We start from the raw sequence: 144,179 nt of genomic DNA, 5'->3' as shown, positions 1-144,179 counted from the left end.
CTTTAGACCATACAGTTCTTTCTTTAGTCTACATACAAAATCTTTATCTTCTATCAAAGGTAACCCATTAGGTTGCTCAATGCTGACTTCTTCTTCATGTTCACCATTTAGAAAAGTTGACTTTACACCCATATGATAAACCTTGAAATTCTTGCTTGCTGCATAAGCGAGGAACATCCTTACTACTTCCATTCTTGCCACAAGTGGATATGTTTCTTCATCATCTATGCTTTCTTACTATGAGAAACTTTTGCAAACAAGTCTGGCCTTATTTCTCACAACTTCTCCTTGTTCATTCATCTTATTTCTGAATACCACGTTGTTCCTATAACATTCTTATGTTTAGGTCTAGGAACTAATTCTCATGTCTCATTCTTTATAGTTTGATCTACTTCTTCTTTCATTTATTACATCTAGTGACCATCCTTACATGCCTCATCTATTCTCTTAGGTTCCACTTGAGGAATCAGACATAATTCCTCATTCACTCTATGCATTGTCATCACACCTTTATTCTTGCTTCCAATTATCTGCTCTAGAGGATGATTCTTTGTAATGTTTCTACTAGAAGTAGGAGTTGACATCTTAACTATTATTTCCTCGCTAGGTTCAGATATTTGTTCTTCTCTTTGCTTAATAGATACATCACTATGCAAGTCATTAATAGTCTCATAAAGAACTTTAGCATTCTATCTAACAATTCTAAGATTATCCTCTTCTTCATCAGAATTCTAATCTACCATCTTCTCTACAGTAACAAACTTTTCATCAATCCTTACATTTGTGCACTCAACTATTGTCTTCGTTCTATAATCGAAACATCTATATGCTTTACTTTTCAATGAGTAACTAAGAAACATAACTTCATCACTTCCAAGATCGAACTTGCCAATATGATCATCTTTATTTATGTAACACTTACTTCCAAATATTTTGAAATACTTGATTGATGGTGAGTGACCAAACCATAACTCATAGGGTGTCTTTCACATGCCTTTTCTAATTTGTACTATATTCAGAGTATATACTACAATGTTAATTGCTTCTCTCCAAAATGTCATTGAGACATCATTCCCAAATAACATCACTCTTTCCACTTCTACTATTGACATGTTCCTTCTTTCAGAGATCCCATTTTGTTCAAGTTTTCTAGGTGAAGATAACTATCATTTGATTCCATTCTTTTTACAGAACATGTTGAACTCTCTAGAAGTCAACTCTCCTCCTCTATCTGATCTCAAACACTTAATCTTGGCACCAAATTCATTTTCAACTATATTCTTAAATATTTTAATTTCTCAAAAGCTTCAAACTTCTCTTTAAGAAATGCTATCCACATCATCCTAGTGAAATTATCAACAAAAATCATAAAGTACCTTTTACCATAGAATCTTTTGGTTCTTGTAGGACCACCTAGATCTATGTGATCAATCTCTAATTTCTCTGAACTAGAGAACTTCTTGCTAGGAAAAGAAACTTTCCTCTACTTAGCAAAAATATGTTCCTTGTAGACAACATTAGTAGGATTAATAATCTTAGGTAGATCTCTCACTGTAAATATATTGCTAACTTTCATAATATTATCAAAGTTTATATGAAAAAGCCTTCTATGCCATAGCCAACTATTATCAACCTTTGCAATCAAACATGTTATATTAGTTGGATTTAACTTAAATATATTACCTCTAGATCTAATTCCAGTACCAATCAACTTACCATCTTTGTCTTTGATAATGCAAGTCTTCTTTGTGAATTGCAATAGATATCCCTTGTCTACCAACTATTGAATACTTAAAAATTTATGTTTCAAACCATCAATAAAAGTAAACATCAATCCTGTTAGTTTTACCATAAAGAATAATAGATCCAATCCCTATAATATGTCAGGTTTCATTGTTACCAAGTCTAACAATACCTTCATCATAATTTCTGAACTTGACAAATTTGTTCATATCACTAGTCATGTGATGTGAACATCCACTATCAATTATTCAATTTGATTTATTCTCAACTTGGGTAACTGAAGATCTATCTTCTCTAATTTCTCTATCAAGATTATCTTCCTTAATAGCCACAAATCCTAATTCATCATCACTTTCAATTTGATCTTTTTCATCAGATTCTTCATCCTCATTGGCATATAAACAACTCATACCCGTATCTCTTCTAGAATTAAATTTTTCTCTAAACTTTTTTCTCTCATTTATGAAATTTAGATTCATAATGACCATATTCATCACAATTCCAACTCTTAAATATTTTCTCACCATTTTTCTCTCTTCTTACTAGAAGGGTTATTCCTTCTTTAATCTTTTTATCTTCTTTAGATCAGCTACTACTAGCAAAGACTCCTCTTTCACTACCACTTTTTGACAAATTCAGTTGAATGTTCTGAACATGAAAGTTGTCTCAACTCTAACTAATTTTCTAGGATTTCTCATTTATGATTCTATAGATTCTAATCTTCCAAGTAATGTTTCCTTTGTGAAATCTTTGGTGTAAGCCATCATTGGCTGAATCATTTGAGTTGTTTTCTTGAATTATAGTGATAAACCTTTCAAGATATTCCATATAACCTCATCATCTTCTTTACTTCCACCAAGATATTGAATACCTGCAACAATTTTTCATATTCTACCAACATAATTTCTTATGGATTCATCTTCCATCATCCTAGCATCTTGAAATGAACAAATCCAATTTTGCAATTTAATTCTTTTTGCATGATCATCACCTTCAAAAGTAACTTTTAATGCTTTTCAAATTTCACGAGAAGATTAAAATGTTTTTACCTAATTGTATTCATTCTCTAAAACAGTTGATAGTAGGGCTTCTTTGGCTCTCATGTTACATGTGAACAAATCCCTTTCTCCCTCACTACATTCCTCTTGATTTGATTATTTAACAATTTCCTTCTTAGCTTTTATAAAAGGCCAATATCCTAGACTCATGCACAACATATGAGTCTTCATCTTTTTCTTCCAAATATCATAGTTGGACCCATCAAATCTCAGACTATCTTTCCTAAACATATTTGCCATTGATCCCCCAAATTTGTAAAGCCTTATGTTCAAGGACTTTGTACACTGATACCAATTGTTAGAATATATATTCCACTAATATAACTAAGAGGGGGGGGGGGACGGGGGGTGAATCAATTATCCAACTATTATCACAATCATTAACTTTAAAAAATCCTAACCATATAAGTAATGTTAGCTCAAACCACAAAAAGATACTCATACACAATTAACACCATATATGTTAACTAGGGAAACATTTGATCAGAGGGAAAAGCCTAGTTGGGATAGTACCTATAAGGTGGTATACTAATATAAGTATTCTTTATTAGAGGATAGACCCTGTTAGGTGTGTATTAGAAAATTGAGTACATATAAGTCTGTGTTTGGAGACTTTGAACCCCTATTAGGAGATTCCAACCCTATTAGGAATTGTGCCAACCCTATTAGGAGTTGTGGAAGATAGCTAGACCCAATGCCCAAATAACTCTAGGGTTAAGATCAAAGAACCCACTATCCAAATGATCTCTATATTATTCCTTGTAGAATAATAGAACTAAAATGTATTTCCTTCCTTTGTCTTTGTCCTATCAATAAACATCTTCTCCTTTAGATCTTGTAACTAGATCTTATACTATGCATACAATGATCCCTTGGATCACTTACACACATTCAACAAGCATTCTTTTCAATCTCACACTATGCACTACTGCTTCACATTCCACTTGATCCTCCTAATCAATATCTCTACTTAAGTAAGTAAAACAACTTTCCTTTATATTTTATCTTTAAAATAATTCCTTCGGTTGGCCTTGAGGTTTTCCCAATTAATAAAGATAAGATAAAATTAATTAATTCATACTTACAATAACACTGTTAGCTCACAATCTATACAAATATTCACACGTGTGAAACCACATCATGTGCACATGCTAGCATCACCACATGATTGTCCTCCATCACTATGTAACTACACATCTCTTCATTAAATTTGAGATGAAAGATAGGGTTCGATCTTAAGAAATTTGTTTCCCAATGCTCTATTTTTGCACTACTTCTAGTAAATCAAGTGTAACTTCCGTACACCATTGACTCAGACTTAGTCATCTTAGCCATGTCATCAATACAACCTTAGGAACATGTCCTCCACTATGAATCATCTAAAATGTCCTCAGCTTCTATACATCTTAACATTTATAACTTTTATTCTTCCAGTCTTAATAGAATTATTGCTATGTTGACATCAATGTAAAACCCATTCATGAATGCAACATATCAATACTCTCCATTGCCTAGGATATTCCTCAATTGTAGTATCATCAACATTCATGCTAACATACACATGGCAAGAGCTATGTTGACTTGTGGATCTTCATGGAAATGGATAGTTGTGTAAATTCTTAAATTTACCTTTTATTTTATGAAATATATTTCAAATTGATGTGACCACGTTATTCTTGTCGAGAAACATTATTCCCTTTGAGCCATTTTTTGGTCTTCACACTTTATCACGAGGATCACAAAAGAACATGAAATCTTCCTATTTTTTCTTTGAATTTTTATTAATTTTATTTCCATCCATTATTAAATTTGTCACAAAAACAACCATTTCTATGGGTCAACCTATAATAGTGGGATACACTTTCTTGGAGGAAGAGATTCCTCCAAAAATTAGAATGCCAAAAAATTTGATCAAAGAGTTTTCATAAAAATCCCTTTACTTGTACAGATAAAAAAAAAGAATTAATATTGTTATATTATACTAGCACTTGCACCTTTGAGGGGTGCAAAGATTATTTTGATATATTTATATATCAAATGATGTCACTTAATGTTAGCACATTAAGTTTTCTCATGATATTTTCTATGGATAGTAAAAAATTAATTGTTAAGATAAATTATAAATCTTTAAAATTTTATTTTCCTTGGTACCTGTGGAATACTTGTTGTTAAACTTTTCATTCGTTGAGATACATCTTATCTTTTTAATAGTTTATCTTCTTCACAACTTTTGTTTGTATCTTTGCACCCTTTTTCATCTATAATTAACTTTATAGGCTCTTGTTCACTATGATTTATACTCTGATTATCCTTCACTAGAGTCATGGGTAGTACAAGAACATTGACATTGTTATTTATAAAGTACAAACTATTATAGTAGTCTTCATCATGATATGAGACATCGAGTGTAGGTGTTTTTGAGCTACCAAAATTGGATTTGGCATACTTGATCCTTTAATTAGTGCACATGAATGTTAGTTCAAGTCACCATGTAGGCTACACAAATCTCACAATGGTCTACCTATGTTCCATCTATTTCCATTTTTCATAGTATTCTTTTCAATTCCTATCATCTACTAGGGTTCTGAGAAAAAAACTTATATCTGGTACCATTTGCACCATTCTTCTATGCAATCAATTATGTTGAGACTTCATTTTTTCTTTTTTGTCCACATTTTCTACTTCATCTAACAAGACACTTAATTGAGATTGTATGTCTTCTTCTTAGATGGGCATGTTTGACTAGGAAAGACATAGTTTTGGTTAAATAGTTCTTTAACATATAATTCAAGTTGATAATGAAATGTATAATTCATCCTTACATACAAACCATAAGAATTTTATTTCAAAAGAGCATAGTATGATGTTCAACTAATATGTAATTTTCTCAAGCTTTGCATTAATTATCAAATTTATTCATGTGGAATCTTGGAAAAAATGAAGACAAACAAGTGTAATATTCATTTAAATGAAATCCTACACAATACAAATGAGATGAATTCAAGTTTATGAAATGTACATTAAAAACTACCTCATAAAGTTTATGAGACAAATAGTTATAGTTAGAAATGATGGGAGAGCCAAAGCTGAGGCTAAGACATCTTTGGTAAGATGTGAGAATCAAGTACAAAGATTTCTTGTTTATATAGAAACCACTTTTATTTCCTTGATATAGTGTGAGGAGAATGCAATTACATGTGTATGATATAATGACACAATCCTTTTTGAAGCATTAATGGATACAACTTCTTACTTCTATTGTGTTCACATGCATATTCAGTTAAACTCAGTCATTGCAACATTCATGTCCTTGTCATGAAATAATAATTTATTATAGTTATTAATATTCATGGGATTAATTGTCATCTATAATTTAATTCCCTTTTGATACTTCACTAACAACCTTGAAGATTGCACTCAATAAATTTAAATGTTTAAATATAAACTTTATAATACAATAACTTCTTAATTGATTTTGGTTAGTTTTAAAGTCACATTCAAGATGATAAGATTAAATCATTTTATTAACACCCAAATGTAATGACTTTCTTTAAACATTGTTTTAAAAACAAAATAAAATACACTTTAATATTATTAGATTATGATGCAAGAGCCTACAACACAATGGTAAATTGTGAGCCTCTTATCAAAGAGGTATTGTCTTTGAATCTACTCATGATCACACTTAGTAAATAATAATAATAATTAATTAAAACACACAAAAATAATCTCAGCTTCACCCTCTCCAATTAAAAAATAAAAATAAAAATATTATTAGATTATATAAATATAATTTCCTCTAATAAAAGTTGCACCAAGATTATTTTATTTCATTTAAATAAAAATATACTAAATATGGTTCCATTTTTATCTAATTATTTAAATTTAAATATACTACGTTCATTTTAAAATTTTCATACATATTTGATAAATTTTAGTATATGTATTTTAAATTAATTTTTTTAATGAAGTTATCTTATTTAATCATATATTTAAAAAAAAAAACATGATTATTTTACAATAATAGAAACTAAATACATTTCAATATTTGAACATTTCAAGCACAAGTCTTCATTTTTTAAGTTCATTAATCATGATCAATAATGAAAGTTTCTAATTAGTTTTCCACTCAATTTTTCATTAAATCAAGATTTATAAGAAAAGGATTGGAAGACTTATAAAAGAAAGTTTTGATTTAAAATATTAACTAAAAGTTTATAAACAAAAGTTTCCAATTACTTAAAAGAAATTCCATTAATTAAAAACCACTTTTTCATATACAAATACCTTATGCATGTGCATTGCATACAATTTATTCTCTCATAAAATAGTAAATAATTTGTGATAAGTCTTAACTGTGTTCGTCCTTTCTTTTTTTTCACTAATGAGATCTTCATTTGTGTAATTTTACTTTATCATTTTGTAATAATTGTAAATATTTAAATGAGATTTTTTTATTGTTATTCTAATTAAAATAGTACATCGGTCAAGGCATACTTTTGCACAAATTGTATGAATTGTGTTTTTCTTGTTGTGGAAAGTTGTCCAGTGGTAAAATAGACATTCCCCAAACCATTGTGAGGTGGTAAGACACTACAAAATGAATGATGCTTGTTACACTGGTTCACACATATCAACCTTGGTTAAGTTGATTGGCACAATATTTTCTGATGCCATAGCTTTTTTCCTAGTGTGAGACCTTCAAAAACTTTGAACAAATTGGCCATTGTTTTCCAAGGAGTGAAACCTATCAACTTAACAAAGGATGGGAAAAGGGATAATATCTCTAGAATATTCTTAATTATTTTTATTATTTATTCTTAATTTATCTTCTAATTTTTCTACTTTGTGTGTTTAAAGATTATAATCTTTGCATACTTACTTTAATTGTTGTATCTCTTTTATTATCTATTTTTTTAATGGTTAGGTCTTATAATAATGTGATTATATACATGGATTCTTATCCAAAGAATAGGCTTCAAGGTAACCTTGTACATTTTTATTATACTTTTTAAGATGTAATTACATGGGTTTTGTTTCTTCTTGCTATGTAATACCAAATGTTGTTTGGTAGTTGTATAGAGTTTATTATATGGATATTATTATAAGGGGTCAAGGTTAGGATTAAACCATGGACAAAAATAACAATTACATGCAAATATAACCAATAATAGAAAATAATAGATCACACAAAAAAGAACACAAGACACTAAGTTTTAACGTGGTTCACCCAATCCCTAGGCTACTTCCACCAAATAGCAAGTCTGATATTATTACGATCTAGTGATTATAACTTGATTACAATCTATAACTGCTTATAGCTCAATACTATGCAAGAACCAATTTTGCATCACACTATCAAACAATCCCTAACCCTAAGCTCTTTTATACAATTATTTTTACTGCTTTAAGGTTATAATTAATAATTACATGTTAGCCCAAAATCAAGATAAAACAGGGCCCAAAGTTTAGGCTCTACACTAAACAAAAATCTCCTACTTAGAGACTGATCCTATAGCTATGCCGCTACTCCATGAGGCTTCCACTAGATCAAGTCACCCTAGACTCTACTATTTTTTTATTCATATTTAGTCTAGAAGACCATTCAAAGTTGAAGAGGAGTTCAGCTTCTCCCTTGTTACTACCTTTGTCAACATATCTATTGGATTTTCATTTGTATGTATCTTCTCCAACTTTCACTGTCCATCCTCCAAAATTGGCCGAATGAAATGGTACCACAACTGTATGTGTTTGGTCTTTGAATGTAGAGCTGAATTCTTTGCAAGATGAATGGCACTTTGACTATCTATAAATTAGTAGTAGAGCCCCCAAAGTGCAGAATCTTATTATATGTTCCTCTCAAATATCTACAAATCCATTTGATGGCATTCCAATGCTCAATTTCTAGATGACTCATATACCTGTTAACGGCTCCCACTACATGTGCAATATCTAGGCTATTACATACCATAGCATACATTATGCTTCCTACAGTTGAAGCATAGGGTACCTTGGACATATTATCCTCATCTTCTTGTGTCTTAGGACACATCACCTTAGTCAACTTCAAATGGCTAGGTAAAGGTGTATTGACAGCTTTAGCATTCTCCATAGAGAAGTGTTGCAACACCTTCTCCACATAATCAGCCTGAGATAGGGTCAATTTTATGTTCTTCCTGTCTCTGCAAATCTTCATACCAAGGATTTTTTTTTCTGCCCCCAAATCCTTCATAGCAAATGCATGTGCTAATTGGCATTTTAGCCCCTTAATGTGATCCATGTTAGACCTAGCTACAACCATATCATCAACATATAAACATAAAATTATGTAGCTATCATCATCCAACCTCTTAAAATAAACACAATGATCTAAATGACACCTATTGTATCCATGCTCATACATAAAATTGTCAAATTTCAGATACCATTTCCGAGGTGCTTGCTTTGAGCCATATAAGCTTTTTTTCAATTTGCACACTAAGTTCTCCTTACCTTTGACCACAAATCCCTGTGGCTGAGCCATATATATCTCTTCATCCAAATCATCATGAAGGAAGGTTGTTTTAACATCAAGCTATTCTATATGCAAATCTTCAGTAGCCACAAGACTTAAACAATATGGATAGAAGTCATCTCAACAATAGGAGAAAATATCTCATCAAAATCAATGCCCTTTTTCTATGCAAATCCTTTCATAACTAACCTGGCTTTAAATATTTTCTTACCTCCTTTTTCTTCTTTCAACCTATAAATGCACTTATTCTATAAAGCTCTTTTACCTACAAGCAACTTGCATAAATCCCATGTCTTATTCTCCAACAAAGAGTCCATTTCATCTTCCATTGTAGACTCCCACTAAATCTTAGTATCCACTTGCACAACTTCATCATAACATTCAGGTTCACTAGCATTAGTAAGTAAAATTGAACACAAAGAGGGAGAGAATCTTTCGAGAGGTCCAATTTTCCTTGTTGACCATCTAACATTCACCGGTGTGTGTGGTATTTGTTGTTGCAATTGTTGCACATCATGAGGAATGGCTAGAACATCAACTTGTGGAGTATCATCTAGCACTACATAATCATCTTCTTTCTTCTCATATTGCTGCAACAAATCTTTGCAACACTTTTTCATTGAATATTACATCTGTGCTTCTTAAAATTTTATGATTTTTAAAATCCCAAAGCCTATAACCAAATTCATTAATGTCATATCCAACAATTACACATTTATTTGACTTAGCTTCCAGCTTGGTTCTATTTTTAGAATATATGTGAGAAAATGTTTCACAGTCGAAGGTTTTGAGAAAAGAATAACTCACCTTACCAATCCATGGTTCCTCTAGAATACCACAGCCCAAGGGAGTGGAGGGACCTCTCTTAAAATCAAATGTATAGTAGTATTGATAGGCTCTACCCACATGTGTAAGGGCAACCCAACATGCAACCTCATGCTCCTTGTGTGCTCCATTATAGTCCTATTCATCCGTTCAGCCACTCTATTTTCTTGTGGAGTCCTTGGAACAATTTTCTATCTACGAATACCATTAGTGGAGCAATAATCTTCAAATTCATGACTACAATACTCAACACCATTATTAGATCTGAGACATTTTAATTTATTACCAGTCTCATTTCCAACCAAGCATTTCCATTTCTTAAAAGTTTGAAATACATCAGATTTCTGTCTAAGACACTACTACATTTGACCTCATTTTTCTTCATTTTTCTACCAAAATTTTTGACCATCAACTAAAAAAGTTTAGGTTGGTCGGAATGTAGAAGGCAAAAATTTTCATTTTTTACATCTAAGGCCCGTGTTGGTAGAAATTTCGATCAACACATGTAGGGAAAAATGTTTTGGTCAAAATTTTGACCAACATGGGCCTTAGATGTAAAAAAAATTAAAAAATTCTTGGTTTTTTTTCACATGTGCGAGATCATTTGTGTTTTGTTGGGGTTGGAAACTTGATGGGCCATCACCAGACAAAAAACTTGATGCCCTAGTTCTGCCCTAGCTTGCTCATGGCTTATATTCAAAGGAAAAGAAAGGGACAATAGTGATTTCTTAGATATATCATGGTGTAAGATTACTCTTGTCACTAGATATCCTGTAGATTAAAAGAGGGTTATTAGTGCAGATTGCCAGTTATCATGCAAACTCCAAGAAGGTTTAAGAGATTAAAAATTGTCGTAGAGTTGAGTCAATACTAAGTCATCCAATAAGGTAAAGATGTTTGGAGTTCTTTTCCCAAATCGAAGCTTTCCAATGGACATGCCAATTTTATCTCAAATAGATACACTTCATTGGGTTCTCGACATGAATTATTTTGTAGGTAAGTTCTATTTTTACCATTTTGAATTTTATAGCTTTGCATATGACATTCACAAAGATATCTATGCAAACACACTTGAGTTGGTTTTGGAGTATTAATTTTTGCTCTATTTTGTTGTGGTGCCAATTATTTGAAAGATGAGAGATCTTGCCATTTATGATAAAATGGAAACACATTCTAATTGGCCCTGTACATGGTAATCATATGTTGACTGCTTATTTTGGGTTCACAATTTAAAGTGAGTATTTGATTATGAAGGGATCTAGTATCATTTTTAATAAATTAGAAACTTTACATCTGTCAGTTCGAAGATAAGCCTCCAGCAGAGCATTATAGTCAAATGTGTTAAGGGTAAACCCTGCATCCTTCATGTTGTTGAAAACCTCCTCAGCTTTAGTTACATTAGGCATATGTGTAAAGTTTAGTAGACGGATTTGGTGCACTTTATATCCTCTCATTTATGATGGTATGGTCTAAAAATGCTTCTCAACTATAGAAATGCCCTATTGCCTGAAAATCAAATCCAGCCAAACTGCATGATCACTATCCTTGAACACAGAAGACCTTTTTTCCCACAACCAGTTTGAAACCTACATATAACCAAAATGTAAGTGAGGGGTTAGTTTGCATTATGACATTCTATAAATAGTGACTTGGTTATTTGATGGTTGCTTGCTTATACGATTATGTACTAGACATATATATTTCTTGAAAATTGTATGTTTGCAATATCTTTACTTCCCCCACAAATTGGAAATCCCACACAAAGGTAGAAAATGAAAAGGGATGTAAATGAAAAAGGATATAGCAACACATGATATTTAATTCCAATGATTCTTAATTTTTGGATAGAAATATCAATGTGAATAAGTTCCTTTAATTACCAAAACACAATGAACAATGAACGCATTCTCAAAAGCTCTGCAAACATAACTGCAAGAATATCAAACATTTCAAAAACATGGTAGCATCTTTGACCATGGCCTATATTACAAAATGGGGGATATGAAACCAAATTTCAATTTCAAAGAAGACCATGGAGCCATAGCCCTAAAATAGAACATTTAAAATTTATGGGTATGTTCTATTTGACCCTATGATATGTGACAGAAAGATTGGCAACCTCAATAGGTTTATGATGAAGGCTACAAAAGGAATGTAAACAAATAAACACAAGCTTCCCAAACTATAGTGAAACTAGGCTAGTAAATCACAAAAGTCCTCAAAGGAAACAACACTTCACACCATAAAGGTAAAAGGTTACCAAATGTTTCCAATGACATTCATCAATCACAAAACCTCCATATCCCAATCATCAAAGCATCCTACTCCTTATTAAAAAAAGTGTTTCTATAAAACAAAAAAAAGTTGGACTAATTTTTAGGAGCTTAGTAAATATTAAAACTAATGATACATAATTAAGCTTAGGTCAACATTTTGCATGTATGTCACTTTCAATGGCTTACACAGTTTCCATGCAGACACCTCATAGTAGAAGAAGACAGGATGACTCTAAAATAGGAGTACTCTACAAGGTTATACCTCCTAAACTTGGCATTTATCTCACCTTGAATAGATTTGAATGAAACCCTTAAAACTACAAATGGACCATCATAGGGTTAGGACTCCTCAATGTTGCCCCTTTCTGAAGAAAGATTTAAGTTGTTCAAACCCCCGAACCAAGAAAGCACATATGACCATTCTACATGATTAAAACTAATAAACTTTGTCATACTTTTTTTCAATAAAAAGATTATAGATGAAAAATACCCCTAACACTAGGAGAGCACATTCCATCTATTTACATGGTTAAAACTTTTAAATCTGGATGAGTTTTTCAGTTTTTTCATAATAAGGGTCAAAGTTCAACAAAAGCCCCTGTAATAGTAAAGCACATAGGACATTTTACAGGATTCAAACTTCTAAAATTTGACGATTTCATTTTTTTTCAAAATAAGAGTAAGGTAGACGAAACCTAAAGCCAAGAAAGAATGTGGGAACATTTTACAGAGCTAAAGCTCTTAAAATTAGACTTTTCCTTTCCTTTTCAAAGAAGACTAATGTTGAATGAAACACTCACACGGAGGGCTCATTCGTACATATCTCAGTTTTTAAGCTGCCTGATGATGTTCTTAGCTTCTTGTCTTTTAAATTCATTACCATCTTCGACCCACTTATCAATTGTAGCATGCACGTCTCCGTAAGTACACTTAAAAATATCTTCAAGCAATCTTTTAGAGGCTCCATCTCCTTCACCTTCAGCTTCTGATAAACCAGAATCAACTTGAGCTTCTCCTTCTAAGATCTCGCCTTCTGGATCCAAAGCTAAATACTCTGTACCATATCTGTTTGACAATGAAACTTCTTCAGGGAGCACATCCAGCTCAGATGAATTTTCAATTTCATCTTTTTTCTCCTTTTTCTCCTGCACGCTGCTCGTAGCCTGTGATGCAAACCCACAAGCAATCCCCGGATAAACTGCAAAGGAGATGTTTTGGTCAATGCTGAAACTGTATGTCTGAACTGAGCGCTCATGATTATACTCGCTGCAATTGTAGCTGCCCACTAATTTTGTAGTAGATCTCAATGCATTGATATGTTCGCTACAAATCCTGTGATTTATGAATAAATGTATCAAAAAAATAACATAAAAAATCCGCTTTTTTGGGTTTGTTTTCACATTCACTGTATGCAAGAAACATCTGCAAATACGTACTTGACCTGATTTTTTTATCTTCGTAATGCTCACATGATCATCAAGAAAGGAATGACGGTGTTACAGGAGGAACAGAGAACATTCAGATTGTTCTTGAACCCTGTACCTATTCCTTAACACTCAAAATTTAATATTTTTTTTCCAACATTGTACTAAGAGTTGTGATTTTAAAATTGGTATTACTACTATGATTACCTATAATTAAATGAAATGTATTTATTTGTAAAAAATAACTAATCACATGATGCCACATCAGCTGCATGAGCATGAGCTATTTGCACAACCATTGGTCTCATGTTTGTTTTCTATTCTGTAGACCTAGCAATGTTGATGTTACCAAGTAAGCTACTATAAAAAATTAAGAGTGATTTGAAATTTCTACTCTAGAATTTGTAGACCTGGCAATGCTGATGTTACATCGTATTTGCCAAGTAAGCTACTATGAAAAATTGAGAGTGATTTGAAATTTCTACTCTGGAATACTTAGTCTGAAATTAGGGTACTCAACTACTAAGTCCTCTTCCCTATATGTGGAAGATACAAGAGCTCCCAAAAAGATGTTAGAATTTATAACATAGACTGTTTGAATAAATTGCTGAATAAATGATTTCATATTAGCATATATCTTGATAACGGTGGAAAACTCCATGCTATAAAGGTCTATCTGCACCTTCGCTCCAAGGGGCAAATATCCTTTGTCAGTTTGAAAACAAGCTATTTTAGTTTCAATATATTATATCAATAGCCAAATGCCAATTTTAAATATTCAGCTCTCATTGAATGCCCCCTAGGCATTTTGAAAAATATTGCCTTGCTATTGCAGGAGGATAAAGAGAGGGCTTTTGTCGTAATTCATCATGGGGTTTATCCTATATTTGTGTTTGACTCCACTAGCATACTTTTGGGAACTAAATAAAAGTTTAGACGTACTAATAGAATTATTGAAATAGAAATTTTAAAAAGAGGAAAGAGGCTTAGAGTTGAAATATTTTGCTACCCAGATTCATACAATTCTCTGAAGAGATCTATATCACAATTCTGAATTCAATTTTAATTTTATAAATGCATAAAATTGTTAAAAATCACAGTGCCAGAGATTTACAAGGTAGACACAAGCAACCTAAGTAATGATTGAAGTAACATGATTTGCTAGCTGCTTATGCCTATGCCCCAAATTTATGACATTCTCATCTTTCTCTTTTTTTTCATTTGATTAGGAGACTTAATAAACCCAAGTGTAAATTATGTATCATGTAATATCCCAAAGCATATTCATAACTTGTATATTACAACCAAATATAATGTTTATTCAATACTTTGGATGATGTAAATTTCATTTATGAGGGTCAAAATTACCTATTTTAAACCTTTCTATGATGTTGTGCCTTACATTTGAATGATTGTGCTCTCTTGGTGTGCTCACCTCCTTGTCTGATAGTTGCAGTATAGCTTGTAGCTATTTTTAGTGGCACTTCTAAGTCATGCCTAGAAATAGTTCAACTTCTATGAATCTTCGTTACTTTCACTTCTGGTGTGAATACTGATATACTTATAATCTGGTCCAACTTCCATTAACTTCTGATATAAATAGATCACTTGATTCTTCATCTTGTATTTACATTCTCACTGGCACCCTTTTTTAGTTTTCTAGTGATTGTTCACCGTTCTATTTTCCTACTTTCTTCCAGTGTTCTCACATCATTCTTTCTTTGTTTCTACCCAATTGTCTATTTGTTCTCATCTCGAATGCATCCTTTTGGTATGTGGTGAAATCATTTGTTAGACAAAGGATTTGTATTTTGTGGAGTAATATGTTTACAAGAACAAGATATAATTCCTTGCTTTGTTGCCATTGTAAAAAAAATTTGCATCTTTGATCTCACACAAACCTTGATCTAGTAGTTCCTTTTATCCCCCAAGTTTTCGGAATAGGGAGGATGGCAAGGGACAACAATTAAAATAAGGAAATTGATAGAAGTATAGAAAATTTTCAATTATTCATATCATAACATTGATAAATCATTCATCATTAAACATAATGAAAGCTTTATTCATAACATTAGACTTGAATTGAGATTTCACATGAGAATTGACAATCAAATCAACAAAAAATGCTTCCATTGTCAATATGCATAAATGTCATATAATAATTACAATAACAAAATGCCCAAGGAGACAACATTGTGTCTTGAATATTGGGTAACGGCATCAGCTATGCTGTTGTTGAAGGAAAAGATGGTACTGGTGAGCTGAAATAATTTTCCCAGCAAATTGAGGATAGTAACTTTTGCTGAACTACAAAATGTTACTGGTAAGCTGATCACCAAAAATGGCTCTTAGTAACTCATGCAGATTGTAATTTTTTTTAATAAAAATAACTTGATGGCACAACACATGACCTTACATGGCATGGAAATAAATTGAAGTCTCAATTGATTTTCATTTGGTGGAAGCATCTTGTTAGTCCTTTGCAATAGTCTTGCTGAAAAAATTATGTGAATTGATTCTAACATAAATATAAATAAGTATGAGGTCAAAGTTTATATTGCTTGTCATTTTAGAAAACTTGTATTTATATTATGATATTGCTATCAGGATTTCCATAACCTGAGAAAAATACATCTCATCTTTAACTATGTATCTACTGATCACTATTTCATTCATAGAAGCATCAAGCAATTTCTTATACCTTTGATTACTTGCAATAGCTAGTGCATATATACCTTTTACTTTCTGCATCAAGCTTACTCCTACATTGTTAGGAATTAGTACAAAAGAAGCCCAACCTAAAATGAGCTCTACACTTAACTATGATCTCCTCCTTTTGCTTGCTTACTGGAGAGTAATATTCTGCAATACCTTGTAAGGACCCCATTTCAAGTTGCAAATAGTTACGTTGACAACTTTTCCCTAGTACTATGTTGGTATATTCTAGTTGTCACCTCGTGCCTTCATCTCATAACTATTAATTCTTCTATTCCACAATTCTATATTGTTGCACAGTGTGTAGAGCATGCTGTCTATGCATAACATTCTCCTTGTATAATGTCTTGACTTAACTGGAGCCAAACTTCCCCCATCATCTAACCTAAGTGACTTGATAAGGGCACTTTCCTGCTTTTTAACCAAAGTTTCAAACACTGACTAATGAGACATTATGCTAGAAATATCTGTTCTTCTATTTTGAGAAGTAGGCCCACAACTTCTTTAAAAATGCATCAATAATCAGCAATGAACATTTGACTTCAGACACATTGAGTGGCTTCACTGGACCACATAAGTCCTGTAATGTCCCCATTTTAGCAGTTGACCAAGTGTGTGTGCGTTAGCCTTGTTCTACATGGTCCCGAGGGCTAACGAAAGGTTTAATGGGATCTTGGAGTGTTTTTGGCCTAGACATTTCTAGTTTGGGCCAAAACGAAGTTGATTTACTCAGTTTCAGGCATACTTACTATTTTTAGTAAGTCGGCAGGACACAGTGTAGGTCAATTTTGGTGATTGGATTCGATACTCCTCAGTGAGAGCTTTCCGATGAGCTATCACTCGCATTATTCGGAGTCCGATTGCTAATACATTTTAATGCCTGAAGTTTTATTAGAGTAACGTCTAATTTAATTGTAAAATATTAAAGTGTTACTTTAATATTTATTTTATGGTGATGTGTACCCAAGGGAGACATAAGGGGTATTTTAATATATGTTTTATATTACACATCTTTATCCCACATTGCCCATATGAGTTGAGCGGACCCGTGGGAATAGAATAAAAGGAAGCATTTGTAGCTTCATTAGACAGGTTGAATATGAGAAGAAATTGCTATGTGAGTTGTAGCTTTGTTCTTGGCATTTGAGGACGTCTATCCTCTCTTGTAACATTCTAGACGTCATTCCCTTGGGGTTTGGCCTTTGGAATTCTTTCTTATTGGCTTCATTATCAGGCAGTTTAGTTGCATTTTCGGCTACAGGCAGATTTGATATTTTGCTCATATCTTCTTCACTACTTGTCCGACACTTATGTTGCTTGGAGGGAATGGTATTATGAAGGTAGTGGACTGATTGGAGGACAAAGTATTGTAGCAGCAAGTTCATAAGCATGGGCTGGAGTATTATGACAATATTGCTAAAGTAATTAGTGAGTTGATAAATCTGCCATGTATTTGGTTTTATGAATTCTGAAAATAACATTTTATTAGCAGCAGTTCATTTCCACTTTGCATATTATTGTAGTTTCTTTCTTGTTTATGTTGTATGATACCAATTCCATGCACGAAACACAACAAACAAATAAACGTTTGATTTCCAAAGTTATAAGGGGTTTTAAGAAGTTGAATGCAAACTGTTTGACATAATTCCTTTCAGCAATTTGGTTTAGTTAGTTGGGACATCCAAGGGTGTCCATTATAGTGGTATCAGAGCTATAAGTCCTGCCATCCTGTGGAGGTCTTATAGGGAATTTGGAACAGCCGGATAGAGGGAAAAAGTAAGTAAAAAACACAGGCTAAGCATTTATGTTTGAGCATGCGACAGGGGTCTTATAATTTTCGTGATACCAGAGCAAGACAAAATAGGATTTCAGACTTGCAAAGCAAACAGTCTAGTACATCCATGCAGGGGGACATTGAATTCAACCATACAGACATAGAGGAGATATTCTGTGATCAGGACAATAATATGGGTGATCGAGATGACAGGAATACAGGATTAGGCGGAGGCAGAAATGCTGGTCCAGATCAGGGGGAGGTACTATTTCGACAGTTACTGGATACATTAGAGTAGGGGCAGTGTATGCAGCAGGAGCAGAATAGGCGAATGGACATGATGTTGCAGCTCATGGCTAGACAGATGGGTGTCAATATTAATCCAGGTGATGCCAACAACAGAAACAATAACAAGGGAAACAATAACAACGGGGGAAACAATAACCATGAAGGCCAAGGCAACAACAATGGTCCTGAGAATAACATTAATGGTAATAATGGACACAGCAACAATGGGAATGAGGCTAATAACTTTAGACACGTTACACGCCCAACACGGACTGCGAGCTCGAGACCTCTTCTACCCACTTTTCCACCCAGAGATCCGGTTCATCCAGTAAAAGAACCGCAGATTATCGAGTTACAGGATCAGTTCAGGAGAGACTGGGAGGCTAGTGGACCAGAGTTTTAGGCGGATATTTCTCTTAGAGATTATATGGACTTGAGGATGAGACACATGCCTAAAGCAGGAGGGAGGAATCAAAACTTTGAGTTGAGGAAGAAAGTTGGAAAACTTTCTTTACCTTATTATGATGCTTCAGGGAAGATGATTGCACGAGCTTGGGTGCAGAAGGTAGATACATACTTACAGCTAAATCCTATGCCTGAGGAGGAGGCTATCAAGTATGTGGCTATGCACTTGGATGGTGTTGCACATGAATGGTGGCATCATGGCATGGTGACTTTGGGGCATAATCAGATTACATCCTATGAGGAATTCACCGAAACATTGATTGGGAGATTTGACACTAAGGATCCCGAGTTACATTTCAAGGAGCTAGCACAGTTAAAACAGTCAGGTTCTGTGGATGCTTACATTGCCGAGTTTCAGCGCTTGTCTGTACTTGTTACTGATATCTCTCCTAGGAGATTGGTGGTGTTATTTTGTGATGGTCTTGCTGATCCATTACGAGGTTGGGTGAAGGGACATGATCCACTCACGTTAGCTGAAGCAACTAAAAAGGCACGAGATTTAGCCCCTTTAATATACAAAGGAAAAAACCATTCAACAGATTCTTCCTACCGCAAGGACAAAGACAAAAAATCATTTCAAAAAGAGTATAGCAAACCCAAAGAAGGATCAAAAGGACTAGACAATGAAACCTTGAATGAACTTCGAAAGAAGAAGTTGTGCTTCCATTGTAGAGAGCCTTGGGACTTATCTCATAAATGTTCTCTCAAGGCTAAGGCAAATCAAATGGAGTATATTTCAGCAAAAGAGTCAGAGTCAGAAGGGGAGGATCAGCACTCCGATTCAGATGAGGGTAACACTATAGAGGAGAGCAACATTCCTAAGGATGATAGATCGTTGGCACGCTTGATAGGGGCCCAAAAGGCAATCACATTTAAGGTCAGGGGTACTATCCAGGGGCAGAAAGTGATATCTCTTATTGACACTAGGGCTACACATAACTTCATAGATGCACAGTTGGTAGCCAGGAGAGGGTTACAGACAGAGGAGCATGATGGGTTTAGAGTCATGGTGGCTAACGGTGATAAGTTATTATGCACTCGAAAGATATCTAATCTTTGCATCAGGTTTGGAGATGGCTATGAGTTGGAGGATGAGTTCTATGTTGTGGACATGGGAGATTATGATGTCATCCTCGGCATGACATGGATGGCTTCACTAGTTGAGTTCACACTCAATCTAGCGAAATTGGAGATGAGATTCCAGCATGAGGGCAGAACTGTGGTACTTAGAGGGCTTTCAGATGGAGGTTGCAGAGTAGTGTCCTTGAGGAGAATGCAGAGACTTTTTCGTCATGATGACATAGAGTGAGCGATAGAGTGCCACATTATGCCAACTTCACCAGAGCCGCAAGAAAAGAGTCATCCACTAGATGTCCAGAAGATACTTGATAGACACGCTAAAGTATTTAGCGATATTCCTCATGGGGTTCCTCCTGACAAAGGGATGGAACATGTTATTGAGCTCGAGGAGGGAGCCAAACCAGTTATGATTACTCCCTATCGTCATCCTAAGAAACACAAGGATGAGATAGAGAAGGCGATTAAGGATTTGTTGGAGATGGGGCATATCAAGCCCAGTAAGAGCCCTTTTGCTTCAGCAGTAGTATTGGTAAAGAAGAAGGATGGGACGATGCGCATGTGCATCAATTACAGGGCACTGAATAAGAAAACAATTTAAAACAGGTATCCCATTCCTAGGATTGATGAGCTGATTGATGAGTTGCATGGGGCATGCTTCTTCACCAAAATTGATTTGCGATCCGGATACCATCAGATCAGGATGAGAGAAAAGGACATTGAGAAAACAACCTTCTGATGTCACTATGGCCACTTTGAGTTCATGGTTATGCCATTTGGTCTAACCAATGCACCTGCTACATTTCAAAGTTGTATGAACCAGGTATTCAGGAAGCAGCTGAGGAGATTTGTCTTGATCTTCTTTGATGACATCTTGGTCTTCAGTAAGACCTGGGAGGAGCACTTACATCATCTAGAGGAGGTGTTATCTATCTTGGAGAGAGAGTCATTGTATGCCAAGGAATCTAAATGTGAGTTTGGCATGACTGAGCTCCTTTACCTGGGGCATATCATTAGTGTAGATGGCGTTCGGGTTGATCTCGAAAAGATTAGAGCTATTGTAGAATGGCCTACTCCCACAAACCTTACACAGCTTAAGGGATTCTTTGGTTTATATGGTTTTTATAGGAGGTTTGTTAAGGGATTCTCACAGATTGCTACATCCTTGACAGATCTTACCAGGAAAGGAGCCTTCATGTGGACAGGGGCAGCACAGAGGTGTTTTGAGCATTTCAAGCAGGTAATGTCTTCATGTCCAGTTCTAGCTCTACCAGATTTCACGAAGCCTTTTGAGCTTCATTGTGATGCATCAGGTGATGGGATTGGAGCAGTATTGATGCAGGAGAAGCATCCCATTGCATTCGAGAGTAGGAAGCTCCGAGGAGTTGAGAAAAGTTATTCTGTCTATGACCGAGAGATGTTGGCCATAATGCATGCATTGGCCAAATTTCGATCATATTTGGTAGGTGGACGTTTTGTGATCAAGACTGATCACAACAATATTAAATACTTCATGAGCCAGCGTGATCTTAATGACCGGCAACAAAAATGGGTGACTAAATTGCAGGCTTATGACTTTGACATAGAGTTTGTCAAAGGTAAGAAAAATGTGGTGGCTAATGCCTTATCTCAGAGACCTCACTTATGTGCTCTGGCAGAGATTTCAAGAGATTGGAGAGATCGGATTATAGCAGAGTATGTCGGAGATGGTTGGGCTTCTGGATTGATTTCAGGTACCATACAGGATGATCGCTATGAGGTGATAGATGGATTGATCAGAGTTCAGGACAGGGTTTATTTGATTCTGTCATCACATTTGAGAGAGGCGATACTGAAGGCATTTCATGATGCACCCACAGTTGGACATCCGGGGGTCTTCAAGACCTACAGGCAGATCCGAGAGCGATTTTCATGGAAAGGGCTCAAGGATGATGTTCAGAGGTATGTCAGGGAGTGTGTGGTTTGTCAACAGAATAAGGGAGAACACACATTTCCTGTAGGTTTATTATAGCCCTTGCCCATTCCTGATAGAAAATGGAAAAGTATTTCGATGGACTTCATCACTGGTTTACCACGAGTGCAGGGAAGGGACTGCATCTATGTGGTGGTGGACCACTTGACAAAGTTTGCTCACTTCATTGCTATTCCGTCCACTTACACAGCAGCACAGGTGGCAGATCTTTTCTTTAAAGAGATATTCAGGTTACATGGGTTGCCCAGATTCATTGTCAGCGATCGGGATAGTAAGTTTATGAGTGATTTTTGGCAAGAGTTTTTTAGGTTGTGTGGTACAGATCTTACACCTAGCACTAGTTATCATCCGCAAACAGATGGGCAAACAGAGATTGTGAATAAATGGGCGGAAGGATATTTGAGGAACTATGTAACTACACAACAAAAGGCTTGGATCAGATGGTTGCATATGGGAGAGTATTGTTATAACACCACTTATCATATGTCCATCAAGATGACTCCTTTCATGGCACTCTATGGTTATGAAGCACCTAGCTTCATGGATTTAATTTTGGGGGACAGTAGAGTGCCCAAAGCCAAAAACTTATTGCAGGATAGTCAGGACATTCTGAAAGGGCTCAAAGAGAATATACAACAGGCCCAGAATCAACAAAAATTGTATGCTGATCAGCACTGAATAGAGCGCAGTTTCGAGGTAGGGGATATGGTTTACTTGAGGCTACAACCATATAGACAGTCATCGCTCAAGAAGAGCGGAGCTGAAAAGTTGAAACCTAGATTTTATGGTCCCTACAGGGTGATTCGCAAAGTGGGCAAAGTCGCCTATGAGTTTGAGCTTCCAGAGGGCAATCGAGTGCACAATGTGTTTCATGTGTCTAGGCTTAAGAAAGCCATTGGTCAGAGTGTAGTGCCTTCTGCAGATTTACCCCCTTTGGATGAGGAGGGGAAGCTTGTGTTAGTACCTGAGGCTATTCTAGATACCAGAGAGAGGAAGCTTAGAAATAGGATAGTGAAGGAGTATTTGGTCAGATGGAAAGATCTACTGGAGGAAGATTCTACATGGGAGAGTGAGCAGGTTATTCAGCAGGCTGGACTGAGATTGCTTGAGGATAAGCAATTTCAAGGGGGGCGGATTGTAATGTCCCCATTTTAGCAGTTGACCAAGTGTGTGTGCGTTAGCCTTGTTCTACATGGTCCCGAGGGCTAACGAAGGGTTTAATGGGATCTTGGAGTGTTTTGGCCTAGTCATTTCCAGTTTGGGCCAAAATGAAGTTGATTTACTCAATTTTAGGCATACTTACTATTTTTAGTAAGTCGGCAGGACACAGTGCAGGTCAATTTTGGTGATTGGATTCGATACTCCTCGGTGAGAGCTTTCCGATGAGCTATCACTCGCATTATTCGGAGTCTGATTGCTAATACATTTTAATGCCTGAAGTTTTATTAAAGTAACGTCTAATTTAATTATAAAATATTAAAGTGTTACTTTAATATTTATTTTATGGTGATGTGTACCCAAGGGAGACATAAGGGGTATTTTAATATATGTTTTATATTACACATCTTTATCCCACATTGCCCATATGAGTTGAGCGGACCCGTGGGAATAGAATAAAAGGAAGCATTTGTAGCTTCATTAGACAGGTTGAATATGAGAAGAAATTGGTGTGTGAGTTGTAGCTTTGTTCTTGGCATTTGAGGACGTCTATCCTCTCTTGTAACATTCTAGACGTCATTCCCTTAGGGTTTGGCCTTCGGAATTCTTTCTTATTGGCTTCATTATCAGGCAGTTTAGTTGCATTTTTGGCTACAGGCAGATTTGATATTTTGCTCATATCTTCTTCACTACTTGTCCGACTCTTATGTCGCTTAGAGGGAATGGTATTATGAAGGTAGTGGACTGATTGGAGGACAAAGTATTGTAGCAGCAAGTTCGTAAGCATGGGCTGGAGTATTATGACAATATTGCTGAAGTAATTAGTGAGTTGATAAATCTGCCATGTATTTGGTTTTATGAATTCTGTAAATAACATTTTATTAGCAGCAGTTCATTTCCACTTTGCATATTATTGTAGTTTCTTTCTTGTTTATGTTGTATGATACCAATTCCATGCACGAAACACAACAAACAAATAAACGTTTGATTTCCAGAGTTATAAGGGGTTTTAAGAAGTTGAATGCAAACTGTTTGACATAATTTCTTTCGGCGAGTTGGTTTGGTTAGTTGCGACATCCAAGGGTGTCCATTACAAGTCCACATAAATCAGGCCCAAGACTTTGGCAGTCTTCCATTCTTTGTCAGTATCAAACAAATGTTGCCCTATTTTTCGAATTCGTTGTTAATTATTATAATATCAGGAGATCACATTTGAAGGAAATAGACCCATTTTTGTGCAAGATGGGATTTAAAACTGATTTTGCATGAGTATCAAATAGTGTAAATATAGTTATACTAATTATTGTTGGTCAAAGGCTTGATGCATCGGTTGATTGTCATTTTTTGTGTTACATATACCTAGATTGCTAAGATTAAAATTTTAAATTTATTTTCCTTAATCCCTCACAATTTCTTGTTTCATTTTCTTACTTATTTACATGAATATACATGTACATGGTGTTCATAGAGTAGTAAGTTCAAACAACCTATATTTAGTGACTTATGATACTTTTCATTGAGGAGATTTGTAGGTGTCTGTCCTCGAAGGATTAGTGAACAATGGGAAGAAAGTAGTAGAAAATGATATAACAAGACTTACCGAGCTCTTTATGAGACAACTGGTAAAGGTAGATGGAATTAAAGCTGATGGGGATGCCAAAGTGCAAAGAATACTACAGGTAATTTCTAGTGCAAATCTCATTTTTTACTTGGTATTCCATATAATGAGAAATAAAGTTCTCTACATTGTCATGGGTTGTGGAATCTGCTATCTCTAAGCCAAAGGGCACTCATGAATACTAAGAAAATGCAAAATCATTAATGTTGTTTGAAAAACTAAATGATCGGTATTTGGAGCTTGTACTCCTGAAGGTGAGCAAGTATTGTTGTTCTTTTAGGTGAATGCTTAGATTAATAGAATTGTGTTTGGCATGATTCTTTACTTGAGATACTTATGGATTATTCAGATTCATATTTTCGAATGAGGTAACTATAAAAAGATGACACTATCTAAGCAGTTTGTTGAGAAGCATGCAAACCATCTGCAAAGGAGTGGTCACTACCTTATAGTTTAAGTAATCATAGTTGAAACATATAGAAAGAAAAGGAGAATCAACAATATTTGGAAAAGCAGAGAAATCTATGAGACCAATATTTCATGGACAAAAGGGCATGGTAATTGATCATGAACCCCACCCCCTCATGAGTATTGTCATTAGCAGCCTAAGATTGTGCATTATTTTCTAATCTACACAAACCTCAGGAAAACTAATAGAAAGAAAGGTAAATTTTCCAAGAAAAGCAAAAGAGTGTAGATGGATCATCACAATCCAAGATCTTTTGCATTCATGTACACTCTTTCATCCTGATGATGGATCATGGAACATGATCTGAAACATTGATGGTTAAAAATTGGCACACAATCATTCCCAGAAGTGTCTCAACATTGTCATAGAATTCTGCTATCTCTAAGCCAAGGAATACTCATGAATGCTGTTGGAATAAGTACTGATGGTATATGGAGTTTGTACTCCTGAACATGAGCAAGTATTGCTGTTATTTTAGGTGAATGCTTAGGTTAATGAGATTTTGTTGGCATGATTCATTACTTGAGATACTTATAGATTGTTCAGATTCATATTGTGCAATGAGTTAACTATTAATAGATGACACTATTAGGCAGGTTATGGAAATCGGTTTTATAAAACATCTGCGAGCTTGCAGTTTGCTTTGCTTGAAAATTTTACCACATTCTCTATTAGTTTTCCTGAAGTTTGTGTACATTAGAAAATAGTGCATAAGTTTAGGCTGCTAATGACAATATTCATAGGGGTTGTGAGATGATCAATTACCATGCCCTATTGTCCATGAAAGAATGGTCTCATAGATTTCTATTTTGATAAGTATGTGATATTTTTCACATCAAGTCAAATTGTGATAGTGCTATCAGGATTTAACTGTGTAGTTTTTGAGTCAAACTCATTGACTCATGATAGCAATATCACAATTTGACTTGTGTTTCCAAATATATTATATTGTTCATTGACCTTTTCTTTTTGATAAGTTTGCACCATGATTATTTAAACTATAAAGGTAGTAACCACTCCTTTGCAGGTGGTTTGCATGCTTCTTCAGGCACTCAACTAGTTTTAATTTTTTACTTTCCTACCAAACTAGCAGCTCTTTTTCATAAGGAGTATATTTTGCTTCTTTGTGTTCCCTTTGAAATGCATAATGTCTTTTACATTTTCTTCCTCAGAAAATCTTTAGAATACCTTATTTGCTGTTAAATGTTATTTCATTGCTTTAGAAGTCACTCATGCTTATGATAGTTTTTATCAATTGAGTTATTGATGCAAGCAGTGTAAATGGGTGAAATCTCTGTGAGAGTCTCCCTTTCGATTCCTGTTGTAGGAAGTTTATTTTAAATTAATCATCTCTCAGAGTATTGTTTAAAAAATATGGGAGAATGTATGTAGGTTAGGAGAGTGCAGAAGTGCATCGAGACTTTGGATGCTATGAAAGTTCGCAATTCAATGTAAAAATCACTGTTGGATCACCCTGTAGTGACAACAAAGTGGGAAACATTTGAGTCTGCACCTCCTAATCCAACATTATCTACCACTCCAAAGTGGGAGCTCTTTGATTAAGCATGAGGAGAATATGCATCATATCTTAGCAATTGTATTCCATGTATTTGTATTTAGGGTTTCCCCTATATTCTTATTGTGAATTGTTTCTCGTGTCCATTCTGATTTGTATCCTCATGAAATAAAAAAGAATAGCCTACTTGCCTCCTAATAGTATGGAGATGGAGGTAAACATATTGTTTCTGGTAGCATATATCTTTGGTATTAGATTTGAAGCAGCTCTCATAGGATCTACAATATTTGCTACGATATGGGGCAGCATTCAGACTTTGAGAAGAGATAAGATTTGGGTGGAAACTGAGCAGGTGAAGAGTGCACTTCCACATTGATTCTTGCATCATTGTTTTGAGTAAGCTGGCTCAATGAGAGGGCTCAAAGGTGCTTTTGATATTCCTAGTTCTACCATTAGGAATGTTGCTTATTTTTACTTCATTAAAATCCAAAATGTGATCCGCCATGTAATTAGAAATATGATGTATGTCCAAGCTGAAATCTAATAGATTAGGGGACAATATTCAAACTTGATGGATTACAGGACATTAATAACTTGGATTGAATGTGATGTATAAAACATGTGTTTTTTTGTGATGCTGAAGAATTTCCTAGTACTGATTTCATATGTCTACAATCTTGAAATTTGAGGTGAAATGATTGTCATATTGTTTATCACATTTTAGGTGCTAATAATTTGTTTTTCACTGTTGAAGAGTACAATACTTTTCACTGCATCCACTTAAGCTACAGGTTAACATCACGTACAATATGATACTGTTTATGTGTAGCTCGTATACCTTGTATTCAGTAAGTCAAAGATGGCAATAGCAATCACAGAATGATAAAAAAAGTTGGCCAAGGTTTCTATATAAGAAATTTTACAATCGCTTTCCAAACATAAACAGCATTAGTAGTTTTTTGATGAGTTGGAGGAAGGGGAAAGTTTTGTTCTTATGGGTTTAGTCCATGTTTGTACAATTGAAACCAGAATTTCCTTTATTTCTCTAGAGATTACGAGTTCATAACATCTTTGAGTTCAAGTTTAGAGGATATCATAGATAAATCTTGTGTGCAACTACTTTCTAGCATGAGTAATGGAGATTGAGGCCATGTAGCACAGATAGCTTATATGCCTCCACAAGCCAAATATATTATGGATGTTAATGACAGCTGCATTTGTTCTTTGAGCTGGAGTTTGTTTTATTACTTACTTTCCAAATCAATTTTTTGATGAATGTTGAGCATGAATGCATTTAGGAGAACTGGATATATGCTACAAAGAACATTACCTATTTCTAACTCAATGTCTATTATTTTGTCAACCCTCACATTCACATCCATTTTGGCTTGATTGCTATGTTAGATTCCCTTCAACAATTTATCATATATATAGAATTTTACAGTCTTTGACTAAGCAACCAATCCTTATTCTGGTTCGGGTTGGGATTCAGTCTCGAGGATATGGGAATTTGTTTGGTCCAATCCTGATTCTGTGGGTATATATATATATATATAGACAGTTTTGGAAAAAGTATATATTTATGTATATTCATAGTTTTCATGAACATAACATGTCAATGTGCTCATTCATCATTAGTTCAAAACTTCAAACTTTCAAACATATAATGATAATAATAATAAGTTAGAAGCCTGATTCTCATAAAATGATAAGTCCAGAATTGTCAATATATGATTATATCATATGCCTACTTAACAAAAATCTCAAAATGGATTCTCCCTAATTTCTTTTGTCCAGAAGTCCAGATTCTTGTGGATCCTACTGAATTTCTTGTGGATCTGGGTGAAAGGTCCACAGAGAATCTGTTCCATTTGGGAATCCTGCCCAGATTCAAAGGGATTCGGTATCCCAGGTCTTTGAATTAAAACTTTAAACACTGGAAATTCAAAGTTGCAATTCTTGGGTGATCTTAAATTCTTATGTCCTTGATGTCTAAAGTTGCTCCTGTACAAATTGTCCAAATTAACTTAATGAAGTAGTCCAATGGCAACATTTTGGCTTACGGGATAATGCAACAGTCTTGAGCTGTCTTTTGGTATGTATGTATATACGAGTTAACTGTTATACCTTTTGGTATGTATGTATATTGTGCAGTTGAGATGTCATTTCCAGTCCATTTCTGCTAGCTTTGTACTCAAAATAAAGGATGCAATACATGAGCATTAACAGATATGTCTTCTTTCAGGTGTTGAAAAGCTGTTAAGACTCCATACTAAGACGTTGTATATGCTTTCTGATAGCATGCTACACTTGAAAGGCCAAAAGAATGTTTGTTCAGATTTTTTGAAGAATGATTGGATTGTTTCTGTCAAATTGCACCTTGCTGGCTCAGCTAACTCCTGAGCACATGTTTATTTCAGCTTCCAACTCCCATCCCACAAGACAGCAGAAGTAGCATACGATATATGAAGTAGAGCCCTGGTCTTTTGAAGGGGATAAGAGGATAGTAGTTTGATAGATTTCAGCGCATTTCATTTTAGTGCATATTCTTTTTTTAGATTTGTGCTTTTGAACTTTCATACGTGCAGAGCAACAGGTATGTGTGAAAAAACACCATATCAGAATTTTCATTATATAGGGACCTTCTATCTCAGCATATCCATGCTCAACCAAGTGGCATTTTACCTGTATCATGTGTGTTTATAGCTTGACCATGATCTTCCTCCATGCTCATGACAATTCTCTGTTGAAGTCACATCTCTCTTCATTTGTTGTTAGCATGCACAGATATTATGTAAGTAGTGGGTTCAAATTACATTGGCAATATATTTTAAATTTCTCCATTCTAACATCCTCTTCTCTTTTTTGTTTCTTGTTTACAGCATCCACTTCCTCCTGCATCTTCATTAATGATTTCATACCTAGCTAAATAAAAGAACTTGTCTTGAATATTGTAGTAGTCTTACAATATTACTTTTTCTACTGTTTCTCCAAATCCTCTTTATTTCACGTTGGCTGTTTACCAATATGAAATTGAAGTTAGATAAGGTTAAGTGTCAAAATCCCAAAGCACTGTAAATTATTACTTTGGAAGTTTAAATCCATCCCCTTTGTTTGTGCTCGTGATATGAAACATTTATATAATTATATAATTTTTCCCAGATAAAATACTCTGCACTGATTAGTTTTAAAAAATAATTTGTTGCTCAAATTGATCTTCAATCGGCACAGAGTACTTAATCTCTGTGCAAAATGCTTGCAAATTGGACCTCATATTCATCCCTCCACTCTTGAGGCTAGACAGTAGGAATAGCCAAATGTGATTACTAACAAGGTCAGTGGGAAACAACATTCTAACCATTCCAGTGCCTTACTAGTATATTGCCATCTTCTTGAAGTCACAATGATCAATTATGTGAAGGTAGGATGCCCAAAAATAGATAGAAGACCTGTATTTAGAAATTAGCTTGTTAGTTAGCTCCAATGATAATGACTGCAACTTCTTTACTACAAATTTATGGAAATTGAAAATTCATTGGGGCAGTTATAGTTTTCCTATCTCTGGAAGCCTCGATGATGTGTAGACAATAGCTACATTTTTTAGACTGCAAGGGGGCTTGAATGCAATTTTTTACAACTTGTGCAAAAGTCACTTGTGCACTAATAGCCAGTTACTGTGAAGAATTACTTGGGCTTAAAAGTACATCTGTAAATAAGAAATCATAGTTTCATTGTTCCAGTACATTATCTGCAAGTTGTGTCTTCTTTGCATTTTTTTTTTTTTTTGTATGGAGTAGACTGTGTTTGGCAGGTGTACTTTTAGAACTACTATAGTGAGTGTTGATAAATGTCTTGTCAAAAATTGTAACAAGATGCTAACTTTATCAAACACAGAAAACCTTGTTGTAGAATAGAAGGAATCGAAGGGAACAAAGCCCTCTCTTATGAATGCATTCGACCTTATTTCCTTATCAAAAGGGTTCAATCTATCTGGTCTATTTGAGAAAAACAAGGTATGTTCATTTTTAAGTGTTTAAAATTTCTCTGTTTTGAAAAATGTTAATTTAATTTTTTATTTAAGGCCGAGTCATTTTGCTTTTGGCATGGTATTATTGAAGTAAATGCTAAAAATCACTGTTGAAAGAAAAATATATTAAGAAATATAACCCAATCTATTAAGAAATATAACCTGTACCATACCCACATAGAACTGTTCTTTCCTTCTTGAATATTTTAAGCCACTGAGTCTTTTAGATCTCAAACACTAGAGTGATTTTGATGTGTATTGTGCAGAGTGTTAAACAGGAGGTACACTTCATGTCAAAGTATCCAGCTACTGAGATCATCACGAAAATTGAGGAGCATGAAAAGCCTGTTGGTTTCAATGTTAAAAGAAGAGATTACAAGGTTATGCTTTTTCCCTAAGATTCTTAGATTTAGTATAGTCTTATTAGTTGATTTGGTGATGTCTGATCTTGGCCATATTAACCAACCTGTCTTATCCGTCCAGGTCAAATATTTTTCTTTTAACAAACATTTTGTAGTACCAATGCCATGCTCATATTTCCTTGTGAAGGATGAGTTTGTGATGTGGTGAGCTTGACAGGAAACTTTTGTTGAAATGATAGTCTTCCAGCAAAAAATTGGTGGGATCAGTATGAGAATGGTTGCATTTGTCAGTGTTTGACTCTGTCGGCAGCATGCAGTGAAGGATAAAGTGTCTACATGGGTTATCAAAAGACCCTTGTGCTTACAAACTTGAATATTTATATTCACTGGAAATGGTTTATTCGACTGTTTTGAACTCTTTAAGGATCCAAGCACAGGCTCAGGTCACAGCTCCCCAGAAATTTAATGCAATGAGCTCGAGTAGCATTTTTTCTGAAATGATATTCTTGCTTTTAAGAAAAAAGCTGAGATTGAACTGAATCTGCCTAGTCTTGTAGATCCTTATCTGTCAACAAACTATACAGGGAAAGGCAATGCCATGGCTACATGAGTTACTGAGGGACTGTGGGGTCTATAAACTTTGAATATTGATCTTCATCAGAAAGTCTTTGACCTATAGCAATGGTTGAAAGAGATTAGAGGCTGTAGTCTAAGAAATTAGAATCTATAGTACCCGTAAGAACATATGCATTTATCAGTGATTCCATGATTCATAGTCATGTTGCGACTGCATACCACCAGTAAAGATATTCGGGCAACAAAATATGTCCCTTCAATTTAACAAAATGTTTTTTTTGCATGATTTTGTAAACATAATGCTACCATTCTCGGAAAACCTCACAGCCATGCTGCAGCTGTATAAATACTTCTTCTAAGACACTGACTGTGCATTTAACGAGAGAAAAAATCAAATCTTGGTTCAGAATTATTCCTGAGCCGACTCTAGCAAACATGATACCCCATGAAAGAGGCCTTGAACAGAAGTCTTCACAATTTTTTCTTTTCTCGAGACTTCAAAACAAAATAGTAGAACAGATGTCCAATAACGCCTCTTGTAAATATTGTGGAAGAGCAAGCTACCTGTAATCAATACAGAACTACAGTACATATAACAGACATTAAGCAGATACTAAACTGTTTTCTCTCCAGATTTCTATCACATAAGGTACAATTGCCTATAGGTCCTTGCCTTGAGCTATCTACAGTCACCCTCTCGTGGAGGAGCGATGGATTGTTACATATGAGCTTTCCAAAATTAATTTTTTCTAAAATTATTTTCAATAATTAATAAATTGATTAGTAGGAGATATTTGCCAAGTAAGTCAAATTGGGATATTGCTATCAGGATTCACTTAGGAAGGCTCAATGCTTCTGTGAGCATCACTTAGATGCAATGATTTTTAAGTGTTCCATTTATTCTTGTGTAAGATAGATTCTTGTGAACCATAACTCCTGCACCATGGTCAATGAGTTTAACTCCAAAACTATACAGTTAATAGCAATATCATAATTGTTTGAATATATATCAGTTTACATAAATCATTATGCATCTATATCCATCTGATATTCCTAATCTATTTGCATAGATGAGGCTACAAGGACCTGAAACAGGTCATAAGGGGCATCTCTCTATAGCCACAAAGGTAAGTTAATTTTATTTTCTTGTTCAAGATTCTTCAGTTCCCTAAAATTTGCTTTGATTCAGAAATATTGCAGTCAATGCCGAGAAATCTGAAATATCAATTTTTTTAGCATGTAACAAAGTGAATGTGCACACAAACCTTGTTGCTTTTGCTCTCCTAGTAACAATGTATTCCCTGGCTAAGATTGTATCAAAACATATGTAGGTTTTCGAAGTTTCTCCCTCTCTTTTTGTTGTGGAAATGAGAAAGGCTGGCGGTGATACACTAGAATACACTAGAATACAACAAGGTAATTAAGACAACAGAAGTAGCATACGATATATGAAGTAGAGCCCTAGTCTTTTGAATGGGATAAAAGGCCTGTAGTTTGAGAATCTAGGATTTGAATAGAATTTTTGAGCTTTATTGTAGCTGTAGAGTCTCTACAGGTATCTCTAAGTGTTGGGTAACATAACACTGGGTTTCAGAAATTGGCGGCCCCTTTGTATTCTTTTTCTTTTTCTTTGGAATTTTTTTTGGCTTCATCTTTTTTGTTCATTTTCTTCCTTCTACGTTTATTGTATGCTCTGTTCACATTCATTGGATAGTCGATCAGTGGACACATTGTTGCAGCAACCTACTATTAGAAATTAGTGTTTTAACTTGTAAAGAGGATCTCAAGAAAGTTCCACTTACAAATATTGTGTGAAGTCTTGTTGCATTGCAAGCAACCAGAGGAGATGGCTCAAAAAGTCAGATGAAGAGATGCAAGGAACCCGACATTGCCTCACATTGCAGACCTCTTTGATGCATTAGAAGCCTTTCATGCTCAAATCAATGCTATCAAGACTACCAGAAGAAGAGGTCCCATGGCAATCGAGAGTATCAATAATGATGAGGCTTTGACACAAGCAGATGCCACAAATACAAATAATGTTCATGACGACATCATAGGGGAGGGAATTCACTATTGCCTAGCTAAGTTTGGCAACAAAGCTAGGATTGATCCCCTATTCTACATAGGAAGCTTAAACCCAAAAAGAGTCAATGGACTAGATCACTTAGATAAAATGAGACTTAAGAGTTCAAAGATATCGAGGACTGTAAGAGTCAAGTATGCAGCAAAAAAATTGGATACAAGCTAGTCATGTGGAAGATGACACTAAGAAATTGTCAAGGTATGTAAATGGATTGTGCATCTCCTTTTAGTAGGACATGTGCTTTTTAATCATCAGGTCCATCAAAAAGGCCTACCAATCCACACTAAAGATGTAATTCTCTCATAAACAACAAAGACCATGTAGGTGTGGTAAGGACAAGAAGAGAAAATAGTGCATAGGAAGACATACCTCGTCACACAAAGAAAGCATGGAAACTAATGGCATGTGTCAAGTGTGAAATGCGAGTAGACCTTTGACAAAGCTATAAAGAAGACAAAGCCATGTAGGCTTCAATGGAACTTGCTTTAGATGTAAGCGAGTCACCATAAGTTTTAGGTCCAGACATTGCCCAAAAGCAAGGTTGTGTAAAGAAGAGTGTGCATTTGGTAAGTAATGGAGCAAAAAGCTCTAGCCCAAAGGCTAGAGAGAATCTAATGATGTAACATTCTGTTGAGAACTCCATGTGAAGATGATAAGTTGTAATTGAATACCAGTTCATTCCAAACATATACAAGTTGAGAAAGGAAGTAATGTATGTTGATCATTACCAGACATAACATCAACAACTTAGCACCCATGATGGTAGTGCAAAGATTGGTGTCAAAGACTAACATGCTTTGTTGCAAAGAAAGTACTCATGATGGCAAAGCAGTATCAGGTTGGACTTTGCGTAAGAGGATATGTAGATAAGGTATGGTGGAATATGATCGTAATCCTAATAGGTGCCTATCACATGTAGCTAAAAAGGTTGTAGCAATATAACTAATGCACTATTTGAATGGTTGCAAAATCATTTTCACCATCAAGAAGGATGAGAGTACAGTCAAACTACTTCTCGTGATACTATAGTGCATGCAAAAGCAATTTGTCAAAGAGGTGAAAGACTTGAAGGACTAACATGGCACCAAAAATTAAACACAAGCGATACAAAATTGCACAACCTTGATAGACCAAAGTCATTGACTACTCAAGGAATTCACTCATGTGATTGGCAAAGGAATGCCAAACAAATATCTACGATATAGAAAATCTTGCATTATAAGGATCTTACTTTAGATTCTAGTTTGCCAAACAAGGCACCACATAAGGCAAATACTAGCATGAATTTCAAGGGGAACAATGAAGTTAATGATCAGTTAGAATGGGGTTTTATAAGGGAGAGTTTCGATTATAGGCATCACTCAGATAGTTGATGGTGCCCTGTGCATAAATGTCCATTTGTTCCATGTTGTATCAAGCAATTGTTTCTTATCCAACCCATTTAAGTTGCAACCTTTTAAATCTCTACAAAGGTAAAGTTGAAGTAGGAGAAATTTTCTTCTTAAAGGTGTCCTCTAATTGTAAAGCATCCATTCCATTATCTGGTGAACTAGATATGTCTTGTTTGTTGAACAGATAATGGAACAGATGGTTTACAATCAGAGGACACCTTTGAAAAAAAAACTTTTTTTGCTCCAACTTTATCTTTGCAGAGATTTAAAAGGTTGCAAATTAAATGGCTTGGATAAGAAGCAATTGTTTGATTTAACATTAAAAAAAAATTCGACCCAACATTGGTGGAAATTTTGACCAATGCTTGTTAGTTTTCTACCAAGCATTGGTCGAAATTTCCACCAACTAAATTCTTTTTCAACCAACCATTGCTGGAAATTTCCACCAATGCGAAACATTTTTGACCAAATATTGGTGAAAATTTTGACCAATATATGTTAGTTTTCTACCAAGCATTGGTCAAAATTTCCACCAATCAAAAAATTTTCAATGAATGGATTGGTCAAAATTTTGACCAATCAAAGAAGTTTTGATGAATGGATTGGTCGAAATTTCAACCAACATTGACAAATCAGCACCACCAAAAATTCAAAAATTTTGACAATTGTATTGGTCAAAATTTTGACCAACCTGTAGGTTGGTCAAAATTTCGACGAGAAAAATATCGACAAACATCTTGGTCAAAATTTTGACCAACCTAGGTGGAAATTTCAACCAAAATTAGTAAAAAATTGAGCTCAAAATGACTAGTGAGAGAATAAACCCATACTTTTCTAGTTACATCATCAATAAATGTAACATAATAATGAGAGCCACCAAGAGAAGATACCTAAGTTAGTCCTCATACATCTATATGCACAAGCTCTAATTTCTCCTTTTTGTTTTCCTTCTCAATCTTTACAAAACTCACTCTCTTTTGTTTTCCATACACGTAGCTTTCACAAAAATCCATATTAGCACATTTTAGACCTATTAAAACTTTCTTTGAATGAAGTACTTCCACACCTTTCTCACTCATGTGCCCAAGTCTATTGTGCCATAGCACTGTATCAGAATCTATAGCAATCATTTGTTCTCCCTACTCAACTGTAGCAATTTTTCCTAAACATTCATTTTTCTCTAAAATGATTAAAGTAGAAGGAAAAATATGACCTATACAAAGATATAAGGTGCCTACTTTCACACCTTTTGCTACTTCAAGGGAACCTTTTGAAACCTTTCAATTTTTATCATTAAAAGTAACTACACAACCCTCATCACCAAGTTGCCCTGTTGAAATTAAATTCCTACTCAACCTTAGAATATGTCTTACCTCATGTAGTAGCCAATGATTCCCATTCTACAACTTAATCTTAATTTTTTCCTTTCCGAAAATCTAACAGGGTTCATTATCCCCCAAATAAACAAGCCCAAAATCCCTTTGGACATAGTCAATGAAATAACCTCTATGAGGTGTAGCATGAAATGAAGCACCAGAATCTAAAACCCATGAATCATCAACACTTTCTATAGACAGAAGCAAAGTGTCCTCCTTGGATTTTTTACTTACCACATTTTCCTCCTTTTCTCCATCTGGTTTATCTCCTTCATTTATCTTTCAATTCCAACAATCTTTCTTTTTATGCCTTGGTTTCCCACAGTACCAGTAGTCATTTGGTCCTCTTGATTGAGACCTTCTCCCCTTTGAATTTCCTCTTGATTTCCCACGACTTCTAAAATTACATCCTCTCTTAATCATTCTACCCTTGCTTTGTGCATTCAAAGCACTTCTTGATGTAGATCCACTTGAGGATTTCCTATGAGTTTCCTCACTCAAAATAACACTGATCACATCATCATATTTTGAGGTACTAGATCCAGGAACATAATTACTCATAGCCATTACCAAGCGATTCTAGTTTTTAGGAAAAGAGCACAAAATCAAGAGAGCCCTAATTTGCTTCTCAAAATTGATACCCATATAAAATAATTGACTAGTAATAGTATTAAACTCATTTAAATGATCTGCAACAGATCCACCTTCTTCTATTTTCATCTTAAATAAATGCTTCATAAGAAATACCTTGTTTGAAGTGGAGGGCTTTTCATGCAATGTGACTAGGGTTTTCATCAACTCCTCTATTGTCTTTTCTTTTGTAATATTAAATGCCATTAATGATGCTAGGCATAATCAAATGCTTCCAAGTGCCTTTTTGTCTAAAAGATCGCATTCATCATTTGACATAGATCCCTAATTCTTGGCTTTGCTTTCCAATGGCTTCCATAAATCCTTCTAATAAGGATAGTCTTCCATTTGCATCTTCCATAACTAGAAGTTATGTCCATTAAACCTATTAACCCTCAACTTACCCTCATCTTCCATTGCTCCCACTCAATTGTGAGACTCCCACTCAACCGTGAGACTTTCTTGTAGAGGATAATTGAAAAACAACTAGGCTCTAATACCACTTGTTAGGATTAAACCACAAACAAAAATAACAATTACATGCAAATATAACCAATAATAGAAAATAATAGATCACATAGAAAAAAGCACAAGACACCAAGATTTAATGTGGTTCACCCAATCCCTAGATTACAATCTGTAACCCTTTACAGTTCAATACTGTCGCAAAAACCAATTTTGCATCACACTATAAAACAATCCCTAACCCTAAGCTCTTTTATACAAGTATTTTTATGGCTTTAGGGTTATAATTAATAATTACATGTCGGCCCAAAATCCTAATAAAATAGGGCCCAATTATTTTTTTATGAAGTATGTACAATACTTTCCTTATCAATCATCATGATTTAACAATCTCCCACTAATGGACTGATCAGGCTCCACCCTAAACAACAATCAAGGCTCTCTCTCTACTAGTTTAATCATAAATATGGCAATAGAGGTATTGAATTTCACTTATCAATCATTTTATGTAATGGGCACCTACCGGTTATAACTTCGTGAAACACTTTGCAAGTAAGCTCTGATACCACTGTAAGGGTTACCCTAGAAATAGCTTTGATACCACTGTAATGGACACCCAGGAATGCCTACAAGCTAAATCAACTATTGAAATTATATTAATTCTAAAAATGCTACAATCAAGTACAAAGAGATGTATTCCAAAGGCCAAACCCCTAAGGGAATGATATCTAGAATGTTACAATAGAGAATGAACGTCCTCTATTGCCAAAAAAATAGAGTGATTCACACATCCAAGCTCTTATCAAATGCAAGTCATAATCATCTGATACAATAATCCAATGCTCAACAATGAGACTTTCAGCCCTATTTATCCTTTTCTTCATCCTTCTGGAAGGAACTAAAACATTAATTAATTGCAAGAGCTGGAAGCTTCCTCCTTCCAATAATTAATGCATTCTCTAGAAATCCCTCCCTAGCAATAATTAATTAAATCATGAGAGGCTTCTGTCCTTCCAATAATTAATACATATCCTAGAAGCTACTCCCTTGTAATTAATAATTAAATTAATTAAATACAAAGTCACCTTTGAATGACTTTATAAGAAATTAATTTAATTTCTTCTTATCCTCCACTTAGACTTTGGAGAATGTGAAGGCCAAAAGATGGTATCATTACATTTTACACCACCTTTATAGAGTCTATGACATTCTCTTTTTTTCCATTTGAAACTTTGTTATAAACTCATGTTACCAATAATCAAAACTAAATATACCATAAGTTTAATTTCATCATAAAAATATCTTTCAAGATAATAACTTTTTTAAATTTCTTTGTGCAATGATAAATATAAATACTAGATAAATACTTCATTCTCTTGATTACCTTTTGAAAACACAATTGAAACATTTTGCATCTATCAATCTCTAGTCAGAACATAGAAGTTTAACAAAAGTAATTAAAATAGTTATTTTAACTCCACTTAGATAGCTATTTGAGATTTTAGACTTCTTGGTATACTAGATCATCTTTACTAAAGTATATAATATAATTTTAATTATTTTAATACAAATTAGTACAACATTTTAAACATATGTGTAATTGCACATATAAAAATATAGTATATTTTCTTAGAAATTATATAGACTATTTTTTAGAAAAAGACCAAGATGTGAAATATGCAATACATAAAATCAAAAGATATTTTTACCCTAGATAAAATGAATGAAAATAAAAGGAGATTTATCTTGATTTAAAAAAAAAAAAAATCAAAATAAGAAAAATTCTCTCTTACTAAAATTTTTATTTTTCAATGTCTTAATTATATAGAATCATGTGCATTGTATTTTCTTAATTCTCTAACTAAAATATGCTTTAGCTAAAATTGAATTAATTATTTGCATCCATATGAACTCTTCAATGATGTTATGGATTATTAGGTTTATCTTTGAAGCTATGAATAATAAAATTGCAAAATGTATTTAATATATGTATAGGCATTAGAAAAATATTTCCTATTTAGTATAGGGTAAATTTATTATACTATATTAAAAGTTGTGATTTGGGAGCCTTTTATAAATTCCTCATTTTATCCTATTTAGTATAAACATTATTGTTTTGGTCTTAGAACATGATCGAGTAATCATAAAAGCTAAACTACTTTCTTGTACAATTATTTTGGAGAGGAGCTACTACTAGAAACTTGAACATATATACTAGTATTCAAAAAACATAGCTTTGTAAATCAAAGTACTACTTATTTCTTAGAAAACAACCCAACCTCAAGGCATTGTAAGAACCTTAAAGAACAATAATTTCTAAAATAAACATTGATCTATTTTTATACATCTCTTGCAATTTCCTAAGGTTTTTTCCCAATGATTAATTTTTAATGACTTCTATTGATCACTATGTTTACTCCATCTAATATAAAAGTCACACATTCTCCATTTTATAAGTTATTATGAGTTTTCATTGTAAAATACTATATTAATCAGATATAATGATATGCTACTTTATTTGTAGTTGAATTCATAACATATTTTTGATTAAAGGTAAAATAGGTTCTAAAGGGATCTAGATCCATAAAAGAATACATCAAATTACAAATTTATTTACATTTTTAAATTAAAATAAAATTTGTTTGTGAATTCTTATGTTATATCTAGTTATATATTTCAATATCTTTATATTAGGTATGATCCATGTTTGTCATATTAATTAAATATAGTTATAATTAATTAAATTTTTTTCTTCTAATTTAATATAATAAAAAAATGCATATTCTAGATTATAAAAGGTTAAAATTAACATTAAAAAAGAGATATAAACTTTTAAAAAATACAATGAGCTAATTGTTTTTTATTATAATAATATCGTATCACTGTGATGAACTTGGTAAGTATTATATTCATTCTCATTTAATTTCTTGCACAAAAGAATAAATAAATAAGTTTTTATTTAGAAATAAGTTATGCAAGAAAAGTTATCATATATTGAACCATGTCAATTTAGCTAAAATGATTATAAAATGAGCTCATATATTTTGAAATAGTTCAATTCCTTAAGTATATTAATACACTATAATAATGTTTTCCATTCATTCAGCAATAACATCAATATTCATTTATAAATTTAAAATCACATAGTTTGAGTGAAAATGTAGTGATTATATCTTGAGGAATCAAACTCATTTAGACTTATGTCTATGTTGAAATACCAAATAGATGTTTGTCTTTAGGAATAGTTTCTCCAAAAGATTTATTCATACCTATCTCATCTTCATTTCTCCAAACAAAGTATTGAAAGAGATGTGTTAGTCCAACCTAAACAACAACAATGCCTAAGGAACTATAAACACAACCTCTTCTTCCTATGCCAAAAGAAATCATGTTTAGCTCTTGATCCTTGATCATATCAAGCCTTTTATGGTCAAATTTATTAGTCCTAAATTCCAAGTGTTATTCCATTACTCTTAGATATCTTCCTATAGTCCAAGCATTAACTATGATCCTTACTTTCTTTGGTATCAAGCATTCATGATCATGTCCTTTGACAACACAATCTTCTCTATATTCATGAGGATGGAGTAAAAGGACTGGTGGATATACCATTAATGTCACTTTTACCACACAATGCAAGTATTTCATTCTTAAAATATCATAATTTGTTATTTATGCATCTTTTTTTTAAGTATGGAATTGATTTCCGCTTGTAATTTCTTCATCATAACTGGCTTTCTCAATAATTCACTCATTTCTCATTTTAATGTAATTGACGATGCATCAATTAACCATTTAAAATTACCTATAAACATATGGATATATTAATTGAGATGTGTATGATCAATAGGAAGAAAGGCCATAACTAAAGTAGATTAAAGAATAGAAATTCTTAAATACTTTTAATAGATATAGATTATTATTTTATGAAAGAAACTAAGAGTAGCAATATTTAATTTAGATGGGCTATATGAGGAGAAAGGATGTTGTGACTTTGAGCATTATAACGTCATGCTTTATAAAATATTTTGTGGAAATTTCAAATCACTCCTAAATTTTTAGAGTATACCTCTTGACAAGTTCCCTACTTTCAAGTTTGGGGGCCATATCATGGAATATGACTGTGATATTGCCAACAATTTAAACATAACACACTAAAAATGTTAAATAGTCAAACTTGACTTATTTTTTGAAGCTTAATTTTATCATTAGTGTGTGATGTTTAAAGATGGCTGTGATATCGCTATCAAAAATATTTTTAGTCAAACTTGTTTATTCGTATTTCGTGAGAAATAGCTTACAAGATCTCATATCTTATGAGCATGAATGAAACACTAAGTACTCATTACATCTAGTTGATACTCTTAGAAATGAAGCATATGAATACCTGGAATATCAGTCATCCCATCAATATTCAACCTTAAGTGAACTAAACAGAAAAGTTCCTACTGAATTAAACCCACTTTACTTGTGATCCTCTTTGAAAAACCTTGAAAGAGTATCATGCCTTATGAACCTGCATTCATTTATAAGTTACCCAACACTAGAGGTCCACTCTCCTCTCCTCACTCTTCTCCCACATCGGTACACCAACGTCACCCAAACGACTCGATTTTCTTTGAATTCAGCATATTTAATGTGCATAGTTTTCTCATTTCTCGCCAGTGAGCATCGTGCAGAGAAAACAAATGTATATTGGCAGTGCCATAAGTGGCCTGTGTACAAATTTTCTTGGCCGCCGCAGAAGAAGATGTGGTGACAACGTCAAGAGAACCCAACTTCAAAAAAATTATTGGGCCATGTTTGTTAGCCAGCCGCTACAGAGCCCACGAAGGATAATCTCCCTATGGGAATTGGTGCAGGAGCACCCACATAAAGTATTTAGGTCAAAGTTTTATATAAAGTATTTAGGTCAAGTTTTATGTATTTAGGTCAAGTAGGTCAAGTTTTATGTATTTAGGTCAAGTTTTATGCATAAGCCAACTTGAAAAATTTATCTTGATTTCATGATTAGGATAAGATAATTTTCTTGGGATTTGTACAGATCATTGTGGGGTCATTCTTCCCCATTCTATACTAATCTAGAATTTTCTATTTTGTAATAATATAAAAATTTTCATAGACCATCTTAGCAAGTATAAGTAGAGTCTTAGGTTTAGGTTTAGGTCAGGCTTGAGAGAAAAGTTTGTGGAAACAAAGTTACGAAGAGAAGAAATCTGCATGAAGAGCTAATGTATGTACGGTTCATTTGATAAATTAAATAGAAGAATTTTATAATTCTAATGTATGTACGGTTCATTTGATAAATTAAATAGAAGAATTTTATAATTTGTCTCTTGCTGGTGCTAGTTCCTATTGTTGTTGTATTTGCTTCCATTGTGTTTTACCTCTACATCCGGAATAGTCCTAGCAATGATAATCTCCCACTATTTTTATTTTTATTATTCTTAATAAGAGGAAGCAAAAGCCAAAAAACAATGAAATCCCAATGGTTATTGCAGAACCACTCAAATTGAAATCTATCATTGAGATATGTATAAATTCAAAGCAGTTTGTCCGTTGTGGCGTATGGAATCTTAGATTCTACAACCTCACCTCTTTCAAAAAATTCCAATTCATTTTATGTGGCAATTGGAGTCCCACCTAGATTTGATAGGGTCCACACATGCACTTCTTCAGTGTATAGTCAAGGGCTGAGGGTCATCCACACTGTCAAAATCACTAGGGGCACATTCTAGCCTCATCTATTATTAATCATAATGTTAGAGTCTTACACTCAACAACACTTGATCCCTGGTGGACTTTTTGTGAGCCATTAAGCTTCACCAATATAAGAGAAATGGTTTTTTCATTGATAACATCAAGAGAATGGTTTGGTAGACTTAGTAGTTTATGTTTCTTTCATTTCTCTTTATTTATTTTTGGTTTTACTACCTTGAATGCTTAAAAATATCTATTTTTAAAATATAATTTTGGGAGGTTCGTCTTATAACTTAAGCACTTCAATATCTTTAAACTCAAAAAATTTCCTTTCTATGTCATAAGGCTAAGGTTTCATTAAATATCTACAGTAAACTTACATAAATCAATTCATTTTTTTAAACTCAAGAATCAAAATTGTCATTTATGAAATACTGCATACCACATCTCAGTGTTATACTATATCAAAGCTTGACATTAGATGTTCAAGAAAATCGAATTATGAATGAAAATGACAGTCTCTCTCAAGTGAGATATAATAATCTTTGAGGGCTAATTGCAGAGATTAAGATAGAATTCACTCTTCATCAAATATATTGAGTTTTGGTCTTCAAGGGAAAATGTATAAAATTGGTGCAAGGAGTAGTGGAGTAAAGAAATTGAAATAGGATTGGTGCATACAAATTTATTGGCCAAGTGCAACATGTTAAAATATTTAATGCATAAGACAATGTTTTACTCCAATTTTAACATAACAGATAAAATTGGTGTAGAAAATAATATAATAGAAATAATGAAATCTATTTCACGCTAAATATGTTTCCTAGATTCAACTTATAATTCCAGTAAAAGTTATTTCCAAATAATATTTATATTTTTCATAATTTAAGCAAGAAATAGTGGTGAAAGAAACACTAAAAATTCTAACATTCCATTTTCTATGTGACCACTCTATCCTCTCCTTGAACTTGCAATATTGCTTCCTTTATACATCAAAATAAACTAAACTGAATTTTAATGGATCTAATTAGAATGTCATTATTTAGAAATTAGTTTCAACCTCCTATAAATTCAAAGGTTTCACAACTCTCCCATCTATCACTCACGACGAAAGAAAAGTAAAAAATAGATCACTTGGATAAGGAAAATGGCAAGCATGAGTGAAGGTAAGGGAGGGTTTCAAAAGTTGAATTCCAAAAAGGGTAGGATTCCTCAAGAATTTTGGAATTGGAACCCTAGACTGGAACACAGGTAGCAGGTGGGGGATGGTCAAGCATCTTCTGGTATAAGGGGTCAATCAAAGAATGTTGAAGGGGACCCAGATGCTCCCCCCAAGGGAATGGATAATATTCCTTTGGTTCCCAAAGTAGGCCAGCCATGATCCTCTAAATGGTCATCTCTTTTTGGGATCAAGCACTTAGGTAAGTTGTCTTCCCCATCTATTAAGACTCTTCTTGAGATTGAGAAAGGTTCTTATGCTATTGCCATCCTAGACGAAATTGTGGATCATAGAATTTGATCCATGGCTTCTACCTTGATTGGTAAACTTTTGGGGCCTAGACCTAACATAGATGATGTCAGGACTATCATTAAGAAGAAATGTGTTCTCAAAGGTCAAGTTTTGGTCACAGCTATGGCAAAGGGCTTTATGTCATTTGAATTCACATGCAAGGAAGACCTTTCCAACATTCTATGTGAAGGACAATGGGCTATTGGTCATTCAACACTGGTTCACTAGAAATGGTCATCTTAGTTGAATTTGAATGACTCATTCTTTGTTCAAACCCCTGTATGGGTTAGGCTTCTTGAACTACCGTTAGAATTTTAGAATGAAGATGTTTTTGTGGGGCTAGCTAGGAGTTTTGGATAACTCTTATCTATTGATCCAATTACTGCCTCTAAAAGATGTCTCAACTATGCTTGCATCTGCATAGGGGTCAAGGAGGGTACAAACATGATAGAAACTGTGGCTTTTCACTCCAAACTTGGAGTACATGTTCAAAAATTGATCTATGAAATAGTGCATTTTTCCTGTTCCCTTTGTCTCAAGGCTAGACACAAGGCAAGTCAATTTCCTAGGACTAACAAGTAGAAGAGTAAGGCTCATAATTACTTTGCCAAAGCAAAGAAGAAATCCAAACTCACTAGAACTTTGGTCAAGGGGAAGAAGAAACTAATTTGGAGATGTAAACCTTCAAAGCAGTCTAAAACTAGGGAGAGTAGGGAGGATATGAATATTTGTAATGGTCCTAATCACCTTATCTTGAAAAAGCTAGATGGAGTCCAGAATAGTGCTACAGTTCTAGAGGAACCTACTATTGCAGTCCCATCTATTGACATCATGGTTGTGGTGGGAGACAATGTGTTGCTTAGGAATGTATAGAATGTAGAAAGGTAGGAGACTTTCCTTTTGAATGAGGAAAGGTAGGAGACCCCCTGGATGGAGATCACAAGTGTCTCTAACTCAGGATCCCTAAAAAATTGTGATGTTGTTCCCTTGAGGTCAGAGGATCATAACCAATGTGATGGAATCACTAATCACAATCAACATGATGGACTTTCTGGTAACGGATCTGATCAAGAGAGAAGTATTGTTTCTCCCCTTATGATTCTGCCAGCTTCCAATGGGCTAGGGAAAAAGCTCCTAGAGCTTATTAACAAATCCTCCCTAGACTAGATCTCTTAATGGGAAGATTGGATTGATAGCTATTCTCAAGATAGTTTAGAAGGCTAGAGTTTGGTGAAAAAAGAGAAGAATCAAAATTGTGACCAACCCCCTTTGTCACCAACGAAAACTAGAAGAAAGGTTAAGGTTGATATTGGGGTTACACCCATGAAGCTAGGAAGGAAAAAATCTAATCATTTATTGCAAAAAGAAACCAAAAGAACCTGGTAGATGGGAGCCATAGAATCATCAAGGAATTCTTTGGAAGTAAAAAATGAAGATCATATCTTGGAATATAAGGGGACTAAATGGGGTTCATAAATAAGAGGTAGTTAGGAACATGATCAGATATCAAAGACCTAACTTTTTGTTAATCCAAGAAACAAAAATGAGAAAAGATGTGGTAGGAAAGTTGTCTTTCAATAAATTCATGAGCAGTGAGGCTACTATCTCAGAGGGAGCTTCAGGAGGGGGTTTGATTCTCTACAACAACAAGGCATATCAGATCTCTACCATTTATAATGTAGGTAATGCCCTCTTATGTAAGGTGTCTCACACTCATAGTGATGACTCCTAGTTTATTCTAAATCTATACGCCCCCAACTCTAAAAGGGAGAGGGCAGCCTTTTGGGCTAAGATCTTAGAGGTATTTAGAACTAATAACATAGACAAAGGGATTATCATGGGGGCCTTCAATTCCCCCCTCACTAATGATGGCAAATATGGAGGTCTTCCTCTAGATCAGGAAAGTAAGTTAGACCTCTCTTGGGGGGTCGATTCACTTGGTCTAATAGGAAAGTTGGAGGGGAATGCATCCAGGTTCATCTCGACAGAGCCCTTATCTCCCCTATTTGGTTGCAATCTGATTCCTATAGACTCTCCCTTCTCCCTAGAGTGGGATCAAACTATTCCCTCATATCGCTCTCTGTTTTCCCTTTAATGATCAAACAAACTTTTCCTTTTTAGTTTGAGAAAATATGGATTTTCCATCCAGCTTTGAAATCCAAGATCTCTGCTTGGTGAAATATTGAAGTAGAGGGGTACTGCAATGTTTAGGGTAGCCCAAAATTGAAGAATGTGAAAAGAAATATTAAAGTCTAGAATAGGTCAGACTTTGGCCACATTTTTCATGGCAAGGATGAGAAGACTGATCATCTTCACATAGTACAAGAAGAGATTCAACAAGTTGGTTATAATAACCAAAATTGGTTGGAGGAAAGGTCTATCCTCTTTGACCTCCACAACATCATTTCTAGGGAAGAACATTTTTGGAAACAAAGATCAAGAGTTAATTGGCTTAAAGAAGAGAACCAAAACACCAAGTTCTTCCATTTATCCATCCTTAAACACCATACTAACAATAGGATCTCTAGCATCAAGAAAGGTTAGACTGTGCTATCCAAGCATGATGAGATAGTAGATGAAGCTGTGTAGTTTTTCTCCTCTCTTCTCACTAAGGATCCTTCACTATTGGTGCCTGACCAAGAGGACATTTTATCTCCTATCCCTTCTCTATTGCAAGCCCACCACAACTCTATGTTGAAAGCTATCCCTTCCCTAGAGGAAGTCCTTCAAGCTCTCAATTCCCTTCCAAGCGACAAGGCTCTTGGCCCAGATGGCTTCCTATCTTTATTTTCCTAGGTGTATAGGGAGGTGGTCAAAGAGGACATTGTGAAGGCTATGCAAGAATTCTTCAAGGTCAAAAATCTTTTAAAGGAACTCAATGCTACTTTTTTGGTTCTCATACCAAAAATCATAGGGACAAATTCGATGGATAAGTTCAAGCCTATCAGTTTATGCAATTATTTCTACAAAATCATATCTAAAGTCCTTACCTCTAGGCTCCTTAGTGTTCTCCATCTGATTATTTCCCTTCAACAAACTAGTTTTGTCCTAGGGAGGAAAATTCTTGATTCCATTATCACGGTGCACGAGGTGATTCACTCTCTTGAGGTAGGCAAGAAGGAAGGCTTTCTGCTTAAGCTAGATATATCTAAAGCTTATGACAAGGTGGATTGGAATTTCTTGATGGCTATCCTCCAAGCTTTTTTTTTTGATGCGTGGGTTTGTAAAATTATCCTTTAGTTGGTCTCTTCCCCTTCTTTATCTATTTTGGTTAATGGCTCCCCCTCATATTTATTTTTCCCTTTAATAGGGTTGAGATAGGGTGATCCCTTATCCCTTGTTCTCTTTATCATTTTGGCTGAATGTTTGGGAAGGCTAATTCTAAGAAAAAGATAGGATTGGAGTCAACAAGGTATTAACCCTTCTTTAGGTAATTTTTCTTTCACTCACCAACAATTTTTTTATAATACTATTTTGGGGGAAGATGCTTTTATTCAGGAGGCCAGAGTGTTCAAGGGTTTTCTGAATACCTACACTAGGGGTTTTGGCCAGGCCATAGATTAGGAAAAGAGTTCAATATACTTCATCAACACACCATAGGAGAGATAGAGGAAAATTGCTTGGATCCTAGGAAGTCATATTGGGACCCTTCCAGCTACTTACCTTGGTTTTCCTTTGGGGGTCAGACCCTCAAATTCTTTTTGGAACAACATCCTAGATAGATTCAACAAGAAATTAGCTAGCTGGATAGGTGCCACCCTTAGCTAGGCAAGCAAATGCACTTTGGTGAAATCTATATTTCAAAATCTTGCTACTTATGCTTTAAGCCTTTTTAGGATTTTGGTAAAGCATACTAATAGAATGGAGAAGATTCAGAGGGACTTTATCTGGACAGGAGTTGAAGAGCACAAGAGATATCATCTTGTTGGTTGGAATGATGTTTGTCTTCCTAAATGCTATGGGGGTCTTGGTATTAAAAAAATCAAACATCTTAATATCGCCTCATTATCCAAATAGATCTAGTGCATTTTTCAGAGCACTAAAGTATGGAGGGGTATCATGATTGAGAAATAACTAAGCAGGTAGTCTCTCATTTTCTTGCTCAATGAGACTGAGATTCCTCAAGGATCTTACATATGGCTAGCTAAGTCCAAGGCTAAATGGAAAGTTGGTAAAGGTGACAATATTTTATTTTGGCAAGACAACTGGACAAGCCTGAGGCCTCTTATTGTCATCCTAGTTATGGAAGATGGGAAGAGTTTTGCATAAGAAGATATGGCCTGGAAGTCAATGATTATAGATTTGGCCTAGGTTGGCATGACCTGTCTATGATATCTTTGGACCTTAATTCTTTGATGATTAGCCTAAATTCTATAATTATTAAGAACAAGAGGGATGAAGTCATTTGGGGAGATAACTTGAATGGGCTATACTTTATGGCCTCTAGATATTTCTCTTTGTGGGATAGATTGGAGAAACCCATCTAAGCTAAGGCCTGGACTCCTAGTCTTACAACAAAAATTACCATCTTTTTCTAACTTCTCCTCCAAGAAAAAATTCTCACTTTGGACAATCTGGCTAAGAGAGGGCAGATTATCCTCAATAGGTGTAGTCTATGTAAGCATGATTTGGAGATGGTCAATCACTTATTTATTCACTGTCCCTATTCTTCCAAGGTTTGGCACTTTCTAAGTAGGGATTTTGGGGTCAACTGGTGTCCCCAAACTAACATCCAGGAGTTCTTCAGCCAATGGAAGAGCTCAGACTTTGGCTTGATAACACAATTAGTTAGCTCATGGTCCCTTCCAAACTTTGTTAGGGAATTTGGAAAGAACATAATAATCAAATCTTTAGGGATAGAGAATCTCTTGAGTTTTTTATTGCTAAGAAAATTGATGGATTAATGAAGGAGAACTTTGCTATCAAAAAAGAAGGAAACATTGAAGAAGGTGGGAATAGTAGAGCAAAGAAAAAGGCCAAGGATAGGAGGCTAGGTGGTTACTTCCCCTTGAAAATATGCATAAAGCCAATTTTGATAGGGTGGCTAAAGGGAACCCTGGTCCTGCTAGCAGTGGAGACATCACCAAAAATAGTTACGAAGGAAGTATAACAGCTTTATCCTACTCTCTTGGACATCAGACTAATCATTTTGCAAAAGCCAATATGGCCAATCACATTAACTAGTCTTGGCTTTTGGGATAGAGAACCTCTGGCTGGAGGGGGACTCCTTAAATGTCATAAATTTCATTAAAGGTGAAATTAAGCCTTTCTAGACTAAAGAGAACGTAATAAATGAACTAAAGTCTAACCTGGGTAAATTCAAAAAGATCCATATTAGCCACATGTATAGGAAGGCTAATTCAGTGGTAGATTGGTTCGCTAATGAAGTGGTAGCCAAAAATTTAGTGATGACATGGCATTTCAGTGAAGGCTTTCTAGCAGTTGTGATTGATTTAATCTGGTGGGACCGAATCCAGGGAAGTACCAAAATAATCCCAATTTAATAATGTTTAGATACACCAGATTGCATGTCAGACTGGGAGTTATTAAAAATCACGTGAAACTCTTTTCAAATAATTATAGCATGTACTTTTGGGACTCTTTATTGGCTATCATGAACATAACCACTAAAATTTGCAAAAATGTTTTCAAGTTTTGCATTTCAAAGTAGGCTGAAGTTTGTAATTCTATGAGTAGTGGGAGGCTTTTTGAACCAGAGGAAACCATGGTCAGTGAGAGAATTAGGAGGGAGCCATCAAGAGAGGCAAATAACTAGAAAAATCAAAGGAAGGTTTGGCATAAGCTGGAAAAGGGTAGTATTACTAAATTTTTGGAGAACCTCCATGGTTTTGATGTGGAAATCACCAAGTTAATGGTGGATTCATGAAAAAATGGGAAAGTAAAAATTGATGGGGTCACCCACCTTTTCAATGAAGAGTTGATTGCCTAGGTTATGGAGATCCCCTTGGAAGGGATTAACTTCTTCAAGGATAAGTAAATGACAACCAATTTTGTCAAAGAATTTGTGAAGAACGAAGAGGAGAGGAAGAAACTCATCAAGGCAGAGACGTATTATGAGATGGAGTCCGTTAAAAAGCTATGGAGATATGTCCTTAGGGTCGTCATTGAATATATTTCTCTAGACATTAGATTTGATAGGATCAAAATGCACTATTGGGTATGTGCAGGATCATGGTGTGCCAAAAAGTGGCGATCTAAAAAATATGTAGTTCTGAAATTCCTCAAAGAATTTCAAAATCTATTCCAACTTTTTTCCCACCCATCCTGATACTAAATGAAAATAATTAATACCTTTATAATTCCTACTATATCTTTTGATACCAACCTTATATGGTCATCTTTAAAACATCTTGAAAATGTGTTTTTGGCATGTTCTTATGTGTTTTTTACTTCAAGCATGTAGCTGACGACTTTTTTTAAACCAAAATTTGATGTAATGAAAAGAGTTTCTTAAGAATGTTCTTAGTTTTTCATAAATGTAAGTTTTGTCAAATTACAAGTTCAGTAAGTAATTATTACTTATATTCTAATGGAGTTAGCTACAAAGTGCTGATTGACATACTGGTTGAAAAATAGCTATAACTTTCAAACCGTATAAGATTTGTCAAATCCAAAAGATGCATCACATTCTATGCTTCGACTAGTATAAGTAAAAAAATAAGAAAAAATTAATTTTGATTTTTTTGAACTAGTTAAGGTGGTCAGACACGGGAGTTTTTTAATTCTAAAAACAGTATAGTAGAAAATTCATAATTAATTATTTGTTTGGAATAAAAATTGCTAAAAATATGCGTCACATCCAAGAATCAATCTACTTTTTATATCTAAAATTATATTTAAAAATATTATCATTTGACTATGATTAAGGTGGTCAGACATACATCTACTTTTTATTTTCGCCCTAAAATTTTTGTAGTATTGCATTGAAATCCAAACTTTTGACCAATCAAATATTTTTTTCTCCAGATAAGGCCTTGTATTTTAGAAAATAGATTCAAATTCCTAAAGATTATTTTCTTACAAATTTTTGATATAAAGTCCAAAACCACTTTAAAATTATGTGTCAAGTTGACATAACCCTAATTTGTTGGTTTTTCACTGCCACTTAAGGCCATAGTTTGGTACACCATGATCTTGCACATACCCTATTTTGTTTTTCTTAATCATTTTAGGCATGGTATGAAAATCCCTCCTCCTTTATATCTTTTCACCTCTATGAGCAAGGGTATTGAGGGTTTTAAGAGGAAATCCACTACTAATCCCACCCTTCATGAAGGATTACTCCTCCTGGTCTATGAGTGTCTAAAGACTCAAACAAGGGGAGCATCCCTCAGTGATACCAGGAGTGCATTCGAGGAAATTGGGAGTTCAAACTCTAAGGAAGTGCACACCTAATGATGAGGATAATACTTCCTTTAAAGGAAAAATCCCTAAGGAATAAAAGAATGTCACCCCTTCTGCCTGTATCCCCTGCATAAAAAGTCCTAGAAGCCTTCCCCCTATTCCCCCGAAGGTTGAGCCTCAGGAGGAAAAGGAGGATGATAATGAAGATGAGGAGATAGATTCAAAGGAAGAGGAGAAGGGGCAAGAAAATGTGAAGGAGGAGGTGAAGGGGAGGGAAAGTAAAAAGGGGGAGGAGGCTTTAGTTGATATGCCAAGGAACTCCAGGAAAAGAAAAGATGATGATGCCTCACTACAAGAATTTTAACATGAACACCACAAATATGGGGATTGTCAGGGAGGCATTGAATATCCAAGTGATGGAAGACTTTGATAGAAATGCCCACTATGATGATCTAATTGATCTGGCCCTGGTCGTTATCTTAGATAGTGCATGGGAAAATGGGTTGAACCTTCTAAACAATGCTAAGAATAGCATGATAAATAATTTTCAGTCTATCAAATGGTTGTTTCATGAAATTGAAGACCTTAAGGGGAAAAGAAGCTAGGAAGGAAACCATAAAAGTAGTTGTGACCAGGGGCACAATGAAGAGAAGAGAGACCAAGATGGAAGCCAACACCATAGTAGCATCTAGGGACACAATGCCAACCAGGAGGATAGAATCACCAAGGTTGAACAAAAAGTCCAAAGGTTGGAATCCACACACCAGAACCTGCCTAATCAGATGATTACCACTCTGAATACCCTAAATGAGAATATTGTCAACCTAGGGAATTCTTTGATGAGTGTTGGATCTAGTAGGGATGTGAAGGAGAAGGCAAGCTTGGATATTGGGCAGGTTGAGGATGATCAGAAAGAGACCAGGGATCAGGAGGACATCCAAAACTAGGAGTAAGAGGGTGTAGACAAATGGAAGGCCAATGAAGCTATAAAGACCCTGTAGGTTCTTGATAAGGAGAATTAATTTTTAGTGTTCTCCTTTTGTTTATTCTCCTTATACGGTTGTAGGCTTTTTGTCTCTTGGCAGTGGACCTATTGTTAGTTTTTGGTTTTTTTAAGCAGATGCAAGGGTGGTGGACTTTATTTATTATCTATATTTTAGATATGTTGTAAACAATTTTGGGTTTCAGGATTCCAATAAAACCTATTTACTTAATAAAAAACAAATAGACTACTTGCATGAAGTAGTGTTGAAAATTTTGATAGAAACTAGATTTTGAGGCAAGAAGGTGTGGCATGCCCTACCCTAGAAGATGGAATAGAAAAGAGGTGTTCTTTTCTAGGAATGGTGGATCCAAAATATTCCCTCATGTCTAACTCTCCATTACTTCTCCAATCAAATCAATGGACAAGGTGTACTAACACAACCTCAATATTAGCAATCCCCAAGGAAGCACCAAGGCATCTTCTCCCTCCTACTCCAAACGGAATCATGCTAAATTCTAGATCTTTAATCATATCAAAATTTTTGCCTATAAATCTGTCTAGCTTAGATTCCAAAGGATCTTCCCATACTCTTGGATCTCTTCCTATTGCCCAAGCATTGACAATAACACTTTGTTTTGCTAGTATGAAGTAGTCATGATGAGGCCCTTGCACAACACATGTTTCTATAGATTTATGAGTTATGAGAAAAGAACCTATTGAATATAATCTTAAGAACACATGTCTAAAATATGATAACTTATTATTTTCTCATCATTTTTTACTATAAAATCTATTTATTCTTGCAATTTCTTCATCACATGTGGATTCCTCAGTAACTCACTCATCAACCATTCCAATACAATCAACGATGACTCTATTCCACCAAGAAACATATCCTATATCCTTATAGAGAACAATCTCTAACAAACATAAATATATATCAAATTAATTAAAAGGACATATATAATTTAACAAAAGGTAAAGCCCAAGTTACAATAAAGCCCATAGTATAGTCACCATAATGATACCCTTCTTATCTTCATTGGTAGTCTCAGAATCCACAAGCATATCAATGAAGTCTTTCTATGTTGTGCCTCCCCTTGCGTTCCACATCTTCATCTATTATCTTATCAAAAATGACATCCAAATGCTAGTGGACATTCTTCATACATCTCTTCATCCCTTGCAAGTCAAGCCACTCCAACCAAGGGATGAAATTTCTGACATTAACAATTTCTATCAAAACATTACCCTCCCAATCAAGGTCTTCAAATAACATCCCACTAGATTGGCATTTGGCATTAGTCCTACTAGTCAATATTCGCCACATCAAGTCGAAGATGTAGCATGCCACTGTCCAGCTCACATCATAATTTAATAGAAAACTTAACCTAATCTTAATATAAGAAAACAAAATTTTAGAATCTAAAGTAACATTAATCTAAACAAACTAAATCAAAATTTAACTACAAAATATATCATTCATACTAAATCAAAGTACTAAATCTATCATGCAAATCCAATTTCAAATTTAAAAACATAATACAAATCTCAATAAAACTTTAAAATGTAGCATGCATATTAAATGTAAATAGTAAAGCTTACATGCACATCTAAATTCATTAACAATCAAATTCTAACTATAATAGGTAAAATGCAAAGATAGCTTGAACTACAAACTAACCAAAATAACATCTAACATGCATTATAAAATATAAAATGCATTTTAAGATCTAAAATTTAACATTTAACGATAAATTGAAATAAAAATTCTAACATGCTTTCTATAATGTAAAATTTAGCATCCATTCTAAAATATAACATGCACCTAAAATCTATAAAATCTAACAAACATTCTAACCTACAACATCCACCTAAAATATAAAATAGAAAAAGAATGTTAAAAGTATTTTACTTTCCCTTTCAATGTTCTTTGTTGATCTCCAATTTTGCAAAATTCCTTTTCAAACTTTCCTTCTTCTTCCACCAAAATAATCTTCTTCCTCTTTAAGTTTCTATTCATCCTCGTAAAGTATCTCTTTTGCCTCTCAAATTTCTATTCTCTCTCAAAATCTCTCTTCTTCCTCTTTAATTTTCTCTTATGTTTCTCTCCAAATCCTTAGAATAACTTGGGGGGAGGGGGAAGTAAATAAGTTATCCAAGGTCCAAATGTACTAATTGAATAAAAAAATACTTAATAAATTTTAAATCTTATTATTCCATTGCTCAGTCACTATTGTAAACTATTAGCAACATTAGCTAGGTGTCCATTGTTGTAAATGTAAAAGATTTTCATATTATAAACATTAATTAGTAAAACACCATAATAACATCTACACAATTTTGACACTAGGAATTAGTAAGGAAACTCAATTTGGGAAGAACTACTAGCAACATGTCACTAATTTTCACACTTCTAAAGTGAACTCTATTAGGAGCCAACCCTCTTTAAGGTTACGAAATAAATTATTAAATGTGGCCTTGTTAAAGGATTTAATTACCCTTTTAGGAGTGGCCTTTTCTAGAGGACTTTAGAACATTCCATTAGAATGTCACCCTATTCAAGGATTTACATATGACTATTAGGTCACTATGACTATTACATCAACCTTGACTAAAGGATTTTAAATGCTATTCACAATGGTTAAAAAGTAATATAAAGTTTTGATGTATTAAGTACAACCCACTTTTCATTTACAGATCTATGTTATATTCATAAACAAATTCTCTATCCTGCCTCCATTGTCATCTTGATCTCTAATTCACTTGGAAATCCTTTTATTCTTATAGAGTACTAAATTATGTTCTCACCTTCTATCATTCTGATTTCATCAAAATTACCTATTAGACTTTCTTATTTGGCTCTTAAGATATTTTCATCTCTCCATATATGGTCTTTAGTTTATCCCACATTTATTTTGCATTCTTGCACCCTTTTATGTCATCAAACTTACGTAAGGTTGAAGCAATCTCTAATATTTCCTAGTTGTGTTGTTTCTTTTCTTTTACTTGTTAAGTAGTCAAAGGAACAATTGTAATATTTATATGTACATTTTCCAAAAAGTCCAATGCAACATTACCAATACTAGCTATACGTAGCCTCATCAACATTTTCAAATCAGAATCAGTGAATACCTTCAGTTCAAAGTTATGATTCTTCTTGGAGTAATATCCATATTTTTCTATTCCTTTCAGATATCTCAATATCCTTTTCACTACCATCATGTGGTTTTCTTTAGGCTTTGTAGAAAATATTGCAACTACCTCATTTACCAATGCAATATCAGGTCTTTTATGAACAACATATTGTAGTTTTCTAATTAATGATCTGCATTGCATCTAGTTCACATCAGTAGAATCATAATTCTTAGATAATTTATGTCTAGTAGACATAGGTTTAATCACTTGTCTTGAATCTTCCATCACAAAATCTTTTAGTATCTCCTTCATATATTTGGAATGAGTAATGAATATCCCTTCATTTGATACACTTCTAAACCAACAAAGAATTTGGTCTCACCAAACATTGATATTTCAAATTCCTTCTTCATTTCATTAACAAATGATTTTCATAATGCTTCCTTGCCAACTACAAATATGATATCATCAACAAATGTTTTAGATAACAACACCTCATTGTTCTTGCTAGTCTTTAGATACATATAGTGATTATCATTGTTCTTGTAAACCTAATCTTAACCAAATAGTTATATAATATTTCATACCATGCTCTAGGGGCTTGTTTCAAACCATATTAATCTTTCTACAGTTTACACAACATGTTCTTCTTGCTAGGATCGAAAAATCCTTTGGGATGTTCTACGTATACTTCTTCTTGAAGTATCCCATTTACAAATGTAGATTTTGGATCCATTTGATATACCTTAAATCCTTTATAAGTAGAATATCCAAGTACTATTCTAACTCCTTCTAATCTTACAATAGGGGTAAATTTTTCCCCATAGTCAATAACTTCTTCTTGTGCATATCCTTTTCATATCAATCTAGTCTTCTTCCTTGTGACTTCACATTTTTCATTCAACTTGTTCCTGAATACCTACTTGGTTCCAAAAACATTTTTACCTTTAGGTTTTGGTACTAGGTCCATGTTTTGTTCTTTTCAATCTATTTAATTTCTTCATTCATTGCTTGTATCCAATCTTATTCTCCAAAGCATCTTTCACAGATTTGGGCTCAAACTCACAAAGTAATTATGCATCACTTCTAAATCATTTTCTTGTCACAACAACACATTCTTTATCTCTAATAAATTTTTTAGGTGCATGGTGTCTTCATACATATTTTGATAACACAAGCTCTTATCTTGTTTTCTCTTCAACAAGTTCATATTGAAAAATGATTTCAAGGTCATTTACTCTCTCTTGATAAGTTATTTGTTCATGTTTTGCATGCTTGAAATTGCCTTCCTCATGTTCATCTTCCTCTATCTACATCTCAACATCATTTTATTATTTCTCAACACCTACAATGTGTTGCTTGGTAACTAATTTTTAAAATTTGACATTCCTGGTCTGGTGGGGATCTATAGGTCTATTTTCTTATTTAGGTGGAGTGCTAGGAAAATTTTCATTCACATATATGAATGAGCTATAATCTTCAGGTTCCTTACTGTATTCAACTTCATTTTTCTCTATATATTCATCATGTTTCACATTTACACTTTCTACAAATTTGTTATTGTTAGAGTTCAAACACTTATACACCTTTACCATCATCACTAGGTATATCCTAGGAATATACCTTCATCACTTTTACCATCAATTTTTCATTTCTATTATCTGTAAGAATGTAACATTTTCTTCCAAAGAATTTAAAATACTTCACATTAGGTGCATATCCATAACAAAATTCAAAAGGTGTAGCATTTGTACCTTTCTTGACTTACACACTATTTAGAGTATAAAAATTTGTACTTAGAGCTTCTCTCTAGTATTTCTGTAACACTTTTTCCTCCATCATCAATATTCTAGGATAGTCCATTATTGATCCATTCCTTCTTTTAGCTATTCCATTTTGAGGAGGGGTCCTAAACTGTTAAGATCTGTCTATTGATTTGTCTATCATTGTAGAATATGTTGAACTCATTAGAAATGAATTCACCACCTTTATTAGATCCCAAGCACTTCAAACTCTTCCATGCCTTCTTTTCAACTCTTGCCTTCCATGCCTTCTTTTCAACTCTTGCCAAATAGTACTTGAATAACTTAAAATCTTCAAAATATTCCTTAAGATACATCACAGTGATCATTCTAGAATGGTCATCAACAAATAGAATGAAATATTTTTCCTAACAATAGCTTTGACAACCAATATGTCCACATAAGTCAATATGAACCAATTCCAAAATATCATCAAATGAATATGTTTTTCTCTTGAAACTAGACTTTGTCATTTTTCTCAATTGACATTGTTTACACATAGCATTGTCAAGTTTCTTCAATTTTGGCAAACCTCTTGCTCTTTTCATTTTACCAATGCTAACCAAATTGCCAAAATTTACATGACATTTAACCTCTTGTTCCATAACCAAATATAAATTTTTGTTATGCAAATAGACATGTCTCATTAGATAAGTCTAGATAGAACAAGTCATCTCTTTTTTTATCACAGTTCTAATTAGTTTACCATTAGTCTCAAATATTTTGGTATTTTGGTGATGGAAGTAAAATTTGTACCTAGATTTGTTTAAGTATTAAACAATGAACAGATTATAGTTAAGTCCTTCAACCCAATAAAAACTTCCACATTTGATCTTATTATTCAGTTGAATCAATAATTTACCTTTCACATGACATGGAACATCATTATCAAATTTAATATAGCTACCCTTGTATGGTCCAATGTTCTCAATTTTACTTCTATCACTAGTCATTTGATTTGAACAAGCACTATATGTTATCCATCTATAACTATTATTCATGTAAGAGATTAAATTTTTTTTCTCATGTTCATCATAATCTTCTTCCATAGAAACATAAACTACCTCTTCATCATTACTTTTAGATTTAGTAATAGCTTCTTTTTTAGTAATATAACAAAATTTGTTACTTTTTTTTTTGTAGTCCTTGTTCTTATTGAAGTCTCGGTCATCTCTTCTACTTTTTTACTTTCTCTCCTTTCTTTCATCCTTGTCTTATTTGTTAATCATCTAGTAATAATATGACCAACCTTATTGCATGAAAAGTAGATTATGAAAGATTTACCTTTGTATTTTCCTTTGCCTCTTCTAAATCATCTAGCTATCAATGCTTTTTTTTCATCAAATTGATCATCAAAAGTATCACTACCACTTTTCATATGTTTTCCTTTTCCTTTCTTGCTAAGAATCAGTTGTGGTTTAAAATAATATTCAATAGTAGCATGAGTGTAATTATCAAACTTAGACATATCAAAAGAAGTAAGCCCACCAATTACACCTTCTAGTGTTAGTCATTACTTGGCATACATCTTAGTTCTTGTATTTCAAAAACCCTAATAACATAGATATAAAGTGGAGTTCTCAATACCTTACTTATTATAGTTGCATCCTCAATCCATCATTCAACACCTAGAATAGTTATGGCAACCTCTTTGATTCTTCTAGAGTACTAAATTATGTTCTCACCTTCTGTTATTCTCATTTCATCAAACTTACCTCTCAGGCTTTCTTATTTGTCTCTCAAGACATTTTATTTCCTCCATATATGGTCTTCAGTGTATCCCAAATTTTATTTTCATTCTTGCACCCTTTTATGTCATTAAAATCAACATAACTTAGGGCTGAAGAAATATCCAATATTGTCTAGTTGCACGTTTTCTTCTTTTCTTTTAGTTGCCGAGAAGTCAAAGCCTAGACATTTTTAATATTCACATATGCATTTCCCAAAATCTCCAAGGCAACATCACCAATACTAGCTATTTATAGCCTCATCAACATTTTCCATGCAAGAAAATGTTTTGCTTGCATCTCAATTCTTGTATTTCATAAACACTAATAGCATAGATAAGAAGAAGAGTTATCAATACCTTACTATTATTTCTTCCTCAATCTATTCATTAATGTGCCTCAAATAGCATTGCCAACCCCTTTTATTCTTTCATAGAACCAAAATATGTTCTCACCTTCTATCATTCTTATTTCATCAAACTTACCCATAAGTGTTTTGACATGGCTCTCAATACATTTTTATCTCCTCCATATATGGTCTTTAGCTTGTCCCACATTTATTTTTCATTCTTGCACCCTTTTATGTCATCACACTCAACATAGATTAGGGATGAAGCAATCTCCAACATTGATTGGTTGTCTTCTTTCTTTTCTTTCACTTGGTGAGCAGAGAGAGGGATAGTTATAATATTCACTTATGTATTTTCCAGAAGCTCCAATGCAACATTACCCATACTAGCTATACATAGCCTCGTCAAGATTTTCCATGCAAGAAAATTATATTTGTTCAACTTTGGCACCTCTTTCTAGTATGTCATGATCTTTAGTTTTGCACGCCTTCAAACTTCTTTCTACAAGCACCAATGCTCTAATAACAATTGTTAAAATATTTAGAATAACTAAGATGGGGGGGAGTTGAATCTATTATCCAAGGCTTAGATGTACCAATTGAAGAAACAAACACTTGATCAACTTTAAATCTTATCACTCCATTGCTCAGTCACTACTATAAACTATTAAAAACATCAACTAGCTACCCATTGTTCTAAATATAAAAAAGTTGTAGAATATAAACATTAATCAATGTTAAAACACCATAATAACATCCACAAAATTTTGACACTAGGATTTAATATGGAAACCCAATTTGTGAAAAACCACCATAAACATGTCACTAATTTTCTCTTTTGAAGTGAGCTCTACTAGGAGCCAACACTCTTAAAGGTTGCAAAACACACTATTAAATATTACCTTGTTAGAGGATTTAATCACCTTGTTACAAGTGGCCTTCATTAGAGGACCTTAGAACATGCCATTAGAATTTCATCTAATAAAAGGTTTTACATATGATTGTTAGGTTAACCTCAATTAAAGGATTTCAAATACGGTTTACAATGGTTACAAAGTAATAGAAGGTTTTGATCTATTAAGTAAAACTCACTTTGAATATACAAACCTCTGTTCTATTCATAAACCAACACACTATCTAGCATGTATTGTCGTCTTGATCTCTGATTCACTTAGAACCAATTCAAGCAATCACCCTTCACTTCTTCTCAACCTAATTAAACTTTTCACTTAAATGTGCTAGTCAATAACATTAGCAAAAACTCCAACTCTTTAAGAGATCTCCTCTAGAACTCCTTGGAAATTTATTAAAATTTTGTCTTGTACCACCTTAAATAGGTAATTCTAATTTTTTTCCGCTTAAAAAACACTGTAGATCTTAGGGTTTATGATTAGATCCATCAAATATAATGCATTTGATCACCATCATGTTTATCTCTTATTTTCTAGAAACTTCTATTAGAATCCATCTCTAAGAATTTTTAGCTAATCATCTTGTAGTATTAAATGTTCCAAATCATTGATCATTATCTTTTTCACACTTTCCATATTCCAAAAAATCAACTTAGTCAGTTGTAAATTATAATTTCTCTAGTGTAGGGCACCTAGTCAAAGTTTACATTTTTTAGTTCTAGCTAGTAAAGGTCACCTCTTTACATTTTTTTTGGATTTAGGGGTGTGGGTGTGTTTGGACCTTGTAAAGGTCATCTCTTTAGGTTTTAGAAGTTGCTAGGCAAATATTTTTGGTGTGTGTTTATGAGTCTAACTTGTGCTAGGTAGCATAGGTCTAAGATGATAAGAATTTTCAAGAAGCTGTCATTTTAAAAAACCTTGTCCTCTATGATGTGACTTAATCCTCTTGCATGAATTAGGACTCCTAACATATCATTTGGGAGTTGGAAAGAGAATATATGTCTAAAGATGCCAATGTGGGCAACAATTGGAAAAAGTTGTCAAGAAGGAAAAATTCACCTAAATCATGCATACTAATGTCATAGGGGCTAAATTATGTCTACATCATATATGAATCAAACTAGATAGGTTTTGAGGTTCCCTAGTGAAGGAGAGAAAACTTGCTCAAGGATGCAAAAGTTATCAAGATTTTGCAAATCAGAAGGAGAAGCTTAATGGTGATCCCAACCACTTGTAACTTCTTTGGGAACTTATAAAATCATCAATTAAACACATCCCAATGGTTGGGAGTTGTATTGAATAGTTTTATGCAATTGAATACATAAATTTCCAATTCAGTGTAGATCGTTTCTTTGAATTTGGATTGCCTGATGGAAAAATGTATTCAATAATTCAATTTGTTGTTGGATTTGGGTTTATTGTGTTTGTAGAGTATTTTTCTTTTGAAGTTGTAATTTTTTAAGTTCTCAAACAAGTAGGTTTTGAAATTATTTTTCTAAGTACCCTGTGTGTTGGTACTTCTTCATGGATTTAGGGGGCATGGGAGTGGATCCTATGTACATATTTTATATAAGTTTTTGGGCCATGGAGAGCATAACAAGAAATTTAGAAGTGATACCCTAGGCAAGTAAAATGTCCCTTTTCTGATTTTATATGTTATTTCAAGCCTCTAATCAGATCTTTAAGATCAAACAACCAATCTTTCAAAGGTCCACCAATTTCTCAATAAACCCCAAATCAGGTATGTCGGAAATAGTGCCAAAAAATTTCACAACTTCACATATTATTAGTAAATCTGAAAGTGGACATTTTTATAGAAATTTCAGCAAAATAACAGCCTACAAAATGAAATTTTCAGATCTGTATAACATTTACACAACAGCTCCCAAACAGAGGATAAGAACAATGCTCATCAGGCTCCGAAAACAACATAGAATAGCTCAAAAACACCACAAAAACACTAATAATATATCACATAAGTATAATCATGACCAAATAAATATATTCAGCTCTATTTTAACATCTAAAAGTCTGAAATATAGCAGAAACCCAAACTGATATGAAATACTCAACTAGAAACACCAAACTCTTACAAAAAACACACCCGAAAAATCACAAATTTGCACTGTTCAACACAAAGGAAAACTCTGCATGAGCATGCACATGGAATGGCTCCAAAATCCCATCCTTAGCCTTCTTGGAAACCTAAAAACTCCCATTCTTGGGTCTCCTTCTTCACAGGTTTGGCAGCCTCTGAAGAACAACAAAGCAATGCGCAAAAATCATGTTCTCAAATCAGCCCAAAATGCCTCCAAACCCCTTAAAAGAGGGTATAACCCTAACTCACATCCAAGAGGGGTTAATAAAACATATTTTAATAATAATTTTCATTTATTATTCCATTAGCTTCCAAAGATTATCCCCTTTTTCTAAAACTTCACCTTTTTGGGCCTGCCTGCCTTAGCAAAGATTATTATTTTTAATTATTTGGAAAGGGGACATGACAAGTCCTCCCCTTCCAAATATTGCTTGTCCTCAAGAAATGGCTGAACAATAGACCAATCAATCGACTTGGATCCCAAATGTAGTCATGAACTATACTATTGTCAATTAACACAGGCTCCTGCAGTATCCTCTACAATATAACCAAGAGGAATCCATAATCAATCTGACAATTACTGCTCAACCAAACTCCAAAGTCATAACTTCCATAGTCAGAAACCCATGAGACACAAACTCTTAGAACATCAAAACTTAAGTAAAGTGGGCAAATCAAAATTCCAACATAGTAAATACCATCAACGCATCCTACTAGCGTATATGGAACGTACAATCCAACTCTGCAACAATGGTGAATGCTCCCAAATGAAACTGTACCAAGTATGGAGAATCCACACACTGTAAAACTCCTGTAGTCAACAAAAATCTGCAAATCATGGCCACTATCTCATAACCATAACTCCCATGCACCCCTGATGGTGAAAAGCCATCACAAGATAGACAACAAGAAATGGAACCCAAACCAAGTTTGTCTGCCATCAACTCCTTAGCACAAGGATCAAATGCTAACTGATGTACATGCCCTGCAATATAATGTTGATAAAAAAAACTAACCTTAGTCAATAGCTCACCATGAACAAGTGATACAACCCACTGTGACTGATCACCAGCTAAGTCAGGAGATGTCATAGCCAAAGGAGTAGAATCAATAACAACACCCGCTAAAGCATCACTCCAAAACTCCTGCTCTAACTCATGTATTATCAAGCTGTCAACTGTAGGACCTATCACCATGTCGTGCCAATCACAACTCTCATCCTAAGGCATCAAACTATCCCATAACTGATGATAAGCACTAGGAACCAAAGTACATCTCTGTATCATCATCTCATCAACATGGTCATCAAAGGTGAATTGATGAGCATACCTCACAATGTAATGTCGATAGAATGTGCCAATCTCAGTTAGTGGTTCAGACTACAATCCAAATGTAACTAACTACAATTGATCACTAACCAAGTTGGAACTGACTACTACCTCTGAAGACATCGCCAAGGGAGTAGTATTACTAGCAGGAACCATGCCAACTATCGGCTCACCAACATCACACATGGTCTTTGATACATCATCTCTAGTCTTCATGCCATTAGTACTAGAGGTCACCACCATGTTCGACATACCACAACAATCTGTTGTAGCACCCAACTCAACTAAACCTGACTCTAGTGGGGACAAACCCGATATGTCAATGTTAGTATCAAGGATGGATGCATCCCCATCTCCACTATCTTTGACAATCTTGACCATGGACATCCTCAGATCACCAGACACCATAGCTTGTGACTGTATAGAATCTGGTAAAGACTGTAGTTGCTCTAGCTCCATGGTCACCTTAGCCAAATGAAACTGTGACTCCTTGAAAGCCAACTGTGTACTCTCAAGAATCTCAGAAGTCACCTCAAACTGCTGAGTAAGCTCACTCACCTCATCTTCCTTGGCCAAAAATGCATAATATGATGTACTGCCCCACTCCATAAGATAATCTCTATTGGCTACCAACTGCATATAATCCTATCTCAGAATCTAGATAGCCTCCCATAAAGAATGGAACTCTGTTAAGGAAGGATAACTGCCTCCCTGCTCATCACTAGTAGGAGAACCCCATCCATAAACTGCTAACAACTGATGAGCAACATCAAAATGCTAGCAAGCAATAGCAATGTCTCGCTCACTAACTCTCAACTAATTAGAAACATGATGGCACTGGTTAGACTGTCTCCTACAAACCTCCTCTGATGCACTGTCTAAAGGAGTATCCTCAAAGTTACTAGTCTCTAGATTATTACCATCCATATCCTGTGAATCAACTCCAAAGCTCATATCAACATATGGAGTATCAAAAATTGTAGCATTGATGTCTAACTCCTCTGTACCAAAAGAAACTGCCAAGGAAACTAAGTCTTCAAAACTACCCACTGCATCCTCCTGGATGTCATCAATGCCAATATGATCCTGGGACTCATCTGTACACACTACCAAATATGAAAGATCATTAACACGTTCCAGCAAGTATGGTCGACTGGATATATGAACAAAGCCCAAAAATGGTGTATAAAAACTAATACCAGCATCAGACAAGCTACTGGCACAAGAAAAGACAACACTGTGCAATCTGCTAATCAAATCTATGATAGCACCCAAACAAACATTGCTACCAAAAAGTTTTAAAGATCTCCAGTCAACTAAATCCCAAATGCCAATATAACAATCTCGAGTCCATATCTGTAAACTAGAATCAGATGGTAACTCAAGAAAACTCCTCACCTAAGTAATATGACCAATACCAACTAACTCCACATACCTATCATGATGAGATAATGAAGTCACAATATTGTCTTTGTTCACTTTCAGCCGGCTGGACAAATCATGTGAAGTACTACTAGCCTTAACCTCATGTGTCAAAGCATCTAATTGTGCCTGGTACTCTTTCTTAGCAAATTCATGAATGCTCAATGTCTGCTCATTTCTACTAGGTATCTCACCATCATGCACAATAACATCCTCATAATCATCATCTGAACCCACTACGCTGTAGTCACTACCTGTTGTAACTATACCATCCTGAATACTTGTGACATCACCCTTTGTCGACTTGTATACAATTATCTCAATTTGAGTATCAAGTTGACCATTACTATCAACCTGCATAATATCCTTTCTCACTACCTCCTGTGGCGGAGTAGAATTTTAGACCTCAGCCTAGCTATAAGCTAGTTTTTCAAACTCCTCATGCAAGTTCTTCGTAATTATGTCATATGCCCCGTGAGAAAATCTGTCAAATAGAAATCCAGTCAACTTATCCACCTTAGCTGGGTCAGACAACATGTCATTCATTATATGGTGGTGCTCAACCAATTATTCAGACATTTCATGGCTTATTTTCCTAATTTTATCTCAAATGTCTAAATAACCATCCTTTCTACTGTTCTGACTCTGGATATCAATTGTCCAAGATCGTGTCCTCTGAGACTCTATACTATACCTATCCATTTTGGATAAAGTAGAGTGTAACCCCAATAGATTATAACTTCTTCAAACACCAAGAACTAACATGCAATTGATTAGAAGTAGCATGCAACCATAGATTTTGACATGCAACTGATTAGAAGCAACATGCAACCACCAAATTCACCAAGAACTAACATGCAAATGATTAGAAGTAGCATGAAACCATATATTTTGACATGTAACTGATTAAAAGCAACATGAAACCACCAAATTCACCAAGAACTAACATGCAAATGATTAGAAGTAGCATGCAACCATAAATTTTGACATGCAAGATTTGGGTAGTTGTCAAAACTGACATGCAAACTTCTACAAACCCTCAGGCTGGCAAGATCATAGCTCTGATACCACTGAAATGTCCATTTTATGATTTTATATGTTATTTCAAGCCTCTAATCAGATCTTTATGATCAAACAACCAATCTTTCAAAGATCCACCAATTTCTCAATAAACCCCAAATTGAGTATGCCAGAAATAGTGCCAAAAAACTTCACAGCTTCACATATTATTAGTAAATCTGAAAGTGGAAATTTTTATAGAAATTTCAGCAGCATAAAATCCTAAAAAATGACATTTTTAGATCTATATAACATTTACACAACAACTCCCAAACGAAGGATAAAAATAATGCTCATCGGGCTCTCAAAAATAACATAGAATAGTCCAAAAACACCACAGAAACACTAATAATCTATACAGAAGTATAATCATGACCAAATACATATATTCAGCTCTATTTTAACATCTAAAAGTCTGAAATATAGTAGCAACCCAAACTGATATGAAATACTCAACTAGAAACACCAAACTCTTACAAAAAACACACCCGAAAAACCACAAATCTGCACTGTTCAGCACAAAGGAAAACTTTGCATGAGCATGCACATGGAATGGCTTCAAAATCCCATCCTTATCCTTCTTGGAAACCTAAAAACTCCCATTCTTGGGTCTCCTTCTTCATAGGTTTGGCAGCCTCTAAAGAACAACAAAGCAATGCACAAAAATCAAGTTCTCAAATCAGCCCAAAATGCCTCCAAACCCATTAAAAGAGGGCATAACCCTAAATCACGTCCAAGAGGGGTTAATAAAAAATATTCTAATAATAATTTTCATTTATTATTCCATTAGCTTCCAAATATTATCCCCTTTTTTTGAAACTTCACCTTTTTGGGCCTGCCTGCCTTAGCAAAGATTATTATTTTTAATTACATTAGCTTCCAAAGATTATCCCCTTTTTCTGAAACTTCACCTTCTTGGGCCTGCTTGTCTTAGCAAAGATTATTATTTTTAATTATTTGAAAAGGGTACATGATAGCAAGTATGTTGTACATTTTAAGGCAATAACAACATTGGGAGAGAGTTTTGTGGGTTTCAAAGTGGTTGATACTTCCAACCAAGTGTGGTAGAATGAGTATAAGAATTTTCCTTAGGGAAAAATTCACTCAAGACCAAAAAGAAAAATAACTAGAACAAAATACCAATATAGCATGATCATAATAACAATATGATATTCAATTCATTGTATAGTACACTAGAGGTGCCTAAATATAAAGACCTCTATGATGCATCAAAAATGTCTAGGAGTTAGCAACATGTTAAGTCATACAACTAGGAACATGTCCACCAAGTGTGGGTTATCCTCCATTAAGCATAGGAGTTAGTGTAATGATGAGAGGATAAGCCTACAAAGGTGTAGTATGTACAATTATGCTATAAAAAACATGTGCTAGAACAATAGTGAGAACAACTATGTTGTCTACATGATGACTTAGATATTTATGAAAACTCTAGTGTAGTAGACACCATGTGATGAATTAGAGTTTCTTACTCCAGTGCTATCAACATGAAAACTCTTATGAGTGTGCAAAATCTTAGGTATCTAACCTAAGAAATAATAAAATAATGCATTTATCCTAAGTAAACTTAAGTAAAGTGTAAATAATAATTATTTACACTAACAAACCCCCCACCTTAAGTGCAACTTAGGGGAGGGTACTAGGTCAAGTTGGGTACCCAAGTACAATGAAATGCTGAAATGCAATGAAATATCTCTACAAATGGAGAAAGAGGGAAAACCTCATGTGAAAATCCCTCCTCCAAAAGGAGAGATATATACAATATAGAATAGAAGGATCATGTGACCCCCCTTGGTGAAAAATCTGTCACCCGCAAGAGATCTTGCAAATGAATATACTTGACCTCTATAAAGGGCTTGGTAAGATGTCTACTACCTACTACTTAGTACAAAAATATTGCAGTGTGATGACTAGCTCATAGATTAGCTCTTCGATGTAGTGCATATGAACCTCAATATGTTTTGTCTACTAATGTTGAACTAGATGTTTCAAGATTTCAATGGCACTTTGGTTATCACTATGGATGATTGTGGGTTAGGGTAGATCAAATCCAAACTCCTCCAGAATCTGCTACAGCCAAATAGCCTATGTCATTGCTTTCATAGCTCCTTGATACTCAGCCTCAGATGATGAAAGAAAAATGGTGTTTTGACTTTTACTTTGCCAACAAATTGGGACAAAACCAAGATGAAATACACATAATGAAATAGACTTGTGAGAATCAAGGTCTCTTGCATAGTCTGAGTCTATATATCCCACTAACTAAATACCTATACTAGCTACATAGTGTATCCCATATGTATGTGTACCCTTGATGTAATTTAGGTTGCATTTGGATGCCTTCCAATCAAGTTCATGTGGCATGTGCATGAAGCAAGAAACCATACCGATTGTAAATGAGGTATCAGGGCATGTATGTGTCAAGTAGATGAGGCTTCTCACCAATTGTCTATACAAAGTCACCTCAAAAAGTGGAGAGGAACACTTTTTTTCTAACTCAAGACCTAAAAGGAATGGGGTGGATGCACCTTATAGTCACTCATGTGAAACTGAGCTAGAAGATCAAGAGCATATTTGGGTTGTGATAGTGTTATCCCTGATGAAGTCTGATGTATCTCTATACGAAGGAAATAGTCTATTAGTCCCAAGTCTATTATCAAAAACCTATTCTGTAAGGTAGCCTTAACATTGTCGATGATGGATGGTAGTACTTCCTATAATGATCAAGTCATCCACATAAGGTACAAGGAGAAAGTGTGAATCATCCCTCTGAAGAATGTAGACATTTATATTGGAATGACATCTGGTGAAGCCTTTGCAGAGTAGGAAGGAATCCATCTTGTTGTACTATGCTCTGGGAGCTTTTTTAAGTCCATAGATAGACTTCTTGAATTTGCAAACCAAGGAGGTATCCTATATAAATCCTTGTGGCTGCTCCATATATATCTCCTCTTATAGATCACCATTCAAAATTGTGCTCTTCACATCCATCTAATGAACAACCCATCTCTAAGCTACTTCTATTGCTATGGTTAGGCAAATGGAGTTCATCTTTGCCACTGGTGCAAAGGTTTCAGTGTAATTAATGCCTAATACTTGAGAAAAACCTTTTGCAACAAGGCTAGCTTTATGTTTATCAACACTTCAATCCATTGCAAATTTGGTTTGATTGATCGACTTACATCAAACCAATTTTCTTACCTTAGCAAGAGAGACGAAGTCTCCTGTATCATTTCTCATAAGAGAGTTATACTCTTCCTCCATTGCTCTATCCCACTCTAGCATACCTGGTGCTGCTTTAAATTATTGTGGATCTGAAGCAACTACAATATAAGCATGTGGGAGTGAATTTTATTGTGATCTTGTCCTTCTTGAATCTAAAAGATTCCCTGCCAATGGTCCTGTGACATCTAATGCCTACTTGGCCCATCTAGGTCTAGTAGAAGAAGATCTAGTAGGAGTATCCTCAACTTCAACTAGTTCATGCCTCTATGTTGGTCAGGGATGAACATCTTCTAAGTCACTATTTTCACTATCACTCTCCTCAATGAAGGAGGAAGGAGTTGAAGAAGAAAATCTTGGAAAACCTTCTTCAAAATGTACATTCCTCTCATAGAATATATGATGCGTCTCTAGATCCATTAACTCGTATGTTTTATGTGAGTTTACATATCCGAACAAAATGTAGGTTTGCTTTGTGCTTCCAATGCCTTGCATTTTTGTGGAGGTATTCTTGACCATGCTAGACAACCAAAGACTCAAAAGTGCTTAACTATAGGTTTCTTGTTTGTCCATGCTTCAAAAGGAGTTATACCAACCAAAACTTTTTGAGGACTTCTATTTTGGATGTAGTTAGCACAATTCATAGCTTCTGCCCAAAAGATTTGATCAAGAGACTTTGATGAATTTCCCTGAATGCTTTTCCACTTGAGCCTTGAAGCTGAGAATTTTTCACATACATCACTCTTGCGAGCCATGAAGAAAGCCCAAGCAAAGCAAGAGTACTCATCTATGAAGGTGAGTACATAGTGAGACTTGCCAAATGATGGCAATGGAAATGGTTCTGCTACATCACTATGAACCAATTCAAGAACACATTGTGCTCTCCAAGACTTCCCCTTTTCATACAACTTTTTTGAATGTTTTCCAAGTGAGAAACCTCAACAAAAACCTTATGAAAATTGAATTTGAGATAGACCATTGACCATTCTCTTGTTGCTAAGCTGCTAAAGAAATCTATAGTTGAGATGTCCAAATCTCTCATTCCATAGTTCACTTTCCACATTTGAATGTAATAACAAGGCTTGTGCATTTGATGTTGGCACAAAGGAGGAGAAAGTATAAATCCTTGAATCATGATTAGCTTTTCCTATTGCAATCATAGAGTCATCCTTACTGCTTTTCACTACCACTAAATCTAGAAGAAAATCCACTTTATTACCACCTCCATAGTGAGCCATTTGGTAGATTGAAAGAATATTAGAGGTAAGGTTAGGAACATATAGAAAATCCTTGAATGTTCCATTCTTCATCTTAACGTCACCTTTACCTTCAAGTTCCACCTTAGTATCATCACCTACAAAGATGCGTGGTACCTCAGAATGTCTCATGGAAGAAAAATCTCACTTTGACACACCCATATGATGTGTGGCACTTGAATCAATGATCCATTCTTCCTGACTAATAGTGTTTGTGAGTAAAGCATGCCCTTTGACCTTAGAGTTTGAGGATGAAGTTCCTTTTTCCTTATAAGCACTAGGTAGTGGAACATTTTATTCCTTCATGATGTTCTTCAACTGATCAATCTATTTTTAGTAACACTCAAGTTCATTGTGACCCATCCTCTTGCAATAAGAACATTTTCTCTTCTCTTTATTAGTGTCTCCTTTCTTGTTTGTATTCTAGGAAGACATGCCTTGTTTATTTGATGGTGGTATTGTCTTTTCTGCATCCTCTTGTTTTTTATTCTTCCACTTCTTCTTCTTTCCCTTTCCTTTATTTGAAGTTTGACTAGCTGAATTTTTAGAACCCTCATTATTAGACACCAATGCCTTAGACTTTGACAAATTGAGAATCGCCATTGGTTGCAACTTCTTTTCTTTATCATTCAACAATTGAGAATAATGATCAAAAGTGATTTTCTAATAGGAAGCCCCTAATGTAGTCTTTGTGGTGTTGTAAGAAGAAAAAAATGTGGAGTACTTAGATTGTAGCTTATTATGAATGAGATAGACTAAACTGTCATCTTTAATAGGACTACCAAAATCATCAAGCTTTGTTCTTAATTTGAATTCACCTTTATGATAAAATCTTGTATAGAATCAAATGTCTTAGGATCTAGGGAGACAAGCTCATCTTCAAATTTGTAAACATCCTCCTTAGACACTTTATCATATAGGTTTTTGAGGGAATCCCAAGCATCCTTGGATGTCTTATACTTCTTGATCTAATAGAAGATTTTGTCATCATCCCCAAACATAATATCGCTTAGGGCTTTACTATCTGTCATTTCCCAAGAAAATATTTCACTTTTACACACTCCATCACCTATTGGTTTAGGAAGGGTACCATCTACATATTCAAAAACTTCATTATGCACTAATTGACACCACATTTTAATAGACCATGTAGCATAGTTATGTGGTGTTAATTTTGAAAACTTAAAATTTCCCATGATGTAAGAAATGTAAAAAATTGGTAGAAAAAGAGGAACACAACACCAAGAAAGACCTCCCCCCCGTCGCCCTTTTCACTCATTCAAGAAACCCCCCAAATGAAAGATTTTGGCACTTTATACTCAATGTGTTTACAATAGCCACTTTCCAATTTTGACCTTAGAGGACTTTTGATTTTCTATTCACAACCTCCTTTCCTAGTTCAAAATAGGAACTATACAATGTATCTCAGATATACAACAATTCTGAAGTTATATCAAAGCATTACAATGCAGAAAAGAACCTAATTTTGAAAGTGATATTTTTGTCCACACAAGCCTATAATCTAATTGGATATCTAGAAAGAAGATGGAAGATAACATAGTTTCGAAAGAAAAAACCCAATTTCGAGTCCAAATGAGCCCGTATGGAGCATTTGAAGTTGTAAAATGTAGGATTGGATACGTATAGTCACCAAAAAGTTCAATTTTTGACAAATCCATGCACCAAAAATAGAAAATAATTGCACCACTAAATTTTTTAGGAGATTCTACCCAAAATTTTAAAAAATTGCACCTAATTTGGAGTCTAGATGACTAAGATATGGCCTCCCAAAATCAGACTGTCAAATAAAAAATGAATCTAGAGAGGGGTTGGATCAGAAAATCATGAGGTTAAATTTGACATCCAAATGGTCATTACAGAAGTTCAAATTTTTTGTAGAAATGATAGACATGTGGTTGTCAATTTTAACACAACAAAATGCTGACATTAGCTAAAAGTTTAGCCCCCAAGCGAACATGGTGACGTTAGGATAATTTCATCACCATACAAACTGTATAGACTAGCTAAGTCAGATGTATGGAAGTAGAAACATGTCAGTTGATGTGGAGTATAGATCTGTGGTGGCTTTGCTTACATGGCACTATGTGTATGCTCTGTGAACTTGTGGCAGTCCACATGGAAAGTGAGTGGGTACTGTAGTCTACGTCTGATGCTAAAGCTAACATGGTGATGCATGCCATAGTGGCACCACATCTACAAACACCACTTGGAGGGGTTTTTGTAAGTGGATGACTCTATGTGGCAATTGTACATGACAAAATACTTTGCACTAGAAAGTGTTTTGCCAATGTTAGGAAACCTATGAACAGCCAGTGGGTGGATGATAGTCGAAAGCCATGGTGGTTGAGAAATAGGCGCCAACTAGAGATGTAATTTTCACTGCTAGAAACTTAAAAAAAATCACCACTAGATGTCAAGAAGGCTTTTGAGACTACTAGTGGGGAGAATTATAATTGCCAGAGGTGTAAAAGATTAGTCCCGCATTGGTGAGAAATATATATGCAATGGGGTTTAAAAATCCAACACCGTAGACATCAAACAAAGATGAACCCGCTGGATTTGAGGTTCTGTCCAACATGAGGTAAACGCTGACCAAAAATTTAGGATGTGAGTTGTGGGAATTCTTTAGAATAACTGAGAGAGGGGGTGAATCATTTATTCAAGGTCTAGATATCCAAATAAAACTTTTAGTAAACCCATAAAACTTTCTTCACCATGCATGCATTCATTGTGAATTAACCAAAACTGATATATTATTGTTAAACTAACATGCAAAAATGTAAAGCATAAAAAACAACACATCCATCAGTACACATGACACAATAATTTAACATGGAAACCCAATTTGGGAAAAACCACTCATAACATGTGTCTCCTTTCTCACTCTTTTGAAGTGATCCCTTGTTAAAGGCCAACCCTGTTAAAGGTTACAAAACACATGGTTTAATGTGACCTGGTTAAGGGATTTCAATCACCCTATTAAAAGTGAGCCTTGTTATAGGACTTTAAGTCATTCACTTGGAATGCCACCCTGTTAAAGGATTTTCCAATGACTATTAAGTCAACCTTTCTCTAAAGGATTTACCCTAATCTGATACAATTGTCAGAGAGTAACAATAGAGTTTGATTTGATACAACTTACAACCTCGCTTGTAGATTATAGATCACTATTCAGTCCTCAACTCTGCTTGGCTTTCTATCTCTGCAATTCTGACAACTTGTTCACTCTTCAAGCATTCATCTTCATTAAGCTTCTTGCTTAGTTCACCATTGTAGACTTCTCCAGCTAGGTCACTTGATGAAGCAAACACTTCTTCCCTCACCTTGTCTAATTTTTGCATCCATAAACTTTCTAACCTCCCAACCATTGCTCCATGACCAAGCATCCCTAGATATATGGAATTAGAACTCTTTTTTCCCACTCAATATCCATCTCAAAAATTAAGTTTTTCAATGGATTAGGTAGGATACAATGTATCTACCCTATATCTTGTCTTCTCTACAAACTTCTCCTAGAATCCATTTGAATTCACCTCCAAAATAGTTTACATAAGATTATGTGCCTCCATCTCATCAATCTTATCTTCCTCCTAATTGGTAAGTTCAATAAAACAAACTTATAAGCTTTTTTTTTTATGAATCTTCAATTTTTTTCATAATGCAGTAGCTTGACATTATCAATTTACTGATGCTTGGCACATACTATGTTACTCAGCATCTACTATAAAATTACTCGTCATCAATTATATTTTACTAGTGCTCAACACATACTAAAAATCACTCAACATCTACTAACTTGTGTGGGAACTGTTAGTTTGCTTGGCATCCACTAGAAAATACTTTCACTTAGTTCCAACTAAAATTTTTCTCAACTTGCACTAACTTTACTCGACACCTTCTATTAACTTGGTCAAGCTTAGAAAATGAACTTTGGTCAACCTTTTTCATCTAAACTTTCTAACTATAGCCAAACATTTTGTGACCCCAAGTTGATCATCTATACATTATGTTATCACTATCTTAACTAATTCTTTCACTTCAATACATAATCATAACTTAACCTTTCCTCTAGGTACTTTTGTTACTTCTTATTGATCAAATCATCTTCATGAATCAACTAAGTGATAATGCTTGAAACGTATAAGCAATTGTCTTACCAACATATAGCATGTTTGACATTAGTGTCAAAAAAATTATTGAAAACAATTCTTACAACAATGTTCTAACTCAACTGATCTTTTTAATCATATCAACAATCTCCCTCTTTGGCATTAATGGCAAACCAAACTGATCAACCAGTCAAACATCAAACTAACTGGGTGAAACAGTAAGACAATACCAAAACAAGAAAGCTTGTGAATAAAACTTCTCCCTATTTCAACAACTCCTTAGGTTACAAAATCTCCTCTATGTGATTCTCTTTTGTCATTGATTAGCAAAATATCAAAATATCTCCCTCTTTTGATCTTCTTCTTTCTCCCTCTTTCTTTCTTTTAGTCTTCTGATCTTTTGATGATGTACCTTTACTTTTTTTGAACTTCTTTTGTACCATACTTTCATCCAATGTACTTTCTCCCTCTAACTTGATCTACTTTGACCATCTTCCTTTCAATCAATATGCACTTGATCAATTTTTTGAACATTCCCCCTCTTTGAAAACAATGTCAAAGACATGTACTCTACACTTGGCATCTTAATATATGAAAATGTAGACTTTTGCAAGCTCTTCAATTTTCTCCCTTTGTCACCTTTCTTGTGACCGATTTGAAATTCTAGCTCTATGATTACTCTAGGAAACTTCCTAAAGTAAGATCCACTACATCAATTTGTTTGGAATATATGTTAGCTTGTTTGATGCAGGGTACTCCCTCTGTCATTTGCATAGCCTTCGATAGGGGTATCACCCCCAATTTACTTCTCAAATACTCATAAGCATCCTTAGGTAATGCTTTGGTTTAGATATAAACAATTTTCTCCTTTGTGTTGATATATTCCATCTTCACCTCTTTGTCTTGAACCAACTCTCTTACATAATGATACTTTATTGGAATGTGCTTTGTCTTTGTATGCATAACATGATTCTTGGATATATTTATAGCACTTGTGCTATCACAATAAAGTGTCACTAGCTCAATGATTTGTTCCTTCATTCCCTTTAGCAAGTGTTTGATCCATACAATGTTTGTGCAATTGATAATAGCAGCAACATACTTAGTTTTAGTAGTAGATTGTAAAGTACATCTATGCTTCTTGCTTGTTCATGTAACAAGTCTTTTTCCTAAGAAAAATTCTCCTCCACTGGTGCTCTTCTTGTCATCAATATTTCTAGCCCAATCATCATCAGTGTAGGCTTTCAATTCAAACTTTTCATTCTTCTTATAGTACAAGCCATACTTGTTCCCTTCAAGTATTTCATTATCCTTCTTACTACCATCAAATGATTTTCTCTTGGGTTAGCAGAGAATCTAGCAACTATTCCCATAACTAATGCAATATTAGGTCTGCTATGTGCTACATATTTCAATTTTCCAATCATGGATCTGTATAATATTTGATTGACCTTAGTTGATTCATCATTCTTTGATAGCTTAAGTGCTATTACCATAGGTGTACTTATTATTTTTGAGTCTTTAAGTCCAAATGTCATCAAAATCTCCTTGACATATTTTGATTGAGTAATATATACACCATACCTCAGTTGATATACTTGTAGTCCCACAAAGAATTTGATTTCACCAAACATTGACATCTCAAACTCTTGCTTCATTTAATTTGCAAAATCCTTACACAAAGCATTTTGTCCTCCAAATATAATGCCATCAAAAAAAAATTTAGATAATAATATAACTTTTTGTTCATCAGTGTTCATGTACAAATTATTGTTATCATCTATTCTTTCAAATTCAATCATAGCAAGATAAGTATGAAGTCTTTCATACCATGCTCTTGGTGCTTGTTTCAATCTGTATAGGGCTTTGTGCAGTTTGCATACCATTTTATTATTATTTTTGTCCACAAATCCTTCTAGTTATTCTATGTAGACCCCTTCTTCTAATATTCCATTTAGAAATGCAGACTTGAAATCCATCTAGTAAACTTTGAAACCTTTATAAGAAGCATAAGGAAGTAGAATTCTTACTCCTTCCATTCTTGCAATAGGGGAAACTGTTTCATGATAGTCAATTCCTTCTTCTTGTGCATAACCTTTGTAAACTAGTCTTGCTTTATTTTTTGTTACTTTACCAATCTCATCAAGCTTGTTCCTGAATACCCATTTTGTGCCAATCACATTCTTGTCCTATTGTTTAGAAACTAGGCTCCAAGTCTTGTACCAATCATCATCTTCCAATGCATCTTTCACTATCTTAGGTTTCTTCATGCTCAACAAACATGATTCACCTCTCAATCTATTTCTTTTTATTGTCCTTGCATCTTTACCTACAATGATTTGATCTATAGAATGGTGTCTTTTGACATATTTGGATGGTCTAGGCTTAGTTCTTGTGGCTACATTCTGCCTCTCAACTTTAGTATGGCTATGTGCATATCTGTCAGGTATTTCAACATCTCTTTCATGTGTGCTAATCTGATAGTCATATTAGTGTCTTTTGACATATTTGGATGATCTAGGCTTAGTTCTTGTGGCTACATTCTATCTCTTAGCTTTAGTATTTCCATTAGGTATTTCAACATCTCTTTCATGTGTGCTATTCTCAAATTCATATTATGCATTCTCCTCATTCTACAACTCGGCACCTCAATGGAACTTAGCATTCACAGAGTGTGACTCAACATTTTTTGAAACTTGTTGTTGATTTACTACATGATTTGTGACATCTTCTCTAGTAGGCATTCCTTCATAGCAGTATGCAAATGTCTTGTAATCTTTTGGTTCTTTTGTAGGTTTAGCTTCATGTACTTCTGTAAACTCATCAAAATTCACATTTTCACTTTCCAAAATTCTGTTAGTGTTAGTAATTAAACACTTGTATGCTTTACTTCTTTTGTTGTAGCCAATGAATACATCTTCTTCATTTTTTGCATCAAACTTTCCACTTCTAACATCTTTGAGAATATAGCAATTTCTTCCAAATACCTTAAAATATTTCACATTAGGTGGATGACCATACCATAGTTCAAAAGGTGTTGAGTGAGTACCTTTCTTTATTTGCACATGCTTCAGAGTGTATACTATAGTACTTACAACTTCTCTTCAATATTTCAAGGCAACATTTTTCTCCATCATTAGTGTTCTAGCATAGTCCATTACAGATCTATTTGTTCTTTCAATAATTCCATTTTGTGGGGGAGTCCTTGCTGCTAATGTTTGTCTTTTAATTCCTTTTTCATTGCAGAACACTTCAAATTCATGTGAAGTAAATTCAGCTCCTTTGTCTGATCTCAAGCATTTCAAGATCTTACCTATTTCTTTCTCAACTCTTGCCAAGTACCATTTAAACATTTGAGAAGCACCTGATTTTTGTCTTTGAAACATGACAGCCATCATTCTAGACTAATCATCAACAAGACACATTACATACATGTCTCCTTTGTAGCTTTGCACTTCAATAGGTCCACACTAGCCAGTATGAACAATTTCAAGTATTTCCTTAGAGGTATAAGCTTTACTTTTAAAGCTTGACTTTGTCATCTTGCCTAGCTGACATTGTTTGCACATTATGTTTTCTAGTTTCTTCAACTTAGGAAAATCTCTAACTCTTTTCATGTTACTTATACTAATCAAATTATCAAAGTTAACACGATATAATCTCTTGTGCCAAAGCCATACATCATCAAATTTTGCAATAAGATAAGTAGCATCTTCTATATACAAATAGAACAGAGTACTCCTAGTTTGATCAGTTTTTCCAGTTAGATTTCTATTTGTATCATATACCTTGGCTAGATTGTTTTAAAACTTAACTTTGCACCCCAAATTATTCAATTGTGACACACTTAACAAATTATAATTCAATCCTTCAACATAATAAGCATTGTCACATGAGATCTTGTCTATAAGCTTAATAGGCTCTTTTCCTTTTATTGAACATGGTCCATCATTACCAAATCTTATAATATGTCCATCATAACAAGTTAAGGTAATGAACTTACTATTGTCTCTAGTCATATGATGTGAGCATCCACTATCAATGATCTATTTTTCACTCTTGTTCACACAAGTCATAAGTGTAGTAGCCTCATGCTCATCTGATTCATCTTTCATTTTAACATATACCACTTCATCATCATTTTCATCAGAGTTGTTTTCATCAGCAATATAACATGGCTTCTTGCCATTATCTTTGTAGTCTCTCCCATCATCTTCTCTTTTGTTTTTGTACTTGTTCTCTTCTCTGGAGTTCTTCTTCTATGTATATATTTTTGTAATATGACCAACTTCATTACAATTAAAACAAGTTATAGGCAACTTACCTTTGAATTTACCTTTTCCTTTGTGGAATCTTCTTTCCAACAATGCTTCCAATTGTTCAATGTCTTCCTCATCTATATTGCTATCAGTAGATGCATACTTTATCTTTCTTTTCTTCTTCTTGGAATTTACCTTCTCAGAATTCTTCAGTTACAATTTGGCTTTGAAAGTGATGCAGGAGCATCCAGAGGTATAAGGGCAATCTTGTGTCACCCAAAAAAAATGTACTTAGACTTAGTTTTTGTTTCATGTGTTTTCATTTTTGGATACCCATTTGGGTCAAATAAAGGTTCCAACTCTCACAGTTCCACTATCAGTGTTCTAGGATAGAGTATTTGAACACCTTGGGATATGTGTAAATGCTAAAAAAGATAGGAGTATGTAATTGAGCCATTTTTTTGGTGAACTAGGAGGTTTAAATTGGCCAAATGAATGTAATTGTAATTTAGATCATTCTAGAAAAAGAATCAGGTCAAAATGCCCCACGGTTTGAAAGTTATCGCAGTTTTTTGGGTTTTGGAGACCTCCTAAGAATGCTTCAAAGTCAGGTTAGGGGCATTAAATGACCTCAAAAAGGGTCAAAAAATGGGGGACGAGTGAAGCTGGTCCATAGGGTTATAGAGCGCTCCGAGAGCTTTCCAAAAATGTAAACGGTTCGTCAAACAGAGCTACGGTTCAAAAGTTATGCCTCTCGGAAGTTCGGTTACCATTTTTGGATTCTTCTAGATTTGTACCAAATTCTAACATGGCTTCTGGAACCTTCTACTTAATCGGTGGATGCCTACTAGCACTTTCTAGAATGTACTCCTAGTCCTTAACCCTCTGGGGTCTATTTAAGGACATTTCTAGCATTGTAAAAGGCAGTTCGGAGTGGAGTTTGAGAGGATGTACTAAAAGGAGAAATTATCTCCAAATTTATGTTATTGTAAGCCCATAGGGCATGTTTTGAAGTCTATTTTCTCTGTACTGAATGTACTAGCTTATTTTCACTGTTAATACAATTTCCCTTTTCCTATTGTGTCCATTCTATGCATGGGTTGTGTCCCCATCAAAAAGTTAATTCAATACTCTCTAGTCTATAGTTGTCAAAATTAGATAACTCAAATGTAGTAAGTCTACCTACTATACCTTCAAGGGTTAGACCATTTACTGGTATACATCTTAACTCTTGAATTGCAGATACTCTAATGGCATATATAGGCAACAATGTTCTTAGGACTTTACTTATCACAGTTTCATCATCTATTTTACCACTTGCACCTTTTATAGCACTAACAACCTCTTTTATTCTACCAACATATTGAGAAATTTTTTCACCTTCTTCCATTCTCATGCCATCAAACTTACTTCTAAAGCTCTCTAACTTGACTCTTTGAACATTTTTGTCTCCTCTATAGATGATGTTTAGTAAATCCCACATCTACTTTGCACTTTTAAGGTCTTTAATATTATCAAACTTAGCATAGCTCAAGGCAGAGGCAATCTTTGACATCACCTGATTGTGCTCTTTCTTTTTCTTCAAATCTTCAGCAGTTAGGACTCTTGCTGGATCAATATGTATTTTTGTAATATAGGTTTGTGCATAGTCTGCTAGTCCTCCAAGGTGAAGCTTCACCAAGCTTTACCATGCAGGAAAGTTATCTCTATTCAGCTTGGGTACCTCTTTCTTTGATATCTTGGTCTTTATGCTTTTAGTACCTTGAAACTAATCCTCTTAAGAAACTACACTCTGATACTAATTGTTGGAATTCTTTAGAATAACTGAGAGGGGGGTTGAATTAGTAATTCAAGTTCTAGATGTCCAAATAAAACTTCTAATGAACCCATAAAACTTTCTTCACCATGCATGAGTTCACTGTGAGTTACCTGAAACTTATATGTATTGTTAAACTAACATGTAGAAATGTAAAGCATGAAACACAACACATCCATTAGTACACATGACACAATGATTTAATGTGGAAACCCAATTTGGGAAAAACCATTAGTAACATGCTACTCCTTTCTCAATCTTCTGAAGTGATGTTCTGTTAATGGCCAACCTTGTTAAAGGTTACAACACACACTGTTAAATGTGACCTGGTTAAGGGATTTCAATCACCCTATTAAAAGCAAGGCTTGTTAGAGGAATTTAGGTAATTTATGTGGAATGCCACCTTGTTAAAGGATTTTCCAATGATTGTTAAGGAAAACTTTCTCCAAAGGATTTACCCTAATTTGATACAATTGTTAGAGAGTAACAGTAGAGTTTGATCTTATACAAATAATAACCTTACTTGTACATTACATATCATTATTTAGTCCTCACCTCTTCTTGTCTTCTTATATTTGTAGTTCTAATAGCTTGTTTACCCTTCAAGAATTCATCTACATTAAGACTTCTTACTTAGTTCTCCATTACAAACTTCTTCACTTAGGTCACTTGAAGAAGAAAACCCTTCTTCCTTCACCTTGTCTAACTTTTGCATCCAAAAACATTCTAACCTCTCAACCCTCACTTCATGACCAATCATTCCTAGATATATGAAGTTATAACTCTTTTTTCTACTCAATATCCATCTCAAAAATTAGGCTTTTCAATGGATTAGGTAGGATACAATGTATCCACCCTATATCTTGTCTTCTCTAGAAACTTCTCTTAGAATCCATTTGAGTTTGCCTCCAAAATGGTTTACATAAGATTTTGTGCCTCCAACTCATCAATCTTATCTTCGTCCTAATTCACAAGTTCCAAGAAAAAAAACTTGTTAGCTTTTATTTGGTGAATCTTCAATCTTTTTCATAATGTAGCATCTTGACATTATCAATTTAATAATGCTTGGCACATACTATATTATTGAGCATCTACTATAAAATCACTTGGCATCAACTGGATTTTACTAGTGCTTGACACATACTGAAAATATCTTGGCATCTACTAACTTTCTTGGTACCTATTAGTTTTCTCGACATCCACTAGAAAATGCTTTCACTTGGCTCCAACAGACTTTTTTCTCGACTTGCACTAACTTTACTTGGCACCTTCTATTAACTTGGTCAAGCTTAGAAAACTAACTTTGTTCAACCTTTTTCATCTAAACTTTTTAAGTGTAGCCAAACATTTTATAACCCCAAGTAGATCATCAATACATTATATTATCACTATCTCAACTGATTCTTGCACTTCAATACATAATCATAACTCAACCTTTCCTCTAGTTAATTTTGTTACATCTTGTTGATCAAATTGTCTTCATCAATCAACTAAGTGATAATGCTTGAAACATATAAGCAATTTTCTTACTAACATATAGCATGTTTGAAATTAGTGACAAAATAATGATTGAAAACACTTCTTACAACAATGTTCTAACTCAAATGATCTTTTCAATCATATATCAACATGAGCCTACTAGTAGGTGTAACTGTGTGTGTTAGTTGTAATGTGGTAAAGACCAATGTTAGATTAAGTGTTAGCCAGAATTTGCAAAAAATGATGCCAAAAATTGTAATATTATGATCTAACAATGAATATTCCCTATGGATGTCATGGTTTCATCGCATGGTTCCTGCAAAAAAAAAAAATTCTATAGGCTGAAAAGGCAAAAAAAATTTGAAAATAATTGTAGAGAAAAAATTTTTGATCTAAAATATAAATCATCAGATTTATATTTTCAAATCAAGCCTTCATGTGTCAGTTGATAAAAAATAGTTTTCTTAAAAATCAAATTTGGCCTAGTATAAGAAAATTTATAGTTAATTTTCACCGAATTGACTCTCTAGACACAATGGTGAGGCCTACTCTGGCTCTAGGTGTTCCTAATATCTATGGATTCTTTAGATATGAGTCTATTGGCATTATGTTGTATTTTCCATTAGTGACAATACTTATTCAATTCTAAATGCTTACCGAGATCATCACTTAGTTCATAGTTTATATTGAGTATTCAGTGGTTACCTTTTAAGTTCAGCAGTTAAGCAGTTCACACTAAGTATTCCTAAAGCTATCGAGTGAATGGGTAGTTCAGTTGTGTATACCAAGCTTAAAGTGTTCACCAAATAGATAATGGTCTGCAGGCTTCATAATGACTACCGATTCATCATTTTTTGTGATATGAAGCTAGTTTCTATCAAATGATGGATGTATGGTGTTTATTGAGTGACAACAAGGTAAATGAAGGTTTCAGTATTTACCTAGTGACACTATATCTACCGATTCTCCAATGGTAACCGAGTTCCAAGCTACGTCATGTGATTAGTATGGACTGTGCTTCTACTTCTACTAAGTGCATGATGATTTTGAGTAATGCAGTGGATGTCCAATATCAGAAGGTCATCAGGTCAGCTTGAAGAGCATGAGTTTTCTACTATTTGGCCAACTTAGTAATATTTTGTTTACTTTTGTTTTAGCCAACATTGCATTTGTAATTATTGGAATGGTATATATGTAATGTATTGTATCATTTGCAATGTAACCAGTATTATCATTGTCATCAGTATGTCAAGGAATGGACATGTAATGTTTTGAGAAGAGTGAATGTGAATTAGTAGCAGAGCAGAGTATTTAGCAAGGTGTACAAGGAGCAGCAAAGACATATCAGTCACAAGAGGTGATCTATACTTCAAGATCTATTCAACAATCAAGTTGTAAGTCAGATCTACTATTTCATCCCAAAAAGTGAATCAATTTTATAAATCCTTTAAAAGGGTAGACTTAATATTCTTTGTATAAATCTCCTAACATAGTGCATACTTCATTGTATGTTTGAAAAACCTCTAACAGGGTGGACCTAGCAGTCTAAATTACTCTTAATAGGACAGATCATCAGAAGTGGTCAATGTAAGCCTTGACAGGCCAACTGCATATTGCAGTAATGAAGTTTTGTGGGTATCATCCCCACCCTAGTTTTACTTTCTATTTGGAAGGTTTCTAGGTAACCAAAATACTGCGTTCATTTGTTATGAATGTTTATCTTTTCTCATGCATGCAATAGGTTAGATGAATGAATGGTGAGTGATTTATATGGTTAAGTGCTAAATTGATGTAAAGTTTTTGAGGTTACTGATTCACCCCTCCCCTCTCAGTAACCTAGCTAATCTTGATTATTTCCAACAATTGGTATTAGAGCATTGTGGTTCTCATGATAAAGCTTGATAGCTTGAGCAAATATCAAGGACAATGGAGATATTTAGACTTGACAAAGCTATTGAGAATGAGAAGCTGGATCTAGAAATGGAAATAGCTCAACTCAAGGAAGCGGAGGAGCATCTTTCCCAATCCCTAAAAAGAAGGAAGGAACTTGCAAGATAAATGAATGACCATTAGTATGTTGAAGAAAATATTGAAGACTTTTTCTTGTCAAGCAACTTAGATGAAGCAAATGAGGTAATCAAAGAACTCCTAGCAAAGAATGGCTCTCTATAAGAAGAGGTAAGAAAATTGGAAAGAGAACAAGAAGTTCAATCAATATGAATGTGTGAAATCTTGGAACAAAGGAATAAGGCAAGTGAAGACTTGGAGGCAAGGAACAATGTAAATCAAAACCAGTCCCTTCAACAAGAAAGTCTTATCAATAAGCTCTCCAATGCAAATGAGGAAATCTAAAATCTGAAATCTGAAAATGAAAGCTTAAGGAATGATCTAATCGCTGAAAGATAGATCAATGAAAGATTGAAAGTTGATCTAATCTATGAAAAGCAAATCAATGAAATGATGATGAAATCTCAAGCGGACATGGATCAACTGACTCAACAAAGTGAGCACAATGTTCATAGGCAAGAAGGTAAAGCAGGACTTGGTTACAAAGGAGAAGGTGAATCTTCTAAACAAGGTGCCCAAAGGAATCAAATACATACTTGCAATCAATATGGTAAGTTAGGTCATACATCAAACAAATGTTGGAGCAATGGAAAGGAAAAATTCAATGGAAAATGCTACAATTACAGTAAACATGATCATAATGCTAATGAATGCAAGGAGAAACCAAAATTTGAAGGTAAATGTTACAAATGCAAGAAACAAGGTCACAAGGCATCTAAATGTAGATCCAAACCATTTAATCCAACTGAACAAATTATCAAAGCAATATTTGGTTGGGATTACAACACTTGGTGTAGATGTCACTATTGTGGAGAATATGGACACATTGGCATAGGTTGCACAAGGCATCACTTGAGAAAGAGATATTCAATAGTAAGATTTTATACATGCACTAATATTGGTCACATAGCTAAAAACTACATGAACAGAGGAATAGTTGAAGATGAAAAGAAAGCTAAAGCTGATAATATCAGGAAGTAGATGAGACAACAATGGATTCCTAAATTTATAGAGTAGAATAGTTCAAATAATGGAAATGTCACTCAAGAAGTGGGTTTCTCCACCATTTCCAATTAGATTCTCTAAAGGAGGGAATGGAACTATATTTTTAAGCCATATCTTGAGCAGTTCCAAATGGAAGAAAATAGAAGATCCAAATCAGTATATCAAAAACAAAAGGATCACATGAGTTTAGTTCATATTGAGCAAGGTTAGTCACAGACTCAACTAAGTTAGGTCAGAGCAATGTAAGTTTGTTTGATCACTATGTCATATGCTTTTACCAAGCTAGTAAGTGGATGATAGACTTTCATGCACTATGTTAGTATGTTACCTAGCATTAATGAAAAATTTTCATCAAAAGGGGTAGAATTTGACTCCATTTTTCACCATGTCTTCAGTATTCATAGAGCAAAGAGATTTCCAGGTGCACACAAGCAATTCCAAGTGATTTCGAGAAAATTTGTAGCTAAGGAATTTGTTCAAAAATTTCCATCACTTATCAAGTAGCAATGGCATCTGGAAGCACCAGCAGTAGTAAGGAAAAAAGGGGTTTAGAGATGTTGGTCAAGGGTGTAGAGCAGAAAGCACCAAATTTCAAACTAGTTCTAGCAGTGGTGGAGGCACTCAACCCTAATGGTGCACAATCCTAAATACCACCAAAGTTACTATTAATTAATGAGATCCACACTCATTTTAAGTGTTCAATTGAAGAGATAGAAACCTAGAAATGGATAGTGCTTTAGAGGAAATGTGTGCTAATGGCTCATTGAAACCTGAGCACAAGCATCTTGAAACAAAAGGGTTGACACATATCACACACTTGCCAAGAAGTTTTCAGATAAAATGGATTAGGTATATTCTTAGCCATGTACACAATGGTCAATTATGGTTAGAGCATCCTGTATTGATAACCAAAAAGATGATTCACAAAATTACTAGCCTTCCCATACTGAGAAAAGAAAAATCTACCAAAACCCTAGGTTGGGATGAACTCCAAAAGAAAACCCTAGCTGAGTGGGATAGTGGAGATTAGAAAATTAGCACCATTTCTAATGTGGAGTTAAAATTTGGTATTCATGTAATTTCCCACAAAATTTATAGCTTTAGTCGATTGAACAACATGCCATGTGAGGTAGTAGACTTAGCATTTAAAGTTGTAAATAAAAACATAGAATTTGACCTGTCAAAGCTACTACTAAAGAAATTAAACAAGAGTATGGATAGCATCTGAACATCAAAGAACAATCATTGTAAATTTGGTTCTTTATTGATGTGTCTTTTATTTTATGTGCAAAAATTCTTCTCATCCAAAGGTCCTGTTGTATGGAGAAAGGATGTTCCCATTTTGTATCAGATAAATGAGTTTATTGAACATATTGGTGTAAATTTTGACAGCATAATGGACAATTATTTTGAAGATTTCAAAGAAAGAATGAAAAATAGGTTCAAGATTCCTCCTAAACTTTTCGAGGATTATAAAGATGATGTGTGTTTCATGGTTGATTGTGATAGAGTATATATTCAGACAGTCAAGCCCCCAGTTGCATGGGTGAAACCTCTCCCTTATGAGGTCAATATTGATGAAACTAGGGACATCATTGAAGCATTGGTAAATGAACCTGTAGACCCTAAGCAACCAGTATTTGGCACATATGATGAGGGAAAAGCTAGAATTGGACTAGAAATCAAGCTACCTCAAGCAATCAACAAAGGCAAGAGGAAAATTTCAAAGATGAAAACTACCACTGACCCTCTAATGCTTATCAAGGGAAAATGAGAGGATGAAGAAGAAGAAGAAGAAGAAGAAGAAGAAGAGCAAGAATCAGAGAAGGAGGTAGAACCAACTAACAAGAAAGAGAGGGTAATCATTTCTAAACCTCTAAAGGCCTCCATAGCTATTTTCACTAGGAGAGGCAAAGGAAAAGGTAAAGTTGTGCTAAGCAAGGCTCCACTCATGTTCCAAGAAAGGCTGAAACAAATGGAAGAAGGATTTGGCATCAAAAACTTCAAGGCTGTAAAGATTGAAATGAAAAACTAATGCCAAGAAGATGTAGATTGAGGAGCTAGTACTCACCAAAATGGAAAAATGGAAGTACTCCCTAGACCAAATTGCTCCCCAAATCTCAAAGAAATTATTGGTAAGATTGCAGCTAGGATGGGAGTCAGCTACATAGACAACCAAGGATATCTATCAACAATCATTGAGGAATTATTGCCAAATCTTATTCATGTAGAAGTAAAGGCAGTCATGGAGAATAATGAAGGTAAAATGATGATCAAATTCCACACATGTTTGATTTTAATTAAGGATATTGAGCATGTTGTAAGAGATGCAACAGACATGTGGAAGAATATCTATCATTACACAAGCCAAGTGATGATCTGGTTGAGATCAAGGATGATGATGGTGATAGTGATGATGATGAAGATGATAACACTCCATGTGCTACTATTGATGTTGAAGACTATCAAGCACTAGGGGTTGATGATGAAGAGAAAGAGGAAGAAGCTGACGAGGAAGAAAAGGAGGAAGAAAATGAAGAAGATGACCCAATGAAAATTATAGTAGAAGTCATTGCTTCCCTTTCTCACTCTCCACCTAAGCCAACAACATCATCAAGGTTAGAGTCATTTTGAGTAGGATTGATTGCAGCTACATCAGAAATATCATCTACTCTTGCCACCTCACAACTCTAGATATGTTCAATGGAAGTATTTGTTACTTCATCTACTGAGTTGTAGCCCTCTTCATCAGTACTCGAGCAATCTAACTTAGTAGTGTGCACAACTGCCAATTCTACAATTATATTAACTTCTACTGCAAGTTATTTAGTAGGTTTACTAGTTTGTTCTACAATTTTGTCTACTATAGCTTTCACTACATGAATTTTTGCTCCAGTTAGTTCTTCAATTATAAATATTCCAGCTTGTAAATTACCTATTGGCACATCATTTTTGGGAGGAACATCAATTTTGGATACAGTTGGTACTTCTCTTAGTTTTCCTCTAGTTGGACCAATTCAAGTCCTTTTTGCTAGTCTAGCTACTTCAACTATTGTTTCCATTTCTAAATCCAAGGAAGTAAGCACAAAATTAGAACCAAAGATTCCTTTATAACTTGTTCTTACTAGCAAGGCAATTGATGAAGATATAGGCTTGGATAAAGAAATTGTTATCCCTAAGATAGATTTGGACACTACCACAACCAATGAAATGAGATTGGTCAGTCAGCGTTTAGAGAAAAAGGAAAGGTAGAAGTAGTTTAGAGGAGAGAGATAGAGAATTTACTATAATTGAAAATGCCAAAAATATAATTACTAAGGCTATAGGTGTTTATGTTGATCCATCTCAACACATTTTGTTACAATTAGAAGAGGCTATAAATAAGTTCAATGAGGATACTTTTGGTCAAGAGAAGCTCATTGAGAAGGTAGAAAATAAATTTGACAATAAGGTTCTTGAGCACATTTCCCAACACATTACGATAAATCAAGTAGAATTATCTGCAATTTTGAGAAACCTTGATCAATCCTTCACAAATGTAACATCACTTTTTGGCAAGCTTTTTGACATTACCAAGTATACAAAAGATATTAAGGAGAAATTGAATAAGATTGATGTGGACATGAAGGCTAGTGCTCAAAGGTTATAGCTTGACCCTAGTTCAAGCTCAACACATCACGTGAAGGTGAAATTTTTGTCTAAAATGTAGGTAGAATTACTCAAAGAGGAAGCTAGGATCAGGTCTACATTAATTGCTATTTAGAATATGATCCTTCCAATTATGGACCCAATGCAAAAACATATTGCATATTCAAAAACATTGGTCAAAGATAACATTTTTTTAGTAGCAAATCATATGATCAAACTTTTTGCAGAAGTTCAAGTGACCCTCTCCACCTACACAATTTTGCAAGATAATTGGGATAAGACATTGGCTCTTATTCTTAAGGCACACTTCAAATTTATCTCACATTTTGATGTCTCTATTTGAATATATTGCATATACCCTTTGGCATTATTGTCAAAAAGGGGGAGAATGAAAATAATAAGATCACATGAGATACTAAGAGACTTGTGGAGAAATAAGGGAGAAAATAGATTGATCTATGTACAGATAAAGCTATGTATATATTATGCCATATGTATGGGGGAGATATGCAAGATATGTATATACAACAACTTTACAAAGATCAGTTTTGAAAAATCAAAATTAGAATGTTAGTGTACATAAGTTTTGGCTCATAAGTGTTTTTGGTTTCTAATCCCAAAGGGGGAGATTGTTGGAATTATGTTGTATTTGTCATTAGTGACAACACTTATTCATTTCTAAATGCTAACCGAGCTCATCACTCAGTTCACAATTTATACTGAGCATTTAGTGGTTACCTTGTAAGTTTAGCAGTTAAGCAGTTCACATCAAGTATTCCTAAAGCTACTAAGTGAATGGGCAGTTCAGTAGTGTATACCAAGCTTAAAGTGTTCACTGAACAGATAATGGTCACCAAGCTTCATAGTGCCTATTGAGTTATTAGTTTGTGTGATATGAAGCTAGTTTCTACCAAATGATGGATGTATGGTGTTTATTGAGTGACATCAAGGTAAATGAAGGTTTCAGTATTTACTGAGTGACACTATATCTACCGAGTCTCCAATAGCTACATAGTTCCAAGCTATGTCATGTGATTAGTATGGACCATGCTTCTACTTCTACTGAGTACATGATGATGCTAAGTAATGTAGTGGATGCCGAGTATCAGAAGGTCACCGAGTTAGCTTGAAGAGCTCAAGTTTTCTACTATTTGGTTGACTCACTAATATTTTGTTTACTTATATTTTAGCTGACCTTGCAATTGTAATTATTGGAATGGTATAAATGTAATATATTGTATCATTTTCAATGTAATTAGTATTATCATTTTCATGAGTATGTCAAGGAATGAACATGTAATGTTTTGAGAAGAGTGAATGTGAATCACTAGTAGAGCAAAGTATTCAACAAGGTCTACAAGGAGCAACAAAGACATATTAGTCACAAGAGGTGATATGTACTTCAAGATCTATTCAGCAATAAAGTTGTAAGTTAGATCTACTATTTCATCCTAATAGGTGAATCAATTTTATAAATCCTTTAATAGGATATACTTAACAGTCTTTGTATAAATCTCCTAACAAAGTGCATACTTCATTGTATGTTTGAAAAACCTCTAACAAGGTCGACCTAGTAGTCCAAATTTCTCTTAATAGGGCAGATCATTAGAAGTGGTCAATGTAAGCCCTAATAGGCCAACTTTATACTACAGTAGTGAAATTTTGTGGGTATCATCCCTAGCCTAGTTTTACTTTCTATTTGGAAGGTTTCTAGGTCACCAAAATACTATGTTCATGTGTTATGAATGTTTATCTTTTCTCATGCATGCAGTCGATTAGATAAATGAATGGTGAATGATTTATATGGTTAAGTGTTGAATTGATTTAATGTTTTTGAGGTTACTAATTCACCCCTCCCCTCTTAGTAACCTAGATAGTCTTGATTATTTCCAACAGGGTTGAGGTGTCCTAAGAGAGGTGAAGTAAGATCAATCTCCAATGGCTATGAAATGATGATCTTATCACTCTGATACCATGTAAGAATTTGTCTTAGCAAAAAAATCACCCAAGACCAAGAATCAAAATAACTAGCACAAACGACCAATAGAGTATGATTAGAATAAAGATATGATAATCAATTCATTATATAGTACACTAGAGGTGCTTGAATATAAAGGCCTCTATGATGCATCTAGAATGCCTAGAAGTTAGCAACATGATAATTCATACAACTAGGCACATGTCCACTAGGTCTGAGTTATCCTCCATTAAGCATAGGAGTTAGTGTGATGATGAGAGGATAAGCTTACAATGGTGTAGCACGTACAATTATATTGTAGACAACATGTGCTAGAATAATAGTGTGAACAACTGTGTTGTCTACATGATGACTCAGTTTTTTATGAAAACTCTAATGTTGTAGACACCATGTGCTAAATTAGAGTTCCTTACTCCAGTGTTGTCAACATGACAACTCATATGAGTGTGCAAACTCCTAGGTGTCTAACCTAAGAAATAATAAAATAATGCATTTATCCTAAGTAAACTTTAATTAAAGTGTAAATAATAATTATTTTACACTAACAATGAGAAGAGTTAAGTAGTTTCAACTTCTATGACAAGAAAATATTTCATGTTAATTTTTGAAGGGGCAAAGAACATACCCTAGCCACCCTAGTACAAAACCCTTAAAAATAGGCATAAAAATAGTTTCCTAGTTTGCAAACACCTTGGAGACTTGAGCTCCACAAAATCTATAAGATTTTCCAAAAGGGTACTCAAATATAAGGTTTTTGTGTGACCTCCTTTGAAGAAATTTAAGAATAAATCCCAAAAACCCAAGTTGGATGGCTAATCCTAGTAGCCTTGTTTGTGGCAGTTTTGACTTAGGAACAAAGAACTTGATCGTACCTTGTAAGATGGTTGTCCTTAAGTCCAAGGCAAATCTAACATCACTTGTAAGAACCCTCACTCTATAAATTTGAGGAAATTGGTCAGAAAATATCATAGGTGGAAGGTTAGCAAGTGAGCTTGAAGAGGTGTGTAGAGTCATCATTGACTCAGGCTCAACTAATAATATAATCAATGAAGAGGTACTCAACAAGTTGAAGTTAAAAGGAATCCATCATGGCAATCCATACAAGGCCACATGGCTCAATGAAAGACAATATATACTTGTTGGAGAATAGGCGTGGGTGGAGTTCACTATAGGGAGATTCAAAGAAAAAGTATTATGCAATATTCTTTCATTGGATGCATGCTACCTTCTACTTGGAAGGCCATGGAAATTTGATAATCAGGTTATAAATGATGGGACTAAAAATTCCTATTCATTCAAGAATGATACAATAACTTTCAATATCTAATTCTTTATAGAAGAAGGAGAGTTGAAGAGCTTAGGACCAGGTGTGCCTATGGTTGGTGAGAGGGATTTCTTGTAGACTCAAGATGAAGGAGATGGAGTCGGGTTTGCGATGGTTTTAAAACCTAAAGATGGTGTTTCTACCAAGAAAATAGAGATACCAATTGAAGTGTAAGAATTTCTTAAAGAGTATAAGGCAATTGTCAATGATTGGAAAACTGCTAACTTGCCTCCCAATAGATGTATGAGCCACCAAATAGACATTATGCTAGGAGCTACCCTACGTAATAAAGCTACCTATAACATGACTCCTTAATAAAATGAAGAAACTATCAAACAAATACAAGAGCTCTTAAATCAAGGCCTAATTAGGAAAAGCATTAGTCCATGTGTAGTCCCTACTATTTTAGCACGCAAGAAAGGGGGAACTTGCAAACTTTGTACTGATTCTAGAGCCATTAACATGATCATCATTAGGTATAGGTTTCAAATACCTAGAATTGAAGACCTAATGGACTATTTAGGGGAAGACAAGAATTTCACAAAGATAGACTTGAAAAATGGTTATCATCAAATTAGGATAAATGAAGGTGATGAATGGAAGATGACCTTTAGAACCATTAAAGGTTTGTATGAATGGCTTGTGATGCCATTTGGTTATCCAATGCTCCATCTACTTTTATGAGGCTGATGAACAAGCTATTGGTAGATTACATTGGTAAGTTTGTTGTTGTCTATTTAGATTACATCTCAATTTTTAGCAAAACTAAAGAGGAAAATATTAGGCATCAACAACTTATTTTTGAGAAATTGCATGATGAAAAGATGATGATCAATGTGGAGAAATGTGACTTCATGAAGTAGGAGTTAGTGTACCTTGGATTTTTTCTATGTCAAGGTAACATAAAAATTGATCAAGAGAAGGTAGATTCCATTCAAAGTTGGCCTACTCCTAAGACTGTGATGTAGCCCAATCTCCTCAAAGAACAATTCATAAATTAACATAACACAGATGATTCAGAATACCATAGCTCTTGATTAAAACTTCTACAATCCTATTCTACCTCTAGAATGAAAATGAACATCTACTTATTACAGTTACAAAAATTAACATATTTGGTAGATTTTCAAGAAAAATAGATTTTTCCATTTTTTGGTAATTTTAAAAACTCATCCTCTGAATCCTAATTTTTCCTAGGAAAAGACCACAACTAAGGCAAGATGAATTGCTAACTAATCAAAAAAATTAAAAATATAATTTTAAATTTATTACAAAAACAAATTTCTAAAAAAATTGGAAAAAAACATAAAAAGCCAATTTTAGAGGTCAAAATGAGATCTCAAGCTCTCAAAAAAATGTCAACTACCTGTAAAATTTCATCAAAAACCCACATGTGAGTCAAATGTTATGACCCCTAGAAGTAAATCTTGACCAAAACCTTCATTCGAGTCAATAGTCTTGACCCTCGGATGCCCCTACATCAAACTACATCAAATGTGAGAAGTTTCCATGGGTTAGCTTAGTATTATAGGAAATTTATCACACATTAGTGGTATATGTGCTCCTATGTTGGATACAATCAAGATACGAATTATGAAAAAGTTCCTTTGGACCCCCCAAGAACAAAAGTCTTTGGAAAAATCAAGAGGAGTTTTGACAAACATTTCCAAGTGGAATGTGATGCTAACAATGTAGCCATTGGAGATGTCCTAAGCCATGAAGGGAGACTACTAGCCTTTTACAGTAAGAAACTCAATGATGCCAAGAGAAACTACTCATCTTATGACCTAAAGTTGTATGCTCTGGTCCAAACTCTAAGGAAGTAGAGAACCCATTTGATCCATGGTGAGCTTTCTGATTATATATTGTAGAATGATCTATTGTTTAAGGGTAGTCAACTTTGTGTTCCTAGAGAGCCAATGAAGGAGAATTTGATCCAAAAGAAGCATAATGGGGCACTTAGTGGTCATTTTGCAGTCAATAAGGCTCAAGAGTTAGTCACTAGGTTTTATTTTTGGCTTAGGATGACTAAAGACATTAAAAAATATGTTGAGAGTTACATAGTGTGCCAAAAATCCAAGGGCACATCCTTAAATTATGATCTTTACCAACCACTTCCAATCCCTAGTAGACCATGGGAATATATAAGTAAAGATTTTGTAGCTGGCCTACCTAAAAAATGGTAGGGGTATGATAGCATCTATGTGATTGTGGATAGTTTTAGTAAGATGGATCACCTTTTTGCATTGCAAGACTATCCATGATGCTTGTCAAATAGCTAATTCTCTTTTTAGAGAGTTGGTTTAGATCAATGGGTTAATTATTAGTATTGTTTCAAATAGTGACACAAAATTCATCAGCCACTCTTGGAAAACTCTATGGAGAAGACTTGGAACCAACTTGTCTTTTGGATCTCCCTACCACCCATAGACGGATGGCCAAACAAAGCTTACTAATATGAGTCTTGGAAACCTACCGAGGTGCCTCACAAAAGAGTATGGGAAGAGTTGGGATCAACGCATTGAGAAAGTTGAATATGCTTACAATGATATAGTGAATAGATCAATGGGTAAAAGTCCTTTTGAAGTAGTTTAATGTTTGCATCCTAGAGTAGTTTTTGAGTTAAGAGCCTTGAAATATGGGATTCAAAGTAGTATCTATGCTGAGGAATTTTCCCAATCAATGAGGGAAGTCAATGAAAGTGTAGGGAATAAATTGATTGAATATGATTATAAATAAAAACAAAAGATGGATGCCTCAAAGAGGGAGTTACAATTTTAGATAGGAGATCTTGTGATGGTACATCTAAGAAAACACATATTTCCAAAGGGAGTACCACAAAAGCTCCACATGAGTAGGGTAGGTCCTTGTAAAATACTTGACAAATATAGGGAAAATTCCTATAAGGTTGAGCTACCTATAGACCTAGGTTTGTCACTAGTCTTCAATGTTGTAGATCTGATTGCCTACAAAGGACCTATCCTAGATGCTTATTAGAGTCTCGCAGAGGTCACATAGGATGTAATAGGCCTTTGAATAAGCCATCTTCCACCTCTACAAAAAGCTAGGATATTTTATTTGAGATTCTATAAATAGACTAGGACCAAGGCCTAATTGGAACATCTTATTCAATGGTTGGGAAAGGATGATGTTGATTCTATAGGAAGCATGGATTAACTTCACTTTGTTTGGGAGAGTATGGTGTAGGGGCACCTAGTTAAAGTTTTCAATTTTGGTTTCTAGTTGGTTTGGATTTTTTGCATGTATTGACTCTAACCAATTCAGGGTTGTGGGTGAATTTGGACCTTGTAAAGGTCATCTTTTTGGGTTGCAAATTTGCTAGGTAGGTATTTTTGGTGTGTGTTTATGAGTGTAGCTAGTGTTAGGAGGCATAGGTATAGGACCATAAGAATTTTGAAGAAGGTGTGATTTTAACCCACCTTGTCCTCTATGATGTGATTAAATCCTCTTTCATGGATTAGCACTCTTAACATGTCATTTGTGAGTTGGAAAGACAATAGATGTCAAAAGATGTCAAATTGGGAAACAATTGAAAAAAGTTTTCAAGAAGGAAAAAAAAGGCCTAAATCATTAATATTGATGTCCTAGGGTATAAATTATGTCTAAAAATCATATGTGGATCAAACTAGATAGGTTTGAAAATTCCCAAGTGAAGGAAAGAATAGTTTCTCAAGGATGCCAAAAGTTATCAAGATTGTGCAACTTTTTGAAAACTTGCTTGAAAACTTTTTGGCACAAAAGTTGTAAAACATAATGAGAAGATTTTTGTTTATTAAAACCACCTACAAGATCTTTAGAAACCTATAAAATCATCAATCAAACACATCCCAAGGGTTGGGAGTTGTATTGAGTAGTTTTGTGCAATTGAATACACCAATTTCTTGTATAGACCAATGGATTGCATCATTCAATATTGCATTGGATTTGGGTTTCTTGTGTTAGTATAGGAATTTTATATTAAAGTTGTAATTTTTTAAGTGCTTGTCTAAGTATGTTTTGAAATTATTTTCTAAGTACCCTGTGTGTTTGTTGAATTTGGACTTCTGAGTAATAATGGCTCCCCCATGATTTCCTACTATGATTTCATCATGGATTTAGGGGACATGGGAGTAGACACTATGCACATATTGTATATAATTTTTTAAGTGCTTGTCTAAGTATGTTTTGAAATTATTTTCTAAGTACCTTGTGTGTTTGTTCAATTTGGACTTTTGAATAATAATGGCTCCCCCATGATTTCCTACTATGATTTCATCATGGATTTAGAGGACATGGGAGTAGAAACTATGCACATATTGTATATAATTTTTTTGGGCCCTAGAAAGAGTGACAAGAAATTTAGAAGTGATGCCTTAGGAAAGTCTATTGTACTTGGTTAGGCGATTACAACATTGGGAGAGAGTTTTTGGGGTTTCAAAGTGGTTGATACATCAAACCAAGTGTTGCAAAATAGGTTCAATGATAATTTTTGAAGGGGGAAAGAACACACCCTATTTGGAATAGTCACCATTAGTATGGAACCTTTAAAAATAGTTTTAAAATTTGTTTACTAGTGTACTGACACCTTGGAGACCTAAGATCCATAAATTCTATGAGATTTTCCTAAAGGGCACTTGGATATAAGGTTTGTTTGTAACCTCCTTTGGATAAAATTAATACTAAATCCAAAAAACCCATGTTGGAGGGCTAATCCTAGTAGTCTTATTTGTGGCAGTATTGAATTAGGAACAAACAACTTGATGATACCTTATAAGATGATTGTCGAAGAGTCCAAGGGAAGTCTAACATCGCTTGTAAGAGCCCTCACTCTATAAGGTTGATGAAATTGGTTTAAAAAAATTGCAGGTAGAAGGTTAGAAAGTGAGTCTAGAGAGGTATTTGGGTAAAGAAAGAACTATAAAGTCATTGGTGCAACTAGTTTGAGAGTGGTTAGAGGATAGGATAAAGATCCTCTAGGGACTAGGGAATCAAGGGAAACCTAATAGGCTAGGAGAAGGCTTGAGAAATTCCTTGGTAAGGTAAGGACTAAGAAGTAGTTTAACCTAGCATTACATCATTCTCATAAAAGTTTAGAATTTTATTCATCAACCAACATTGTGTTGTGATACTTAGTCATCACTATGTTTCATTATTGCTATTAAGTTTCTTTCTCAGCACATGTACTGTCACTCAGACGATATTTATGCTTGGTCAACACTAATTTTTATTAGTACAATTTTTGACTTGATTAACACTAACATCACTTAGCATGCAAATCAAAAATTCTTTAGTCTTTTACTTTGTTGCTTGGTCAACCCTATGCATTAGACTTGTTTCTGATTGCACCTTCAAGACTTAATCATTACTATCTTCTTCACTTGTAACATGATTTAAATAATCAAACTATCTTGTCAAAGTCCAACTAATCAAATGTCCATTTTTAGTTTCCTCTTCACAACTCAACCTATCCTCTAGACTCTTTTATTATGAACAATATCTCAAATCCTCTTCATCAATCAAATAGATCTGACATTTAGATCAGATATAAAACAATCTCACCAACAGGTTTGACATCAATGACAAAATAACAATTGTTCCAATTGTAGTTTCTCTTATTTATAATAAAAAAAAATAACTCTTTATTTCCTCAAACTAACTCTTGAATTTCCAAAAAATGCCTCTTCATTTTCTCTAACTTTTCAAATTTCTCTAGTACCCTTTTCAATTCAACATGCAAAAATTTGTTAAAAAAAACTAAAAATGCAAGCACTAAGTGGTGGGCATTTTTAATAATAAAAACTTTACAAACACCACATGGTAGGCATTATTAATTTTAAAAAAAATATATATATTAATTTAGTAATGGGGACACAACCCCTAGCCACCCACAATGCACATTGATTAAAGCTTTAAAAATATTATATTCATTAGTTGACGAGGCTAGCACCCCCCACCATCCCATTACTCTACACTCCCCTTTGATGGATATTGTCATTGTTTTCTACAACAATAACTAATGCTTGGCCATGGGTAATGTAACCCCCATAGATGTGTTTGGTTTTTGTTTTCCTTTTAATTTTTAAATTATTTTATCTTTTTTAATATTTACTATTTTACTATGGTTTTTAAATTTTATTTCAAAATTTTTATTGTTTTCTATTTTCTTTTAGTTTTATAAATAAAATTCTTTAAATCTTTTTTTTTTCAATCTTTGTTTAGTATTTTTTCTATTTTATTTCAAAATGTCATCTAGTATTTAAAACTTATATGGTATTTGGAATACAAAATATCATTTAAATATTTTTAGAATGATAATATATAAATCTTGAAAACCAAATTATATTTCATTTTAGTTTGAATATTGAATTTTGTTTGTAATTGTCATCCTATCTTTTTTTCCTTACGCAAAAGATTCCTTGACATATTCCCATGTTGGGAATTGTTTCTTGCATTGTATACGCCTCTTGAAATAATAATAATATAAAATAAAATAAAATAGTATGTAATACATATATAGACATACTAAAATTCATCCATATTTAGTATGGGTATACTCATTACACTATATGATGTTGCAATTAAGAATCCTTTGGTAAAATAAAGAGTTATCGAATATTAAAATATAAATCAAATTATATTATTATATATATATTAATATCCTATCACTTGATGGACTTGCTAAAAATTATATTTAAGATCATTTAAGTTCTCTCACAAAAGAATAAATTAATAAATTTAATTTATGAACGAGTTATAATATGTTGAACCATAAGAATTTAGCTAAAATCCTTACTAAATTAACTAATATATTTGAAATAGTTTAATACATAACATGTATCAAGTACATTGTAATCTTATATCTCATTCATTTAGTTCAATAAGATGGTATTATTTTATAAATTTAATTATTCACATAATTTGACTGAAAAGGTATTAAACAACTTTCAGTAGTAGTTATTTCTCAAGGGATGAAAGTGCATTTAGACTTATCTCCAAGTAGGAATACCAAATATATGCTTGTTTCTAAGAATAGTACCCCCAAAAGATTCGTTCATATCTAGCTCATCTTCATTTCTTCAGTCAAAGTAGTGAAAAAGATGTGCTAGTGCAACATCGGTACTGGTAATACCTAAGAAAGCACCAATGCAACCTCTCCTTCTAACCCCAAAAAGAATCATGTTTACCTTTGGATCATTGTTCACATTGAACATTTTATCCACAAATCTCTTGGACCTAAATTCCAAGGGTTCTTTCCATACACTTGGATCTCTTCCAATAGCCCAAGAATTTACTGTAATTTGTGTTCTCTCTAGTATCAAGTATTCATGTTCAGGTCCTTTGACAATACAAGTGTCTGTAGATTCATGGGGAAGGAGTAAAGGGGCTGGTGGATACAACCTTAATGTCTCTTTACCACACAATGCAAGTGCTCTATTCTTTTAGAATCATAATTTGTTATTGTCTCATCTTGTTTGACTGTAGAACTGATTTCTTCTTGTAGATTCTTCATCACACTTGGTTTTCTCAATAATTCACTCATTGCCAATTCCAATGTAGTCGATGATGAGTCAATACCACCAACAAACATAACATATAAACATGTTAATGCATTAATTAAAATAAAATGATGTGCTTGATCAATAGAGAACAATGTCACAACTAAATTAGATTATATGATAGAGATTATTAAATTATTTTTATAAATACGGATTACAAGTTTATAGAACAAACTAAGAGTAACCAAATCAAATTAAATGAGCTATACTAGGAGAGAGAACCTTATAAACTTTTTGTGAATAGTCACTTTTCTATTAATTATTATATTAAAGTTACATATTAACACAAAAAGACCACTGAATACAAAGACCACCTCATAAAAGTTTACACCTCATAACTTTGAGCATCCTAACTTCCTAATTTTTAAAATCTTAAGAAGGCTATACTTATTATAAAGTCAAATGACTTTATATTCATGGTTCACAAGATACATAGTTCTCATCAATAGTTGTAATATCAAAATTGCAACTATCAGTCTGAAGAGGCTACCACAACATCAACAGAACCCAACTTCAGTGATATAAGTGGGCCATGTTTCTCACCAAGCTCCCAACTGGTGAAGATTTCCAATGATGGTCAGCGGGAATGGTCCTGGAAAACATGGCAGCCTCACATTGTTTTTCCCCGTCCACCCCAATACAAGGAAGATAAACACAACAAACAAGGAGATTCCAGTGGCTATTGCAGAACCACTCAGATTGAGATCCATTGCTAGCTCACTTTTCTTCGGAGGAAAGTCTGTATATAAAATGTAATGAAGCCTCGCCAGTTTCTCACGACCAGTCCATTATGCTGCATGGAATCTTACGCGTTCTGCAGCTTCATCTCTTTCCCACAATTCGGGTTCATCTTTTGTGGCAGGTGAAGTCTTACGTATGTTGAAGACTACTAAATTTTTAAAAAACCAAAAATAATACAGGAGAAATGTTCTCTCTTAATTTTTTTATGTTTTTTGAGAGATACGTATCTTTTCAGATTTGACCATTTCTACTCTTGATAGATTTTTTTATCATAAAGTGACGTCAATAACTGACCGGTTCAACTGGGAATGTGGTGTCGTGTCACGTTGGAAAAATATAGAGTTAAATATGCAAGCAGTAGTATATATATATATATATATATATGGGGAAATGTCCTAGTGGTTATCTAGGCCAATTTGGCATGCTTAGGGCATGTTCTAATGTCATTGCTTAACTTATTTTGATAAATAGTAGCTGCTCAAAAGTTATAGGAAATAATTGTGGAATTTGTAGTCCTATGAACATATATTTTGCTCCTTGTTTTTATGCATGAAACTTAAAGATTAATTTAAGTAATTAGATAATACTTTTACAAAGATGAAATTAAAAATAAAATATTTTTAAATAGGAGGGAAAAAAGTTTGTAGAGCCATACGGTGTTTTTGGCAATAAGCAATTGCTTATTTTCAGCCCCTCCTTATTTCACATAGCTTATTTTTAATTGGTAACTAATAGCCACTCCACCAAAATAAATAGAGATTCTAAATTATCCTTTATAGACACTTTCAAATTTCCATGAGAACACTAAACCACTTACTATAAGGACAAAATGCACTCAAGAAGCAGCATGGGAACACAAGGTTAGATCTTCTAAATCGTAAGTTGAATTTTATTTATTTATTTTTGTTTACCTATGTAGGTGACTCAAGAGTTTGAAACTATGATTTTGGTACTTGGGCATTTATGGATCTCTCTATAGAGGTTATGGAGTTTAAAGTGGTCGAAAAGTGTCATTTTAAAACACTTGTCTAATACTCATTATATTGACCCCCAATAGTTGCTTACCAAAATATACTAAATACTTGTGGTTAAATGTCCAAGTACTCGGCATGAAATGTCTCAATAGTGGCACAAAAATTGTTGAATCACCAACTATAAGAGCTAAAAAATGACTCGTTAGTACATGCATGATCAACTATTTGGGGGTATCTATGACAAAACTCTATCACAATTATTGGACCCCCTAATAGTTATTGGGTGTCTTCCCTTATATATCAGAACAAAAGTGTCATTTCATTATGAAAGGGATAATACAACAATAACATATTTATTTTGAAATATAGAAATATAGGTTTTGTTTTTTACAAATGGAGGTCCAGATATGCGAGGAGGATTGTCCAATGCAAGTATGAAGTCTACGAGCAACCTAGTCTGAACAAGGGTTATCATGGAGCATAATTTTCTACACTAAATGGGAGGGAAAAAAATTGGCTAAGAGCAAAGGACATAAGGGTATCACTCCACCAAATTCGTCCAAGGCATGATCCTAGTCTCATCCCTTATGATGTTAGAGCCTTGCACTCAATGAGACTTGATCTTTGGTCAACTCATTTGGAGACCTTCAACTTTACAAGTAGACCAAGGGCCCATTGACAATTTACATTTTTTAAACGTTTTAATATAGAAATTGATTGTTATATCTCATTAGCAAATAATTATAATCCATGTTTTAATATTTGATGAATGTCTTTGAGTATTACTATCTAATTATCATTGAATATGCAATATATTTATGGAATGGTCAAAACTCCCTTATTTTGAGATTTAATTTAAAGTTACATGTTAGATCATTATTAAAACATTTCTAAGCACATCTTCATAATGATTTTGGTAGTTATTACTTTGGTATTACTAAAACATATTTAACAACGTCAATCATAATAAGTCATTGGTTGTAATAAATTTTTACAACGTTATCTCAAAAGTATCAAAGATAGACTTGTGGACTAAGATAATGTGGTGGAGGAAACAAGAAAATGATGGGGACCATTAAAGGGGAAAATTTAGATGTTGCACAAGATATTATAGAGAAGTAAGGTGGATTAAAAATGTTAATAATGGTGTGCATGTTTTACAAGATTTTGTGGATGGAAAAATTAAACGCATGCCCAAACCAAGCATGGGAGGTTTACATGAATGGATATCAAGAAGGTTTTCACTATGATAGAAACAAATTTGGGAACATTTTTCTTATGTGTTGAATGGGAGACTATTGCTAGACTATTTTTAGAAATTTACCTACAATGTAAGATAATAAAATTTATGACAATATCAATCATCAAATACATCTCTCATTAATTAGTTACAAGCTTTGAGTAAGATGAGTCTCAATTCCACAAAAGTCCATGAATTCAAATCATGGTCTTCTAGAAACGAGCATCCATTTTTAGAAAAATGGCACCTGTATTAAGCTTGGATGCCTGATCGAAAATTCAAAAAATGAGCCCCCATTTAAAAAAAAATTGGGTGCCCACTTTTTATTTTCAAAAAAGGGGTGTCCATTTTTGAAAAAAAAAAAAATTGAATTTTTTAAAAACAATCACTTGGTTTTTTTTTTTTTTTTTTTTTTATAAAAGTGGGTACCTATTTTTCAAAAATTGAGTACCCATTTGTTTTATTTTGAAAAAATCGGTGGCCATTTTTAAACTTTTTTTTTTTGGTAGGGTTTAAAATACGTTTACACATGGAAAATATTTTTTCAAAAGGATGCCCGTTTTAAGAATTTTTAAAAAATGAGTGCTCGTTTCTTACAACATGGGGTGGGATTTTTTTCTCGCACCTTGGACTTCGGTTTAGGATAGGATTGGTGAGACCAAGCTTATGCTTTGACCTCTCAAAATTTGGCTAAGGCATTCAACTGACAAATTCATGCATTGCCATAATTTTTAGAGGGTTTTCCTAATTAATTTTTTTAGAAATAAAAACCCATTAGAGTTCTCACTATCCTGATTTTAGAAATATAAATTTGATAGCATTATGATTTTATCAAAGGTGGTACCTAAATGTAAAATAGTGAGGTTCACTAAAACTATAAGAACTTTTTTATTTTATAGCTTTTCTTAAATTAATTTATATGTCATCAATCTACATACACTTATTTTGAAGTTAAAATAAATAATTTTTGAAAAAAACTTAAATTTTGATCAAATTATGGTGTCCTTACACGAGAGGTTTTAAAATTTACCTTTATAGTCAATTAAATTTAAAAAATAATTAAAAAATAAGAAAAAATATTTTTATCAATCTTTGGTGTGTTGGGTAACTTTCTTTAAAATGATTATAAAAATTTATTTATTTGTATCAAATTATGGTGTCTATATATGAATGTGGTATGTCCTGAAACATGCATTTTAAAAAAGTGGTTTTTAAAGATCCATACCAAAAAACCAATCTATCATATGGGTACACAAATAAATTACATATTCAAAAAGAATATTCCAAGCACCGCAATCTTGATTTTATTTTATTTTTTATATTCAATGTTTAAATGCCTCAAATTTTGACATCAATTTACAAAAAAATTTTAAAAATAGGAAAAACATTTCCAATTTTTTTTTCTAAAGTGAGACCCCTAAAATTATATAGTATAAAGCTTCATATTTCTTGTGAGAAAGTCTCAAGGAAAAGTGATTTTTATAGTTCTCAAATATAAATGTGATATCCCTAAAATTATATAGTATAAAGCTTCATATTTCTTGTTCTAGCTTCCTCAAATTGCTTAGAGTCAAGGTTAGCAATACACATTTTTGAGAGGAGACAAAATGTCAAAATCGTATGTAGTCATCATCAATATGACTTTTATGTAACATTAAAAATCAAGGAGCTGCTCTTGACCAATGAAACATGGCCCATTAAAATTTCAACCATTCATTAAATAATCTCTTTCAAATTTTCATTTTGTCTAGTCACAGAAGGCAGAGATTGAAGCTTGAATAGAGCTTTTGTTTGTATTATCCTACGTCACAAATGAACTTGCACTTTGCCTCTTTAATGTGGTTAACAAATCTTTGCTCACAAAATTTATGTAGTATATTCCTATCTATGGGACCACGATAGTCATAAAATCATTATAAAATGTATCTTCTATGCATATCTATTTGTTTTTTTTAGCATTTGAATAATTAGTTCATAAATTTTGATTGTTGCTCTACTCATTATATTATTATATTATTATATCCATGGTATTATTTTCATCACTTCCAATACTCTTAACAAAGTAGCTTGAATGGTATAGATTCCTATAGACTCTTTATATCCTTTCTTGTACGTGTGACTGTTTATATTATCTTATTCTAGCAATAACATATGACTCCTTTACATTTATGAGAAATACTTGTGTTTATTTTCACATGATTTTGATAGTCATTACAATAAAAATATATTAAAAGTTTAACAATTTAGACTATGTTGGATAAGAAAACCAACACCCTCATGCATCCCACCATAGAAATAGAAGATATTAGAGACCAAAACTAGCTGAATAGGCCTAATCTAAATACACCAAAAGAAAAGACTATATACTAGAAAAGTTGTAAACTAACCCAATATTAAGCTGGGTCAAGATTCTATTCCCATTGATGTTCATTGGATGCATTTTATCTTCTATTTAACAATCCTAATGTACCTTTTCATTGCTAAAACAGTTGTTTAAAGAATACTAAACGTGAAATACGCATATCTTTATATTCTCGAGTTATACATGCCTTTGCATTCTCTTTGCATTTGGATGATTCTTCCTTTATTTCTTGGACACATACCTTTAATATTCAAAGTAGTACAAATAACATTTCTTGGAGTTCAACGATTGTTATTCTCTTTTTATAGACTAATAATTTACCTTTCTGAACGAATTCATTTCACTATTCAGCTAGCGAAACATCATGATTTCTTTGATCCATATTATACATCTTTCCTCCTCTATCCTTGTGACATTATGAACCCACCTCCGTAACACTGAAATGATAGGATAAATACTTCCTTAAATAAAATGGAAGGATAGAATGGATTCTTTCTAGTGCCTTCTAGCGTGAAAACTATGGTTTACCACCTCTTGTCCGGATTCTTTATTATCATGATGATATTTGACTACTTGCAATCCATATATATGCTTGTGTTTTTATCATGAGTTTTCTCCTTAAGCTTTATGCTTCATTTAGTGTAAAGAATCAAATGTTTAATTCATAATGATAATCAAAATTCAAATAAATAGTACCAATTGAATGTTTTGTGAAGATGGGTAACAATAATAATATCTACTAAAATACTTACTCTCAAATACATTGTGTTAAAATGTATTACAGACTAGTTGAATATAATCTAAGGTAGATTTCAAATAAGAGAGGAAAAAATTATAAAACTAAGTTTTGTATCTCTAATATTGCAATTCAACTGTGTAGTTTTTTAGTCAAACTTGTTGATCCATGTTTAATGAGTAGTGGTTCACAACTACCCATCTCTAATGAGAATAAATGGAACACTTTAACACTTATTGCATCTAGGTGACTCTTAAAGAAGTGGAGCACTAAGACTTCCTATGAGGTCACTCATTCTAGTACTACTCTAGTTCAAATGAACTTAACTAAGAATGTTATAATAATTATAGTTAAGTAGTAAATACATTAAATTAGTTTTTAATAATTCAATATAATTAAATCAATAGATGATATAAATTATTTTAAAGTTTTAAATTAATTTCAAAAACAAAAAGATGTCGACTATTAAATTAATGTTATTTGACATATTAATATCTTCTCAGTTTATGGACCCACTAAACATTATATTCAAAAGAACTTAAGTTCCCATATAAAAGAACACATATATAAGTTTTGTTTATAAACATGTTGTTATAAAAGAAAATATACTGTCTTAAACCATAATAATTTAGCTAAACTCGATTTAAAATAAACAAAATTATTTTCAATAGTTTAATTCATAATATGGATCAATACATTACAATATTCTTTTTATTCTCATTTTGCAGTAAGATGAAAATTAATTCATAAGTTTTAATTGATTACATAATTTGAGCGAAAAGGTATTCAACAAATTTCACTAATGATTATATCTTAAGTGATGAAAGAGTGTTTAGACTTTACTCCGAGTGGGAATACCAAATATATGTTTTTTTCTAGGAATGGTTCCTCCAAAAGCCTCATTCATATCTATTTCATCTTCAATTCTCCAATCGAAGTAGTGAAAGAGATGTGCTAATCCAACCTCAACAACCACAATTCCTAAGGAAGCACCAACACAACCTCTCCTTCCTGAGCCAAATGGAATCATGCTTAACTTTGGATCTTTGACCATATCAAACATTTTATCAATCTTTCATGTCTAAATTCCAAAGGTTCTTTCCATACTCTTGGATCTCTTCCTATAGCCCAAGCATTAACTATAATCTTTCTTTTCTTTGGTATCAAATATTCATGATTAGCTCCTCTGACAATACAAGTTTCTATAGATTCATGAGGAAGGAGTAAACGGGCCAATGGATACAACCTTAATATCTCTTTTACCACACAATGCAAGTATTCTATTATTAAATTACCATAACTCATTATTTTCTCATCTTGTTTTACAATAGAATTAATTTCTTCTTGCAATTTTTCATCACACTTTGGTTTCTTAATAATTCACTTATACCCCATTCCAATGTAGTTGCTATCATATCGGTTCCACCAATGAACACTACCTATAAACATATGGATACATTAATCAAAATAAAGCTATGTGTATAATAAGTAGAACATAGTGTGATGACTAAGCTAGATTATTTAATAGAAATTCATGATTGCTTTTCATAAATAGAGAACATAATTTTATAAAAGAAAATTATGGTAGAAAAATGTAATTTAGATGGACTATACTAACGATAGGACCTTGTAGTTAAGCACCCTAACTTCCTCTCTTAAAATTTAAGTAGAAATTTCAAATCACTCTCAATTTTCTAGAAAATCCTACATTGTAAGTCCCCTACTTTTAGCTGAAGTTTGAGAACCACATCATCAAAATGAACATGACATTAGTATCAAGATTCAAGTATGTAGCTTCAATCAAACTCAATGACTTAAGTTTCATATGAGAATTAGTTCACAAGAACTACTACTCTCATGATAATGAATGAATCTCTTAACACTCATTGAATTTACATGATGCATGTAAAAGTGAAGCACCAAGAATTCCTAAGAAGTTACCCATCCTCTTTGCTCTTCTCCCATATCGATTTCACCATCACCACCGCCTCTTCCTCCATCACTTTCCCAAATGACTGGATTCTCTTCCCACTCAGCAGCTCCAATGGTCATACTTTTCTCATATCTCACCAACGAGCACCGTGCGGAGCAAAAACAATGTCCCTCTCATTGTAAAACAAGTGTTTGGCAGCACCAATAAGTGGCGTATTTGCTCCGCAAAAGTCGAGTCGTGCGTTTTCAAAAACTGCTTCGCTGCCTCAGAAGAAGACGTAACCACAACATCAACAGACCCAAAATTCACAGACATTATCGGGCCATGTTTCTCAGCTAGCCACTGCAGACCACGGTGAGGAAGAGCTCCTAACTGATGGAGATTTCCTATGATGGGCAGCGGGAATGGCTTTGGCAAACCTGGAAATCTTCCATTGCTCTTTATCACCGGTCTCAATACAAGGAAGAGAATCAAAGAAAATAATAAGATTCTAGTGTCTACTGCAGAAACACTCGTATTGAGATCCATTGTTGCACAAATTGCTACTTCATTTTTCATGGGAGGGATGTGTGTATGTATATATACTAGCACTTGCACCAGAAAGAGGTGCAAGGGGTACGATGATAGATTTGATTAGAAAAAATAAATTTAAAAGATGTAAAATTAATGCAAAGATTTCAAATTGATAACATATAAGAATTTTTATATATAGAATAGTTGCATATACACATGACTAATCTCTTTAGAGGTTCAAACATTGTACAACATCCCAATTCAAGAGTTGATTTGAATAGTACATTTTTTCAAATAGTTTTTGAGCTATAAATACAATTGAATGAAACATTTGCAATATCATGCAATTACTCATGTAAGGGTTTTTGCTTTCCAAATTCATTGACTATAATTGCACAATTCCTCGGTTGTAGCCACTCCATCTTGTACACACTCTTTGGCTTCACACTTTTCCTCATCAAATCCTAACTTAATAACAATTATACGAACCTCAATCAATTCCATTTTCATCTTGTACTTGACATAATATTGTATAAAATAGTTTAGGATTAGAGATTCCATGTGGCATGAAGATTTATCGAGTGATAAAAATAACACACCTTTATCATCCCCTTTGAATTTCAATGAAAAATGCTCTTAGAATGAATGTATAATACTAGATTTCTTTTCTACCACCAACTAAATTATGTAGATGGAAATAAATTCTCCTTATGATTGTTTGACTAGAATGATTACATTAAAATCGTAAAATATAAAGTCAAATACACATTATGAAAACTTGTGTTTAGCGGAACCTAAGTAGGAGGGTGATCATGGTTGATTGAAAAAGATTATCTATGATAGGACAACTTCATGTGTATGCATTAGTCACAAGATAGGAAAATGACTCTCACAATGGATAATGTATGCATGGAATAAAATTTCAAAATGGCATCCAACATCATTCAACCATGTCAAATGGTTGAAGAACATTACTTTGACCAATGTAGTAAAAATAAAATGTTAAACAATATATTTAAATACCCACATGTCCAGAGTTATGCAACAATTTGTCAAACTATTTCATTTATAAACAAGAGATGCAATGCAACATAGTTCCTAGCTGAAGCAAGCATATTTTAAAGTAGAAATGAAGATAAAGAGGGTAGGGAATTAGTAAAATAAATAGTTGTGGAGAGAAGCGGGAAGAAAAATAGTGAATGGGATGAGGGGATCAAGAATCTTCAGATAAGATATGAATACAATGAAGAAGATAAATATAGAGATGAATAAAAACACCTAAACATAAGAGTATGACAGATAGGTAAATTGTAAAATTTTGGGATTGTTGGTTTTCCATTGGAGGGAGTGAGAAAGACAAAAAGAAGGGGAGACATGTCTAGAGATAAAAAAGAGAGGAAGTTAAAAGTAGATGGGAAGATAGTAGGAGATTGATAAAGAAGAGATAAAGAGACATTAAACATTAAATATATGTAAAAAGTAATTTTTATATTTATGAATGAAAAATATATTTATTTATATCAAACATAATAATAATAATAATAAATTTTAACAATGTAAAGATAATCTAATGTCAATATGTACATCCCAGATAGAGTAGAGTACATGTCTTCCATCTTTTGTTAACACAACTATGAAAAATGTGTTTCACCACACAAATACACATATAGTTGACCCACTTTATGATTGGCACTGACGCATTTTAATTATATAAAAATTTGCACCTTCTAAATAATATTATATTAACATTTTTATATTTAAAATACTATATTCAAAATAAATCTAGTGATGAAAAAAATTATTATTGCATAAAGTAAATATAATTAAAATGCTAACATTCAAAAAATACATTTGAGAATAGGTTTATTATTATATTTATTATTTCAATTTTAATCATTAAATTATTTTTTTATTATAATTATATATATATTTTTAATAAATTAGAATTAGTGTTATAACTAATAAGATAAGGTTGCATACCAACTAGGCAAGAGCCTACAATACAAGAGGTCTTGAGTTCGAGTCTACTTAAATTTATTAAAAAAAAGGTTGCATACCAACTAGATTACTGTCAAAAAGTTTAAAATAATAGAGATTGAAATGTGATTTTCAATTTTAAAAGTTTGGATGAGATATTTAATTTTCAAAAAATAGAAAACTTTTATTTATTAAAAAAACTGTTTGATTTATTTTAATTTAAGAGAGACAAAATATTTTATAAAATAAAAAATTGTATAATAAAGAATGATCAAATATTTAAAACTAATAAATATTAATATATTTTTCAAATCAAATAAAATTAAAATTAAAATTTATAATTTGAATAAACTCCACCCTATACAATCTTTGACTTTAATAACTCTATAATTTTGAAAAAATAATTACAAATCTTACATCTAAATTTTTTAAATATTTTAAAATACTATTTTTTCTGATTGTCATTCCTTTATGTATGTTTTCTCTACTTCATTAAAACATCACATACCTGGGACTTTGTTCTCCCATAGTATGGGGTTAGACATGGATTCATATCCTTTAGCATCATATCTTCTTGGCTTATTGGAGTTGTGGGCTCACTAGTGCAAATTTCATTCTATACAAAACAAACATATCAATAACTTTTGACAGTGTATGGATCATAGGCTAAAACATGTTTCATGTATCATAATGTATTCCACATTTTGGAAGAGCAAGGAAATAAACCTAAGAAACAATTTTCCTTAAGAAAATACTAGAATAACATTCCTATGCTTGGCATTAATTAGTGAAAATACTTTCATATTGGAGTTTTTGACATTAATAATTATATATGTAAAAGCCTTGAACTATACAGTTGATGTAGAAATAGAAAATCTGAGAAACTTCATCTGTGGATAAGCAATGATATAAAACATTTGGTAATGAAGTGATTTCATTCAGCTAGTCATGATATACATTAAAGTAAAAATGTAACTAATTGTCTACTATATGGGCTACAATAGCAATTCTGCAACCACTATGAAGAAAGCAATAGTCAATGCAATGGATAAGAGCATTGGATATACATCTAAGCTATAAAACTAATTGTTTGATGTATGTGTACAATACATAAATGGTAACTCCAACTACTATCATTACAATGGCTAGTAATATTATTTTTAGCTACAAGATAAAATCTAAGAATTTGTATGAGGAAAATTACAACTATATTGAGCCTCTTAAATGGAATAAGAACTTCACTTATTAGACATGTGTGTTAAAACATGTAGAGTTAGTACGATGTTTTTGACCTAGTCAAGATAGGCTCGAATACCACTAGTAGGAGCTCAATCAAACATGATATAGGTGATATAATGGATATAATACCTATAGAAGAAAAGTAACAAGCTTTGAACTAAAAAAAATTTATAAATCCAATTTCCTTATTGTCTTAACTAGCAAGATGTACTCTCTAAATATTTTGGATCTCCTTGAATGCGAGGAAGAAGTGATAACACACCTTGCATGTCAAGGGAATGATCTCCACTATGACCAGTATGAGAAAAATAGAAACCATAGGTATAATAAAGAAATATATGGTAACTCTTAGAAGAATAAGTTTTTTGACTGGTACTAGTGCACAAAATAGATTTAGAGGGAGGAGAAACCAAATTCATAGTGACCCCATCATTAGAGGAATTCTGCATGTGGTTATGAATCTTTGAATTGTCTAAAGTACTCCCAAGATCAAGTGACTTTTGAGTATGGACTGTTTCCCAAATCTTAGGGGAACAAAAAATGTGCCTTAGCTGATAGCATGGAATGACATTTATGGTAAGTATTAGTGTGATTTTCAACAAAAATTTCTTGCTTCCAAGTACCATGAAGGGAATCAATATGAATAAGCGATGGTGACACATAGGCTTACATGTTTCTGAGGATCTTGGAAAGCCCTAACATCATGCTCGAGAAAAATCACTACCACTTTTTTTTAATAAGATGCAGCTTATGATATTCCAGAGGGAAGGGATGAAGTTGGACCCAAAAAGGGAGAAAATGGGAGTCAACATACGAGGCTCTAAATTAGGAGACCATGTGTTCATAGATAACCCAACCCCCTAGTACACCCAAGCTTTAAACCTAAAGGCAAGATCTCTTTTTGTTGTTGTTTTGAAGACTGGGAATCTTAGGAGCACTATTGTCCAAGTTTATTAACATTATAATATAAAATCTAGAACATCAAAGCTTCACTCGAAGTCAAGCACCATGACAATATCTCATACTCATACACTACATTTTGTGAAAAGACTTGGTGATATGTTTGAGGCCTAAGTTTGGGCTACAATTCACTTGTTTATTTGATCCATAGATTGGGTCCTCATACATCCAAAAAACATAGATTCTATGCAACACCACAATAATAGGTAAAAATGACCACAAACATTGCTTCCCACCTTGAAAATTTGGGAAGAACTTCTAAAAGCTACACATAAGCTTAATTTATGCTACAATTCACTTTTTTCTTATCCATGAATTAGACCCTCATACATTTAAAAATCAGTCTTTGCAACAACCTACTAACAAAAAAAAATGACCATAAACTTGCTTCCCACCTTGAACATTTGAGAAGAACTTTTAAAACCTAGAATCTTGAGGCTTGATTTTTTGCTACAATCTTCCAACAACAACGCAATAATAGGAAAAATGACCACAAACATTGCTTCCCACTTTGAAAATTTGAGAACCAAAACCTACAGAATGTAAAGCTAAATTAATGTAAAAACCAGAGTAGGCTAATCCCTTTTTTGAGTGCATTGGATTATCATGTTGCCTTGTCTCTATGCTGAAGGCTTCTTTTTAATTTTTCTTAGCTTGAAATCATTTTTTGGAGATTGCTATTGAAGGTCTACCAAAGAAGCCAAAAGCACGCTCCAAATCCCCAATAGCTGAAAACTCTTTCGTTTTGGAGGCAGATATGGATAGACCCGGTCTGCACTCATCCTTAGTTTTAATAAATGTAGAAACATTTACCAAAGGAGAAAGTCCATCTAAAGAGCTATAGAGATCTTTAGAAGCATTATAAGTAATATATGAAGGAAGATCAGACTTAATAAGGCGATGTCATGACTCAGCTCCTTTCGGCCCTCTAGATAATTGGAATTTAATTTCCTTCAGTGTGGTTTCTTCAAGTTCGATGGAGTATTGAAAGCAAATAGCTAGCAAAAATCTTGTCTAATTATCACTTGGATTTCCCTACTCATCATGCAATTTGAAAGTAATTCTGTCTGATTTAGCTGATTCCAGAAAAGGCCCAAAGCAAACGTAAAAACCATCATCAAAAATCATAATCGGTAAATTATTTCCTGACAAGTATTCCCCGGCATGAGTCAACTTCCGATTGGAGGAAATTCCAGTGGAAAAGCCTATCGACTAAAAATATAATCCATTGCTCTAGCAGGCCTCCCCAATGTCGACGATCTGCTCATTCTGGCGTATGGCATCTTACATTCTGCAGGCCCACCTCGATACCATGATTCTTATTCGTCTTATATGGCAAGTGGACTCTTTCGTATGATGAAGACAACTAAAAATCATTAAAAAGAAAAAATTAATATACAACAAATGGTTTTCTTTCTAAAATAATATTTTTTAGAGATAAGGCATCTGTTCAAATTAAGCATTTATACTCTTCAAATAAATTATCAGATTGACATCAATAAAAGGTGTCAAAGATACCTGCCCTGTATCTGCCCTGTTCATATATATATATATATAAAAGATGTGTTTGGATGATAGTTGCTGCTACTTGTATATCGTTGTATATGATAAGACAATTGTCGTTTTTAAAAAATTAGATAGATAGTATAATTATAGTATAGTTATTTTAAATCATTTATAAAATTATTATATGATTAAATTACATTAAATTATTATATTCTACTTAAATATTAGATTTTCGTTGTGATATGATTGAATACTATATTTTACTATAATTGATCATATATTTTCAAATGAATTAACAATTTTGAAAACTATCTTAATAGAAACAATGCATTTTGATTAGATAAAGTGAGATTATAAGGGCCAAACCCAACAAGAAGTCAAAACGACAACATGAAACATATCCAGGTTAGGTGGACTCAAAAAGCTTTTGAATGAAGCACAATTGTATGAGACTTGGTCCCTAAAAACACAAGCTGAATTTTGAAAACAATAATTTTGTTTAAAGGAAAAAGTAGAAACAATTTTAAAAAAGGAGAGATACAGTTTTATATATATATATATATATATAATTTTGAAGAAATATATCAAAATGGTGGGCTTAATCAACACACTCTTAATGCTAAGAGAGTAAGTGGCTGGTATGGGGCCTAGCTTTAAATGTATCCATTTTGTTGAGTGTTCTCATCCATATTTAATGTTGATGTTCAATTTCAAATTTTCATGCATGTTTTAAATTATTTTTCCTACCTTGTAACATACTACTTTTTGAGTTCATCTATAAGGGTCTTATCTTACTTATTACTGAGTTATATTAAGATAGTACCTATACACACTTTGTTTCTACTTGTAAAGGGAAAAGGGTTCGGGAAGGCACACCTAATTATAAGAATTTTCCTTACGAAAAAATCACTCAAGATGAAAGAACTATGATTAGAATGACGATATGATATTCAATTCAATGTCTTGATTGATATGTATTGATACGAAAGTACACTAGAAGTGCCTATATATAAAGGCCTCTAGAATGGTTCTAGAATGCCTAGGAGTCAGCAACATGATAAGTCATACAACCTGACACATGTCCACTAAGTGTGGATTATCCTCTATTAAGCATAGGAGTAAGTGTGATGATGAGAGGATAAGCCTACAAAGGTGTAGCACACAAAATTATGTTCTAGACACCATGTGCTAAAATAGGAGTGTGAGTAACTTTGTTGTCTACATGACAACTCGGTTAATTATGAAAACTCCAATGTTGTAGACACCATGTGCTGAATTAGATTTGTTTACTCTAGTGTTCTCAACATGACAACTCATAAGAATACACAAACTCCTAAGTATCTCACCTAAGAAATAATAAAATAATGCATTGACCCAAGTAAACTTAAGTGTAATAAGTAAATACTTATTTACACCAACACACCCCCTTAAGTGTAACTTAGGGGAATGCAATTAAGCTTAGGAAAGCTAGAATGAAATACAAGATGGGTCCTAGCTACTAGGCCATGTTAGGTACCCATGTACATAATGCAATGCAATCTCTCATAAAGTGGAGAAAGAGGGAAAACCTCATAGGAAAAACCCTCCCCCATAAAGAGAGATGAAAAAAAAAGATGCATGGATGGATGGAGTAATCTAGACCCCCCCATTATGACATACATCAAGTATATACAAAAGAGAAGTAGAAGGACAAAACCTCATAAGAGGAAAAAGTCCCCCCATAAAAGAGAAGAAGAAGGAGAAAAGGTAGTGCGCCCTACCCAATGTAGAGTGTCAATCAATGATAGATGCTCTAATATAGAAGTTGATCCATGACTGTTAAATAATGTTCCTCCCCTTTGGAGGAAACATTATCATAGGTGCATATGAGATGCATCATGTATGTGTAGAAAGAAGATGATCAATGATGCCTCTGAAACCTACTCAACTGTCCTTATGTCGATACTAGCTATCACCTCTTCCAATGCTATAGAAAAAAATAATGTTAGATCTAGTGAGAATGGATGTAGAACTTATCTCAAAGAACCTACTATCTCCTCAAATGATAAAGAGAGCTCTTGCAACTGTTGTACATAAGAATCCACAATCATATCAACTTGTGAAAACTGATCATGTAGAGTATGAATAGGATGGTTAGAGTGAGCCCTTGCAACAACTGAAGAAGGATCTTCTTCATCAAAGAGAAGATGTATATCATCAAGAATGTTTCCCAAATCTGCTATTTGGGACTCCACGAACAAACTTGAAATATCTATCAAGAAGTCATCCACTAATGCTAGAGCTAGAAGACAAGGTGTACCCTATTGTGCCAAACCTATCATTGTGGCAATGTACAAAGTATTTGACTAAACAAAGAGAAGTTGAATATCATTGATGTTGTCTCCCACATCCTCAATGTGAGACTCCATGAGCAGACCTACAATATCTGAAAGGAAGTCATCCCATGAAGCTGAAGTAAGAAGACATAGTTTTTCCTATTGCACTGAATTAGAAGCATCTATGGCTAGAATTGGATCAATAGTAGCAACAAGAGCATCAGGTGGTGTGATCTCATCTAGAGTTGAAGGAACCAAAGCTGAAGTGACTAATGATAGAATGTCTTCTAGAAATGGAGGAACTCATGGATCTCCATATGCTTTCGAAAGAGCCATCCAAAAATCATGAGGAAAACTTACCATAGGAAAAGGAGGAAACTATTCCTTACTCATGCTATTATACATAAATTGAATAAGAAGATGAAGATGATCTGCCCAATTAGGATTAGGTGGCGGTATCTTCAAGCAAAGATAAGGAAACACTTTGTGATGTTCTCTTAGATGATCAATGATTAAGGCACTCCATTTTTGATAGTTCCTTGATGTCAACTTTGGTCTTATACCAAACTGACATATGTGACAAGAGTCCATGAGATCAATAAATTTACCCCCCTAAATATAGAAATAATCAAAGAAACACCCCCTAATGGATGATTCAAGCACTTTATAGACACTTGCCAATTTAGGGCTTATTTATGAAAGTTGTATTTCTATCCAAAAAAAGACTATAATATGATTGTAGATATAGAAATAGACAAAAAATTTATGCAATTTAAAAAATAAAATAGAACTTGATTATGTGTCCAGATGATCTCATACTAAGCATTTGTAGTGGCAAAAATTGGGATTTGTGACTTGTAAAAAAATTCAGGAATATAGGTATCAAACATCCTACACCAATGTGTAGATCATGAAATTCTACCCCAAAACAAAAAAAAATTGCTCACAAAAAGGAATCCATATGAGGGAGATATCATTGTTTGAAAGTCATCTATGTTATTATTTTTTCTAAATCACTGCCGTCGTGCCTCCAACAATCAAATGACTCTAAGTTTCACCTCAGATATCTGATTTTGGTAAAACAAAAGTCGATATGGGGGTTTCTTGACCTCTTGAATATGATGCAAATATCTAATTTGCACCAGCAAGCTCCAATCTTGTCTAGCAAAAAATATCTCCTATACAAGCCTGATGGCCAAAATATTTTTTGAACAAAAATACATAGATCCAAAAAATAATGCAATGAAATTGTAGAGACTAAAATAATAAAACATGAAAATCTAAAATTTAAATTTAGAGATTTGAAATGATCATACCAAATTTCTAACAAGCCTTTAGGTGCCAATTTACAAAAAAAAAAATTCTTAATTTTGACTATGGCCTAGCGTAGGTGAATTTATAGTCAAATTTCACTGAATCAATATTCTAGATGCAATGGCAAGGTTTTCTTTGGCTCTAGATGTTCCCAATGATTGTAATACTCTAGATTTAGGTCAAGGTGTCCTTAGAGAGGTGAAGCAAGATCAGTCTCAAATGACTATGTGAAGAGAATTTTCCTCAGCTCTGATACAATGTAAGAATTTGCCTTAGGCAAAAATCACCCAAGACTAAGGAACTCAAGCACAAGCACAATAGTAGACCAAAAGAGTATGATCAGAATAATTATATGATATTCAATTCAATGTTTTTATTAATATGAATTAATATTAAAGTACACTAGAAGTGCCTATATATAAAGGCCCCTGGAATGCTTCAAGAATGCCTAGCAATCAACAACATGATAAGTCATACAACCAGGTACATATCTACTAGGTGTGGGTTATGCTCCAGTAAGCATGTAAGGCCCCACCAAGGGACCCAAAAGAAATGAGCTAAAGTTTTACTAAGTTTTCCAACATTTTTTTTTATATAACAAGAAAGAGAAATCATTCACATTAGTCACATAGTAGTAGAAGCAATAACATACAATCAACTAAAGCATACATGATAGGTTACATTCTTTAAGGATCCCATGACATTGAATTACATTTAAATTTAATCTAATACTACATCTAACAAGTACCACATCCACATTAAAGAATAATTAGAAAGTCCAATGTCCATATTATACATTTGTTCTGAATGCCTCTTGGCAAATTAATTTGGAATGCTCAATCATCCACTATGCATGTCACAGGGTATAAAAGGCTAGAAGAATATACATATAATGATACACCATCATCCTCAAATCCATGATACAAAGTACAATAAAGTAAATAAAACTAATAACATACATGGTACATCCATCTATCATAGAACACAACTAGTCTAAGTGCATGGTTCCTCCCAACCATCAATAGCATCATAAGACCATCATGGGTCCTAGCCATCACCCACGCATAACATCCTAAGCCACTGAAGAAATTATCGATACTATTGTAATAGGGATGTCGCTCCTAAAACATGCTACAACATATGCATAAAGAAATCTAACATGCTACAATAAAGCATAAGTAAACAACATCATCTAAACATGATAAACAAGTATACCAAGAAGCTCCAGCCATGGTGACTACAGATGGATCTCAATGGTAAGAGTGAAAAAGCACTACCACCCAATTGGGTGGAACCTAAATGGTACTCCCGTCGTGCTGAGGAGATAGTCTCAAGTCCCAAATAGGATATCAAATCACATAACACAAATACTCGCTAAGTCCAGGAAATCCTAAAAGTATTCTAAGTCAAAGGTTCCAACACACAGATCAACATCTAGACCCAGGGGCACACAAAGACATGTAGGAAACCTACTATGTAAGCGAAAAAGTGTCATTACACAAATCATGTTGGAAGTTACCTGAGAAATCCCTTAGGAATCCTGGGTCCATAGTGATCCTGTGGCCACTAGTATCCTCTCATACTAATGAGGCATACTATAGAATGCAAAGTTGTAACCAAGCATTCTTTCAACTCCCATCTTAGTCTGCACTAGCACTCAAGGCATGGGTGAGAACATACAATTAATCTTATTAGGTTCATTTAAGTCATTGTTTAGTGTAATTTTATTACTCGTTAAAAATAACTTACAATGAGTCATCCCCAAAGCCTCTTAGGACCCTCATCCCCCATTGCAAGCCACTTCCTGACACTACATGTAGATAACCGACCCTAGGCTCATGAAATCATAAATCACAAAATCACCTCAACCCTATACAAGCAACTAGGAAGCATCAAAGATAAGCCACAATAATCACATCAATTCTCCACGAGCAACTAAAAAGCATCAAATGATAATCATAATGATCACAACAGTTCTCTATCAACAACTGAAGGCATCCATGATAAATCACAATATCCATTAGTTCTTAACAAGAAACTGGAAAAATATCCCAAAAGAAATCATAATACTGATCGAAGACTCCAAAATGGTCAAGTTAAACATGTCAAAACATGACATCATCAAGAACAAATCATTCAAAACACCTCAGTCCTCTCAAAGTGACTAGGAAACAAACCAAATATAACTGTTCGATGACTCAAAAATGGTTAAGTCAAGTATCTCATATACATACACTTCAGCTTCACACAAGAAGACTGGAAAGAAAAACAATCAACAATCGACACACATCATAGAGCATGCCATCACATTACCATGGCTGGGTTAAAAAGATCGAGATCAAAAAATAACATAGCATCACAATCACACAACCCTCGAGCCTCTGGTAACAACCTAAACTGATCAACATCTAATCAACCCCAAAACCCAAAAACACAAACAATATACATACAATAATGTAAGTTTCATGTTTTGGTTTAGCCTTGAATAGACAGTGTCAATTTATAGTAAAATTCCAATTTTCATTTCAGTGTGAGTTTTCAAATAGATAAGAATCTCAATTCTACCCTTGCAAATAAACCCATTCATCTATAGAATTACCCCTATAATAATTTTTCTAAAATTAATTTCCTTAAAACACCCTAAGGATAATCATTTATTTAAAATAATCTTCATCGATTGTAAATAAAGTAACCATCATCTATTAATAATTCAATAATTATATAATTCTATTAATTAATCTTAATTAAAATTGCATTTAATTAAGTTTAATGACAATTATATACTAATAAATCCACTAACCAGATTCATCATTAATTAAATTTAGTCAAACTAATTTTTAACTAAATTAATTAATGAGTATCCACTAAACACTTCTATTAATATCTCTTTTCTTTCAATATTACTTAACAAATTATTATTAATTTAATAATTTTAGTTTTAACTTTATTAATATTTTATTAAATAATAAAAAAGTATATTTTTAAAAAATATTTAAAGATATTAATATTTATTATATATTAAATAATATCAAATAGATATTAAATATCATATAATAAATTTAATACCAAATTAATAACATGTTACAAACTTAAACTGCATTACATATAATACAAAACATAAAAATAAAATAAAAATCAACACATACGCAGAGGGCTGTGCACCGATGGTTGCTGCCGCAGTCGGCCCTGCGACTGTAGTCGTAGGTACGACTATGCAGCAGTCCTTCACTGGCAGAATATAAGAAGGCATGGGGTGGGGTGAAAACCCCTGCCCTCCAATTATTATATTGTAAAAATTTGTTTTCAAATAAAACTCACTCTCTTTTTTTATAAATGAAAATATATAAATAAATTTTATTTTAAATAACATTTTTTAATAAATTAATTTTTTAAAAAAAGATTTATAAATATACAAAACCCTCTCTTTAAAAAAAAAATATTTATTTTTATTTTTACTTTTTAAAAATTGTTTTCAACATTAACCTAATAGAGAAAATACATTTAACCAATTAAATCTCTAATTTTAAATTTTCTTTTTAAATCTCAAACCCTCCCTGATTAAATCCTGATATCTTAAATCTAGCAAACAAGGGTTCCTGTTCACTTTTCTAATCTCTACATATGCACAAGATATTGGCAAGCATCTAATAATTCACAATATTGAAATGTTTAAGGGTTCATCACAGAGAATTCATATTTACAATCCATAGGCATGAAGAAGATAGGAAATGATAATTGCGTAATTAATTATTGATCAAAATACAAGACCCTACCTGAGTCCGATGCTAATATGCAACCACCTAAAAACTATGAGAGAATTTTCTCCTCTTCAAGAACCTTCCTCTAAAATTTTTCCTAGAGTTCTCCTTTTGAAATTCACTTCCAAAATTTGCATCCAATTTCATCTCCCAAAATTCCTATCTCTCAATAATGAACCCCCTAATTGTGATAAAGCGTTCTCCTTAAATTGGGGCACTGATTGTGCGTTCACCCAGGAGAACTCCTTGCTCACAACCCTTAACTCAATATTAACTTTTATTAATCTTTTCTTAATCTTATTCATGCACATTAATTGCACTATTAAATTACTTTATTTAATTTTCCACTTCAATTCTTTTTTAATTAATTAATTAACTTTAATCTCATGCACACTATGAAATTAAAATATCTTTATTAAGTCCACATGTTTTATCCTTTTAATTGATTTCTTTAATATTCAACTCATGCACGCATCATGCAATCAAGATTTTTTTTAATAATTCAATATCTTTTTCACTTTTAAGTTATTTTAGAAACTTAATTGATAAATTATTTATTAACTTAAATAACAATAATATTTAGCATTTATTTAAAAATGAACTCTAAATATATTATAATTAAATTAAATAAATATTATCACATTCTAAATTTATACTTACAACTTTAATCTCCAAATTTAATTCTTTTTATTTAATTAATTTCTCAATTAATTAAATATAATTAAATATTAAAATATCATAATAATTTTCCATTAAATTAAATCATTAGTTTAATCTTTTAATTAGACTTATTTAATAAAAAATTCATCAAGACTCATTAAACAACATACGAAAACCCATCATAAGAAAAAAACACATACAAAATCAAACTAAATGGTTATAATCATGAATTAATGTCATTCAATGCATTTGGAGGGTTCTCAACTCAAATACTTATCCTAATTTTCAATTAGGACAAATGGCTTAAAGGTTTAGGATTTGGATTTAAGAATTTATCTCCCCTCTCTTACCATTGAGATAATGCAATAGGGTATGCTCATCTTGGCAATTCAGAGAAGTCGATACCTAGTACTTGCAACCTGCATAAAATCTCTACATGTACAAACACAATATTTACTAAGCTAAATAGGCAATGGCAATAAGTGGTGCATCATGTAGATCCTAACTTAGCAAGTGACTATGACTCCCTTCCTTAACCACATTAGAAATGCCATTCATAAAAATAAACAAACACACACACTATACGCATGCATTATGGGGTAAGTATCCATAAGAAAACACATATGATAAATAAACTATCTAACTAATCATCATGAATAACTAAATGCACTGAATAATCATCATGCATACATGAGATATAGAGTACCAAGTAATCTCATCATATATCAACTGAATCTAAAACAATATTTGATAATCTGAAAGTAATGCTACTAATCATCAAGTATAAGACTAGCCTAAAGAGTTTGACAATAAAAGTGAAAATGCAAACTAGGGGTAGCCACTACAAAGCACATGAGGAAGTGTGATGATGAGAGGATAAACCTCCAAAGGTGTAGCACACAAAATTATGTCATAGACACCATGTGCTAAAATAGGAGTGCAAGTAATTGTGTAGTCTACATTACAACTCAGTTAATTATGCAAACTTCAATGTTGTAGACGCCATGTGCTAAATTAGAGTTGCTTACTTCAATGTTATTAACATGATAACTTATAAGAGTACAAAAAATCCTAAATGTCTCACCTAAGAAATAATAAAATAATGCATAATAATGAAACAATGCATCGACCTAAGTAAACTTTAGTAAAGTGTAATAATTAAATATTTATTTACACCAACACTAACAACAAGGATAGTGTGGGTAACTCTTTGATGAAAATAAAAAGTAGCAAAAAGTGGGCTCTGATGATGGAAACAGACTCTAATAAGAGTTTTGATGATTTGGAGGTTGTTGATGCTCCCCTAGATGATGACATTGCTCAGACTACAAGTTACTATTGTTCTTCTAAGAATAGGGATATTACTTTCAGCCTAGATAATATCTTGATAGATGACTCTCGGCTTTCCTCCCCACTGTTGTCAATAAGAGAGGTAAGCATTCTTCCATTAAGGGTAATTTTATGGATAATGCCCCTTTATCTAAACACAAAAGAATAAAATGAAATAACTCTAGTATTAAGTAGAAGGATTTTATCATCATAGAATATAGTGGAAAGATTTTGATTGAGGAGGTCTTGCATGAAAAATAGACCAATAACATAGATAAAGATGAGATTATTAGCTCGAATACACTGTCACTAGACTTGGAGCATGTTGAGATCTCCCCTATCAACACTACCCTCTCCTGTGAACCTATTACGACTACCTATTCTCTAGCCAAATGTGGCCATAGTGATATTGATCAATGTATAGAAAATGAGCCAAAGACCAAAACCTAGGACCATAAGAAAAAGCTTCAAATTGAGGATTCTGAGGATACCCAGGATATAAAAGGTGATGATAAATCTAAATAAATCTAAAAGAGAGCTAATATTGGGTTGAAGATGGACAACTAGATGTATAATGAAATAAAAATAAATCCACTTATTTGTTTCTTCTTTGTAGGAAAAGTCCCTTTTTTTTTTTATAGGTGAAGCTAGATGAGGAATGTAAGAAGTGAGGCAAACTAGATTCTTTGGTTGGGAAATCCCAACTAAACTCCAAGAGTATGAACCTTTCCTTAAAATGTTGATTTAGGATAGTGAGATGGGTATGCAGGATGTTACTTCATCCATCTTGGCTATTGTTGCCTCCATTGGGAAAGCTTCTTTGAATGAAACCAATTTGATTGGTCAAACCCCATTGTTGGTTGGTTGTCCAAGTAGAAGAACTAGATATAACACTAAGAAAAATAACCTCCAAATTCCTATGAAGAATGTTCATGATTCCCTAAGTGAGGTTGTTGTCTTAGGTACTACCTTTATTGATGTTATAAAAGACCTGATCTAAGTTTTTTTTCTTTTTTCTTCAATTTTTTTTGAACTTTTGGTTACTTCTATTAGGTTAACTTTTTTTGGTTTCTAGTCCCTATAAAAATAGCCTAACTTGGCTATTGATCCTTGTAAAACAAACTCCTTACTTTGCTTCCTTTTTATTTTGGGTTTTGGGTCCCCTTCAAACCTACTTTTACCTAATCACAACATACTATTTTTGAGGAAACTTGTTGTGGATCATGTTGAGTAAGAAAGTGATGGTGTGTAAGCTACCTAAAGTTAACTTACAGACATTCACTTATATCATGGAATGGAACTTGTGTTGTTGCAACATGACAACTTCCAATCTTGTAAATGAAAAGGATCCCAATATAGCTAGGAAAAAAGAAAAAGTACTTGAGTGTGATTCAATACTTGGGATCTAGTATTTTTTGATAAAATGCCCAATGCTTTTTGCCACATTGAAGAAATCATTGTGACTCTAAAGCTATTAGGGGAAAAAATGGCTTTGAAGGGACCCAAAAAACATTTATAATAAAATTTTAAGGCTCCTAAACTTGAATACAACAAATACTTGAAAGAGATAAAAAATTCTATACAATTCAACAATGAAAAGCTAACAAGAAAACAACAACCTAAAAACAAAAATCATACTAAGCTCCAATTTCTTAGTAGAACACAACACTAAATGCTGAAGACTCACATGAAAAAAATAGGGTTTCTAATGCTTCCTTAACTGTAATAGTGATCCAAGTGCTTTGTATAAGTTCCCTTTGCTTAAAAGTGGGTTTTGGTAAGGCTATCATAACCTAAAAAGTAAGTATACACTAATATATTTGAACCTAAATATTGACAAATATTTTTGATGACCAAGGAACATCTTGTGAAATTTGATTTTTGTAAAAAAAAATCTGCATTCACTTGAATTTAAATGAGGCATGTTTGTCAAAATTATGAGGAATGTGGTCAATATATTTTTTGAAAAAAATGTGTGTTTATTATAATCACATACGAGGTGTTGAGATTATGTATATTGCACAAATTGGATAATATTGTTATATTGTATTATTTTATTTTACTATGTAATGTTCCACCTAGGATAACTTAAATGGGCATGCAGCATAGAAATATTTTCATGGGATAGACATGATAAGTTGTATTATAACATTGTTATAATATTTGATGTAATTATTTAATATTGAGGAAAAGATTTAAATGTCCAATATTAAATATGGGGTCAATAGGTTAGGTAGCACATGGTTTTAGCACATCATTTATGTACTAACACTTTTTGGTTTTGTGGGACTTTCTACTATATAAGCAGGCACAAGGGTAGTTGTAGAGGCAGACCACAAAAAGATAAAAATTAAAGTTCAGAAAGACAAGGTTTGACAAGTTAGCCAAGGGAGCATTTATGTAGGTTGCAAGCATGTCATGGGATGTGTGGATTCATGCTTGTTCATATGGAATTCTTGGTTGTGGCTATGGCTTTGAAGGCTTCCATGGTTGTATTGCAATGGTGTTTTTACTGAATAATACTTGGTGATGGATGGTTTTGGAGGTTGGGGTTTTTCCGTCAATGAGGGTTTCCAAGGGTATATGTTGTGTCACAATTTTTGTGGGTATGTAGTCTATTCTCTTGCATGTGGATTATAATTTCATATTTATTTCAGATCTATTATGGGTTACGTGGAAATGGTTATAGTATTTTTGCAATTTTTCTTACATGAGGTTCCTCTATGAAAGTCAAGAAAAAACTCTCGGAGATCCGTTGAGCAGTCCATGTTCTTTGACAATGAATTTTCTCTTCACAATTATAATTTAGAGCACATTGATTTCTAACTTTCCCATTAAGGCACTTGTGCCTTTCCCTTCTTCCAACTTATTGTCAGTGAATTTGACATAATTTCTCTTATTTCTTCCACTTAAAATTGTATGTCAAATGCACATCAAAATCTAAATCAACTTAAAAATATGTTGAAATAAAATATGGATTCCTTCTCTTTGGTTATAGACTGACATTTGAGCATTTAAAGATTAATCGACCAAGTTTATAAAATCACATACAAGTTATGTGACCTATGTTTATTTGTATGGATTTTTCTATGGAATTTAGAAGCAATAATTTATTGAATAGTAAACTCATTGACTATTTTTTTCCTATTTGGCTACGTCTAGGTCTAGTATCTCAATGCTAGTTCTTAATCTGAAATCTCTTCTACCATATATTCAAAATTTTATTCTTATTTTAAGAATTCCCAAGAAAATAAGATTCAAAGCCAAAATGGGAGATTTTCACTAAAATTCTCAAAACTTAGAAATAAAAGGTTGTTCACAGCCATAGCCTACATTAATTAAATTGAGACAATCATGCAAGTAGTCTATCAAAATACACCTATTAATTGGATAATGTGTTTAAATATGGGAAACCATGCTTACCTAAATGTACAAGATCTGGACATGGAAATGTATACTTTTTTTCCAATGTGAGTGAAGTAGACCATGTATACATACTAAATTCTAGAAATTTGGTATTGAAAAATATTTAGAAAAAAACCTTTTGGGCTAGTTTTGATCACCTCACTAATACCATCATTCAAGGAGGGTATTAGGACCATGGAAGATTGTTAGGGGATATACTAGTCTATCATAAATTGAAATTTTATGAATGGGTGGCCACATTGAATCTATATTTTGTAAACAATAGATCTAGCATTGGTGTGGAGGATAACTTGAGTTTGAAAGTCTAATAGAGTGCATATGTTATGGGATATCATATATTTGTTTTACTTGGGTGACATGAGTTGTAAAATTTATGGTTTTGGACTTTGAATTTTGTGAAAAACTTCCTTTCTAAAGACCTATTTGATGGAGACACAACCCAAGAATAGAATGGACACAACAGAAAAGGGAAATTATATTAACTGAGAAAATAAGCTAGTAAAAATAGTACAGAGAAAATAAACTTCAGAACATGCCCTAAGGGCTTACAATAGCATAAATCTAGAGAATATTTCTCCTTTTAGCACCTCCTCTCAAACTCCACTCCGAACTGCCTTTTACAATGCCAAAAATCTCCTTAAATAGACCCCGAAGGGTTAAGAACTAGGAGTACATTCTAAAAAGTGCTAGTAGGCATCCACCGACGAAATAGAAGGTTTCGAAAGTTGCGTTAGAAGTCGGTGCAAATCTAGAAGAATCCAAAAATGGTAACCGAACTTTTGAACCGTAGCTCCGATTGATGAACCGTTTACATTTTCAGAAAGCTCTCGAAGTGCTCTATAGCCCTATGGACCAGCTTCGCTCATCCCTCATTTTTTGACCCTTTTCAAGGTCATTTAATGCCCCAAACCTGACTTTGAAGCATTCTTAGGAGGTCTCCAAAACCCAAAAAACTACAATAACTTTCAAATCGTGGGGCCTATTGACCTGATTCTTTTTCTAGAATGCTCTAAATCATGATTACATTCATCTGGCCAATTCACACCTTCTAGTTTACCGAAATGATGGCCCAAATACATGCTCCTATTTTTTTGGGATTTTCAAACGCATTAATAGTTGAACTATGAGAGTTGGAACCTTTATTTGGGCCAAATGGGTATCCAAAAATGTAAAGACATGAAACAGAAACTAAGTCTAAGTACATTTTTTTGGGTGACACAGGATTGCCCTTATACCTCTGGATGCTCCTTCATCAGACACCCAGGGTAGATTGAAAAGTGACCCTGTCACTTTATGGATGGTAGAGGAAATCCCAAATGGGAAACCTCAGCTGCTGAAATCCAAGTTGAGTCCTCGATCAGTCATCCTTTCCATTTGACCAAATACTCTTCATACTACCTATTTCTGGTACTCCTACCCACACGATGATCTAGAATGTCTTCTATCTCCTCCTTCTTAGAAGCAGGAATTGGACATGGCTCTAAAACTAGCTCCTCATCTGCACCATCATCATGATACTTTGTTAAATCTGCAATGTTGAAAATGGGAGAAATGTGAATACCGTCTGGCAGCTCCACCTCATATGCATTTCCTGAGTTATGTTTCTTCAAAAATTTGCAGGGGCCAAATTTCTTCATTTTCAGCTTGTTGTAAGTACCAACTGGAAATCTTTCTTTTTGTAAGTGCACCATGACTAGATCCCCTACTTGGAATTCCTTATGTCTTCTCCTTTGATCAGCCCTAGCTTTATACTCTTGATTCATCTTGATAATGTGTGCTTGAACCTCGTCATGTAGACGCTTGATGTGTTCAGCAAATTCCTTAGCTTCAGCACTTGTCCTCTCCGCTTGTTCTATCTTCCTCAATTCTGGTGCAGTCCTTGGGCTATTCCCATATACAATTTGAAATGGTGATTTTCCAGTACTCCTATTTATAGAGTTATTATAAGAAAACTCTGCCTGTGGTAGAATCAAATCCGATCCCTTGGGCTTATCTCCAACTAAAAATCCTAGCAAAATGCCCAGACTTCTATTTACCACTTCTGTTTGGCCATCAGTCTGTGTGTGATGCGTGGAACTGAATTTCAAGTCTATTCTCAACTTCTTTCACAATGTGCTCCAGAAATACCCCACAAATTTAGTATCTCTGTCAGAAACTATACTCCTTGGAAGACCATGTAGTCTTACTACCTCTTTGAAAAACTAGTCTGCAATAAGGACAACATCATGAGTTTTGTGGCATGGAATGAAATGTGCCATTTTGGAGAACCTATCAACCACCACGAATACTGAGTCATTACCCCTTTGTGTCCTTGGCAATCCAAGAACAAAATCCATACTTATGTCCTCCCATGGCCTTGATGGAACATGCAATGGCTGATATAGGCCAGTATTTTGACTAAACCCCTTGGCAACTTGATAAACCTGGCAACTCTGTACAAACTTCTTCACATCCTCTGTAATTTGAGGCCAAAAATAATGTTCTCTAAGAATGGAAATGGTCTTATCCCGACCAAAATGTCCTGCCATCCCTGCACTATGTTTCTCCTTAATCAAATTTTCCCTCATGGAACTCCTTGGAATGCACAATTGACTACCTTTGAACAACATGCCATCCTGAATCAAATAGTCTAACCACTTGGTTCTATCTACAGCAATAGGTTCTTTACAAGATTTCCATGCTTCAGCAAAATTAGGATCCTCGGGGTACAAATTCTTGAGTTCATCAAACCCAACTACTTCAACCTGCATTGTTGTAAGCAACAACTATCTCCTACTTAGTGCATCTGCAACCCTGTTAGATTTTCCACTTCTATGCTTCAACACAAATGTATAACTCTGCAAGAATTCTACCCACTTCATATGCCTCTGATTCAATTTACCTTGGCTATTTAGGTACTGTAATGCCTAATGATCAGTATACAAAACAAATTCCTTTGGAAATAAATAATGCCTCCATTTCTTTAAGGCCTGAACTATTGCATAGAACTCTTGATCATAAATAGAATACTTCTTCTTTGCATCATTCAATTTTTCACTAAAATATGCAATAGGCTTACCTTCTTGGCTTAATACAGCCCCAATAGTGCTACCACTAGCATCACAATCCACCTGGAATACTTTTCTAAAATTTGGAAGTGCCAACACAGGTTGTTTAGTCACCTTTTTCTTCAACAATTCAAAACTTCTCATAGCTGCTGCAGTCCATTTGAACTCTTTTCTATCCCCTCTTATTGTATCAGTTAGGGGTGCACATATGCCACTGAAATTCTTAATAAATTTCCTGTAAAAACTAACCAGACCATGAAATGATCTTACCTCAGTAGCAGACCTTGGAGTAGGCCATTCCAAGATGGCTTTTACCTTCGTTGGATCCATTTTGAGACCTTCAGGTGATATAACAAATCCCAAATAGACTAACTCCCTTTTTGCAAAGACACACTTCTTTAGATTAATTAACAGTTTCTCTTCCCTTAGCCTTTCAAGGACACTACGAATATGCAGTAAATGTTCTTCCAAAGTCTTGCTGAAAATTAAAATATCATCCAAATAGACAATAACAAATTTTCCCAAGAACTTCTTAAGTACCTCATTCATGAGCCGCATGAAGGTGCTTGGGGCGTTCGTCAATCCAAAGGACATAACTAAGCACTCATAAAGACCCTCCTTGGTCTTGAAGGCTGTTTTCCACTCATCTCCTTCTCGAATCCATATCTGATGATAGCCACTCTTCAGATCTATCTTTGTGAAGTACTGAGCTCCACTCAAGCAATCCATAAGATCATCCATCCTTGGTAAAGGAAACCAGTACTTGATGGTTATCCTATTTATAGCTCGAGAATCTCTACACATCCTCCACTCTCCATCCTTCTTTGGTGCAAGTACTGCAGGTACTGCACATGGACTCAAGCTCTCTTGAATCAAGCCCTTCCACAGAAACTCTTGAACCTGTCTATTTAGCTCCTCTATTTCAGTAGGAGTCATCCTGTGAGTAGCCTTGTTAGGAAAACTAGCTCCTGGAATCAGATCTATCTGATGACTGATTTGCCTTACTAGTGGCAATCCATCTAGAACATTATCAGAGATAATATCTCCGAATTCCCCTAGTAAATTTGAAACTTCAAATGGTATTTCACTACTACCTTCTTTATCTTTCCTAGGAATCAAAGCATAGCACATATGTTGGTGTTTCATGCCATCTAAAAACTTCCTTCCATCAACAAGAAAAATCCTAGCACTGCTACATACCTTTTCACCTTCCTTTTTCACGGGCTTCAATTTGTGGCGAACTCCATCCTTTGTCAAAGAGTATGTGTTTGCATGTCCATCATGTATTGCATGTCTATCAAACTGCCATGGTCTACCCAACAATAGATGGAAAACATCCATCGAAATAACATCACAGAGAACTTCATCATGGTAACTCCCAATTTTGATTTTACTAAACATTGTTCACTTACTAGGACCTTATGATCATCTTTTACCCAAGAAATCTGATAGGGTTGGGGATGTTTCTCCCTCTTGAGCTTTAGCTTAGAGACCATCTCTTCTGATACCAGGTTATCAATGCTACCACCATCAATGATCATGTTACAACATTTATCCTCACACTTGCATCTGGTACGAAACAAAATCCTTCATTGTCCTGGTTCATTCTCACCACTTAGTAGGACTCTTTCATTTACCAAGGTCTCTCCTCTTTCTACATCCTTTGAATGTGATGATTGTGCATCCTCATCCACATGAGCAACCCTATTTTGGCCCTCAGCTCTCCTATGTGTCCTTCCTTGTCATTGAGGGCATTCAAAGGCACGATGACCTTCTTCACTGCAATGGAAATAGGTACCACAGAAGCCTCCTCTTCCTTTTCCATATCCTCTACCTCTTCCTCTTTGATTTCCAAAGTCTTGATCATGGGAGTGGTTGAAACCCTCATTCCTCTGGTTTCTGCTAGTACCCAAATATTCATTTTTCTTTTGGGTTTCATTGCGGCCTCCAGATGATCTACCGCTTCCCCTTCCTCTTTGATCGCGCCCTCTTTGTCTTCCTTCAAACCTTTTATTTAGCTTCTCTTCAACTCGTAGGGCAAACTGGTATGCCTCTTCAACGCTGGTCATTCTTACCAGACTTAATTCCTCCTGGATGCTAGGTCGCAACCCACTGATATAACAAGCAACCTTCTCCTTATTTTCTTCTGCATGCTCCGCTCTAATCAAGAGTTGGTAAAACTCCTCTATATATTCTTGGACTGATCTTCCTGCTTGCTTTAACCCTTGCATCTTCTTAAACAGATCAAGCTCGTAGTCCACATGAATGAACTGCTTCTTCAATTTGTCCACCATGCGATCTCATCTTGTGATCTTCTCCTTTCCTCTTCTAAGTCTTTCCAGTTGAACCTCTTTCCATCAGATTTTGGCATGGCCTTTCAGTTTTGCCTTTGCAAACTTAACCCTATCTGGGTCCCTTATATCCTCATACTCAAAGTATTCTTCCAGTTCATTGATCCAATCGATCAACTCATCTGGTTTCAGATTTCCTAAAAATATACCCACTTCAATTGTAGGTCTTTTCCGAAACTTAGTAATGGCCCTAAAAAGCCTTTCCTCTATAGGATTCAGAATTTTCCCATCAACTTCCTCTTCTGGTCCCATTACTTTCTCTTCATTGTCATCCTCACTATTGTCACCTGTGGCAACATTTGCTCCTCTACGAAGCTCCTCTTGCAATGCTTGTACCTACCTCTGGAGGGCTCTAACCTCCTCAGGATCAATAGCTCTGGCCCTTCTGCCACACTCTCTTTGTGGAGGCATCTTCTAACTCGAACCCACAACCACACAGTCCTGGTGCAAACTGCCTCACAGTTGGCGCTCTGTCTACACACTTAGGAAAACCTTCTCTGATACCACTTGATGGAGACACAACCCAAGAACAGAATGGACACAACAGAAAAGGGAAATTATATTAACTGAGAAAATAAGCTAGTACAAATAGTATAGAGAAAATAAACTTTAGAACATGCCCTAAGGGCTTACAATAGCATAAATCTGGAGAATATTTCTCCTTTTAGCACCTCCTCTCAAACTCCACTTCGAACTATCTTTTACAATGCTAGAAATCTCCTTAAATAGACCCCGAAGGGTTAAGGACTAGGAGTACATTCTAGAAAGTGCTAGTAGGCATCCACCGACGAAATAGAAGGTTCCAGAAGCTATGTTAGAAGTCAGTGCAAATCTAGAAGAATCCAGAAACGGTAACCGAACTTCCGGGAGGCATAACTTTTGAACCGCTCCCATTGACGAACCATTTACATTTTCAGAAAGCTCTTGAAGTGCTCTATAGCCCTATGGAGGAGCTTTTCTCGTCCCCCATTTTTTGACCCTTTTCAAGGTCATTTAATGCCCCAAACCTGACTTTGAAGCATTCTTAGGAGGTCTCCAAAACCCAAAAAACTGCAATAACTTTCAAACCATGGTGCCTATTGACCTGATTCTTTTTCTGGAATGCTCTAAATTATGATTACATTCATCTAGCCAATTTACACCTTCTAGTTTACCGAAATGATGGCCCAAATACATGCTCCTATTTTTTTGAGATTTTCAAACGCACTGATAGTTGAACTATGAGAGTTGGAACCTTTATTTGAGCCAAATGGGTATCCAAAAATGTAAAGACATGAAACATAAACTAAGTCTAAGTACATTTTTTAGGGTGACACAGGATTGCCCTTATACCTCTAGATGCTCCTGCATCACTATTATTTAAATTTCTCATTCTAATAAACTATTTAACTTGGTTTGGTAGAAAGAATAAATGAATTGGTCATACATGGTTCAAGTTTGGTAGCGTGGTTGGGATAGAGCAGGTTCACCTTGGGTCTTGCTCATTATAATATAATTTTAGTCTTTATTTATGATTTTTAATTACATCTCTATAGTTTATATTAAAAAATACAAATAATTAAACTCATATATTGAAGATATTTCATTATAATATGTATTTAATTATTATTTGTATTAATTGCATGTATTATATTTCTTATTATATATTATATAAAATCTATTATAATATGCCAAAGTTATGATAGAAAAAACTCTTTGTTCATATTTCCCATTTGAAAACTTTAAAACTTACCTCAAATGATCATTTTTATGATGAATTGTTGACTTTTCCACTTCATTATCAAATAATAAGTAAACTAATGGTGCAAATTGATAGAACATGCCCTTTTGTGGTCTTTAACACCACGAAAAGATAACATGTGTCAGATATGATGCAACGATCATATAATAGATTAGAAAATTTGATCCTAATTCACTAGTATAAGGCCTTTATGTAATTTCTCTTGTTTCCAATAGTGTGTATTCCATATAATAGTCATGTCATATCATGTTTGCACTCTCTATGGCATGCAAACTTTGTAAGTCATTTAATTTTCCCATGCCGAAGGATTGGATTTGACTTGCATGTCTAAAACATTTTCGAGACATGTTCTAGCAAGTACACAAAAGAGGTATATTTTGTTGTGCAACATCCATCACATTTACTCATTGTTATATAACAATAAAATTAGGTTACATGATATTATACATCTATTTGTTAGCAATCTCACCGTAAAAAATAATTTAAATTTAGATTATGTTAAGCCTTTTATCTCTATTTATTTGTCAATGTATGTCCATTTTTGTCAAAAACCAACATGTATTATAACTTGGGTTTGGCTCATTTGTCAATTCTTGTAACAAGTTACTTTTTAAGAAACTAGACCCCTTTTTACACACTCTTGAATTTTATTTTATTTTGAATTAGCTTTTAATAATTTTGAGAGGTTCAACAAAAAAAATTACATTTTTGAGATGTCTCCATGTTCAACATTCTTAATAAAAAAAATATACATTAGAAAAATAGCAAAAAATTCTAGGATAAAGTATATAGCATTAGATAACTTCTTAGTAAAGAGATTTTTTTTTTAAAGTTCACATTTTAGGTGAAGCAAGCCTGATACAATGTTATATTTTTACTCCAAAATAAGGACCACTCTGTATGCTCACCCTTTTTTCAAGGACTTAAACTCCACCATTTAATAAAAAAAATAGTAGTATAGAAACTACATTAAGAGGATTACAACTTTTTTTGGTCATATTATCAAAGATTGAGTCCAACTATCTACAATTTCTTATCAAAGTTCTGAATGTTCTAATTTTCAAAAAAAGTGAAAACTTAAACCCCCTTTTTGGTCCCCCATCTTTGTGCCTATAGCGTCATGTTCCCATATGTTTTGCAAACATAGCATCTTCATTTGAATGAATTCAATTTTTCCTTAGGTTCATTAATTTAATCTTATGTCTAATTTGGATTGTACTCAAGTTTTTGCTCACCTGATCTTTTAGATTACTTACAATACTCTCCTTCTACATATATAATCTTTTTCATATCCCCCTTAGGATTCTATAGCATGAGTATCTCATAAATTTATCTATACTTGAATATAACTTATCAAAATGTAACATTTTTTCCATTGGCTCACCTTTCACAAAATTAGTATACTTCTCAAGTTTCTTGTACTTAAGCTTTGAATCATGAAACTCATATTTTACCTTCATAATTTGAGTGTTAAATCCTTTCATTCATTAGTTTTACCATTTGGATTTGTGTTGAGTTTTTATTTTTCTAATTTTCTATCATTTGATATATTGACTAACTTAAGTGCTTTTTTCTTAAGTTTTTCAAGTAAATTTGATTCCTTGATCTAGTCAACTGGAGCTTTACTCTTAATCCTTCAAGCTACATCAATCTAACCCTTGATCTTCTTAATGTAATCTCATGCCTCCTTGAGTTTATCTTTTAATCTTCCAATTTCATCATTTCTGTACTCCAATTGCTCACGTTTTTCTTTATAGTTGCTTTGAAAGTATACTTTATCCATTGGGATCATTGTTAAGTTGTTAGGCTTCCACTAAGTAACTAAGCTTTAATACCAATTTTTAGAAATATAGATTATACGGGGTTAATAAATGTTTCAACACATTTGTCTGAACTATATATTTTAGCACTTAACCATATACTTGGATAACTGATTACTATTGAAATATTGGAAAGGTAGGATGGTAAGAGGGTTGGGGGGTTTGAATTAGTATCCTAAAAAAAATTTAACCTTAAACAAAGTTAGTGTTCTCCTTCATTCCACTCTTACTCAGTAATTAGTAAACATTTACCACATTAATTATAACTGGAAGTAACATAACTCATTAACATAAAATCATAACACACAACATAACTATTTGGTCATGAAGAAAGCCATGGTCAGAGGGAAAACTATGATGTGGATGGTACCTAGAAATCCATCACCATTGCAGTAAGAGGGCACATTGTTAGGGCTACAATATTTTGTCACTTTTGGTGACTTACATTGTTACGATTATACATTTAGATCTTCTAGGATCTACCTTTCTCAACTTTATTTTACAATAATCTTCTAAGTGTGTACTCAGTTAAGAGATTTACATAAAATTCTTTTTAAAAAGGATTATTTTGATTGGTAAGAGGCCAAATCCAAGAATTTTTATTTTAATTAATTATTATTAGTTATTTATTTAACTCAAGAAGATTTGAACCCAAGAGCTCCCAAATAAGAGGTTCACAATTTACCATTGTGTTGTAGGCTCTTTCCTATTACATAAACTATTGTTAGGTCCACCTTTTTCAAGGTTTTAGTACTATTAGAGTGATTCAAAATTAGCATTAAATGATCTTTCTAATAGCAATCTAAATTAAAAACCTCTTTTTCTTACCAATATTTTACCATCTATTATTTATATGTGGTTCCTTCTAAATTATACTCAATTCTCTAATCTCTAACCTCTAATATCCTCTGTACTCTATGTTGTCCTCTGACATCCTTTCTTACTTCGATACTTCTTGCCCTACCAACAACAACAACCACCACCTTTGAAGTTGTTTTAGTTCAGTCGTTTTAGAATTTTATTTTGTCTTTTTGAAATCTATGACCTAAATTTAGGTTTTATGAAGATTCTAGATTCTATCATTGGTCAAAATTAACCGTCCAAAATAATCTATCATTTCATTCATTCACTTTCCTTATTTTCATTGGATATTATTGTTTTTAAATCATCAAATAATCAATTCACATTCTTCAGGAAATCTTTGCAAATCTTTAGCTCAGACTATGTAAACCATTTTCCCACTCAGTATGATATTATGTCTCATAAGATTTGTACCAATTAAATTGTTTATGTAGCTTGTGTTTCACTTGATAAATACTTAGTTCCTTGTATTATCATTGAGTGTATAGAATCTACTAGGCTGTAAGTACATTTATCATAGTAGTTTATTTGCTTGGTATACTCTATCTAGCTTGTTGATGTCCTCTCAATGCATGTGGAATATCTCAAGAAGTACTGGGCTTGGGTATAACTATAAAACTCATTTATCGCCTCCTTAATTTATTGGGAAGTATATAAACTCATTTATCATGCTCACTTTCACTTGGATCTTTGACACTAATTGGAAATAAGATTATATATGGTAATAACATTGTCCCCCTTTGACAATAGTGGAAAAAACATAGTGTGCAAAAATAAATAAAACTCCATACATCTCCCCCGAAGAATATGGGTGAGTGAACCAATATAGTGTACAAAAAGGGGGTATAAGTGGATAGCTTTTTTTTTCAAAATAACTAAACATAAACTTAGATGAGATATTTGAGGGTCATCCACTAAATAGACAAGATGTTTAAAACATATAAATTATTGTACTATGAATCTACTTGAATAGGGTCAATCTGTAGCCATATAAATGAATAAGGAAGAAATCCCTCCTAGCACATCCACCATCATGGATCAAAGTACACTAAGTGCTCCATCCCAGTACTTGTAACAAAGTCAAAGTATCTAGCTTCTCAAACATGAATGATCTCACCTCTTGTTATGCCACTGCCACTACAAATACATAGGGGGCATCCAAAGAGAAAGCCACCCAACCTATTACATTAGAAGATCATAAAATCATGTACCAACTCAAATACTAAGTAGAAAAATCTGATCCAAAGGTAATCACATGTATTCATAGTTTTCAAAATATCCATAGCTTAAATAGCACCCAGAACAAGTGCCTAACCCATCCAACTATCCATACCTCCAAAGGTATACCAAGTAAATCTCACATCATTAACATAGCCAATCTCTAATCTACAATCGCAAGCCTCAAGAGTAATACCTACCACATATATACCAAGAAGCTCGCACTCCAAAAGATAATGTCAAATCTATAACCAATCTACTCACAATGTCTCAAAGAGGTGAATCCATGTAGTCTCAAGGACATCCATAACATGTAAACCAATACTCTACAAGGACAACTCTCATAAAAAGTCTACAATAGAGGAAAGGGATAAATGAATAACAATTTCATCTCTCACATGACATATATGAGCACAAACTAGTGATCAAAATCTCTAACCTATCTCAAATCCAATGTAAGAAAAGTTGAACATATAGGAAGATAACTAAGACCAAAGAGGAACCATGCAAATCATAATCTATATCATTTCCTTCTTCACACACCTCTAGATGTAAACTATGCAAGTATGATCTCCTCCAAAAACCCCTAACAAGAAGCCTTAACAACACCCAAACCATAACATATGACTAATCATGGATGTAAGCCTCTCACAATAAGATAAAACTCATAAATCATTCCTAATCCAAGGAATAACCATTCCTAAACTAAGGTATATGCCCAATATAAAACCATCTCCCTAACTCAACCAGCATAACAAAATATGCAAATGGAGATAACTAATGCTAAACCATCTAATGAACCCTCCAAAACTAACTCATGTACCATAGCTCAAGATCCATATCCATGAAAGATAAGCATAAACTTAATTTACCTAAGAGAAACAATGGGCTATATCTTTCAAGTAGAAAAATTTTCGAGTAGACCAAGAGTGGGGAATGATAATGCTCATCAAGATATCCAAGTTTCCAACCAAGAATAATGAGGACACAACCAAAGACAAAATGAACACAATATGAATAGGGGAATATTATTATCAAAAGTGATCTACTATTACCTTTAGTACAATGAAAATAGACCCAAAGACATGTCCTATGGGCTTACAATGTTGTTTGATCCTAGAGAAAAACTCTTCTCTAGTACCTTCTCCCAAACTCCACCAAAAATTGCATTTACAATGCTAGAAACGTCCTTAAGTAACCTAAATTAGGTTTAGGATTAGGAATAAATTTTAAAATATGTAATTTTTCATCTACTAGAAAAAAAAAAGGTTCTATAAAATATGTTAGAACTTAGTGTAAGATTAGAAGAATCTAGAAATAATATTCCAACTTTTAGGAGGCATAACTTTTGATTTGGGACTCTGATCGATGAACTATTCACATTTCTAGAAAGCTCTCCAAGTGTTCTATAGCCCTATGGAATTGATTTTCTTGTCACCCATTTTTCAAGCCCATATGAGGTTTTTATTGTCTAAAATCTGATTTTGAAGTGCTCTTAGGAGGTCTCCATGCAACTTAAAATTGCAATAACATTCAAACCGTAAAGCCTTTTGACTTGATTCTTTTTCTGAAGTGCTTTAAATTAAAGGAAAACTCATCCATCAAACTTACACCTTATAAATAATTATAATTATGGCTTAGTTACAAAATAAATTTTTTATATCTTGGCACATATCCCAAGGTGATAAAAAATTCTAACCCAAAAAACCAATACTAGAACTATGAGAGTTGGAATCTTTATTTGACCCAAATGGGTATCCAAAAATGAAAGCACTTTAAAAATAAACTAACATTAAGCATTTTTTTGTGTCAATATAGGATTGCGCTTACACTAATGAATGCTCTTGCATCAAATGCCAAAAGTAGAATTAAAAGTGACCATGTCACTTTATAGTTGGTAGAGGAAAACCCAAATGAGCAAACTCAACTATGGATATCCAAGTTGAATCGTCTCCTAGTCATCCTTTCCACTTCACCAAGTATTTGTCATACTGCTTGTTTCTAGTACTCTGGCCCACATGACTATCCAAAACTTCTTCAATCTCTTCCTTCGCAAAAGTAGGAATTGGACATGGCTCTAGCACCATCATCATGATATTCTATTAAGTCTACAATATTGGAAATAGGAGAAATGTGAATCCCATTTGGCAACTCCACGTCGTATGCATTTCTTGAGTCAAAATTTTGTAGACACCAATTTTTTTCATCTTTAGCTTGTTGTAGGTACCCACTAGAAATCATTCCTTCCCCAAATATACAATAAACTAATCTCCAAATTGGAACTTCTAATGCCTCCTTTTTGATATATCCCAGCCTTATACTATAGATTCAGCTTGGTAATATGTGCTCTCACATCCTCATGTAGGTTCTTGACATGTTCAACAAAGTTTTTTGGCTCATCACCTATCCTCTCCCCTTGCTCCATCTTCGTTAGCTCTGGTGTAGTCCTTGGACTACTTCCATACACAATTTAGAATGGTAATCTACTAGTAATTCTATTTACAAAATTATTGTAAGAAAATTCTTCTTGTGGTAGAATCAAATACCATCCTTTGGGCTTCTCTCCTACTAAACACCTCAGCGAATTTCCCACACTCCTATTCACTACTTATGTTTGTCCATCAATCTGTGGATGATGTGTAGAAATAAACTTCAATTTTGTCTTCAACTTATTCCACAAAGTCCTCTAGAAATACCCTACAAATTTAGTATCTCTATTAGAAACAATAGTTTTTAGGAGGCCATTTAGGCTCACCACCTCTCTGTAAAAAAATTGCAATATGTATTTCATCACGAGTCTTGTGGCATGCAATGAAATGTGCCATCTTGGAGAACCTATCAATCACCACAAATATTGAGGCATTACCCCTTTGTGTCCTTGGCAATCCAAGAACAAAATTCATACTTATGTCCTCCCAAGGTTTCAATGAAATAGACAATGGTTGATAGAGTCTAGTATTGTGACTAAATCCTTTAATTTTTTTCCTTACTTGATAAATTTGCACAAACATCTTCACATCTTGTGACAATTGAGGTAAAAAATGTTGTTCTTTAATAATGACAACAGTCTTATCTTGACCAAACTATCATGCCGTCCCTCCATTGTGCTTCTCCTTGATCAAGTTTTCGCTCATTGAACTCTTTAAAATACATAATTGACATCCCTTGAACAACATACCATCTTGAATCATGTAATCTAGCTACTTGGTCCTATCTAGAGTAATAGGTTCTTTACAAGCCTTTCAAGCATCTACAACGTTAGGATCCTTAGGGTATAGATTCTTGACTTCATCAAACCTAACCACTACAAACTACATTATTGTTAGCAACAACTATCTCCTGCTTAATGCATTTGCAACCCTATTAGACCTTCTACTTCTATTTTTCAATACAATTGTATAGCTTTGCTTGAATTCTACCCATTTCAAATATCTCTAATTCAATTTACCTTAGCTATTTAGGTACTGCAATGCTTGGTGATTAGTATACAAGACAAATTCTTTTGGAAACAAATAATACCTCCATTTCTTTAAGGCCTAAACTATTGCATAAAACTCATGATCATAAATAAAATGTTTTTTCTTTGAATCATTCAAAATTTCACTAAGATAGGCAATAGGCTTACCTTCTTGGCTTAACACAACCCCAATAACACTACCACTGACATCACAATCCACCTAGAAAACTTTGTTGAAATTAAGAAGTGCCAAAATAGGTGTCTTTGTCACCTTCTTCTTCAACAATTCAAAACTCCTTGTACCTCTTGTAGTCTAGTTGAACTCTTTTCTATCCCCCTCCATTGTCTTAGTTATGGGTGCACATTTACTACTAAAATTCCTAATGAACTTCCTATAAAAGCTAGCTAGACCATGGGATGACTCAGTGATAGACCTTGGAGTAGGCCATTCAAAGATGACCTTCACCTTCTCTAGGTATATTTTAAGACCCTTAGCTGATACAACAAACCCAAAATAGACTAACTCCCTTTTGACAATGCTACACTTTCTCAAATTAATCAAAAATTTCTCTTCCCTCAACCTTTTAGAGAAATTATGAATGTGCAATAAATCTCCATCCAAAGACTTATTCAAAATTAAAATATCATCTAGATAGACAATGAAAATTTTTCCCAAAAATTTCTTTAGTACATCATTCATAAGCCGCATAAAGGTGCTTGGCACATTGGTCAGTCTAAAGGGCATGACTAACCACTCATCTAGACCCTCCTTGGTCTTGAATGAAGTCTTCCACTCATCTTCCTCTTGTATCTATATCTAGTGATAGCCACTCTTGATATCTATCTTTGTGAAGTACTAAGCTCCACTCAAATAGTTCATAAGATTGTCCATTCTTGGCAAAGGAAATGAATACTTGATGGTTATTATACTTATAGCTCAAGAGTCGATAAAAATTCTCCACTCTCCATCCTTCTTTGGTGCTAGCACTATAGGTACTGCATATGGACTTAGGCTCTCTTGAATAAAACTTTTCCTTAACAGCTCCTAAACTTGTCTATTTAGCTCCTCAATCTCATTAGGAGTCATCCTATGAGCAACCTTGTTAGGAAAACTAGCTCCAAGGGCTAAATCTATTTGATGATTGATTTACCTTATTGGTGACAACCCTTCTGGAACATCATTAGAGATGAAATCTCCATACTCACTTAATAGACCTAAAACTTCAAGTGGAATTTCACTACTACCTTTGTTATCTTTTCTAGTAATTAAAGAATAACACATATGTTAATGTTTTATGCCATCTAGAAATTTTCTTCCATCAAGAAGACAAACCCTAGAACTACTACATACCTTTTCACCCTCCTTTATCAAGGGCTTCAATTTGTGGCAAACTCCATCTTTTGTCAGAAAGTACGTATTTTCATGACCATCATGTATGGCATACCTATCAAACTACCATAAACTTTCCAACAATAAATGGAAGACATGCATTGGAATGATGTCACAGAGAGCCTTTTCATGGTAACTCCCAATCTTGAACTTTACCAAAGATTGTTCACTAACTAGGACCTTATGATCATCTTACACCCAAGAAATCTAATAGGATTGAGGGTGTTTCCCCCTCTCAAGCTTTAGCTTGGAGACCATCTCCTCTGAAACCAAGTTTTCAGTGCTTCCACCATCAATAGTCACATTACAACATTTACCCTCTCACTTTAACCTAGTACAAAACAAAATCCTGCT

The 144,179-nt window shown here is 33.8% G+C and overlaps 1 protein-coding gene and 1 pseudogene across 1 annotated transcript; both read right to left on the bottom strand.

Moving 5' to 3' along the window:
* Nucleotides 1-13,049: 13,049 nt before the first annotated feature.
* LOC149533908 (uncharacterized) lies at nt 13,050-33,824 on the bottom strand. The gene is made up of 2 exons (XM_089807132.1): nt 33,660-33,824; nt 13,050-13,748 (listed from the first exon to the last, which is right to left on the bottom strand). The coding sequence occupies exons 1-2, from the start codon at nt 33,683-33,685 to the stop codon at nt 13,241-13,243; spliced, it is 534 nt and encodes a 177-aa protein (XP_089663258.1). The 5' UTR covers nt 33,686-33,824; the 3' UTR covers nt 13,050-13,240.
* Nucleotides 33,825-53,647: 19,823 nt separating this feature from the next.
* On the bottom strand, nt 53,648-109,471 carry LOC149533907 (cytochrome P450 750A1-like; annotated as a pseudogene).
* Nucleotides 109,472-144,179: the final 34,708 nt, after the last annotated feature.

This window comes from Cupressus sempervirens, chromosome 10 (genome assembly GCF_028749045.1).
Source record: "Cupressus sempervirens isolate cs-2001-9-10 chromosome 10, ASM2874904v1, whole genome shotgun sequence".
NCBI lineage: Eukaryota > Viridiplantae > Streptophyta > Pinopsida > Cupressales > Cupressaceae > Cupressus > Cupressus sempervirens.
The sequence above is the reverse complement of the archived record's forward strand: the minus strand, read 5'-3'. Positions and strand labels throughout refer to the sequence as shown.

Bases quoted from the DNA above. Each gene is read 5' to 3' on its own strand.
- LOC149533908 (XM_089807132.1), bottom strand. From the start codon at position 33,685: ATGCAACAAGACTTCACACAATATTT. The intron at 13,749-33,659 runs GTAAGTGGAACT...CATAAATCACAG, and splicing joins CAAGACTTCACACAATATTT to GATTTGTAGCGAACATATCA.